Source organism: Podarcis vaucheri (assembly GCF_965113315.1).
Source record: "Podarcis vaucheri genome assembly, chromosome: 9".
Lineage (NCBI taxonomy): Eukaryota > Metazoa > Chordata > Lepidosauria > Squamata > Lacertidae > Podarcis > Podarcis vaucheri.
The window spans coordinates 6910976-7055154 of record NC_138767.1 but is presented as its reverse complement, the minus strand read 5'-3'; the positions used below and the strand labels follow the sequence as shown (position 1 = coordinate 7055154).

Below are 144179 nucleotides of genomic sequence, written 5' to 3'. Positions count from 1 at the left end.
TGGCAGAGTGGTCTAAATCACTCAGCCTCTTGGGCTTGCCTATCAAAAGGCTGGCGGTTCGAATCCCTGCAACAGGGTGAGCTCCCATTGCTCGGTCCCAGCTGCTGCCAACCTAGCAGTTCAAAAGCACACCAAAGTGCAAGTAGATAAATAGGTACCGCTCCAGCAGGAAGGTAAACGACGCTTCCGTGCGCTGCTCTGGTTTCGCCAGAAGCGGCTTAGTCATGCTGGCCACATGACCCTGAAAAACTGTCTGCAGGCAAACGCCAGCTCCTTCAGCCTGTAAAGCAAAATGGGCGCTGCAACCCCAGAGTCATTCTTGACTGGACTTAACTGTAAGGGCTCCTTTACCTTTACCGTTTTAGGAAATAAAGTAGGAGGTGACAGATCTTGGGCATCAAGGAGCTTGCAGAGAAGACAAAAAATAGAAGGGTCTACCAGGCTCTGAGAGCACAAAGCTTGGCCACCCCTACAAATCCAAAGCAGGAGGATGAAATTTCTCCTAGACGCTGATCATGCAGGGAATTCATGTATGGTCCAGCTTAATCCCGTTTGTCTGGCAATTTCAATTGTTTGTTCGCAGATGGAAGAGCCTGCAGATATTCTGGCTTCTCTCCCGCGTCTCCTTTGCCAACACACCTACCCTCAGCTCCAAAATGCAAATCTGCCATATGACGCACGTTCCAAGAATCGAGGGACTTTGCTTCGGGTCCAGGGGGGTGCCGCAGTGCACTCTGGAATGCCCCTTGGGAACACATGAATGCAGAAAACCTTCTTTGGTGGTTAACCATCAAAATAATTCCCCCTCGCTGCCGGATCCAAAGCATGTCTGGATCGGGCCACGTGAAGGGCTCCTGGAGCGCCAAAGAATTTCTTTTGAAAACTAATTTTAAGGATGAAAAGTGTTTTAGTTTCTTAAAATGGCAGAGGCCAAGGGAATTGGGTGATGCATTGCTCATTATTATGGCCCAGGACTCATAGCCCTGAATATGAAGACTGAAGAAGACTTGTGTCTATGGCAAGAGTAGCCAGTGTAAAAAAAAAAAAAGTAAAAGGTAAAGGACCCCTGGATGGTTAAGTCCAGTCAAAGGCGACTATGGGTTGCGGTGCTCATCTCGCTTTCAGGCTGAGGGAGCTGGCATTTGCTCACAGACAGTTTTCCGGGTCATGTGGCCAACATGACTAAACCACTACTGGTGCACGGAGGACCGTGACGAGTGCCAGAGTGCACAGAAACACCATTTACCTTCCAGCCGCAGCCGTACCTATTTATCCACATGTGCTGGCATGCTTTCGAACTGCTAGGTTGGCAAGAGCTGGGACAGAGCAATGGGAGCTCAGCCCACCATGGGGATTTGAACCACTGACCTTCTGATCGGCAAGCCCAAGAGGCTCAGTGGTTTAGACCACAGCGCCACCCATGTCCCAGTAGCCAGTGTAGTGCTCTTCCGACATTGCTGGTCTGCAGCATCCATCTCTCCTGACACTCTGGCACTCGTCACGGCTCTGCTGCTATTCAAGATTAAAAATAACTACAACTTAATCGTTGCTGAGTCGGCGGTTCGAATCCCCGCAACGGGGTGAGCTCCCATTGCTCGGTCCCAGCTGCTGTCAACCTAGCAGTTCGAAAGCACGTCAAAGTGCAAGTAGATAAATAGGTACCACTCTGGCAGGAAGGTAAACGTTTCTGTGTGCTGCTCTGGTTCGCCAGAAGCAGCTTAGTCATGCTGGCCACATGACCCGGAAGCTGTATGCCAGCTCCCTCAGCCAGTAAAGCGAGATGAGCGCCGCAACCCCAGAGTTGTCCGTGACTGGACCTAATGGTCAGGGGTTCCTTTACCTTTTCCTAATCGTTGCTGAATCCTGCATTGACCCACCTAAATTCCACCAGCCCTCTAATTAAAGCTTCCTACAGCAGTCCTAATTCCCTGACTTTTTAGTTCAAGGTGAGAACATCACTGCCAATCTAGAAGGAAATCCCAGGAAACAGACTGTTGTGGTGTCAGGTGCAGGTTGCTAGATATCAATCTGGTGTCCCGGATGTGGTTTCCAGGAAACTCCAAACAAAAAAATTGTTGTTGTTTAGTCGTTTAGTCGTGTCTGACTCTTCGTGACCCCATGGACCAGAGCACGCCAGGCACTCCTGTCTTCCACTGCCTCCCGCAGTTTGGTCAGACTCATACTGGTAGCTTCGAGAACACTATCCAACCATCTCATCATCTGTCGTCCCCTTCTCCTTGTGCCCTCCATCTTTCCCAACATCAGGGTCTTGCCCAGGGAGTCTTCTCTTCTCATGAGGTGGCCAAAGTCTTGGAGCCTCAGCTTCAGGATCTGTCCTTCCAGTGAGCACTCAGGGCTGATTTCCTTCAGAATGGAGAGGTTTGATCTTCTTGCAGTCCATGGGACTCTCAAGAGTCTCCTCCAGCACCATAATTCAAAAACATCAATTCTTCGGCGATCAGCCTTCTTTATGGTCCAGCTTTCACTTCCATACATCACTTTTCATGGATCACTGCCTTGCCGTGGCGAAGGGGCTTGAACAACTCAGAGAAGCTATGAACTATGCCGAGCAGGGCATCCAAGATGAACAGGTCATAGTGGAGAGTTTTGACCAAATGTGATCCACCTGGAGGAGGAACCGGCAAGCCACTCCAGTATCCCTGCCAAGAAAACTCCATGGACAAAGACAACAAAAAATTAGTTCAGGTAAAAATGAAAGAAAAAGATATTACAAATAGAATAGTGAAGTTTGAAGCTCACTCAGGAACAAAATAATCAGAGAGGGGGGGAAAGTATGTGGAAAATTCAGCATAGTAAAACATAACTCCATGTAAAATCGTTGCAAACAGCAAGAATGGAATCTAACAGAACATTTTCTTCTCTCCGTGTGTGTGTGCTCCACAGAAGAGAGACACTACAGCACAAAAAGACATCAGGGGAAAACTGCTTGTTTAGAAAAAAAAAAAATAGGGGGCCAATATGGAGTCCAGAAAAGAGACTACCACATACCGTATTTTTCCATGTATAACACACACACACACACACACACACACACACACACGTATAAGACGACCCCTATTTTGGGGGACTCGAAATTTAGAAAATGGGGGGAGATTCCCAAGAGTTGTTAAGATTTTGGGGGGAGGGGTTGCCCAGAGTTGTTGAGCTTTTTTGGGGGAGGATTGCAAATAGCATGCGTCACTGAAGCCACCAATCGTCTGCCCACTCACTACCAGCAGCCACCAATGGCCCAAACAATTGCCGCAGAAGAAGCTAATCACCGCTGAAAACCTCCAGCTCGCGGCTGCAACCAATCGCCATTCCCCTCTCTGAACTATCCATGTATAAGACACACCCAATTTTTTACATTCTTTTATAATTTTTTAAAAAAACATTGTCTAATACACAGAAAAGTATGGTATTTCTGTTCCTCAACATCTCATAAACCTTTTCCTGATTATTGATTGTTTCCTTCAATCCCACCCTTGCTCCCAACTAAACTTGGTTCTGTATTGGTAAATGGCAGGTCATGGGATAAAATATCTGCAGAAACAGTTTTCCATTGGTTTAGGGGCTGATGTTATTCCAAGCTTTATTGGAGTATGGGGAGTCTCATGAATGTCACTCAGACCAGCTCATGAGTCCTTCTATCTTCTTCAGCCGGGTACATGATTTTACAGCCCCTTAAGATGAATGTTCCATAAATGGTTAATTGTTGTTGTTTTTTTATTTCATTCTGCCCTGAACCAAATACCACCTTAATCCCAGGTTAACTAGGAGAATTTCCAAATTTGTTTCCAAATTTTAATATATTGGGTGCCAAACTACAATGGTTCAATGCCAGAATAAGCCCGAGACTGTAATCGAGACTCCTTGGTGCCTGGGTTTTAAATATGATCAAAGTGAAGAGTTGAAAGCAAAGGATCTACTATTTTAGCAGAAAGAAATAATCTACCATTTGTGGCATGTGATTATGGAGCCTTCAGCTGGGAAGGATTTCTAACTTTAAGAATGCCATTAAAAGGGATGACTTAATTTTGCACAGGGGTGTTTACAGCCCCACTTAATTCGCAGCAGGGAGGAAAACAGAGGTGATGGCAATCTCCGCCCCTCTTTTCCTTTCCACAAGCATATTGTCAGCTCTCATTCCCATCACACACAAACGGGGCACTGACAACTGGTCCCTTGCAGCTACGGTGGATGAAAATGCTCGCTGGATTCTAAATCAAACAAAAGAGGTGAGGTATGTGAGCTCACAGCCGCTCAGTGAGAAACAGCAGCAATCTCAGTTGCAGCTGCTTTCAACACCCAGAGCTGCTTTGACGATGTTCTTGATGTGTGGAAAGATTGAAAACTCACACACTCTCCATGGACATGCCAATAAGATCCCTAGGAAGAGAGTGTCACTGTCGAGTTTGGAACACGTGTCCTGGCTTTCCCCACCCCCATCTGGCCTGTGCTGTTTGCAAGGGTCAACCTGGCCAGTGCCTAGGTACATCCCTCCCACTGGGTTTGGGGTTTGGGGCTGCTGTGGGGAATGAAAGACAGAGGCAGGCACAGCATAATGGAAGGCAAGTGGGGCAGAGCTCTTAGGGAACGTAACAAGCTGCCTCAAAGTAAGTCAGACCCTTAGTCCATCTAGGGTCTAGATGGTCTAGCAGGAGGACCATAGCTCAGTGCTGTGGGAATGTTGAGGATAGTAGGAAAGGATATATATGTGGGATGTGAAACACAAGAGCAGTCAAGTCCAACATTCCTAGAGTGAACATGTTTACACATGGGGAGGAATGTTTGTCCAGCCAGCAGGTAAACTTCCTGTTTCCTTCTGGGCTGGGACAGACTTCCTCTGCATGTGACTAGAGGTGGGCATGGCCTCACCTGTGCAGGTAAAGACAAAAGCACAGTGCAAGACAGCCATCTCTCTCTCTTTGACTACATGCATTGAAGAAGCAACATCTGCTTAGCCAAAGATGCCCTCTTCCAGCCAAGAGAGGACAAAGGGACTGTCTTCTTATGAGATACCGTATTTTGCGCCCCATAAGACGCTCCGGCCCATAAGACGCACCTAGTTTTTTTGGGGGGAAATAAAGAAAAAAAATTATTTTCCCCCCCCCCAGGTGCGGGGCTGGAAGAACCAGGTCAGGGAACAGTGGGAAGGCACGCTCTGCCTCCCCGCTGTCCCCCGAGCTTGTGGGGCTGGCGATGGGGAGAAGTGCACCAGTCGCGGGCAGGCAGCTCTGTGCCGCCATCCCGAGCGGGGCGGGACTTAGCGCCCCGCTCGGGATGGGGCGTAGACCTGCCTGCAGTCCCGGGACGGCAGGCAGCTCTGTGCCGCCATCCCGAGCGGTGCGGGACTTAGCGCCCCGCTCGGGATGGGGCGTAGACCTGCCTGCAGTCCCGGGACGGCAGGCAGCTCTGTGCCGCCATCCCGAGCGGGGCGGGACTTAGCGCCCCGCTCGGGATGGCGGCGTAGACCTGCTTGCAGTCCCGCGACGGCAGGCAGCTCTGTGTCGCCATCCCGAGCAGGGCGGGACTTAGCGCCCCACTCGGGATGGCGGCGTAGACCTGCCTGCAGTCCCGCGACGGCAGGCAGCTCTGTGCCGCCATCCCGAGCGGGGCGGGACTTAGCGCCCCGCTCGGGATGGGGCGTAGACCTGCCTGCAGTCCCGGGATGGCAGGCAGCTCTGTGCCGCCATCCCGAGCGGGGCGGGACTTAGCGCCCCGCTCGGGATGGCGGCGTAGACCTGCTTGCAGTCCCGCGATGGCAGGCAGCTCTGTGCCGCCATCCCAAGCGGGGCAGGACTTAGCGCCCCGCTCGGGATGGCGGCGTAGACCTGCTTGCAGTCCCGCGACGGCAGGCAGCTCTGTGTCGCCATCCCGAGCGGGGCGGGACTTAGCGCCCCGCTCGGGATGGCGGCGTAGACCTGCCTGCAGTCCCGCGACGGCAGGCAGCTCTGTGCCGCCATCCCGAGCGGGGCCCGCTCGGGATGGCGGCGCAGAGCTGCGCTGGTCCCAGGACCGCAGGCATCTCTGCAGGGCCACCGGGAGCGGGGCGGAACTTCTCCCCCGGCTCCCAGTGGCCAGGCAGAGCTGCGCTGGTCCCAGGACCGCAGGCAGCTCTGCAGGGCTACCGGGAGCGGGGCGGAGCTTCTCCCCCGGCTCCCGGTGGCCGGGCAGAGCTGCACTGGTCCCAGGACCGCAGGCAGCTCTGCACGGCCACCGGGAGCGGGGCGGAGCTTCGCCCCCGGCTCCCGGTGGCCATGCAGAGCTGCGCGGGTCCCAGGATTGCAGGCAGCTCTGCGCAACCCTCGGAGCCGGTCTCCGGAGGGTTGCGCAGAGCTTCCTGAAGCCTGGAGAGCGAGAGGGGTCGGTACGCACCGACCCCCCTCGCTCTCCAGGCTTCAGCGAAAGCCTGCATTCGCCCCATAAGACGCAGGCACATTTCCCCTTCATTTTTGGAGGGGGGAAAGTGCGTCTTATGGGGCGAAAAATACGGTAGTTTCCAGGTGTATGTTACTTTTCTAAGCTAGGTCTGCCTTCTGGGAAACTATTGTGAACAGAATGATGTGTGAGTAAACCTTTTTATACTTTTATAGAAGACTGTCTCGTGTCTTAACTTTTATGAGGGAATAAGGAGGAAATACCAGAACAGTTATTATAGAGGCTTTAGCAAGCCTAAGCAAGCGCATCCACTGCAAGTTTAAAAAGGGGGGTGTTATTCTGCTAAAATTGTGAACTTGTTAACACAAGTTGGAAAGGCTATTATCAGACAATATATCCTCTCCTGCATCCCTGAACATTCCCACAATATTGATTAAATATTATCCTTCCTCGCTTATATTAGTGAGGTAGTAACAGAGCACATTCCCTTGTATATAACAGGAAGCTAGTTGATACATTAGAGCCATTTGAGTTAAGCAATCCAGTCTGGCTTGTCCAGATTGGACTGATCCTGGTAAATCCCCTTTGTTCCCTCTTGTTGCCCCGACCTGGCCACAGTGATCCATGCGACGGTCATAGAATCATCGAATCATAGAATCATAGAGTTGGAAGAGACCACAAGGGCCATCGAGTCCAACCCCCTGCCAAGCAGGAAACACCATCAGAGCACTCCTGACATATGGTTGTCAAGCCTCTGCTTAAAGACCTCCAAAAAAGGAGACTCCACCACACTCCTTGGCAGCAAATTCCACTGTCAAACAGCTCTTACTGTCAGGAAGTTCTTCCTAATGTTTAGGTGGAATCTTCTTTCTTGTAGTTTGGATCCATTGCTCCGTGTCCGGTCATCTCCAGGCTTGACTACTGTAATTCGCTCTACGCGGGGCTGCCCTTGAAGCTGTCCCAGAAACTCCAGCGGGTACAGAATGCTGCAGCGAGGCTCCTCATTGGGTCTTTGCCATGGGAGCATATTCACCCAGTGCTTTTCAAGCTGCACTGGCTCCCGGTGGAGTACAGGGTCAGATTTAAGGTGCTGCTTTTGACCTTTAAAGCCCTTCACGGCCTAGGACCCTCGTACCTATGGGACCGCCTCGCCTGGTATGCCCCACGGAGAGCCTCAAGGTCCATAAATAACAACACCCTAGTGGTCCCAGGCCCTAAGGAAGTTAGATTGGCTTCAACCAGAGCCAGGGCCTTTTCAGCACTGGCCCCAACTTGGTGGAACGCTCTGTCTCATGAGACCAGGGCCCTGCAGGATCTGATTTCTTTCCGCAGGGCCTGTAAGACAGAGTTGTTCCGCCTGGCCTTTGGATTGGAGCCAATTTGATTCCCTCCCTCCCTCTCTTTCTTTTTTCTTTTCCTTCTCCTCCTGCGATGAGGCTACATTTTAATATTCCATTATTTTAATGTTGTATTTTATTTTTGTTTTTAAGTTGTAATCATTCATCTTGTTTTTATTATTGCTTGTAAGCCGCTCTGAGCCCGGCCTTGGCTGGGGTGGGCGGGGTATAAATAAAAAAATATTATTATTAAAATAGGATGTGAATTTGCTGAATTAATTTCTAAAAAGGGATACAAGAACGGGAGATGTGAGGAAGTCGGGAAAATAAGTTAATTGAAGATGAGAAACTAAGAAAGAAGGAATTTTTGTTTTTTGTTACTATATGTGTTTTTATCTCTTTTTTCTTTTTCTTTTGATGTGTTCAATGTTTGTATTTTTGTATTGTACTGTTTTTTGTGATGTTGTATTTTCTTTGTCTTTGTATGCTTTTTTATTGTGAAAACTTAATAAAATATTTATATAAAAAATATTATTATTATTATTAAAAACAATAATGGCACAACAGTCTTCATTTTAAAAGTAATGAAAAGGTTTGCTCACATTCAGTTCACAGTATGATCCTGAAGGCAGACTTTAGCTTGTAGTTACAGTTACAGAGAAAAGTGTGAGATTATCTCTCCTTTGTGAGAGATGAGCCCATGTGCTGCTGTTTGAGAGTCAGCACACAGCAAAAGCATCAAGATGGTCAAGAGAGGTCAAGAAGACAAGAGCAGCATAAGACAAGAGAAAGATGGCTGCGTGACTAGCCCCTTTATAAGGTCTGCTAGGGTCATGCCCATCTACCTGGACACACACAGAGGGAGGATGCTCCAGACCAGGTGTGACAGGAAGTCCTCCAGGTCGAAGCAACATTCCCCTGTGTGTCCATTCTAGGCAAACAGGAAATGTTGTATTTGACTGCTTATGTTACATCCCACAAGTGCGTTGCATGTGAAAGGCCCCAGGTTAGATTCCTGGCACCTCCAGGAAGGGTTGTGGGTGTTCCCTGCCTGAACTCCTGGAGAACGAATGATCGTTCATTGTTTATGTGCAAGAATACTGTAAACAGGTTGACACATCAGCAGGATTTTAAGTAAACGCTTGCAACTAGTAGAAAATTAGGGGGGGGGGAATAAGGGAAATAATAATTGGGAAAGTGTTATGTACTGAGTTGAATAGGATCCAAAATGCAGCAGTCTGATTGGTCCTAGAACAATAGGATCCAGAATGCAGCAGTCTGATTGGTCCACAGGAGCCACCCAATCCAGCTCCAGGTGGAAGTGAATCCGCAACCTGATTGACCTACAGGAGAATCCCGGAATTAGCCAATCACGTGGGGTCCATTGTGTAAATAAGGTATACAAAGCAACATTCTGGGTTAACTTCCATTCCTCCTCACCACTGTGAGCTGAATAAAGACCAAGAAATCCACTCTCGACTCCGAGTATATTTCAGAAAGTATAAGTATGGAAATGCAAAAGAATTTGGTTAATATAAGGAAGCAGAAGAGGGTATGGAGGGAAGTACAGACATTCAAAGAGAAGGTTCATGAAAATGTATTTGTAAAAATCTAATCCGGTAGAAATGTGAAATGTTTTTGTTTTTTCAATTGTGGAAAATTAATAAACAAATATTTACAAAGAAAAAAGAACTCCTGGAGAGCCACAGCCAGCCAGAGAAGGCAATACTGAGCTGGATGGTCCAGAAGTCTGACCTGGTATAGGGCAAGTTCCTATGTCTACACTGATCTCTGTGCAGAGCTAACAACTTGCTCATAAATACAAGGAAGACAAAGGAGCTTGTGGTGGACTTCAGGAGACAGAAGAGCAATGTCCAGCCACTTTTGATTGATGGGGTCTGTGTGGAGAGGGTAACAACGTTCAGATTTCTGGGCATTGAATTACAAGAGGATCTGTCCTGGAGTGTCAACACAAGGGGGCTTGTGAAGAAGGCGCAGCAGAGACTGTATTTTTTGAGAATACTAAGGAAAAACCATCTTCCGCAGAAACTGCTGCTTGCCTTCTATCACTGTGCCATTGAGAGCGTGCTCACTTATGGCTTATGTGTGTGGTACGGAAGCTGTACTGCCCAGGACAAGATGGGGTTGTGCAGGGTTGTTAAGGCAGCAGAGAGCATTGTTGGCTGCCCACTCTCCAACTTAGAGCAGATTTATGCCACAAGGTGCCATGGGAAGGCACTGGACATAGTAAAAGATCCACCGCATCCTGGTCACTGTCTCTTCGAGCTCTTGCCGTCGGGACGGAGATACAGGACGATGAAGACAAGAACGAGCCATCTTAAGAACAGCTTCTTCTCCAGAGCGATCTCGGCCCTGAATGGGAAGCCCGGACTTTGGAAGTCATCTAATCTCCCTTGCTGTATTATACTGTATTGTTTAATTAGTGTTTTTATGGAGCAGTCAAGTAATTTCGTTGTCCCCGATGGGGGCAATGACAATAAAGATATTCTTATTCTTATTCTTAAAAGAAGGGCCAGTTCCCAGAAGACCAGGTGCAAAGGCATAGAAAGCGTCCTCTCCCCACTTTCTCAGGTTTGAGTTTCTAATATTCGCATATTAGGATGCAATGCTCGAGGAGGGAGGTTTTTGCTGTGGATGCTTGTGAGAAACAATTCATAGCACTCGAGTGAGAGCCTGGGAGGGTTGCAGAATGAGGGTGAAAGGGGGTTAAGTGGCTCAAAAGTCACAGAATGAGCTGGCCCAGTGTGGGGCTCTCTTTATGTAAGAGACAGAGGGGAAGTAAGTGGTCTGTCCTATAACGAAAATGGACTGCAAACTGTTGCAAAGACCATTGATTGGTGCATGCTTGCTTTTATCTGCGTGTTTGGTGGAAATCTTCATTTTGTCCTCATTGCTGTTTGCCTTATGACAGAATTGTTAATTTGCTGTTTATTGGATTTGTTGATGGGATCTTGGAACCTTTGTATATTTACCCACCCACCCCTCTGTTTATTTGTATTACTTTGTTCCCCACTCCAGGACTGAAAATATTCAGTGAAGAACGGGCTATAAATACTGTAAGCAAATAAATAATTTTGCGTGGAGTGAGTCTTTATCAACAGAGTTGCTCAGATGAGAAGAATCTGGGAAGGGCAGTAGCTTGGAAGGAGAGCATCTGCCTTGCACACAGAAGGTGGCAAGTTCAATCTTTGGCATTTCTAGGCGGGGCTGAAAAGACTCCTGCTTGAGAGTTGCTGCCAGCCTGTGTAGACAATACTGAGCTGGGTGGACCAATGGTCTGACTCAGTAGAAGTCAGCTCCCTATGTGTCTAGATGCTGAAAAGGGAAAAGTGTGTAAATGATGAAAGCTAGAGGTGGTTTCAGATGCTTTCGCGAGGAGATTACCCCACAAAGACTTTGGACAGCGATGGAGGGTATCTCCATTACCATCATCCTCTTGAAAGCCTTCTGATTTTGCCGTTCTTCCTTGTCATCTTCCAAGGATTTAGAGGCTTAAGTTTGTGATTCATTTTCTATTGCTATCTCAAACCCAGCTCTGTTATGTCCATCTTCTGTTCATTTTCCCACTGGTTTGTTGAGTTAAAATTCTTGGAGGGCCCGGTTGAAGGAACTGATGTCATGAATGAATTGACTGACGTCAGTGAGTCACTTTGCATTACCTAATGAATTAGCTGAGCAGCACCGTAGATGATTCCAAAAAGAACAGCTCATGAGCTTAGCTGTAAACCGATTGAGACTGCAATCAAATGATTTCAAGGGGAATAAGTCCAAATGAAAACAGAGGGCTTTTACGCCCAAGGAAACTTGGTTAAGGTGGTTCTGCACAGCGTCTTAGTTCATAATTCTTTAATTGTATTCTTTGTCCGTGGAGGATGCCATCATTTGTAGAACTTCTTCCAACCAAGAAGCAGCCCATATATGCAAAGAAACTTATGGTTTCCGTATCACTGGTGTCATAATCAAGAAAGTATATTGTGGCCTAACACGCAGAGGGCATCCTGGTAGCATCCTCAAAGTGAGTACAACACGGCATTGAACTTAACTGATAGCATATTTGCATTTCTTATGGTGGCGCTGTGGGTAAAACCTCAGCGCCTAGGACTTGCCGATCGCATGGTCGGCGGTTCGAATCCCTGCGGCGGGGTGCGCTCCCATTGCTCGGTCCCAGCGCCTGCCAACCTAGCAGTTCGAAAGCACCCCCGGGTGCAAGTAGATAAATAGGGACCGCTTACTATCGGGAAGGTAAATGGCGTTTCCGTGTGCAGCTCTGGCTCGCCAGAGTAGCTTCGTCACGCTGGCCACATGACCCGGAAGCGTCTGCGGACAGCGCTGGCTCCCGACCTCTAGAGTGAGATGAGTGCACAACCCTAGAGTCTGTCAAGACTGGCCCGTCCGGGCCGGAGTACCTTTACCTTTACCTTTTATGCAAAGTATTATCATTATTGTGATTGCTGCATTGCAGGGAGCCAGACTTTATGACAATTCAGGTCCCTTCCAACTCTACAATTCTGTGATATTACTAGTTGGTTGGACTGTCTGCAACTGACCTGACAATAGTCTATTTTCGGGTGCATTGCACAGTTTTATGAACAAGATACCAGTTAGCAAATGTATTGGATTTGAATTGATGTTATGCATGTACTGACATAGGTAGATAAACTGTTTTATACATAGTTATAATACTGTAAATTGGTTTAGGTTGCCTTCTGAGAGGTTATGCATGAGGGAAATAAATGACAACAACACCACAGGTGTTAAGACCCCATGTGGAATTGTGCCTAACAATTTTTTCCCAACTATTCCTTGGGGATAGAAATTTCTCTGAAATTTTGAGGAGAGGTTGCAACTTGCTGTCCTAAACAAGGAGGCTGGGGCAGCCGGGAGGGTTCCATTTGCTTTCTCGCTTCTTACCATTTGTGTTCACAAAGCCTCAGGCTGCAGAGTTCCCTCCACAGTTTCCTGCCATCCTTCCACATTTCCTGGGGAGCCTTGGGGAAACACCACCTCACGTCATATCGCAGTGCTCCCAAAGCCTTCTGGAAAGTTTAGTCAACAAGAAGCAGCTCAAGGCTCTCTCTACCACTTCCCACATTCCTGGCAAGACTCAGTACAGCAAGTGATGAAGCGCTCAAGGGGGGAAATCTCCCACTCAGCAAAATAGCAGAAAATTGGCTGCTGTTTATGCAGGACACAAATATTTGCAAGGTGTTTGGCCCAGGCTTAGCCCCACCTAAGGCAATAATTATTATTTATGTTATACCCTACTCCAGTGGTTCTCAAACGGTATGTCAGGAGACGATGGCAACTGGGGCAGGAAGATTCATTGATAATCAAAGAAACATTTAAACATTTCAGCTTAATATAGTACAGTATCATATGGTGTGTTGTTTTGGTGTGTGTTTTTGCAAAATATGGATAGATATCTTTTCAAAATGAAAGGAAGAGCATCAAATGAGACTGAAGACAACCTTAGCTGTGTTTTCCAATGTATTTCTTACCAAATATATGTTGTTGTTGTTGTCGTTTAGTCGTGTCCGACTCTTCGTGACCCCATGGACCAGAGCACGCCAGGCACTTCTGTCTTCCACTGCCTCCCGCAGTTTAGTCAAACTCATACCATGTGTGTGTGTGTGTGTGTGTGTGTGTGTGTGTGTGTGTGTGTATGGCGCAATAATTTTTTTATTCTGAAAGTGTGGCCTGGAGGAAAATATTTGAGAACCACTGCTCTATCCTTTCTCCCACACTGCTCAGAGCAGCATACAAGGTTCAACCTCTGATCATTGTCTGCTCAATAACAACCCTATGAGACCCCAGACTTATAGCTCGGTCGGTAGAGCATGAGACTCTTAATCTCAGGGTCAGGGGTTCAAGCCCCACATTGGGCAAAAGATCCTTGCATCGCGGGAGGTTGGACTAGATGCCCCTTGTGGTCTTTTCCAACTCTACTATTCTATGATTCTGTGACAGGTTAAAATCAATTGAGGGAGATCAATTGGCTAAAGGCTATCTGGGGCGCTTTATAGCTAAGTCAGGATTCCAACCTGGGTCTCCTCAATTTGAACCCAACTCTCTGACCACAGCACTAGCTCTCTGGCAGAACTCTCCTGCTCCAGACTACGATGCCTTTCGCAAGGGATTAAAAAATTAAAAACCACAAGCAGCTTCTCTGCATTGTGGCTACATTTGAGCGATTATTCAAGGAATTTCACTCCTCAAGTATTTAGGAAAACCTCATCCATCTGCTGTTTCTTTTCTTAAAGAAAAGGGATGTCTAGCATGAGAAGAGAGCTCTTCCGCCCAACCAGCTATGCCTAGAATCACAAGGATACAATTTTAAGCTGCAGCATACGGCCCGGAACCACCTGCTAAGTTTTCGTGTATGCTGTTTACTGTGATTAGGAAGAAAGTGCTGCATTTTGCTACCATCCACACTCCTTAGGATTACCTCATCCTTCCTACAGCCTTCTGTTGCCTTTGCATTTCCAACACACACACACACACACACACACCCTGCCATCAAGCTATAACACCTTCCCAAATACTGCTAGGCCTCAGAAACTCCAGGATCTTAAATTCTGCAGGCATCGCTGAACACCAGCCTTCCCCAGCTGAGTACCTTCCAGATGTTGGAGTAAATGTATAAGAAAACTCACGCCCCAAGGCTTAAAGTAAAACACTGTGGACGATCCCAACACCGGCCTGTAGAGAAGGGTGGCAGGGTGATCAAGAGAGTCTCTCACACAAAAACATTCCTTGCCCAACTGCTGCGCAATAGCCTTGCCATGTTGCCATTTGTGCCTTACCATCTGGCAGTTTTTATTATATTGTTATTATATATTTATTTTTACACACACACACCACTCTTTTTTCCTGGTCAGAACTCAAGGTGGCTCGCAGATCAAAATAAGAACAGCTAAAAATGGATAGCTAGCTAGCTAGGTAGGTACAGTGCTTTTTTTCTGGGGGGACAAAGGGGTACACATAACCCTAAACATTTTGTGGATCTTTGTACCTTTGTCCATTTACTGTATTTATTTTCCCCGATCTGAACTATAAAATGGTGATTTTCTTGAGTCAAAATGAGAGTACCCCTAACCTTTTTTTTAGGGGAAAAATAGACTGGGTAGGTGGTAGATTAGATAGATAGATGATAGATAGAGATAGATAGATAGATGATAGATAGATAGATGATAGATAGATGATAGATAGATAGATGATAGATAGATAGATAGATAGATAGATGATAGATAGATAGATAGATAGATAGATAGATAGATAGATAGATAGATAGATATAGATGATAGATAGATAGATAGATAGATAAATAAATAGATAGATAGATAGATAGATAGATAGATAGATAGATAGATAGATGATAGATAGATAGATAGATAGATAGATAGATAGATAGAGATAGATAGATAGATAGATAGATAGATGATAGATAGATAGATAGATGATAGATAGATGATAGATAGATAGATGATAGATAGATAGATAGATCGATAGATAGATAGATAGATAGATAGATAGATAGATAGATAGATGATAGATAGATAGATAGATAGATAGATAGATAGATGATAGATAGATGATAGATAGATTTTTTTGGAGGGGTATGCTCAATACTTGGACCCCGCTTCTAATTCCTGGATCCATCACAGATTCTGGATTCATCACAGATTGCTGGAATAGCCACGCCAGACTGGTAATCACCTGGGAGAGGAGCCATTAAGAAGACAAAAGGAAGGTAGTGACCCATTAAGAAACCTATGGAGAGGGCCTTTGTGCCAGATGGCAAGTGAGTAGGGTCTACCCAGAGTTAGTTAGAAGAACAAAAGCCAGGGTTTAGGGTTTAGAGTTTGCAGGAATGTGACCTTGAGGGAGGAGGTTGCAGTCTGTTAAAGTCAGCAAGCTACAGAAAGTCAGAGCCATTGCTGGGGCCAGTTTGAATCCAGGGCTGCAGCTATGGGAGAAACAAGACCCTCTTGGGGTGACAATGCTGTGAAGCCCTCCACTGTAGGATCAGGTTGCATATATGTGTAAATAAACTATATAGCATAAAGACACCAGAGTCTCTGATTCAGACCCTGAATAGAGATATTGGATTCTCGTCTCATTACATATGCTAAAGCTTTTTGGTCATCTGCATACTATCCCTTGCTTTTTCCTGTAGGACTAATTGCAGCCGTTAACTGTCATCAACAGGTTTACCATACCCATTGAGTCAATCACCCATCTCCAACTACCCTTCTGAGAAAAACCCCATCCCACCCTCCCACTATATATAAGGGTCTGGTGACTTCTGTTTCAGTGTATCTGAAGAAGTGTGCATGCACACGAAAGCTTATGCCCAGAACAAACTTAGCTGATCTATAAGGTGCTACTGGACAATTTTTTATTTTATTTTTTATTTCAAGAAGAGATGACCATTCAAGGAGACTTTGCCTGTTTCATTGGCATTTGGGACACCCTGGGAGTGAAGAGGGCTTTCCTGCAAAGTCAATGGGAACAGAAGTCACAGAGAGAGAGAGAGAGAGCCAACTTCCATTAGGGCAGCCACTGACAAAAAAGAGGACAAGAGGGAGATGTAGATTTACATAACATTTGAATGTGCTGATTTAGATGCATAGGTGTCAATTAAGGAATGAGTATGATGGTTTAAATAGAAACACAGTACATCTCACCATGGCAGAGACTGGGTGACCAGTGTAATGGTTTGATCTGCTGTCCAGGTGCTCACTGGGTCTGACTCTGAATCTGTGAGAGTCAGGGGAAGAGTCTGTGAGTTTTACACAGCAGCATGTGTAGAGGGGATCTGGGTTTCTCCTTCCCATTGCAAGAGGGACAGTCTTGGCAAAAGCAAGCAAAGAAGGGATGGAATGAATCTTCTCAACCGAAGGCCAGGATAAACATCCGGGACTATATAAAGCTCTTCTTCAGGGAAAGAGCCATGGCGGCAAATGTCTCTTTGCTTACTCCCCAGTCCCTGTTTATCTCCCAGCCCACATTTTAGGGACGTGATGCCTTGTGATCTCTTGTGCTTTGCCAGGCTCTATCCCCCACCCGGCTCCAGCCTTTGACAGCCCAAAGAACTTTAGAGGAGCAACAAGATGAAAACTCTCCTGCCGGGAGATGACGCTCAGAGGGATGAAAGGCTCCTAAATTGACACCTCTGAACACTAACAGTTAGTTGGACAATGGCGGATTCGCTTAAGCAAGGCAATGCACACTTGCAGGGTCTGACGTACTAAGGGGGAACTTTCAGTCACGTAAGAGCATAAGAACATAGGAAGATCCTGATGGAGACACAGGCCACCCAAAGCCAGGAGACCCTGGTGGGCAGACAGAGCTAACCCAACACAGGAAACAGAAGAAGCTGCCTTAAACCTTGTGAGACCATTGATCCATCCATCCAGATATTGTCTACACTGACTGGTAGCAGATCTCCAGGGTTTTAGACAAGGGGCATTCCTTGGCCTACCAGGGGATGCTGGAGAAGGGATCTTTATCATTATGGACTCACAGCTGTCCATGGAGGTGCAGGTCAATTCTATGTCCAGGACAGCCGTCTAACAGCTCCATCTGGTAGGCAGGCTGAGACCCTACCTGACCACGGACTAAATCTCCAGAGTAGTGCATGCCCTGGCTATCTCCTACTTAGACTACTGCAATGTGCTCTACGTGGGGCTACCTTTGAAGGTGACCCAGAAACTACAATTAATCCAGAATGCGGCAGCTAGACTGGTGACTGGGAGCAGCTGCTAAGACCATATAACACCAGTCCTGAAAGTCCTACATTGGCTCCCAGTACGTTTCCAAGCACAAATCAAAACATCATTCCAAAACAAAATTATGTATATGCATAGACCAAGTTCGTAAAGGAGAGGAAAAATTAATGTAAGATTGTTCAGGGGCCAAAGTAACTAATATATATAAAACACAATGACAAGTTCAAAATATATTAAAGGATGTCGCATTGTAGGGAAGTCACAAAAATAGAATGAGATAGACACAGAATGGAAAATGGGAATTTTATCAATGTAATAATTTACACTGTATATTCTGTATACCTTAGAGCACATATTCCATGTTATAAAATTAAATGAAATAAAGATAAAAAAAGAAAATATAGTCCCATCAAACTTAGTACTCATGAATGTGAATAATAGCTCTATACATCCTTATCCTATCCTAATACATTATAAATATTGTATTGCACATAGTCTGTTCTTTTTCCTGAAATTTTTAGTTATTTTTACATACTCTTTTTAGTCTCCATTTTTCAACTGCATCTACCTGTCTTTCTCTATCTTTGATCAGCACTGCTAAGTTTGCGTAATCAAAAAATTGCAAAAGCAATTCAGATGCAAATCATCACCATCAAGTTTATTTATACATTGCTTCCCCTCAAAATTATGTTCAAAGCAGCACACAAGAATGGCAAGGAAATCATCAATATAGGGGTACCAGAAAAGTTTCAGAATATCAAACACATTTCTTAAATATAAATTTTATACCCACATTAGTGAGCTAGAAAAAACAAAAACAAAAAAACCATTAACCCAGACCTTTGAAAATGCTTAAAACAACAACATATTTTAGGGGTGTTCTTTTCTACTACAAACTACATTTTAATACATTTTGGGGTACCAATGATGGTGCCTGCATCCCTAAATCAGTTTTTGTTTGGAAAAGCCATGGAGAAAATCTCTCTCTCCCCCCCCCAGCATTTTACATTGGCAGAGACAAAAAGGCCCCCAAAGGCAGAAATCAATAGACAGAAACCTGCTTTCCTATCTGTATGTAGTGTTTCTTTATATTTAAGATTGAGATTGATTCAACAAAAATTGATGTTCCAGGTCTATTTGACTCCATGGTACTTTTAAAAGAGAGAATTGGCTAGATGCTGATAACACCTCCAAGAAGAGTATGATGTGGACATGCCCTGCGGTGTCTTCTCTATGGTCAGAAACTGTTCACATTAACTTTGTTTTGGAAAAAGCTTTGTTGTCCGCAGATGTTAACGTACTTTTAAATTATATCCCTTCAGAGACTTGGATGGTGAATGTGGATCCTGCAAGCTCTTAGTGTTGCAAAGAGCCTTATGGCTTTGGTCAACTAACTTTTTCTCAGGGTAGACCCCTTGAAATGAATGGTCATGGCTAATTTAGACATAATAATTTCAGTGGGTCCACTGGGTAATTTCTCCTTCCCACCTTGAAATACACTCAGAGTAGACCCACTAACATTGTTACTAGGTCTTAATTCACACTCATTGCCTTGTCTATATTTGAACGTGGCACCATGGTTAAAACATCTGCAGTGGCTGCCCATCTGCTACCAATCCTGGTTCAAGATCCTTGTATTACTTTACAACCTATGCCCAGAGGACTTTAAGGACCACCTAAACCATTATACACAGGTGGCGCTGTGGGTTAAACCACAGAGCCTAGGGCTTGCCAATCAGAAGGTCAGTGGTTCGAATCTCCGTGACAGGGTGAGCTCCCATTGCTCGGTCCCAGCTCCTGCCAACCTAGCAGTTCACAAGTACGTCAAAGTGCAAGTAGATAAATAGGTACCGCTCTGGCGGGAAGGTAAACGGCGTTTCCGTGCACTGCTCTGGTTTGTCAGAAGCGGCTGAGTCCTGCTGGCCACATGACCCGGAAGCTGTACGCCGGCTCCCTCGGCCAATAAAGCGAGATGAGCGCCGCAACCCCAGAGTCGGTCACGACTGGACCTAATGTTCAGGGGTCCCTTTACCTTTACCTTTAAACCATTATATCCCAGCTCTATCACTGCGATCATCTGCAAGAGCACTGTTGGTGGTCCCCTGAGTTGGCAAAGCTCTTCTGTGATTTAGTTGTGATTCCTGAATTGCAGGGGTTTGGAGTAAATGGTCAACACTACAATTCTATGATCTAACAGTAACAAGAAGCTGAGTCTTTAGGGTCATCATCCTGCACCTACAGCAATAGAAATTCCGCAGGTGCCTTCTGCTTGAACCTTTAAATATCTGCTTTTTAAAAAATTATATGCCACGAAACTTAGGCAGCAATTAAGAAAACATCTTTCTATATTCATTGATGATCTCAGAGTCTAAACTTTCTCATAGTCTTTATTGTATATACAGTGGTACCTCGGGTTACAGACGCTTCAGGTTACAGACTCCGCTAAGAAAGAAATAGCACCTCGGGTTAAGAACTTTGCTTCAGGATGAGAACGGAAATCACGCAGCAGTGGCGCAGTGGCAGCAGCAGGAGGCCCCACTGGCTAAAGTGGTGCTACAGGTTACGAACAGTTTCAGGTTAAGAACGGACCTCCGGAACAAATTAAGTTCTTAACCCGAGGTACCACTGTAGATGCTGTCATAAACTGCTTTGATATTTTTTTAAAAAAAATCATGAATAGCAGTATACAAATATTTTTACAAATAAATAATAATTTGACCACAGGATAAGGTGAAATAAGACATATGAAATATAATGCACCATTTGATGTTGAAACCATCCATTTACACATCAGAGAAGTACTCTTGACAGGACTCAAGTGAGGACATAGAGGACTTTCTCTCAGCACCCGGGTGAGACACATTTTCTTCAGCAAAGCAGGATTTTCAGAACCCTTCTTTGGAGACAAGTGATTATCCATAAAAGCTGACCACGTGGAAATATCCTGACCTCAAAAGCTGGAGGTTAAGCTGTCCTCTCGGTCAGACTGACACAAGTTACTGGGGGGGGATTCAGACTCAGTGCTTTGCCTTGGGCAGCAGAAAATTCATCTCAGGTCTTGACAGACAGACACTTAAATAAGTCTTGTTATCAACTGGAGACGTAGCTTGGGAGTAAAGGAAAGCTCACAGCCTACCTGCAGTTTCTCCTCTTCCCTCGCCCATTATTCCTTTTTAAAAATGCTTTGTTCCCATCTAGAGATGGGCGCATGTGGAGTGAGATAAGCTGAATCTCACTGAATGGACATGTCGTTCCAAGGGCTAGAGATGACCAGGAGCCTTCATCAGCTGTGATCAGCTTTCAGTGGTTGCTGCCGTCAGCCCTTAGAAGAATCAGCAGGGCTGAAAATGGCCTTCACCTTTCCAGATGAGTGCAGATTAGACCACGTGGCCTCAAGCTTTCAAGTATCTCCCTCTGCTTCTCAGTAAGCTTTTATACGTCCGTTTTGTCAAACAGGGTGTTAATCTGTACTCTCTTTCCACAAATGAAAAGAGGAGAGGACCAGGCAGGTCAAGCATACATCAGGCAACACATGATTTGTATGGTTTCGCAACAGGAATTTCTCTTTTCTTTGGGGGGGGGACTAAACACAACCATTTTCCTCCCAGTTTCTTTTCTTCCAGAAATTAAAGAAAGGATCAAGTGCGTCCAGTTTATACACCCATTTTTTGCAAAATAGGTAGGACAACAGGTGTCATCATTTGGGCGACCTCCCAAAGTTTTAACATCCATATTTCAATTATCAGCAGTGTGTGTGTGTGTGTGTGTGTGTGTGTGTGTGTGTGTGTGTGTAAGAGAGAGAGAGAGAGAGCGCTTAGGAAACTTGCAGCTTCTTCTTTTTTAAAACTTTTTTTTTCAAAATTAAAACAAAACATATTATCCAGAAACATCTCATCCTTATTTTTTTCCCCATTTTTTGCAGCTTTTGACAAATCTGGGGAACCATTTTATCGAAGAACTTCAATAAAACAATTGACACTCCTAAAGACAGCCCCACTCAAAGTATCAGCTTGAGTCTGCCTTGAACACCGTTCTAGAATTATTTCCTTGTTAGGCAAGACTATCCCATATAGTCACATGTCTCAGAGAACAGTTGCAGGTGCAAATAACTGTTTTACAATTTTTGTGTGTGTGTGTCGTCATCCCCCAAGAATCCTGGGGAAAGTAGTTTGATGAGATTGCTGATCATTTTGCTAGAGTTCCCAGCCATCCTACAGTTCCCTGTAGGGGAGAAAGGGCAATAGGAAATAGACCACTTTTGTTCTGCAGTGTGCCTATGTCCATATACATCTAACTTTTCCATTTCTCTTTTTGCTGTGAGCATTTCATTCATGGTGTGTGTGTGTGTGTGTGTGTGTGTGTGTGTGTGTGTGCCTTTAGCCATTCACAAAAAATCAGGCTCACAGGAAGGGCAAAGTCCCCAAGCACAACTTGAACTCATTTAGAATGCAAAGTTTCACTGTGCTTTTTCTCTCTCTTCCTTCCTTTTTTTTTATCCCTCTGGACTTCCTTTCCCTCTGTCTTGCAGCTATTCATTACAATGGCTGACACAATTGCTTTCTTACTAGGATGCCCCGTGTGTGTAAATGAAATAAACAACTGTCGGGCATGGCAGAGAACTCTCTCTTCAGCTTTTTTCTTTTTTTTTTAAGCCAGAATAAAAACTTCCAAAGCTACAACCCAATTTTGGAATTTGCTAGGAAAAGAAAAGAGTTGGTGAGAGGGGAAGAAAGGATAAGATCAGGGCTTTCTTTCAATCTCTCAGGTGGGCGCCATTGCCATTATAAGAGAGCAAGGAAGGTGGTCGTGGTGAGTTCCAGTACTTCTTTTTCTAGAAAAATAGCACGGGATAAGATAAAAAAAAATGTCCTTATTTTATTTACAATAACTTGGGGTGGTTTACAAGAGTAGCACTGCTACACAGAGGGGGGGGGGAGAGGAAAATATAAACCAGCAAAGAAAACCAATGAATTAAAAAAGACAAAATGAAAAACCTTGACAGCAGCACCAGGAAATAATTTAAACAGAATTTAAAACAGGCTTCCTCAACCTGGGCCCTCCAGATGTTTTTGGCCTACAACTCCCATGTTCCTTAGCTAGCAGGACCAGTGGTCAGGGATGATGGGAATTGTAGTCACAAAACATCTGGAGGGCTGAGGTTGAGGAAGCCTGGTTTAAAAGGTCTAGGAGGAGGAGGTTTTTACCTGACACTACAAAGACCATATGTTGCATAACTCTCTGTAGAGGATTTCGTTAAACTGTGGAACTCTCTCCCACAGGAGGCAACCTAGATGGCTTCAGAAGAAGGTTAGACTACTCGCCACAAAGCCTGTGCTGTCTCTCCACACTTGGAGACAGCAATCCTTCTGGGTACCAGTTGCTGGAAACCACAGGAAGGAGAGAGGGCTCCTGTGAAAATAACTTACAAAAATGTATCATACTAAAAGGAACCAGTTGCCAAAATAAATGCAATATGTCAAAACAACAAACAAACAAAAATGCATTTGGGGGGAGAAAATCATGCTTAAAATGCTCACTAATTTTCATGCGGATTTCTTAAACGCACGCAAATTTCTGCAGAAATGTGGAGAACTGGATTTAGGATTTGAAACAGAGAACCAAAATGGGCATATGTATTTCTATAACTGACCTTCAGTTTCATTTTCTTCCCTATCATCCTTCCGAATCTTCATTTTCCATCACTCCAAGTTGAAAATGGTACATAAGACTCCTCTAATTACTATTTGCAGCTCCCTCTCTTTGCTCTCTCTCGCTCTCTTTAATTATATCTCGTTGGTTCCTGGTTCCATCTTGGAAGCAGCAATGGGATTATCCAACCACCCTGGGAGAGAAAAGGCAGAGGGGAAACATGATTCTAACTGCCTTTGCCAGCTAATTTATGGACTTAAAAAAAGCAGAAGCAGCAGAAACTTTTGGACGCTTAACTAAATTGAAGCATTTCAGGTTCATTTAACCCTAATCCACCAGAAAAGAAAGCCAGACCTCTCAATTTTCCGCTGGGTAGTGGCTGTTAAGTGGTGCTTAGAGAATTTATTGCTGATCTAAGCACTTCTCCCAGGCTGTAACTCAGAGGGAAGCAATGTTAAAGGGTGCCCCAAAGGGCCCAAACCCCAACTCTTTGGGGCGGGGTCTGAGATCTTCAGAAAGTTCCATGTATATAGATATAGATGCATTACGGTAATTTGTTCACATGAAGTTGGTAGGTAGAGCCATGTCTGACCTGGGAGGAGAGGGGGTTGTGGGCAGAAATCCCTCCCACATCCCACACGCGGGGGCTGGCCATTGCCACCACGTGATTAGGGAATCCCCGGGCGTGTCGGCAACCCGGCCCGCCAATCGACGGACCGGGGAGGCGTGGCCTAGCCTATTTAAGACTAGGCACGCCCGGGGACCGCCCTCTTTGCCCCTTTCCAGCTGAGCGGTTTTTCCCCATCCCACCCACCCCTTAGGTTTTAGGTAGCTTTGACCTTGCTATGGACTTCGGTTGGTCGCCACAAGGGGCCTGGTAGGAATTTTTCCAAGTTGGCACACTTCGAGCCTTTTGGTTTTTTCGCCTACCTCGTAGCAAACGTCACAACTTATTCGGTATTGGCGGTTAGGCATTGGCAGGGGTCAATTGTTATGCAAATAAAGGGGGGAAGGAAACGCCATCACCTTCCCCAAAAGAAAAGGGTAGTCCGGTAGAAGACTCCGGGGGGCATGGCCTTGTCCGAAACCTAGGGAGGTAAGGGCCTCCGGCACGCCCCAGAGCGGTGACACCCGTTGGGATCCTAGTTGGCGTACTTCAACAGGACTCCCACGGCTTGTGGACAACCCTTCCCGGTTTCCATGCCAGGTAGTCGATAGGAGCCAATGCCTAAGGCCAATACCTTCCAATTCTGTAATCAATAAAGTTGTGGCCTTTTATGCCCATTAACCTTAAATAATGTGTCCAGTGTCTTCATTTCACATGAGGGAGGGGACTTGCCACGCAATCTACAACTAACATGACAATCCTGGCTAGTGTAGTGTAGGGTGCTGGACTAGGAAATGGGAGGCCAGAATTCAAATTCCCACTTGGCCATGGACTCTTCACTGTCTCTCAGCCTAACTTACCTCACAGGGTTGTTGCGAGGATTCAGGGAAAGAGCCATGCGTGCCACCTCAAGATCTTCAGAGAAAAGGTGAGATCTAAATATAAAAGCAAATAAGCATAAATGAAACACTCCTAAGGAAGTCCTATTGAATTCAGTGGGGCTTATTCCCAGTTTAGTAGTAGAACTGCAGCCTACGTCATTCAGAGTAGACCCACTGTGATCCATGGGTTCGAATTAGTCATGACCATGAATTCCAGTGGGTTGACTCTGATTTAGTTGGATACAACCCCACATGTTTATGCAGATTCATGTTGTAGGCCTTCATATACCTATCAATGCCCCTGTCTGGGAGCATTGAACTCAATGTGACCTACTTCTGAGTAGACACTGCTACTGTGCTATTCATCAGTTAACAATCCTGTCCTAACTTCCCTCAGGTCAAGTCTGGGGCATGCAAAGTCTGCACAGAGGTGTTAGGCCTTGAAGAGCATGGGTCAAGCAAGATTAGTGCAGAAGTCCAGTCTAAGGCTCGTCCACAGTTATGTTTGTTCCATGGCTGGAAAGCAGGGGTCTGAGAAGTTTCCCATGCTTTCTAGCCATGGGTCTGAGAAGTTTTGCCTTTACCCTGCCACTTCCCCCATGAAAACCCATTTAATGCTAAATCAGAACAAGCAGCAATTTGTGAAAAACCCAATTGCCATTTGTTCCTGTCAGAGCTGCTACCAGGTCCCAGCTCACATAGGACCACGCCACACAGCGTCCACTTTAAAAGAGTCTTTATTGAGTTACAGGTTTCATTTCCGAACTGCAGCGTGCAGCTCTACACCTTCTGCTCTAGGTCGGCGAAGACCCGTCTGAGTCCCCGCCTCTTGCACACCAGCTTAATACCCTAGCCTTGCTCCACCTCCTTCGCCTCTCCCTACGTCTCTGGGTCCTTCTGCCCCCCTGGGCCTCCTCCCTTCTACTCTCCTCTGACGCTGACCCCCCTGATCCTTCTGCCTCCTTGCGGCGGGCTTTAGGACCTGGCTCACTCTCCGGGCTGCTTACTGCTCCAGCTTCCGCTGCATTTGAACTTGGCGCGCGCGCCCAACTCTCTACTTTCCTCTTAACCGTTGCCTCGCTCTCTGAGGAGGGCGTGACCACCCCTGACTCGTGCCCTCCCTCCTGCTGACAGCCTCCGGAACCCGATGCCTGACTACCTTCCTCCCTGCTGCTCTCAGTCTTGAGCGTGGGTCCCGACTTCCAGCTGCTGCCGCCCTCAGTTATGAGCGTGGGTCCCGACTTCCAGCTGCTGCTCTCTGAATCTCCTCTGTTCCCTTCCTCCTGGGGTGTCCCCCCGGATCCCCCCCTTGCTCTGCTCACTGGGGCTCCCTTTTGGGAGTCCTCTGACTCACTGCTTAGGCTTGGAGATCTCGGGTCGTCATCATCACTCATTCTCCCTTCGGCTTCCTCCCCCTCGCTCTCTGTTTCCACCCTTCTCTGCGTCTCTGCTTCTGAACCCCTGACATCCATCCCCCCCTCGAAGCCCCCCCTTCCCCCCTCCCCGCTGTCAGGTGTGGGTGCTGGGCGCTCCATCATCATGGGAGGGAATGCTGGATACAGGTCGCTCCCCGTGGGTGGCCGCCAACTGAAGACCTCCGAGTCTTCCCCCTCGCGGTCGTCGACGTGGACTTGTTGCTCTTCCATCTCTGTACCGCCGTGCTCGAACCCGAGGTCCTCCCCGAACACGTCCATGTCAGTCTCTGCGTCGGTCGCTCGACCTGGCATCTCCAGCCACTTCCTGCGCCATCGCTCCTCTGGTCGATCGTCCCACCAATACGAGTTGCCTGATGCCGAACCTGCCGGTGAACCTTCTGGGGAACGGGTGCTCCGTGCGGGTTCCCCTTCTGAGTCGAATCCATGGAACGTGCTGGAAGAAAGTGTGGGTGTGAACAACCAGTCGTCGAAGAAGCTCGCTGGCATGGGTTTGTGTGGGAAGAGGGCATGAAACTCGTCCTTGAGCAGGGGTTCCTCCAAAGCGTAGTCTGGTACCCAGCTATTGGCGCTGGCCCGGGTGCCCTCTCTGGCTAAGAGGTATTCGACTCCCTCTTCCCCCCATCTGGAGTCCAAAATCTCCGTGACCTCGTTGATGTGGTCCTGGTGCTTCACCTCCCGCGTCTCCGTCCGTTCCCGGAGCGGACTTGGCGCCGTCCCTGGCTCCTGGAACCTGTGAGGTGCCTTGTAGGGAGTGAGCACCGACCTGTGGAACACCGGATGCATTCTGGAACCCTCCGGCAGCGCCAGTCGGAAGGCTACCGGGTTGATCTGCGCTTCGACTTGGTACGGACCGATCTGCTTGTGCCCCAACTTCTTCTTGGCAAGCGACCTGGTCGGCACTGCGTGGGCTGCCAACCAGACCCAGTCTCCCACTTGGATCACTTCGCCAACCCGCCTGTGCTTGTCAGCTTGCACCTTGTAGGCGTGCTTAGCTAGCTCCAGCTGCCGTCTGAGTTGATCGTGGACCGCCTGCAGCTCTGACGCGAATGCGTCCGCCGTCTGTGGTTCTCCTTCCCCCACTCTCTCCAGTCCCGGGAAGGTTCTGGGATTCCTCCCATTGTTGGCAAAGAACGGCGTCACTCCTGTGGACACGTGCTTCGTGTTGTTGTAAGCGAACTCGGCTAGCGGCAGGTAATCCACCCACGTCGCAGGCTGTTGATTGGCATAGCATCTCAGGTACTGCTGCATGATGGCATTGACCCTCTCTGCTTGCCCGTTGGTCTGCGGGTGTCTTGCTGATGCCAGATTGACCTTGACATTTAGAAAACCCATCAGCTTCTGCCAGAAAGACGAGATGAACTGGCGTCCGCGGTCGGACAGGATAGACCGTGGCAGGCCATGCACTTTGAACACGTGATCTATGAACAGTTTGGCGGTTTGTTCCGCCGTGGCCACCTTCGCACACGGAATGAAATGTGCCATCTTGGTGAACAAGTCCACCACCACTAGCACAGCTGTCTTGCCTCTCGAGCTGGGTAAATCCGTCACAAAGTCCAGGGCCACCCTCTCCCACGGTTCAAACGGTGTTTGCAGCGGTTCTAACAGTCCCGCCGGTGGTCTGTGTACCGGCTTGGCCCTCTGGCAGGTGTCGCACCTCGCGACGTAGTCCGCGACCTCTCCTCTCAGCCTGGGCCACCAGAAGTCTCTCGCGACTAATTCCATCGTTTTCTCTGTGCCAAAGTGACCGGCCGTGGGTGCGTCGTGCAACTGTTGCAGTACCTTGGCGCGAAGGTCGTCTCCTGGTACATAGACAGCCCCTTTGCGTAGGAGCAAGCCGTCCCGCACCTGGAACTCGTCCGTGGTAGCCGTGCCTCTGAGCAGTTCCGCCATCTTGTCTTGCGCGAATGAGTCGTCCCGCAATGCACGTCTCACCGCATCCAGGTCTACTGTAGCTGAGGCACACGCCCACGCCGTCGGTGCGAAGATGTGCATGGCCGCCGCTGGCGTCACCTCTTCTAGGTATTGCGGTTTTCGGGACAGTGCATCCGCCATGATGTTGGTGTCGCCTGGGACGTACTCTATTCGGAAATTGAAGTCAGCAAAGAACTCCGCCCAACGTATCTGCCTCTGGTTCAGGAACTGAGCCGTGCGCCAGTGCTCCAGATTCTTGTGGTCCGTGCAGACCTGCACCGTGTGCTTGGCGCCGATTAGGAAGTGCCTCCACGCCTTGAAAGCTGCATGAATGGCCAGCAACTCCCTGTCCCAGATGGTGTAGTTCTGCTCCGACTTGCTGAGCTTTCTGGAGTAGAACGCTCCCGGCCGCCACACCCCCTGCGGGTCTCGCTGCAGCAGGACAGCTCCCACGGCTCTGTCTGACGCGTCTGTCTCTACCCTCAACGGTTTACTGGGGTCGATATGCAGCAGTTGCGTCTCCGATGCGAAGAGATGCTTGAGCGCTTGAAAGGACTGTTCCGCCTGCTCCGTCCAGATGAATTTCTTTTTTTTGGAGCTGAGCGTGTCCGTAATTGCTGCCGTCTGCATCGCGAACCCCTTGATAAACTTGCGATAGAAGTTGGCGAAGCCGACAAACCGCTGGACCTCCTTCCGGTTGCGCGGGCTTTTCCAATCCAATACCGCACGAACCTTGGTGCTGTCCATGGCTATCCCCTTGTCCGACAACTTGTATCCCAGGAAATCCACCTCCGTCGTGTCGAACTGGCACTTCTCCAGCTTGGCGTACAGTCTATGTTGTTGCAACCTGCTGAGCACCTCCCTCACGTCTCGGTCGTGAGCTTGCTGCGAGTCAGAGAAAATCAGGATGTCATCCAGGAAGCAGACGCATGTCTTGTAGAGGAGTCCCTCCAACACGTGATGCATAAAAGCTTGAAAACAGTGAGAGCCATTTTGTAATCCAAAGGGCATAACTCTGTATTCGTAGGTGCCCAGCGGTGTGAACATGGCCGTCTTCCACTCATCGCCCTCCCGCATGCGGATGAGATTGTACGCCCCTCGCAGGTCCAACTTGGTGAACACGCGTCCCTTGCGCACCGTCGCGAGGAGGTCGTCAATCCTGGGCATGGGGTAATCAGACGGTTTGGTCATCTGGTTCAAAAGGCGGTAGTCCACAACTAGTCTTTTTTGGGGCGTGTCTTTCTTTTTCACGAAGAAAACGGGACTGCCCCCCACTGCCTTGGACTCTCTGATGAAGCCACGCTCCAGATTATGCTCGATGAACTGTTTGAGTTCCTGCATTTCATCTTCAGACATGGAGTATAGCCGCCCCTTCGGCAGCGTCGCCCCCGGTAGGAGGTCAATCTTGCAGTCATATGGCCGGTGAGGGGGTAGCTTGTCCGCCTCCTTCTCGCAGAAGACCTCCAAAAAGCTCGCGTATTTGTGGGGGACCGCTTGCAACGTTCCCAACTGCAGTTGTGATTCCTCCTCCTCTCCCTCCCGTCGGGGCAGGATGCAGTGTTCTGCGCAATAAGAGGAGCCGAAGATCAGTTGTCTCTGGTACCAAGCCAGTGTCGGACTGTGCCTGTCCAGCCAACTCATGCCCAACACAATGGGCGTGTCCGACAGTTGGGTGACATTAAAACTGATGACTTCCCTGTGGTTGCCAAGGCGCATCACCATCGGTGGCGTCTGCTTCACCACCTGCCCCCCTAGCAACTCTCTGCCATCCACTGTGACGACTTGCAGGGGCAGAGTGGCAGGCAATAGCTGTATAGCGTGCTGCTCCACAAAGCTCTGCGCTATAAAGTCTGCGTTGCTTCCAGAATCCACAGAAAGCGGCACTTCGATAGTGACGCCGTCGGGTAGCTGGAGAGATGCTGTGAGCTGCACTACTGGTTTGGGTGGGAGGGGATCCGTGGGTTGCAAGATTGCTGGGGACTGCTTCACAGATGCGTCTGGCTGGGCCCCAGTGCCTCCGTCTCCAGCCAGACATCGTCGTTTCCCTGCTGTGGTTCTCCTTGCTGCGTTGCTGCAGTCACCATTGCTGAGGCTGCAGTGTGCTTGTGGAGCCTCCGGGGACACTCCTTCGCCAAATGGCCTGGATCCTCGCAGATGTAACCCTTCCTGTTCCCTCTAGGAGGCTTCGCTTTCCCTGCTGCCGGTGCTAGGGCTCTGGCTGCTGACTGAGCCCTTGCACCTCCAACCTCCATCGGTTCCCCTCCCCCTCCTGGCGGAGGTGTGGATTGCGCACGCGCTGCTTCCCTCGGAACGAAAGAGAAACTTCTCGCTGCTTCGCGCCCTCCACGTCCTTCATCTCTGCACCATGGACGTTCTTCCAGCCTCACCCCCACAGTCAGCGCCCTTTGGACCACCTCCTGCGTGCTTCGGGGCCTCTCCCCCCTTGCAATTTCATCCTTAACCGCTGAACTTAGACCCTCCCAGAAGAGGTCTCTGACAGGAGGCGAATCCCGATCCCATTCTAAAGCACTGACCAGCGCAAAAAATCGGGCGTGATACTGCCGGACGCTCGCCCTCCCTTGTTTTAGTCCATGAATCTCCCGTCTGGCAAGATCCACATCAATAGTAGACAAAAAACACGCATCCATCGCTTTGATAAAGGCATCTGCATTCTGAAGCGCCGGATCTTTATCCCTCCACAAATTGCGCAGCCAGGCTTTGGCATCCCCATGCAAATGGGACAATATGAACCCCACCTTCTCTTCCTCATCTCTAAAGTCTTTTGCCAGCAGTTGCAGTGCGCACATTACGTCTGCTCTAAAATTAGGGTACTGTTGCAAAGTCCCATCGAAGTGAGCCACAAGCCCTCCTGCTCTCCGTGCCAATCCCACGCCCTCCGGTCTGGGTCCCGGTTGCCCTTGCTTAACAAGCAGTTCAAACCTGGCGTGTAGGTCTCTGTAGGCGGCTGTAGTCTCCTCCTCCCGTTTCTTGGAAGCCAATACCTCTGAGGACAACTGGGTCACTGCCTCTTGCAGCGCGGAGATCCTCTGTTCTTCCGTCATCTTGCTAACCTTTGTGAGCTCGCTTACAGACACCCCTCTTCCTCCCCTAGCGGCTTCTGCTCCCGCTGCGAGGTTTCAGGTTTCTGAAGCTTTGAAGAGACGGGTCTTACTGTCAGAGCTGCTACCAGGTCCCAGCTCACATAGGACCACGCCACACAGCGTCCACTTTAAAAGAGTCTTTATTGAGTTACAGGTTTCATTTCCGAACTGCAGCGTGCAGCTCTACACCTTCTGCTCTAGGTCGGCGAAGACCCGTCTGAGTCCCCGCCTCTTGCACACCAGCTTAATACCCTAGCCTTGCTCCACCTCCTTCGCCTCTCCCTACGTCTCTGGGTCCTTCTGCCCCCCTGGGCCTCCTCCCTTCTACTCTCCTCTGACGCTGACCCCCCTGATCCTTCTGCCTCCTTGCGGCGGGCTTTAGGACCTGGCTCACTCTCCGGGCTGCTTACTGCTCCAGCTTCCGCTGCATTTGAACTTGGCGCGCGCGCCCAACTCTCTACTTTCCTCTTAACCGTTGCCTCGCTCTCTGAGGAGGGCGTGACCACCCCTGACTCGTGCCCTCCCTCCTGCTGACAGCCTCCGGAACCCGATGCCTGACTACCTTCCTCCCTGCTGCTCTCAGTCTTGAGCGTGGGTCCCGACTTCCAGCTGCTGCCGCCCTCAGTTATGAGCGTGGGTCCCGACTTCCAGCTGCTGCTCTCTGAATCTCCTCTGTTCCCTTCCTCCTGGGGTGTCCCCCCGGATCCCCCCCTTGCTCTGCTCACTGGGGCTCCCTTTTGGGAGTCCTCTGACTCACTGCTTAGGCTTGGAGATCTCGGGTCGTCATCATCACTCATTCTCCCTTCGGCTTCCTCCCCCTCGCTCTCTGTTTCCACCCTTCTCTGCGTCTCTGCTTCTGAACCCCTGACAGTTCCGATTAACTGGGGCAAAGCAGTGGGGTAATTGGAAGTGTGGATGAGCACTAGGGTTATTCCAGAAGTCCCATCTGAATAGCGGTCAGCCTGGCAAAGGGGTGCTGAACAGGACCCTGGAGAGCTCCCTGTGAGCCAGGTTAACCAAAAGTCTCCAAGAGACAGGTAGGGCCTCAACACCATCTTTTTTCTTGGGTTTTAATAACACCGCAAGGCCAAATGGAGAGGCCTCATATTGCAGTGTAATACTTCTCAATAACAATCATTCATAAAGTCTTGGGAGAGCTTCCACAAAATGGACAGCATTTAACCCCTGAAAGACAGCCCCTCAAAGGCACAAGCCATTCAGTTTGTGGAATATATGTTCCTTCTCATCTGTGTATCTCAAACCACACCACATTATCAACAAAGGCCCTCCTCTATCTGTCCAATCCATATTGAATGAATTACTCCAAAGAACACAGTGTCCTGTTAAATCTCAAAAAGATCAACTGCTTTCATCCATCCCTGCTCATGAAAGGTCTGGAAGTCTCTCAGAAAAATACTCGGGCTATGTATTAGATCCAACTAAATCCCGGATCCTGAACTGAATTGGGCTGGTGCCTGTTGACATATTATAATAATATATGGCTGTGGAACTGGGGTTATTGGTTTGTTTTGCTTTCGTTTCATTTTATAACGAATTTGTATTTTTATGTTGTGAACCGCCCTGTGATTTTTGGATGAAGGGTGGTATACAAATTTAATACATGATGGTGATGATTGGCCAAATTAGGTTGAAGCAGCCCCTTTTCCCCCCTTTACCTAAGAGTAAGCCCTGTTGCACTCAATGATCTTACTCAGTGCTTTTTTCCTGCGGGTACTCAAGGGTACACAGTACCGGCATCCTTTTTCTAGAAGGAAAAAACTGGTTAAAAGTGCAGCACACACTGCAACAACTTCATGATGAGTACCGACACCCTTTTTTTCTAGAAAAAAGCACTGATCATACTTCTGAGTAGACCTGCACAGGATTGCTCTGTTTCAAATGGGTGAGAGGATGACACTTTCTGCCCTTGCAATTGTTGAATAATTGGGAGACAGGAAGCCTTGCAGAATTACAAACCATCTATTGCGTTTGCCTATTCTTTGGGGATACGGTTATATTGGGGGAGAGAAAGAGTTAATAGGTTGACCAATAAGAAAGCCCGGAGGCGGAGCCTATCTGATTTTAAAACTCAGCCCAGAGGTTTTGATAGTTAGTGAGGTTGGTTCTTTGGGGTGGGGAAGATAGAGGAGTCAGAGTGAGTTAGAGACAGGGACAAGACTGAGTGGGAATAGAGTGACAGTGTTTCAAATATATTTTAAAACTTGTTTGTGTTTGAAATAAACTTTAATCTTCATTGTTAACTCTACCTGACTAAGACTCAGTACTTCACTGGGGAGCCCTGGGTTCCCCCCCACACACACACACACACAAAATTGGTGGCAGCAGAAGATTAAAGTAGTGGTGTATAGGTCAATAGTCCATGAAATGACCGGGGACTCTGTACGAACACCACACCATCCAACAATTTGCAAACCATCCAACAATTTCTCAGTGGCTCCCTCCTCCCACCCACCCTCCTGCTTTATACCTGCATCAGGATGAACCTTTTTGACAGCTCAGGTGCTTGCCTGAAATTCAGCTCTTTGCTTGGCAGACTCCTGTAAAAATCCCCAGCTAATTCCATTTCCCCTTCTGCCCTGATGCAGAAGTACCACATAGGAGGGCATGTCTTGGGGGTGGGATAAAGAGTAAATGGTCCCACAGCTCATTGACAGATACTATAAAAACATGGAAGTTTCCCCTGGAGACTTTAGAAAGGAAGACACCGTCTGATGAGAAAATAAATGAAAAGACGATTGTACAGCAGGTGCATTTTTTTTAAAAAAGCAGGAAACCCTGTTTCTGTAGCCATGTCCAGATTTTGTCTCTGTCCATAATAATGAAATAAGTTTGCAAATACAATTTTTTAAAAGGCTCTGCGGGCTTCTTCTTTTTTATGCTTTTGTGAAGTATTGTCAGAGGTCATTACTGCTTTCCACTAGGAGCCTGTTCATGTATAGCAGGTGTGGGGGATTTCAGGCCTAGGGGATTAAGGCGGACCTCCATGCCTCTCTGACTGGCCCTCTGAACTCTTCCCAGGCCAGCCCCTCCATTGCCCTCGCATTGCATCCTGAGTGCTTTTGCCTGGCTGAAACGTGTCCTTGAGGTCATGCCCTTCGCTTCTTAGGAGGGAGGGTGGTTAGAGGTGTGTGACAGTAGAAACTCACCCACTGTACAAAGCCAACATTTGTACCTGTTGCTCTTCCCATGTTTGCTTCTGGCCCTGTGTACCACAGACAGGTGGACTTTGGAAAGCTGCCCAGAAGAGAATATGAACCTTCCCCACCCTTTATGGGGGACAGACAGAGAAACAGAAGTGCTGGCGAGTTTTGTTTTTTAAAATCCCCACTCCCAGAGCTGAGGTTTTCTGTAATATTCAGAAGACTCAAATGCCTTTTTTCTTGGTGTGGGGAAACACCTAAGGATAATGTGTTTGAGTGTGTGCAATGTATTTTCCCTTTTCAAAAAAGACATTTAACTGTTCCTGTTATGCCTATCAGCGTGGTTGCTCAAGACCTAACAGGCAAGATCCCCACTGGTCTTTTCAAAGGCTTTATTATTGGTGCAAAAACATTTACAGTGCAGAACATCTCAATTCCATGTCTTGCTCAGTCACTAGCAGAATCTGGGAGTGGGTGGTCCTTAAACTTTCCCCAGCAGAGTAGTCTCTTGACCCCCATCTGACGCCTCCCCTCTCTGCGCGTAAACCAACTGTGCAGAGAGGGCGTGGCTAAAGGGGGACCTGCCTCCCCCCCCCCACTTTGCTCATGCACGGTGTCTTGGCTCTCTCTTGCATCCTCCAAGCCCTGCATCTCTTCCCCACTAGAGGTGGGGCTTCCCTCCTCCGCGGAGGAAGTGCTGCTTCTCACCATCTTTGGAAGCTCCCTGTAACCCAGCTGCCCTTCCACCTCTCACCTCTGAGCTGATGGCAGTTCCCTGACAGCTCCAGAAAGTGCAGGGCCTCTGAGAATGGATTCTGCTTTTCAAAACCCCTAGCCAGCACGACCAATGGTCAGAGATGATGGGAATTGTAGTCCAGAAACATCTAGCGAGCTCCACTTTGCCTACCTCCCCCCTGTTCTAACCACTACACCCCAGTACAGGCAAGCCAACCGTATTCCTGCCTCCCGATGGCTGGGTTTCCTTACTCATGCAAGCAGCTACATAGAAATTAATATATGCCACTCACGTTGGCAGGATCCATTCCTTTGGCTTCCATGATCATTTGTTTTAATCCCGCATGGCGCTGTCTAGACGCCCTTGGCATAGGCCTGATTCCTTCCAGCATGTGTTTGGTTTGGGTCATGCCAGTTAAAATAAAAGCGGTTACCTTATTATCCAAACAACTCTTAATTGTTAAAGTGCAGCGGTGATAGCAAGCCTGAAAAATATTGACTTGAATTCTTTTCCCTGTTTTTAAAAGGATTAAAAGGCTCAGATGAACTTGACCGCTCATCCATTTTAAGAATAAGAGACTTAGCACCAAGCTTAAACCTTATTTTCAAACCCTCCAGGTGGCTTTAGACAAACCCCCAAACCAGGGCAACTGTTCTCCAACTCAGGACCCCAAAACTGGCAGCTTTCCCCCAATGGCTAGGGGCTTTGTGGCCCGGTCAAAAAAACAAAAGCTGTGCTTCTAGATCTGACCAATCCCGGGGCTTTATACTGCAAACCAATCACAGGGGCTCAAGGAGGCCACCCCTTTTTTCTGCAGCAACTTCCATTAAACAAATGTCCCCCAACTGTGTAAATAAGAGCGGCGGCAGCAGCAGGGATGCGTTTCCTTTCCAAAACGCTGCCAAATATTCAAATGTCATTGGATGGCTCTGTGCCGAAACACCTGAGGGGAAAAGGTTTAACACGGCAAGCCCAGAATTTTGCATTATTGGTGCTGAGCTTTATGAGATGATGGACCTTCGGGCTGTGTAGCAACAGAGACTGCTCTCCTTCAATTCCTCCCCAGCTGCAACAAATGTCACAGCCTTAAAAAAAACTCCAAATGAGGCTCGTTGTCACTGCAGGCTGCTGTTAAGTTCACGGCCAAATTTTAGAGACTCTGAAAGTCCTGGCAGACTTCTTTTCCATTGCATCTTTATCTATTGACTCCCACCCCACCCCCCGGGGCTTATGAGCTCATTAGTGGCTGTAAACTTTAACAGTTACCTATATTTGTTTCAGCGGAGTTCTAATGTAGTATACTGCCTTGGTGTTTTATGCTTTAGGGGAGATAAAAAGAAAGCACTTCTTCAATCAGTGCATAGTCAAGTTATGGAACTTGCTCCCACAGGAGACCATGATAGCCACCCACCTGGAGGCTTTTAGAAGAGGATGAGATAAATTCATGGAAGAGAGGGCCATCAATGGCTACTAGCCTCGGTCCAGTATACCTGAAGGAGCGTCTCCACCCCCATCATTCTGCCCGGATGCTGAGGTCCAGCGCCAAGGGCCTTCTGGCCGTTCCCTCATTGCGAGAAGCAAAGCTACAGGGAACCAGGCAGAAGGCCTTCTCGGTAGTGGTGCCCGCCCTGTGGAACGCCCTTCCAGCAGATGTCAAAGTGATAAACAACTACCTCACATTCAGAAGACATCTTAAGGCAGCCCTGTTCAGGGAAGTTTTTAACGTGTGATATTTTACTGTATTTTTGGTTTTTATGGAAGCCGCCCAGAGTGGCTGGGGAGGCCCAGCCAGATGGGCGGGGTATAAATAAATTATTGTTGTTGTTGTTGTTGTTGTTGTTGTTGTTGTTGTTATTATTATTATTATTATTATTATTATTGCCACAATGGCTCTGCTCTGCCTCCACAGCTGGGGGAAGAAATGCTTCTGAATACCTGTTGCTGGAAACCACAGTAGGAAAGAGGGCTCTGGTGCGCATGTTCTGCTTCTTGGGTTCCTGTGGGTATCTGGTTGGCCACTGTGAGAACAGGATGCTAGATAAGTTCATATATAAAATAAATATGTGCTCTGCGAGAGCATCTGCAAGAACAGGATGCTAGATTGGATGGGCCCTTGAATAATCCAGCTGGTTATTCTATGATGGTATAGACATATGCTCATGAATAAAATAAATACAGTGGTATCTCGGGTTACAGACGCTTCAGGTTACAGACTCTGCTACCCAGAAATAGTACCTCAGGTAAAGAACTTTGCTTCAGGATGGGAACAGAAATCATGTGGTGGCAGCGGGAGGCCCCATTAGCTAAAGTGGTGCTTCAGGATAAGAACAGTTTCAGGATAAGAACGGACCTCCAGAACGAATTAAGTTCTTAACCCGAGGTACCACTGTATGTCCTCCGAGAGAGAATCACAGAGCCCCATTGGATCAAACCAAAGGCCTATCTAGTCCAGATTTCTGTTCCTGCAATGGCTGGTCAGGTGCCTCTGGGAAGTCCGCAAGCAGCTCATGAGCACCACAGCCTTTTCCCACTATCATTCCCCAGCAACTGCTAATTCAGAGGTACATAGCCTTGAGGTGGCATACGGCCATCATTATTTGTAGCCAATGGAAGCCTTATCCGCCAGTTACTGAAGAGATCTGTCTGTTAAGCTCGAGGCTGACAGCTCCATTCCAGGGGAGAGAACAACCATCATGCCTTGCTTCATGGCTGAATAGTTAAGAACATAAGAAGAGCTGGATCAGGCCAGTGGTCCATGTAGTCCAGCATCATCCTGTTCTCACAGTGGCCGACCAGATGCCTGTGGAGAAACCCACAAGCTGGATTCGACCACACGTGCATTCTCCCCTCCTGCGGTTTCAAGACACCAGCATTCAGGAGCACTGTGGCATTTGTCTGAAGCCTCCCAAGTTGGCGGGCATCACACTCCTGTGGAAGAGAGTTCCGGGGATTCTGAAGTTAGTCAAATGCCATAATTTAAATTAGGGGTGGGGAACCATTTCCAGGCTGAGGGCCCAATGTAACCCAGAAGCCCACCATCCAAAGACTTCAGCCCACCTCTAGTCTTTGTCATAGCAAGTTGCTCACACTGTGGGATCCTCTGCAAGACAGGAATAGGCCATCACCCATGACAATCACTGGGGGATCCTAGTTGAGGATGCTCCTAGCTTAGGATGGGAGGTGATTGCCATTGTGGGAATAAAACATGGGACCCTGGTCTCCCAAGAGCCAGAGGGAGGGCAGAATAAAAAGGTAACCAATCAATAAAATCTGAGAGAAAAGGATCATTAAAAAGAAAGTATAGACAATCTCTTTTTTAAAAAAAGTCATATCCTGATTAAGATGGGTAGGCTTCCAGGGGACAGATGCAAGAACTTCTGGAGCCAGATCATCAAGGGACGATGATGCCTACTTTGGTAGAGAATGGATTGGAGTTGGCCGCTGCTAGAACAAGGTACAGTGGTACCTCGGGTTAAGAACTTAATTCGTTCTGGAGGTCCATTCTTAACCTGAAACTGTTCTTAACCTGAGGTACCACTTTAGCTGAAGGAGCGTCTCCACCCCCATCATTCTACCCGGACACTGAGGTCCAGTGCTGAGGGCCTTCCGGCAGTTCCCTCCCTGCAAGAAGCCAAGTTACAGGGAACCAGGCAGAGGGCCTTCTCGGTAGTGGCACCTGCCCTGTGGAACGCCCTCCCACCAGATGTCAAAGAGAACAACAACTACCTGACTTTTAGATGACATCTGAAGGCAGCCCTGTTTAGGGAAGTTTTTAATGTTTGATGCATTGCTGTATTTTAATTTTGTCATGGAAGCTGCCCAGAGTGGCTGCAGAAACCCAGCCAGATGGGCGGGGTATATATTATTATTATTATTATTATTATTATTATTATTATTATTATTATTGCTAATGGGGCATCCCGCTGCCGCGCGATTTCTGTTCTCATCCTGAAACAAAGTTCTTAACCCAAGGTACTACTTCCAGGTTAGCGGAGTCTGTAACCTGAAGTGTCTGTAACCCAAGGTACCACTGTATTGGTTTAAGATGGACTGTTCTTATGCACTTAGTATTGTTGTGTTGATGTGAGCTTCTTGCAAGAGCTTTTGCCCGTACAGCCAAGCTCTTTTCTTCCTTTCCCTCCATCCTGCCAATGCTGTATGTTGTTACCTGTCTTCTCGCCAATGCTTTCCATGACTCATTTGGAGAGTAAGGCTTTGTCAGGTTGACTCATTAGCTCTCAGGATCCTTATCGGTTGGAGATTAAAAAGATTGATTCAAATAACGGGTATGGTGGGGGACGAGGACTTGCTAATGACTTCACACGTCAACTCGGGTAACGGATAGTAAACAACACAGGCAAGCGATCCCAGCCGCACACTTGGGTACAGAATGTCTGTCAAAGCGCGCGTTTCCCCATCGATGCATTTTGGCTGGCAGAGTCCTGCCTCTCTTCTCTCTTGAATGGTGTACCAGTCAAACAGATAACTTTGGAAAAAGCTAAAACATAAGAAGAACTTGCTGGATGGCAACTGGCATTTGGAAGCATTGTTTCTTCTAACTGGAGGCAGAGCACAGACGTCCTGGCTAGTAGCCATCCATAGCCTTCTCCTCCTCCATGAATTTGTCTATTCCTCTTTCAAAGCCACCCAAGTTGGTGGCCATCACAGCCACCTGTCGGAATGAGTTCATGGAGCACATGGAGGATTCTTTTTTTACTATTACATTTTCTATTTTACAATTTAAAAGACTCCTTTTACATCCTTAAGGGATCAAGGCAAGGACTTCCCTTCTTCTCTTTCCATGGTTCATTTTGCATATCATGAATCCCTGCATATTTTACAAAAACTATACCATTCAGTATTCCATTATTGCATCCATCAAAACCTATTTACACTGTTGAATTTATCTTAACGCTCCCGGCGTTTTCAGCTGTACACAGTTATTTCCCATATATTCAATAAACATTTTCCAATCTTCTCTAAACATATGTTCTTCTTGTTCTCTTATTCTATTTTTTAAATATATATATATATACAAATTATTAATTTTATAATGACAAAAAACCCACAAGCAAAAAAAAATTCAAATCATAAATCTTAACTCAATTGACTTCCCTCCACTCCCCCTCTTGGTTTCACTCTATGCTTATTCATGCTCGTCCATAAAACCTTATAATCTTAACAATCCCATTTTAAAACCTTATTCATCTTAATACAAGTGACTTTTACAAGTTCTGCTAATGTAGAAGTCTATACACAACACTTGAAAAATAGGCATTAAACATTTCCATTTGAAAACACACACACTCACGCATGGATTTTAGCCTGAGCAAGGCTCTGGGGGGAACAGCACATTCTTTTCCAAAGCAGAGCTTGAGAGACCACAGTTTCCAGTCTGACAGGTCCTTTGACATAGAGACTCTTTCTAACTTTGCACACTGTCGGTTGACTATGTCTTTGCCGCCACGAAACCAACCCCTGAGCACCTGGCCTGCAGATGTAAACATGCCACCACCCTCGGCTTAAAATAATGAACAGAGTCTGCTGCCTTCGATCCTGCTGATTTTCGAAGCAAGCAGTTGGACAGGCATGCAGGCCCAGTGATGCCTCTGAAACGGGACTGGGGCAATGAAGCCGCTGGGGAGAGGACTCCACTGGCACGGGGGGCAGAGGTGGGCAGGCCTTGTTGATGCTGCCTCTTGCACCTGCAGGCACGTCTGGCTCTCATCGGAGCAAGCTGCCCGTCGGTGGGGCTGCCAGGCACGTCGGAGGAGAGGGCAGAATCAGAGCCCTGACGGTGATTTTGAGTCAAACTGCCAGCAGCTGTGGGAGGCTGATTGCCGGCTGATACATTTGATTGCTCAGAAGGGGAAGAAAGCCACGGTTTGAAAAGAGACTGTAGCAGTGGACGAGCCCTTTGCTCCGCCATTCTGCCACTGTTTACCTTCATGCGGCGCTGTCCATTATTTCCCTTCAGGTGGTTAATCGCTCTGATCAAGAAGCCGAGAGATTCTCTCCTCCCGATTTGTCAATTCCACTCTGCTGGAAGCGATGTGCGAGGCTTTTTAAACATTGTCTTGGCTCACAGGTTCTGTGCAGCTTCCCTTATCAGAGGGCCTCCAGCTGAGCGACCTCTTCATCTGGGTAGGAGCATCAGAAGAGCTCTAATGGTCCCTGGTCTAGGAAGGGCTATGGCTCAATGGCAGAGCAGAAGGTTCCAGGTTCAATCCCTGAGAGCCTCTCCAGGTAGGACTGGGAAGATTCCCAGCCTGAAAAGCTGGAGAGATGCTGCCAGTCAGGGTGGATAAGACCGAACTAGATGGGCCGATAGGCAGCTTTCTACTCCCCATAGCAGCCAGCCCAAAGCTTAGAGAAAGCTCACCAGCAGGAAAGCCACTTGTGAGTCAAGGACCCACCACCAACTTGGGGATAAATAAGACACAAGGACACATGTATTTTAGGTTAATGGGCTAAATGAGGCCACAACTTTATTGGTTACAGCATGTGAGTGGTATTGGCTTATGCACTGGATCAGATGATTTATACATGACTCAACCCCATCCAGCGGGAAGTCATTTTAAAGGTTAATGACCAGTGAGAGGAGCCTGTTAATGCAAATACAACTTAAAAGCTTCCCCCTGACATCGCCAGGGGTCGTGCCATGGCCCTAGCCACCAGCAGGGCATCAGACAGGATCCACAACCGCGAGATCCCTTTAACGGAATACCCAAAATATGAGGGGTAGGTGATGGCCATGACCTGCCCTCCAACACAGCACACATATTCCAATGCCTAACCGGCAATACCGAAAAAGTTGTGATGGTTTGCTACGAGGTAGACAAAAAACCAAGGTCCGTATAGTTAAAGGTATGGTTTTCCCAGTAGTGATGTATGGAAGTGAAAGCTGGACCATAAAGAAGGCTGATCGCTGAAGAATTGATGCTTTTGAATTATTGTGCTGGAGGAGACTCTTGAGAGTCCCATGGACTGCAAGAAGATCAAACCTTTCCATTCTGAAGGAAATCAGCCCTGAGCGCTCACTGGAAGGACAGATCCTGAAGCTGAGATTCCAGTACTTTGGCCACCTCATGAGAAGAGAAGACTCCCTGGGAAAGACCCTGATGTTGGGAAAGATGGAGGGCACAAGGAGAAGGGACGACAGAGGACGAGATGGTTGGACAGTGTTCTCGAAGCTACAAACATGAGTTTGACCAAACTGCGGGAGGCAGTGGAAGACAGGAGTGCCTGGCGTGCTCTGGTCCAGGGGGTCACGAAGAGTCGGACACGACTAAATGACTAAACAACAACAGGCGAAAAACCAAGAGGCGGGAGCCAATTAGCCAAATGGATAAAAATTCCTACCAGGCTCCTTGGACAACCAAGGCAACCAACCAAGGTCCATAGCAATGTCAACCATAATGATATGACCTAAAGGGAGAGTTGGGCGAGTGCCCTGACGAAAATCCAGAGCAAAGTGATGGCGCAGTGCTGCCACGGCCGCTTAGGTGCGGTTAAACTCCACCCCCGAGCCAGGCCGATTGGCTGGCGGTGGGGGCGCGGTGCAGCAGCCGGAATGGCTGGTGTAGGGGGCCGGGAACGCCCCCCTGCCAATGCGGGAACTGGCTCCCACTCACAACGCCTCCCCTCTGGGAGGAGGAGAGGTCTTGATAGAACAAGAAGGAGAGTCTCCACCCTCATCGTTCAGTCCAGACACTGAGGTCCAGCTCCGAGAGCCTTCTGGCAGTTCCCTCATTGTGAGAAGTGAAGCTACAGGGAACCAGGCAGAGGGCCTTCTCAGTAGTGGCACCTGCCCTGTGGAACACCCTCCCATCAGATGTCAAGGAAATAAACAACTATCAGACTTTTACAAGACAGTTTTAGGAAAAAATTTAATGTTTGATGTTTTACTGTGCTTAATGTTTTTAGCTTGTTGGAAGCCACGCAGAGTGACTGGGGCAACCCATTCAGATGGGTGGCATATAAATATATTATTATCATAGAACTATAGAGTTGGAAGGGACCTGGGAGTCATCTATTCCTACCCCCTATTGGTGGGGTGGAGGATGTGCGTGTTGAAACTAGTCTACTGTACAAAGGTGAAACTTACACTCATTGAAGGATCAACATCGGAAATGCCTTATTTGGACTATTTATTATTTAAGAAATGCAGTAATTATATTCAATCATCACTCCCCGAACTTCAGAGCATGGGAAGTCACACAAGAGATATATAATGTGGCATTGAATAATTGGCTTTTTTTGATTGTATGATAATTTGGAATGTTTTATTGTGGTTTTTATTGGATTGTTAAAATGTAAATTTAATTTTAAAAAATATATATAAAAAAAGAAAAAGAAATTTTCACTCATTGTTCCACCCACTTTTTCTTCTGGTCCTGCCCACTACTGACCCCTGGCCTCTAGAGGGTTAGGAAATGTGGCCCTCGGGCAGAATAAGTTCCCCCAACCCTCCTGTAACCCTTTCCTCCCCATTGTTACCCTGACAAAAAATACCCTCCCTCAAACTGCCCTTAGCCCAAAGAATGTGTTGGGACTAATAGCAGCTGGCAGGGAAGGGTTAAGCCTCCCTCCTCACTCACTGCAATCCCAATGAGTACCATCTTCTCCCTGTAGCTGTTTGATTTTTATTTTGTTGTGTGCATTTCAATTGCTTTCCCATCATTCAGGCCATACGCAGTTTGGCCTTTCAAAATGCTAAGCTGGGTCTCCGCTGGCCCATGGGTTGGGGAACTGCTCTGCCCCAACCACACCATCTCCATGGCAAAGCTCCTTCTTTCAATCCCTGGCACCCCCACATAGGGCTGGGAATGCGCCTTGTCTGTCTGAAACTCTGGAAAGCTGCTGCCAGCCTGTGTTGACAGTACTGAGCTACATGGACCCAACAGTCTCACTCAGCGGACGGCAACTGCCAATGTTCCATGGCTGCTTCATAGGCTCAGAAGGTGAAGACAGCAATTTGCAATCCAGTTAAAGCAGAAAACCTCAGATTTAAGCTGCTCTAATCCATTCCGCGGTGTTGGGAGAAGTAAATTCCTGAGCTGACATCGTGTTTGATGGCGTTTGATGACAAAGTACAAATTGCCTAAAAAACAATCACTCCTGTCGACATCCCGCGGTTCTGTGTTCCGTTCCTTACATGAAGCATATGGAGACTTCAGATGGTGGCCATTTGATCAAATGCATATGAGATGCAAATACAAACATAAAGCAATGGGCTGGAAAAGGGAGGGAGCAGACCCAGCCTAAAATTAAACCAAACAATCACTCACTATACATTCGCACTTCCGTCTCAAGAGCAAAACAGGATGGAATGCCCCAGAAATACTTTTAATGAAGGTAAAATAGAACATGTTTTTTAAACAAAGAAGAAGAAAAATCCTGCATATGAATTTGTGCAAAAGATTATTTCAAGACAAGTCTTTTGAGGTGTCTAAAAATATAACTGCAAATTTACATAGGCAGGTGGCTTATAGCAAGTCTGACACCTGATCCATCTTTAGGCCAAGTCAGACCTTGAGCCATCTTTAACCCGGGTTAGACCCCTGCTCCATCTTGATGCTGAGTCAGACTAGTTATGCAACCCCCAAGCTGAGACTTTTTGGGGTGAGCTAGCGTGAGCCCCTGGAGGCTGAGAGGGAGGGTGTGTCAGAAGGAAAATGAAATGATATTGATTCATATTTTTTAGTAACTTTGTATTAATGCAACTTTTTTTATATGTAACTGTGTAATTTTTTTAATACAGTGGTACTATCAGGGACGAACCAGAGGTCTCAAGTTCCCCAGAGGGAGGGGGAGGCCTGGGAGTGGAAGATGTGGACGAGGTGACTGAGGGGGGAGGGAGGCAATGAGGAGAGAGCGGTTGGAATAAGCCCAGTGTGATGGCCTGGGACTCGGGGTCGGACTCAGAGCCAGAGGAGTCTCAGTCTGCACCAGATCCTTTGCCTCAGGCAGCAGCTGAACCTAGTCTGGGGACTAATTCTGAAGAGCCCCAGTCTGCACAGGTTCCCCTGCAACAAGCCCCAGCTGGGCTGAGTCAGGGGTCTGAGCCTGCCCTGGCTCCAGATGCGGGGATGACCTCGTTGCCTTCAGCTGGGCCATCACTTACAGCTGCTCCACTACCGGTTGGGTCAGGGGAGGCTGAGGCAGCCCATGGGTCTAGTAACTCACCAATGTCTCCCGAGCTGCAGAGACTGAGGTCTGAGAGAAGGAGAGACCTGAGTACTCGCAGGAGGAGTGCTCGCCTTTGGGCGAGACAGGGAGGTGAGTCACCAGGGGATCAGGACCGGCCGTTACCCCGACAGAGATAAAAGGCTGCCGGACCCCGCCTCAGGTTGCAGGAGCAACATTGCTGTTTGCCTGAACCTGCCTGTGATCCTGTGCCTGACCTTGCCTGGTTTCCTGCCTTGTGTCCTGCCTTGGCCCTGTTGGAATGACTCCTCAGGGAACCCTTGGATTCAGGACCAGACCTGGACCGCGTTATTCGGATTGCCCCCAAGCCCAGCACACCCAGAAAGGGCTGGGGAGACGGAAAGTTCACAGGGAATGCAGGGGTTAAGCTCAGGCTCAGAACCAGGGGAAAAAATTATGACCACCCTCCAGAGGCGTGTGCTAAAGAGAAGGGCAGAACGACGGGCAGGAGACTTCACCATTTTATGAGCTGTTGGAAGGGCAAATGCAGGCCTCAGCAGAGATCTGAACTGAGTGATGGATGAACGATGTGCTAATGGCCCATTGTAAATACAGACTATAAAATTTGCTCCCGTGGCATCCGTGGTGAAGAGAGACACCCACACTTCTGACAGGTACCTTGGCTGTTGAAAGGCTTGGCTCCCGAACAAATCGGCTCCTGAACACTGCAAAACCAAAAGTGAGTGTTCCGGTTTGCAAACGTTTTTTGGAAGCCAAATGTTTGACGCAGCTTCTGTGGCTTCCGACTGAGTGCAGGAAGCTCCTGCAGCCAATTGGAAGCCACGCCTTGGTTTTCGAACGGTTCCAGGAGTTGAACAGACTCCCAGAACGGATTAAGTTTGACAACCAAAGTACCATTGTATTTTGTTTAAGTTGTCTGTTGCTGCTTCTTTTGCGTACTCCACTTCGAGATATTTTTAAATATATTTAGCGGTATAGAAATATTTTTTTAATATTTTTTTTATTAAAAAGAATTTTTAATACACATATATTACAAATATACAAACATACATTTCATACAATCCTTAAAAGTGTTCAAACATACCTACACTCAATCCCACGAATAATTCATTTTCCCATCACCATCCACCACCCCTCACCCCACCTTTGTGTTTGACTTCCAATCTACTCAATTGCCATTTCTTTCCACTTCTATTACTTTCTTTCAATCATCAATAATCAATAATCAGGACCAATGATGTTAAGGAATGCAGGTAATGGGTTAATTCCATTAGAGAAGAAAGAGCTGACTCATTCTGACTCATTCCTGAGATGCACCTGGCTGAATCTCATGACTTTCCTATCAGTGTTACAGAGCAGGTGAGGTGGGTAACTCTGTGTATAAAAGGGCTCAGATTACAGCATTGGTTGTGGGTTGCTGGAAGTGGGTCACTGGTCATTAGCAGGAAAGAGCTGATCATTGCAGAACTGTGGAGTTGCCCGAGCACTTTGAGAAGAGCTCATCTTCGAAGAAGAATCCAAGAACTGCCAGCCTTCAGGACTCAGAGAATTCTAAGCTGCTGCAGGACTCTGTGCAAATTGACTTAAAACTTGTGTGTGGACTTTGTTCAGCAAGGACTCTGAAGTACAGAAATCCCTCTGGAACCTGCATAAAGTGTGTAAATATAGAGTTTGTGTTCTATGTGTGCTAAGTAAAGCAACTCTGCTTTAAAAAACTGTTTTGTGTTGGTGAGCTTAACAGCTTTACTGATTTACATGGTGAAGATTAACACACTCTGCAACAAATTATCCATTTAATTACTGTGTTTGGAGGGGCCATCAGTCTACCTCTGCATAAAGCAATTTCCTACATCAGGCGTGACCAATGTGGTGCCCTCCTGATGTTGTTGAACTCCTTCTCCTCAGCCCCAGCCAGCATGGCCATTAGTCAACAGCAAACACCTTCCTTCTTAGAAGGATTCAGTGGGCAGGGCAGGCCAAGAAGTTTCTTCACAGAGAAGCTGCCTGCAGTTCAGAGGCTCACCACACAGGGCAGCCATACCCAGACCCCCCATACATTATTATTTTGCTTAAAAAAGGTTCAGCACTGGCTGCTGTTGGAAGAACCTCTGCTGTCCTTAGGAGCTCTCCGTGGTCCTGCAGAACAATTATCCACTGAACAAGCAAAAGAGAAGGTTCAATCCACAGCATTGCTGGGAAAGCTTCTCTATTGGAAGCCTCCCAGTCAGTAATGACAAGGGATGAGGAACCTATACAGATGCTGTTTCAGTCAGTACCAAATTTATGCACTATAGCTTAGGGCTCCAATTATGAATCTGTATGACTACAAATTGCTAAATTTCAAGTTTTGCATACTGGTTAAAAAAGAGAGAAAGACTTATAAAATATGAATGTTTTGGCTACTTTGTTTGTTTGTTTGTTTTTGTCTTGCCCGTGGATAAATATTGTTGGCATCTGCCTGTCTCGAGAGAGAATGGAGTGCACCTCCAGGGGTGAAATCAAACCTCTGGAGAATCACAGACAAGACCACTCTTAGCCTCACTTGATGGGGTCCTAATGAAAGCAGGAGAATATGTTTGGCACCAGCTTGGCTGCAAGAGTTGCCAAAAGGAGGGGTACAAGATGCCACCCAACGTTTTTAGGGACTTCCTCTCCATTTTAGTTTACTCCTTATCCTTTTCTTCTCCCGATGATGTCCTACAATGCAGTGGGTATGGATGAAAGTATGCAAATATAAAATTTTATTTTTATTTTCATTGTCCTTTCTGTTAGAATAATATAGTTTCTGTTAAAGCTTTAAAAAAAAAAAAGGTAAAGGACCCCTGACAGTTAAGTCCAGTCACAGACGACTCTAAGGTTGTGGCGCTCATCTTGCTTTACAGGCCAAGGGAGCTGGCGTTTGTCCGCAGACAGTTTTTCCTGGTCATGTGCCCAGCATGACTAAGCCTCTTCTGGCGAAACCAGAGCAGCGCACGGAAACACTGTTAACTTCCCTCCGGACCTATTTATCTACTTGCATTTTTTGTGTGCTTTCAAACTGCTAGGTTGGCAGGAGCTGGGACCGAGCAATGGGAGCTCACCCCGTCGCGGGGATTCAAACCGCCAACCTTCTGATCGGCAAGTCCAAGAGGCTCAGTGGTTTAGCCCATAGCTATTAAAGCTATTGGTGTAGCTTAGGTCCCCTCAGTTGGTGTTTATCCAACCCAGGTTGACTACAACACCCGTAATCCTTGGCTATAAGCCATGATGATTGGGGGTCATAGGAATTTAACATCTGGGGGCCCAAAGGTTCCCCACCCTTGCTAGAAGCCCCCAGGACAACTGTGTTCTGGGCTAGGTTATTCTCCCTCGCCTCTTTCCTCCCAGCAAGGCATCCCTTGAAGCATTTGTCACTCGGTGCTGACCAAGTCATTCGTCCTTCCCCGCCTCTCACCAGCTGGAGTTGAAAAGGCCCTTGGGAAAGCATTGCACTCTCGACATCGTGGTGTCAATGGTCCTCTGTGGCTTTTGGACCAGTTCCATTTGCATCCAGCTGGGCCAGGCACACCGCAGAGCCATCGCAGGCCAAGTGACTCTGACCTGGCATGCCATTCAGACTTCTGTTCTCCTGCCCCCTCAAAAATGTCACTTCTGCAAAAACCCAAGTTTCAGATTCTGAAATCCCACCACCACCCCACACACAAAGAAAACCCACAAAAGTTTATGCAAAGTAAATGTGCATAATTATTTCGGATGTGCATTGTGTCTTTTAGAGATGGCAGTCAAGAATATCTCGGTTCGCACACAAGGTTTAGCAGGGGCGCATGATTCATGGTGCAGGTACCCTCTGGCAAGAAGCATTAATATGAGTACTTAAAATTCTTTAAGTGGGCTGGTGCTAAATGCAACCCCAAGGGGACAGTCCTGGAGCCCCAGGCAAAAAAATAATAAAGATGCCGAAGGAGGAGGAGGAGGAGGAGGAGGAGGAGGAGCTCTGTTAGTTGGTTCAGCCTCGATCTGTGGGAAAAGCAGCTGTTTGTGTAAACAAGGCTCAAGATTAAATGCCTAGCCATTTTCATTGCAATCTGTTGTTATGAAGACTTGCAGCCAGATATAAACTGTCAGGGGCTTGAGGTGCAAAAGAGAAGGGAAGGTGGTCCCGGGTGTCTGAAGACGGAAGGCACTCCTGGAAACATGGAGATAGGCAATGTGCAACACACACACAGAGAGAGAAAGAGAAGGCTTCCCTTGCTGATGGATGGGATAGGGATGGTGGCAAATTCTGCCCCACTTGGAATCTGGGTCAAACTGGGTCCCAATTGGGGGAGGGCAAAATGATTCCAAACCCGACTCTGAGATCAAACCTAGCACGGTTTGAGCATATCCCAGAAGTCCCATTTATGATATAAGGTCTTTAATGGTTGAGCTTGCACTCCCTCTGACGGGCTTTTCTGGATAGAGCTGGACTATCTCTGAAGTGTGGGAGGAAGAAGAAGAAGAAGAAGAAGAAGAAGAAGAAGAAGAAGAAGAGGAGGAGGAGGAGGAGTTTGGATTTGATATCCCGCTTTATCACTACCCGAAGGAGTCTCAAAGCGGCTAACATTCTCCTTTCCCTTCCTCCCCCACAACAAACACTCTGTGAGGTGAGTGGGGCTGAGAGACTTCAGAGAAGTGTGACTAGCCCAGGGTCACCCAGCAGCTGCATGTGAAGGAGCGGAGACACGAACCGTGTTCACCAGATTACGAGTCTACCGCTCTTAACCACTACACCACACTGGGAATGTTCCATCTCGTCCTCTGTCATCCCCTTCTCCCCAGCATCAGGGTCCTTTCCACCTTCTCATGAGGTGGCCAAAGTATTGGAGCCTCAGCTTCAGGATCTGTCCTTCCAGTGAGCACTCAGGGCTGATTTCCTTCAGAATGGAGAGGCTTGATCTTCTTGCAGTCCATTGGACTCTCAAGAGCCTCCTCCAGCACCATAATTCAAAAGCATCAATTCTTCGGTGATCAGCCTTCTTTATGGTCCAGCTCTCACTTCCATACATCACTACTGGGGAAACCATAGCTTTAACTATACGGGCCTTTGTTGGCAAGGTGATGCCTCTGCTTTTTAAGATGCTGTCTAGGTTTGTCATTGCTTTCCTCCCAAGAAGCAGGGACCCAGCTATACTGATGTATAAATCCGATCTACTGATTTATGGTGCCTTTTGTACTTGTTTTATTAAGGAAATTTTATTATTGAATCTACACTATTCACAGCCATGATACTTTTTCTTAATCCTGGCACACCAGGCCCAGAGACCATTCCAAGTTCTGTTTCCACTGAAGCACAGATTAGACTGTGGATCTTAGTCTGGAATTCAGGCTAAGTGGAATTAGTGTATTCTGGGATCCAAAAAGTCTTTCCAGAAGGGAACCCAGCAATACTTGGGATGGGGGCTCTGGGGAGAGAGAAGGATGGAGGTTTTGCTAGCTGGAAAGAAAAACCTCACTAGATGCCAGGGTTTAAAACTGAGGCTGTCTTGTTGCAAAACAGCATGTGCAAGCCACAATATTGTCATAAAATGCCAGGCCCAAGCCACAGCAAAGCGAAAACGCAACATGGAGGGTTGCTCATAGCAAAGCAGTATCAAATGTGGCTTTTAATATTTTGTTGACAAAAAAAAATTCCTCAACATTCTGAGAGTCACATGAATTCTTTGTCAGGGCTTAAAGCGACTGGAACAGTCCCAAGGGCTTTGTTCACCCCACCACTCCCACCCCACCCCAGCAGATTTGAAAAGAAAAGATACACAAATCATTAATCTACTTCTAAATGGTTTACAAGACATGCTGCAAAACCAGGCTTTTGAGTTTCCATGCAGCTTCCTTCTTAAGCAAAAACACACATAAACACACTATTAAAAAACCACCCTGATATTTGATAGAACCAGTCCTCATCTCTTTGCCATAGGGTGCTGTCAGGGAACTGCCATCAGAGGCACGGGAGAAGGAGAGGGTCTCTGATTCTGCAGGAGAAGGTCCCAGAGCTAGAGGGAGACTAAGCTGGGAAGAAGGGGAAGAGAATGAGTGTAACACCAGGGATCCAGGAGAGCAACGGGACAGGGAGGTGCAGGGGCTCCAGGACTATTCGTTGGAAGTTAGCGAGGAGAGCCCAAGCACCCCGCTGCCCACGCCCACCCTGCGCAGGAGACTCCTGCGCAGTGAGAGGCGGCGACGATTGGGCGTCAAACAACTCTTATGTTGGCAGCGCTTTAAGAAACGCCCACAGACAGATTCTACAAGTGACTAAGGGCAGCCACGCTGAGATGGGCTGTGCAGTCCGGAGGGTTTAACCAGGCAATCTAATGCTCAAACGGAGCAGGATTATGCACGAGTAACTCCCAACCATTATAGGTGCCTATGAGAACTGACTTCAGGAAAGGGAGAATGGAGGCCACAGTCCCTTCTGGACTACCTTCCAGAAACCACATGACACTGGCAGGTGGGGCCAGAAGCAAAAGTGGGTGGAGCAATTGATGCAATTGACATATTCCAGGCTGATTTCTACACCCACACCCCTCTGTATCAAAGGAAGCAAGAAGCATTACCAGGGTCCCAGGCAGCCAACGCCTTCAAAGAGGCTGCAGAGCAGGGCCACTAGGTGATGTGGCTGGGGAGAGTCCCAAGGGCCAGGTGGTGAGGCTTAGGGGGCCACATTGATCCCTGCCCTGAGCCTGGCTCTGGCTGGGGAGGGTGGGGTATAATAAAATTTATTATTATTTCTTCACCTGCTGCAATATGTGGGCTATTAGGTACAGTGGTACCTCGGGATAAGTACTTAATTCGTTCTGAAGGTCCGTTCTTAACCTGAAACTGTTCTTAACCTGAAGCACCACTTTAGCTAATGGGGCCTCTTGCTGCCGCCGTGCGATTTCTGTTATCATCCTGAAGCAAAGTTCTTAACCTGAGGTACTATTTCTGGGTTAGCGGAGTCTGTAACCTGAAGCGTATGTAACCTGAAGCGTATATAACCCGAGGTACCACTGTAATGTTAACAGTGCATAGAGGTGTAACGCCTAACTGGTTGTCCGAGTGCAAAACTGATGGTTTATATCTCTTTTTTATTTGGTAATGCTGGTGGGGGCTAATGGGACTTGGGAGTCCAACAAGTGTTGGACCACAGATGTTCTCCAATCCTTCAGCAGGGAGAGAGGAGTGGGTGACCAGGCAGATGAGTGCTCCCTTCCTTCCCATGAAATCTCGCAAGCAGTTGCCTGATCCATGGAAATGTGTGTGGTTTTTTTCAATAATATTTATTACTTTCCAACAATTTAAACAATACATTAAAAAATAGACAATACAATACAATACAAAAACAATACCTAACACTAAACTAACAAAAACAATTTAAACTAAAAAAAAAAACAGAAACAATTTAAAACACATAAAGTAGTTTCAATATCTTATCTTTCATTCACTTATTTCCATGACCTCCTCACGCCTCCCTTTTTGTATTCCACTTCTATTAGTTGTTTCAGCAATTCCTTTCCATCTTCCTCTGTTTTCTATCCTATAATTGCCTTAACACATTTTAACCTTATTTTTCCCTTTAATTCTCTGTTAATCTATTTATACTTAATTCCTTATGACATTTCTACTAAAGCCATATAACTTCATTCCAACTTTTTTCTAACATTCATTAATTTTACAATATTTCTGTAGATAGTCTTTAAACTTTTTCCAATCTTCTTCCACCGACTCTTCTCCCTGGTCTCAGATTCTGCCAGTCATTTCCGCCAATTCCATATAGTCCATCAACTTCATCTGCCATTCTTCCCGGGTGGGTAAATCTTGAGTCTTCCAATACTTCGCGATGAGTATTCTTGCTGCTGTAGTTGCATACATTAAAAAAGTTCTATCCTTCTTTGGCACCAATTGGCCGACGATGCCCAGGAGAAAGGCCTCTGGTTTCTTCAGGAAGGTATATTTAAATACCTTTTTCATTTCATTATAAATCATCTCCCAGAATGTCTTAATCCTTGGGCATGTCCACCAGAGGTGAAAGAAAGTACCTTCAGTCTCGTTACATTTCCAACATTTATTGTCGGGCAAATGATAGATTTTTGCAAGCTTGACTGGTGTCATGTACCACCTATAAATCGTTTTCAATAAATTTTCTCTTAAGGCATTACATACCGTGAATTTCATACCTGTGGTCCATAACTGTTCCCAGTCAACCATTATTATATTATGTCCAACATCTTGTGCCCATTTAATCATAGCTGATTTAACCATTTCATCCTGAGTTTTCCATTTCAACAGCAAGTTATACATTCTTGACAAATTCTTAATTTTTGGTTCTAACAATTCTATTTCCAATTTTGATTTTTCCACCTGGAAACCAACTTTTTTGTCCAAATTATATGTCTCCATTATTTGATAATAATGGAGCCAATCTCGCACTCTAGTTTTCAATTTTTCAAAACTCTGCAATTTTAATCTGTCTCCATCTTGTTCCAGAATTTCCCAATATTTCGGCCATTTGGCCTCCATACTGAGTTTTTTCTGTGCCTTCGCTTCCATTGGTGACAACCATCTTGGGGTTTTCCTTTCTAACAAATCCTTATATCTTATCCAGACATAAAACAATGCTTTTCTAACAATATGATTTTTAAACGCTTTGTGTGCTTTTACCTTGTCATACCACAAGTATGCGTGCCAACCAAATACATTATTGATACACACAAATAGGTGTGTTACCCTGGTTGGTTGGTCGGCATCCGCCTGTCTTGGGAGGCAATGGAGGAGTGAAGTCAAACTGTTGGAAGGTTGCAGCTCCTGCTGAGGCTGCAGAGACCAATGCAGGAGAGACATGTTTTGTTGCAGCTGGGGCAGAGGAAGGCGTCCGGTTGTGCTGCTGCAGGTGCACCATGGCGTTTCTTCTCTCTGCGGTCTTCACAGCGGTCATTCCTCCTCCGGCCACTGCTATGGATGCACAACCTGACTGTCTGTCTCCAGGTACTGTGGTCGTCTGCAAGAGATGCCCACATGGTGGGGTTGATGCTGCCAGCCTTCATGTCATGTTCGCAAACATCTTGGTAGCTGGTGTGCCACGATTTGATTCCCCCCACACACACCATATACAATTTAGCATATGCTTTTTTAGTCTTTCCTGTGCAACTGCACTAATTATTGAGGGGGAATATTGCTTTCGTGCAGCGTCACAGCTGACATTAAGCATATTATGACAAAATCTATATCAATTAGCAAAAAAAAAAAAATGCCTTTTAGCAAAGCACAGCTCTCATTTGTTTAAATTTGCAGCTCCAAACTGAGAGACTGTTCCACCATTTGGTCTGATGCACAGAAAAACAAGCTGAGAAACTTATCAAACTGATGGAAACCTGGGTTCAAATCTCCACTTAAGCCATGGAACTCACTTGGGTGACCTCAGCCACTTTCTCTCCCCCTAACCTAACCTCACAAGGTTGTTGTGAGCATAAAATGGGGAGGAAGAGAACCACGTACACATACCACCTTCAGTTCCTTGGAGGAAAGGTGGAATATAAATAAAATAAATAAAACAAGTGCCAAAAATTTGAAAAGTGTCTTGTTCTGAGGCACCCTTTGAGTTTGAGCCAAATAGTCCTTCTGGCCTCCCCAGCCCAGATTGGTCTTGGGACTAGATGACTTGGGTCTCCAAGCACTCCATCCAACTCTAGGGGTCCTTCAAGTGGAGGAAGGGCAAGATATAAATAAAATGAAATATGTTTACATGGAAATAAGATCCATTGATCACAATGAGTCATTGTACAGGGTAAAAGAAAATGTTTGGGCGATGGGGGCGCAGACCTCTGTGTGGTCACCATCACATTGCAATCCTTTGTCACATTGAAATCTGAATCGCAGGCTGAAGTCAGTTGAAGGAGAGGATCAGAAACTCCCAGGTAAACAAGCAAACCAGCCGTTCGTGACTCTCCAGCACATGTTCACACGACCGTCTGGATGCCCCGGGAACAGCCTGCAACGGTGGGTTTGGCATCAAGAAGAAACCGCGGACAAGATCTGCCTTTGGACACGCACTTACGCCTTTAAATATATATATATATTGTAAGCACAGGAGCTGCAAGGCTTAAATCGGCCGGCTTCCTCCCACGTAAAGCAAATCAAACAGGTTGCAGGGAGCCCCGCCGAGGTGATCATCCCAGAATAACGGCTTCTCTAATAAACACCGAGGGCTTTGCAATGGACCAGGAGCGCACTAGCGTTAGCGGCAGCGCCGTCGACCAGCCCTTTGCTGCTCTCTAGCGTCTCTCGGTCGCCTCGCCCAGGAAATGGAAATCCTTCAATGAAGCTATTTTCGGTATATAAATATATATATATATCTGTAAGGGCCTCCCTCCCACCCACCCACCCCCCACGACCCAGCGCGTTATCCCACCGCCCCCCGCGCGCTCCGTCCCTCTTTTTTAAAAATTAAGAGGAGTCTCTCCTTTGCCTCCCTCCCGCCTCTCCTGCGCACGGTTGGCCAGCCACCCTCGCTGCCAAACTTGCAGAGCCAGCCCCTCCGGCCACCCTACGCCGGCAGAAGGATGCCACAAGCCCTCTAGGAGGAGTTGAGGAAGGCGACTTGCTGGATTTCGCTGCTGCTGCGCCGTAGATCTCGCTGCAGAGAGAGAGGGAGAGAGATTGACAACCCGGGAGGCGCAGAGCACGCAAAGCTCCCCAGCGCAAAGTTTGCGCGCCCGGACGCAGCCTACTTTTGCTCCTCTGGCTCCCCAACCGTCGCTTCTCTCCCGCTCCGATTGGAGAGGGCTCGGATTTAGCTGCAGAGGCACCGGCGGCGTCTTCCCCGCCGTTCCCCTTTTCTCTCCCTCCGCGCTCCTGCGTCGCATCCTCTGGACCGACAAGCTGGAAGGATGTCAAGCAGCCGGCTCTGGACACTGACGACGCGACGCTTGCGCCCAGCTCGGTCCTTCTTCCCGAAGCCTCCGCAGCCAACGCATCTTCCTGGATGAAGGACCCTCGATGGGGGAAACAAGCGGGGGGCCGACAGGAGTTATTTAAAGGAGTGATTTGCTGCCTTCTCACCCCCGGTCCCAATTTTCTGTTTTATTTTTTATTCCCACCCCCGCACCCCCGCGTACAGGGGTTGTTGCTGCTCAGCCTTTTTACAAGGGACTTTTGCAAACGCGCGCGTGCGTTGGAGAGGTACAAGGAGAAACGTCAAATACTTTTTTATCTTATTACTGAGTGGAGGAGGTGGCTGAGGACGAAGGGGACAGCTCAGGGGCCACACACACAAACACACCTGATGGACAGAGAGGTGAGAGGGGGGAGGGAGGGAGGGAGGTGAAAGAGGTAGCCCGCGCAGCATTGCCCGGGGAGGAGAGAGAAAGAAAGCGGGTTCCTTGAGATCCATCACCTTTGCAAGATGATTTTGCTGCTCATGTGTGTGTGCAAGAAGTGAGAAGAGTAGGGACACAACAGCATCCCTGGTGGCGTGCAGTGACGTGGATAGAGGTCCACCTTTGCAGGAAACGATGGTGTAAAAAAAAAAAGGATTGCAGAGGAGGAGAGAGATAAGTGGGAGGAAACTCCTCGTGTGCAAAAAGAGAGACTTTTTTCTCTCTCTTGGGAGTGTGGAGTTCAAAATCATTATAGGTGATTCTGGGGATGGTACCAGGGAGAGAGTGAGCCATGCCTGTTGCTCATCTCCTAGGCACCTCCATCACGCTCAACCCATCTCCCATGGAGACTGGCCCCTTTTGAAAAAGAATGACTTTCCCTGACCGGATTAATGCCAGCTTGAATGGGAACCACACGGGAGAAGAAGCCGAGGGGGTCAACGGGTCCTGGGCAGGGGGGGATGTTGACCCCGACAACAGCACCTCCTTGGCACTGAGGTTGACCTTGCAGTCGGTGGGCGTGGGGGTCTTCCTCGCCCTCTTCATCCTCTCGGCCATCGTGGGCAATATCCTGGTCATCCTCTCGGTGGCCTGCAACCGTCAGTTGCAGACTGTGACCAACTACTTCATCATCAACTTGGCCATTGCTGACCTGCTGCTCAGCACCACTGTCCTGCCCTTCTCGGCCACCTTGGAAGTTCTGGACCTGTGGATCTTTGGCCGCATCTTCTGCGACATCTGGGCAGCGGTAGACGTCCTCTGCTGTACCGCCTCCATCATGAGCCTGTGCATCATCTCTGTGGATCGGTACATCGGGGTCAAATACTCGCTCAAGTACCCCACCATTATGACCGAGAAGAAGGCGGTCATCATCCTAGTGGTGGTCTGGCTCTCTTCCATGGTCATCTCCATTGGGCCCCTCTTGGGCTGGAAGGAGGAGCCGCCCGAAAACGACGAAACCTGCAGCATCACGATGGAGCCGGGCTATGCCATCTTCTCTTCGCTCTTCTCCTTCTACTTGCCACTCATGGTCATCCTGGTGATGTACTTCAACATCTACGTGGTGGCAAGGAGGACCACCAAGAGCTTGGAGGCCGGGGTCAAGAGAGAGCGTGGGAAGTCCATGGAAGTGGTGCTCAGGATCCACTGCCGCAGTGTCCTCGAGGACTCCCTGGCCGCCAGCACCAAGGGCAAAGGGCACACCTTCAGGAGCTCTCTCTCAGTGCGCCTCTTGAAGTTCTCCAGGGAGAAGAAAGCGGCCAAAACTCTTGCTATCGTTGTCGGGGTTTTCATCCTCTGCTGGCTGCCTTTCTTTTTCGTGCTGTCATTCGGTAAGTGAGGCACCTTGACTTCTGTTGTGCGATGTTCACATGATGCGAATTCTCTTTTACATGATATCTGTCTTCTCTTCTTACATTGCATCTATCTTCACTTTTATATTTTTATATGTGGTGTGTTTCAATGGTCCTGACTTTATAGATAGATATTTTAAAGTATGTTGCTTACCATTACGTCTTATTTGTGATACTTTTTTTAAAAAAATGTTTTATTGTACATCGCCCTGAGCTCCTTTAGAGGAAGGGTGATCCAGCAATGTGATTAATAAATTGTGAATTCCAGTTGCTCCTTAAGGGTGAACTTTACAACCTTGTTAAGTCTACTTTTCTAGGTTCCATTAGAAATAAACTAGGCTGGCAGTGGGGATAACTATCAGCCAATGTGAGCCATCCAGTAAACCTTGAATCCCATTAGAAGAAGAAGAAGAGTTTGGATTTGATATCCCGCCTTTCACTCCCCTTCAGGAGTCTCAAAGCGGCTAACATTCTCCTTTCCCTTCCTCCCCCACAACAAACACTCTGTGAGGTGAGTGGGGCTGAGAGACTTCACAGAAGTGTGACTGGCCCAAGGTCACCCAGCAGCTGCATGTGGAGGAGCGGAGACACGAACCCGGTTTCCCAGATTACGTGACTACCGCTCTTAACCACTACACCACACTGGCTCTCAGTGATATTCTGGATGGCTTCTTCTTATCATTACATTTTGGCCTTGCCACTCCACCTGTCCAATTAAGCCAGCAGTGGCCTCCCTTGCAGGACTGTTGTTGTTGTGACCCCACAGAATATAGTTGCTCAGAGCCTAGATGAGAAGAGGACAATTCTTTGTTTAATTTCCTTATTTGAAACGTTTCTGTCCACCTGCAAGTGAGAAAACACAGTCATCACCAAGACTCAACTGCTTGTATATAAAAAAAGTATGTTGATATCCCATAGTAACAATGTCCCACACGGACATAAATAATCGTACAAAGTTATATAGAATTTTCTCATGTTGCAATGAGCCATACAAGCAGAAAAGTAGCCATACTACGGAATACTGGTACTTGTCAACTAATTGACTGAAAATGCAAATTTTAAAACATGCTTATCATATGACTCGAGTGGTATCCAAACACTCACTGCTAATCTCATCCTAGGCGCTTTGTAAGAGAATCAGACCCATTATTCCACTGAGCTCAGCAATGTCTATATTAAATAGAAGAGGTACTCTGGGGTTTCAGGTAGGCAGCCTTTGCCAGTCCTACCTGGAGATGCCAGGGACTGAATCTGGCTCTGCCACTGAGCCACAGTCAGTCCCAAACGAAAGCAGCTGCCTTACCCCATGTCAGACCATTGGTACATCTAGCTGGCTGGCAGTGGCTCTCCAAGGCTTCCCACCAGGAGATGCTGGGGATTGAACCAGGAACCTTCTGCATGAAAGGACCAAACTACCACCCTTCCCCTAATCTGCATGGCAGGGTCATGCTATAGATAGGAGGCAGTGCTCTTTTTTGAAGCACCACTCAGCATCTGGTGATTCATGCTCATTTGAAAGCAAGAAGCACCCATCAAATTTGCACGGGAGCTCAAGCCCCTTGATGTTGACTACTCCAAGGACTGTGGTGGAATGGGGAGTGGAGAATACCCAGCAGTTTGCTGTCCCATGCGGCTGCACTGCACATCGGAAGGTGCGTCTCCCAAGGTCCTTTGCAGCCATGCAAAGGATGCCGGGACACCAGGCACTCAGCTGCATGGAAATCCAAAAGAGGTGCCCAGGTATCTTCTTTGCAAAGGCAGGCATCGCTCAGATTGCAACCAGATTCCTGGTACCCTCGACCAATATCACTGCCTCCCCTGTGAAATATGACAATGAGACTTTCCCTCTTCATTCTGATTCAGGGCAGTCTTTCCAAAGTCACCTGGTACAGACAGGCTGTTGATTTGTTAGTCTTACCCATGCTACAAAGCTAAAACAGTTGGTTTCCACCATCAGGAAAACACCTCCCCAAAGTGTGATGGGGTGCCACAGACCCTGCCAGGCAAAGCCTACCTGCCCCACCCAAGGGAGCCCATTGGTAGCTAAATGGAATCTCTGTGCTCAAAGTCAACAATGGAAAACAACAGTGAAACATTAGCCTTTATTAATATGTTTCCCAGTGGCATTTGCCTGGGTTTGGACTCAGAACTCCTCCAAGCAACCTGCTTACTGAGCCATCATCCTTCATGCAGAGATGAGACTCTCTCTAGTCTTTATTGCACATTGGTTCTGATATGTTAGTGGGGAGGTTATATGATGAGTGTCCATTCTGTATTCATCCCACTTTGCTTTTGAAGTGGTGGTTTCTATTAATCATTTGTTTAGCTCACACTTTTCCTTGTCTCTTTCCTCACTGCAAAAAAAGAAAAGTCTGCTTTTGTTTTGTTTTCAAAGTGGATTTCTTGAGCCAGGGCAACAGAGCACTTCAATCCAATCTACCAAAATTTCCTGGTTGTTTTTTTTTTTTTTTTTTTTTTTGAGAATTATTTTGCTCATAGAATTATGGCATTCTGAAGGCAGCCTAGATAGAGGGCTGGACCAGAGAGAGAGACAAGGGACTTTCCCAAGGCCACGAAGTGAATGTGAGGCAAAGGTGGAATCTGACTCAAACACAAGCAAATCTCCCCTTCAGAAAAGAGACATGCCTATCCCAATATTTTCTGCAATCGCACAGTATGACATGCTAAAAATGCTCCTCTTCTCTCCGCCATCAGAAAGTCAATCACTGCAGATCCAAAAATAAATTTAGGAGGCTGGCAGGATCATTACCTTATTCCATCCCACTGACTGTTTGCTATGATGCTAATAGGGAGCTTCCATGCTTAGAAGCAGTCTACCCTAGAATGCTTTTATTTATCTCTTTGCTTTCAAGCATATACAACACCTTTTCATATGAGTTTCTAAAGGATCTTGGAAACTAAAGCTGTGTGCACACTCCTGCTTACTTTGTATCCAGTATGCTGCCACTGCTGGTTTAGGAACCAGGGTACACATGACAATAGCCACAATCCATATCTATTCTGTATATATCCTACTGATTCTTAGGAAATGCTGTTCTTTGATGCATTTTTTCTGTGCAAATGGAGGAAAAGAGCAAGCTAGCTGGGGAAGGGCTGTAGCTCAGCAGCTCTCTCTGTTGCAAGGAAACCTGTAAGAACTGTAGAAGCAGACTGGAAGAAACTCTCTCTTCTTATTTTTTACTTTTTTGTATGCTAAATTCTAACCCTCGTGATTCGTGGATAAGCAAAGAGGAAGCAATTATTCATCGTGTCCACAGATGATAGAAAAAGATGCAATGGTTTTAAAATTATAAAAAGGGGGTGATTGGATTAAGCTAGAGAGGAGACGACTGTCTAGCAAGTCAATCCACTGCTCCCTGTGTCCGGTTTGGCAGAGACGGATTTAGGACAGCACGGCCGGTTCTGCCATGCTGGGCGCCAAGCCTAGGGGGCACTGCAGGACATCACAACTATGACATAGTGAATAGAGCAGAACAGAAGTTGAGAGGCATGGAGGGGCTCCGGATTTGGGGCTTTTACAGGGTGCTGCTGAAATTTGAAGTCCAAAGTCCGCCCCTCATGGGGAACCAATGGCTCTTCCCATGTTGCTCAACTCCAGTTCCCATCAACCCCAGCCAGCACGGCCAAGCATGATGGCAGCTGTAGTCCAACAATATTGGGAGGACCACTGATTCCCCATCCCTGGTCTAGGCTGACCAGGGTCTCCTTACGGGGAGTCTTTCCTAGCCCTACATGGTGAAGCTCAGGATCAAACCTGTGACCGTCTACATAGAAAGCAGATGCACTGCCACAGAGCTATGGCCTCTCCCCATTGTTTGTAGGAGTGGATAATTGCCTCCAATCTAACCATGGTTTGCAAAATCTACCCACAGCTGAGCTTTAGACATAGGAATCTGCTTCATACCGAGGAAGGCCGTTCGTTTATCTTGCCCAGTGTTAGCTGAACTGACTGGCAGCATCTTCCCAGGGTTCTCTTCCATGAATTTGTCCAATCCTCCTGGAGAATTGAGTTCCATAGTTTAATTATGTGTTGCATAGCTGCGTTGCTCTGTCGTTTCCTGCTCAAGGTCTGTCCTGCAGCAAGTTGTTCCTGGGAGCCAACCCAGCCTAGATGGCCATTGAGGTCCCTTCCATCTCTACAATTTTATGATTCGATGAATCCCAGCGTGTGGAGGAGCCACAGTGCACAGCTCCCCCCCACCTGATGAGTCTCATGAGACCAGGGCCCTGCAGGATCTGATTTCTTTCTGCAGGGCCTGTAAGACAGAGTTGTTCCGCCTGGCCTTTGGCTTGGAATCAACTTGATCCCCTTCCCCTCTTTCCTTTTTTGTTTCTCTTTCTGTGATGGAACTCCTATTTGGGGACTTCCCTGGCTTTTTTCTGGCCCACGTAGGACCAGTCTGGATAATTGGCCTTGGTGAAGATTTGACATTTTCATCCCCCAAAAGCTTTTGATTTGAGTTTCTACTGAAAGGAGGCTGCATTTTAATGTTGTATTTAAATCAATTGTTTTTATATCTGGTGTTAGCCGTCCTGAGCCCGGTCTTGGCTGGGGAGGATGGGGTAGAAATCATTATTATTATTATTATTATTATTATTATTATTATTATTATTATTATGCATCTTGGCATGTGTTATCCCCAGGAAAGGAGCTGGGTTGCAAAATCTCCTAGATATCACCGTCCTCATCAACAACTAGGCTGAGCTATTTGGAGAACTCGCAGAATCTTTTCTGGTGCCTTCTGCGGAAAGTTTGAAATGCCACCTGTGAAGGTTGCTTTTTGCCTTGATGGGTATCTGTAACAGGAGCCGCTTCCCTCCCAACCCCACAGATTCTCTGCTCCCCAGAGTAACGATGCAGTCATCAAGAAGTACCTGTGCAATTAATCAAGACAAGTTTGCCTGGCTAATGAGGCAATTTGGAAAAGCTGTTTGTTCAACAAGGGAGAAATGGCTGATTAGTTGGTGGTCTCCTTTTCCTCCCTGCCTTGGGGGTTAAAGACTTCTGCCTTTGCACCGTCATAAGGGCCACTCAGCATTCCTGTGAAATGACATACTGTATGCAAAAATTATCCTTTAGATTTACCCTGATTTTAGTCCCATAATGAGCAGGTTGCCTATGCTTGTGGACTTTGTGCAGATCTCATTCTCACGCTTCTGTCTGATTCCACTTATTGCTATCAACCTTCCAAGAAGTCTGCTAGCCTGTAAAAGGGGCATATTTTTAGCGCGGCTTCTTACAAGCTATTTGGAAAGGCTAAAGTAAGAGTGAATCTATACTCAGATGATGGGGGGATAGGATTTTGGAACATGCCATATCAAATGGCAGGCGGGTGCTGATTTATTTTTTTTTAAGAACTTGGCTTCTAAAAAGCTAGCACCTAAAGCTTTATCCTTGGTGTTCTAGTTTTCTGCATGCAGGGAGTTTTCTGCATTCAAAAATGGAACTCAACGGCATTCTGAACTGGCATAGTCCTCAGAATCCATCCACTTCAGTCAGCTACCTAATGTGAGGAAGGGCCATGACTGGAGCATGTACCATAAATGCAGAATGCACTGATTCAATCCCCAACATCACTCTCCTCTTTTCCAGGCTAAACATACCCAGATCCTTCAACTGCTCCTCATAAGGCTCGTTTTCCAGGCCCTCCTCTGCACACAACCCAGCTTGTCTACATCCTTCTTAAATTGGATGGCGGCTAACAGATTGAGGTTGAATCCTGACAAGACAGAAGTACTGTTTTGGGGGGACAGGGGGCGGGCGGGTGTGGGGGATTCCCTGGTCCTGAATGGGGTAACGGTGCCCCTGAAGGAACAGGTGCGCAGCCTGGGAGTCATTTTGGACTCACAGCTGTCCATGGAGGCACAGGTTAATTCTGTGCCCAGGGCAGCTGTCTACCAGCTCCACCTGGTACGCAGGCTGAGACCCTACCTGCCCGCGGACTGTCTTGCCAGAGTGGTGCATGCTCTAGTTATCTCCCGCTTGGACTACTGCAACGCGCTCTACGTGGGGCTACCTTTGAAGGTGACCCGGAAACTGCAATTAATCCAGAATGCGGCAGCTAGACTGGTGACTGGGAGTGGCAGCTGGGACCACATAACACCGGTTCTGAGAGATCTGCATTGGCTCCCAGTACGTTTCCGAGCACAATTCAAAGTGTTGGTGCTGACCTTTAAAGCCCTAAATGGCCTCAGTCCAGTATACCTGAAGGAGCGTCTCCATCCCCATCGTTCAGCCCGGACACTGAGGTCCAGAGCCAAGGGCCTTCTGGCGGTTCCCTCATTGCGAGAAGTAAGGTTACAGGGAACCAGGCAGAGGGCCTTCTCGGTAGTGGCACCTGCCCTGTGGAACGCCCTCCCACCAGATGTCAAAGCAATAAACAACTATTTTACTTTTAAAAGTCATCTGAAGGCAGCCCTCTTTAGGGAAGTTTTTAATGTTTGAAGCTGTACTGTTTTTAATATTCAGTTGGAAGCCGCCCAGAGTGGCTGGGGAAACCCGGCCAGATGGGCGGGGTATAAATAATAAATTATTATTATTATTATTATTATTATTATTATGGCACCCAGAACTGGACACAGTATTCCAGGTGTGGTCTGATCAAGGCAGAATAGAGCTGGACTAGTACTTCCCTTGATCCCTTAATCTGGACACTAGACTGCGGTTGATGCAGCCTAGAACAGCATGAGCTTTTTCTTCTTCTGCATCACCCTTGTTAAGCTTGTGGTCCACCAAGACCCCTAGATCCTTTTCACATGTACTGCTAGTAAGCCAGGTGTCCCCTATCCTATATTTGTGCATCTGGTTCTTCCTGCCTAAGTGCAGAACTTCACATTTTCCCCTATGTATAATGTATAGTTGACCTATACATTACAGAGAAAAGGTGGCAAAATGAGTTGCTAGAATTCTGGACTGCATGATTTCAGAATGCGAAAGGGTTGATGATGATGATGATGATTATACGATGATGATGGTGATGATGATGATGATGATGATGATTATACAGTGGTACCTCAGATTAAGAACTTAATTCGTTCCGGAGGTCCTTTCTTAACCTGAAACTGTTCTTAACCTGAAGCACCACTGTAGCTAATGGGGCCTCCCGCTGCCGCCGCACCACTGGTGCTCAATTTCTGTTCTCATCCTGAAGCAAAGTTCTTAACCCAAGGTACTATTTCTGGGTTAGCGGAGTCTGTAACCTGAAGCGTCTGTAACCTGAAGTGTCTGTAACCCAAGGTACCACTGTACTGCCCTATACCCACAGGTCTCGGGGCAGTTCACAAGATAAAATGACACAGGATGGCTCATAATATTGCATCACCCGCTGCCTGTTGCACAGTTTTTCTACATGCAAGGGAGCTTCTTTTTCCATTTGAGGAGTCAATGGGTGGATGGAGGAGACAGATGACAACATTTATATGGCAGGCGCATCTTAAGCAGATGTCAGTGTCAATGGGATGCTCCTTAATTATGCAGATGGGCATGCTTAAATTCCTGGAAACCCTTGTAAATCTCTGATGAAGCCATAAGGTAGCCCGTTCCCGTCTCTCAAGAGGGGCAGAGAGTCCTATCTGGGGATGTACCAGGAGCGAGTGCAGCAGGCCAAACATCTGGTAACTTGTAAGCTTTTAATTGAAAAAGAAAGAAAGAAGCTGGGGAAGCAAGGTTGTCCGGAATCTTTATTGCTCCATTTCACGTTCCCTGGGATATATTTAACGGGGACATTTTTATCAGATAGAATAAGAGATAAAAAGTGACTGGGCTATTTTTATACAGTCCGGCGGAGCGGACATGACTCAGCGTTTACCTATCTGGAATAAGGATTAAGGGATCTGAGTTGGTGGAAATGAAGAGGCCACAGTTGGCTGGAAAACCAAACAGCGAGAGAATTGGAAGTGGTCCAGTCGCTTGTGCCCCAGGTTCTCTTGGGGATTTTCTGTCTCTGCATCAGCCTGATAGCTGGATGGCTAGGAAATGCCAGCTCAGCAAGGATCAGGCGATGCAAGCGGCCCAATAAGATTCTTCCTGGTCCTATAAAACATCTGGCATTGGCATGGTTGCTCTGATCTCTGGGTGCATGTGTGGAGGTTTAAGTTAAGGCCAGCAGATATGGTCCCCGATCCATGTATTCTTCATGTGCCTTCTCCATGGGAGGTCTGGAGGGTGGCAATATGAGAACAGGGCCTTATCTGCAGTGGCTCCCCATTTGTGGAATGCTCTGCCCAGGGAGATTCAGTTGGCGCCTTCATTATACACCTTTAGGCGCCAGGCGAAAACGTTCCTCTTTAACCAGGTCTTTGGCGGATTGAAATTCAATGCCCTTGGGGAGGCAGGGTTTTACTGGGTTGTTTTTGTTTTAATCATGTATTTTGTGTTTTTATGTTGTGATTTTATGCTGTAGCCAACCGGAGACCTTCAGGTTAGGGCTGTATACAAATTTAAATATAGCGGACCCTTGGCTTACCCAAGGGTAACATAAACTTCGGGTTGTGAAAGCGGCAAACCCGGAAGTATTTTTCCAGGTTTCGCCGTTCGTGCATGTGCAGAAGTGCTAAACCGCATCATGCGCATGCGCAGCAGCGATCCTCCAGTTGCGAATTCCTCGGGATGTGGCCGGACCTCCGGAACGAATCCTCTTCACAACCGGAGGTACCACTGTAACAATAACAACAATAACAGCATTCAGTGAACATGTCAGCAAAAACATGGGCTTTTTTCTCATTCTCTCTCTCTCTCTCTCATTCACTCTCTCTGCGATGAACTAGCCAGGCCATCAGCTTACTGTCCAGGATTAATGCTGCTTATCTTTTCTAATATTACTTGTGGATGGCTTAGAGAAGGGGTTAAGGGCCATGACTCAGCGACAGAACATCTGCCTTGTTGCAGAAGCCCCAGGGGCAATCTCTGGCATCCCCAAGCAGGGCTGAGAGTGAACGCCGCCAGACACCATGGAGAGCTGCTGCTGGCCAGTGTAGACAACACTAAGGTAGATGGACCTGTGAACTGACTTGCTGTGATGCAGCTTCCTGTGTTGCAGGAGATCTCACTGTCTTTGAGTGTTCTAGATGCATGTTAAGAAAAGATGCCTGATAGGGCATCGTAGGCAAGGGTGCAAGTTCTCCTTCCCACCCCAGATCACTGTACTAAGTGTCTTCCACAAGTCTTCTGAAGCAGGGAGCCTCCTGTACACATAGAAGCTTCAAAGCATGGGACTGCTTTGAAAGAGGGTTTGACAAGCTCTTGGAGGAGCTAATGGCTATTAACCCTGATCGATAAGTTCTGCCTCCACTGTCGGAAGTAGCTTCTTCTTCTTTGGCGATCACTCGTAGCTGAGTAAGATTGTCTTCCATGAACACAGTCTTAACAGTGATTTCGTAAATGACTGTGGAGGCCAATTCTGGACCCACACGTCCTTCCACAGTGGGGACATAGGTTTCCGGGTGGGAGTTGATCACGGTGTGGATTTGCCAAGCATGCCTTCCTCTTAGTACGTTTCTCCCTTTTATCCTGAGTTCGAGTATCTTCAAAGCCCATGACACCTTTGGTAAAGGCTGTTCTCCAACTGGAGCCCTCGCAGGCCAGTGTTTTCCAGTTCTCAGTGTTTATACTACATGTTATTTACTGAAGTTCTCACCCTGGGCCAGCAGGGGGGTACTGTAGATAGTTTTCACTCAGGTCCACATATACAAATAAGGAATTGAAAGTGATGTTCAGTGATTGGATAGTTACGGAAAGTTGTTACTGTTGCCTTGTAGTTGAGCTCTATATAAGCAGGTTGGCTGAACTTTTCAGTTCAGTTCTGGCCTGTGAATAAACAAGAGCTGTCTGAAGAATCGCTGTGTCATCTGATATGTTCACCCACAACTTAACACTACATTTTTAAAGATTTGCCTTGAGAGAGTCTTTAAACCTCTTTTGTTGACCACCAGCATTACACTTTCCATTTTTAAGTTTGGAATAGAGTAGTTGCTTTGGAAGACGATAATCAGGCATCCGCACAACATGACCAGTCCCATTCCCACCACCCTTCTGAGTAATACCCCTCCCCACCTTCTCACTATATAGAAGGGTCTGGCAACTTCTGTTTCAGTATATCAGAAGAAGTGTGCATGCACACGAAAGCTCATACCAAGAACTAACTTAGTTGGTCTTTAAGGTGCTACTGGAAGGAATTTTTTTATTTTGACTATGGCAGACCAACACGGCTACCTATCTGTAACCAGTCCAATGAAGTTGATGTTGAAGTTGAAGGTAGCATGCTCCTGAGTACCAGTGGCTGGAAACTACAGGGGGTGGGAGAGCTTCTGTTGCAGTCGGGTCCTGTTTGCAGACTTCCCATAACGGGCATCTTGTTGGCCACTGTGAGAACAGGATGCTGGACTACATGGGCCTGATCCAGCAGCTGTCTTCTTGTTCTCCGATGACATCACCCCATGAGTCAGGGAGCAAAGACTGGCTGCGCTTAAAACAACAAAAGCATCATGGCAATTTTGAAAATAAACAGAATTTATTTGTCATTCTGCCGACAGCTGAAGACCTCCTTATTGCAATAGGCTTTGGGGAACTGACTGCTTTTAATGAAAGGGCTGGTGCTGTGCTGTTTTCATTGTAATTATCTGCAATATCGCATAGACTAATAGAATTGTAGAGCTGGAAGGGACCATGAGGGTCATCTAGTCCAGCCCCCTGCAATGCAGGAATCTTTTTGCCCAATGTGGGGCTCAAACCCACAACCCTGGGATTAAGAGTCTCCAGCTCTACCAACTGAGCCATCCCTGATGCGCTGACCCAACACAAGGTGGGTTAATGTTCTTTTAAGTGGGGAGGTGCAGCTGGTGCAATCCAGCTTCTGAGTCCACCATTGTTTACCTGTCCAGTATTCCCTTTGTGTGTGTTTTTAATTGACTCTGCTGGAACAAACAGAATTATCCAACACACTAATTTATTCCCACCACCTTCAGGAATGAAAAGAAAGGGGGCCAGGATGATAAACAGGAAAGCTTCTGAGCCACTCAAGTGATGGTGCCTGTAGAGTTTTAATTGTGAAGCTGTTCCCCGGAGTGGATATATATTCTCTCTCTTAAAGCCCAGCATTGTTGCAGAAATAGATGGACTCAGAAGGGCTAAGCAGCCTGAATTTACAGCCTGCCAGCTGAAAGGGGACTTTTATTTGATGGAGGTATTGTGCCCAAAGAAATATAGCTTGTCATCAAAGCCATGTGTTGTCCTGCGCTTTGGAAATGGAATGTCCCCCTTTAAAATGTTTTAACATTGAGCCATCCACTCTGGAAGGTAGTAATTAAATTAAATTTGGGGACTATTGCATGGTATATTAATTCCTGATTATACCCCGGCGAGCCGAGAAATAGCAAAAGTTGGTTGGAAAGCTTTGGATCGGAAGGAAGTTGCTCAAGGCACATATAATAAGGCAGCCTTATTTATACGCGCCTTTTCCTAAGCATGGAAAGTGTTTTAGGCCATCCTTCCCCAAACCGGTGCCCTCTGGTCTGAGCCAGCACAGTCTCATTGCAGTCAAAAACATCTGGAGGGTACCTGATTAGAGATCTTTAGCCTTTTGGTTTAAGTCATTGAGGATGCTCTAAGGCAGACTGGATTTTCTTGGTAAAGGTAAAGGGACCCCTGACCATTAGGTCCAGTCGCGGCCGACTCTGGAGTTGCGGCGCTCATCTCGCTTTATTGGCCGAGGGAGCTGGCGAACAGCTTCCGGGTCATGTGGCCAGCATGACTAAGTCGTTTCTGGCGAACCAGAGCAGCGCACGGAAACGGCGTTTACCTATTTATTTACTTGCACTTTGATGTGCTTTCAAACTGCTAGGTTGGCAGGAGCAGGGACCGAGCAATGGGAGTTCACTCCATCGCGGGGATTCGAACTGCCGACCTTCTGATCGGCAAGTACTAGGCTCTGTGGTTTAACCCACAGCGCCACCCGCGTCCCAATATTTTCTTGGTATTTCCCCCTTTTTCTCCCCCTTAAAATAACAACCACGCAAACAGACTTGTAAAAGGGAGGGGAAAAAACATTTACTCAGAATACTTGCTGAAAAGAAACAGATACAGCAGATTTGTTCAGGCAGCCTTAAAATGGTAATTTGGTTGCAAAGACATACTGTACTTAAGTCTAGTTAGAAATGGTGTCTGAGCTCAGAGATGTAGATGTTCTCATGTTGCTTGCAGAAGAGGAAGAGGGTGTTCCTAAGTAGGTTGGACCTAACAGGGCCGGATTTAGGTTTGATGAGGCCCTAAGCTACTGAAGGTAATGGGGCCCTTTATATGTCCAGCGCTGTCCTTTGTCAACAACAAATTGTCACTGTTTTTTGTGTTGAATATATGCTATATGGTAATTTATGGACCTAATAGGTATCTAAAGCCATTTGCACATGCAGAATGTAGGCACCCTGTATATAGAAATGAGCAAACCAGTGATATTTTAGGGAGCAGGCCAGCAGGCGGGGCCCATGACTTATGGTACATCACAGGAGCCTACACAACACAAAACACTGTTGCTGTAGGTAGGTTTTATTTTATTTGTTTTTTATCTTAAATTTCAGAAACGTACATCCAGGGGTTTTTCCTTTACTTTTTTGGGGGGCCCCCAAGAGAGTGGGGCCCTAAGCTATAGCTTGTTTAGCTTATACAGTGGTGCCCTGCAAGACAAATGCCTCGCAAGACGGAAAACTCGCTAGACGAAAGAGTTTTCCGTTTTGGAGGTGCTTCGCAAAACGAATCTCCTATGGGCTTGCTTCGCAAGACGACAATGTCTTGCGAGTTCCTGCTGGTTCCCCCCCCCCCTTTTTCTAAGCCGCTAAGCCGATAAGCCGCTAAAAGCCGCTAATAGCGCTAATAGCGCTAATCCGTCAATGGGCTTGCTTCGCAAGACGAAAAAACCGCTAGACGAAGAGACTCTCAGAACGGATTCTTTTCATCTTGCGAGGCACCACTGTACGTAAATCCGGCACTGAACCTACACCCTCCCTCTGTCAGGGCACAGTGGGAGTGTTTCTCACAGAAACTGTGAGTTTCAGTTCCTGTCATGTGTCTACCTAGCAATACATGAATTTGACTGTGCTTTTAATATCCCGCAACTCTGACACTAGGATGTTGGGGCCCCTTTGGCTTGCTCCAGCAGCCAGGATCATCTCCTGCTCTTGAATTCTTGATTATGGTGTGCGTGCGCCTGATATTTTTATGCAACCTTCCTGCAAAGGCCACCACACGCACGCAGTATGCAGTAAATCTAAACAATTGAAAGAGCATCATAAAAACCAGGACCAGCCCAAGATATGTTACAGGCCTGGGGATCATTCATATGGAAATCCCCAGGTGTCAAAAAAGGCTGTTTATATATGCCACTACTTTCGTTAGCCCCAGAATGGAAAACGAGCGAGGTCCCAGCCAAAGAAGAATGGCAACTTAAACTGATGGAATATGTGCAGCTTGCTGATCTAATTTATAGAATAAGAGAAAAAGGAGAGTATATGTTTAAAGAAGACTGGGAAATGTTTATTCCAGTAGCACCTTAAAGACCAACTAAGTTAGTTCTTGGTATGAGCTTCCGTGTGCATGCACACTTCTTCAGATACACGCATACAGAATTCAGATACATGCATACAGAAGTGTGCATGCACACGAAAGCTCATACCAAGAACTAACTTAGTTGGTCTTTAAGGTGCTACTGGAAGGAATTTTTTTATTTTGACTATGGCAGACCAACACGGCTACCTATCTGTAACTGGGAAATGTTTATTGAGTATATGGGTGAAAATTGTGTACGTTTGAAAACGTTGGCAGCTTTAAGATAAATTCAACAGTGTTAATAAGTTTTGATGGATGTAAAAATTGAATACTGAATGATTTAGTTTATGTAAAATATGCAGGGATTTATGGCACGCAAACTGAACCATGGAAAGAGAAGAAGGGAAGTCACTGATATTTTTAGGTTGTTTAAATAAATATTCTAAAATGTAAAACAGAAAAACTTAATAAAAAATATACAAAAAGAAAGAAAGATATGTTACGGACTGAGCTGAAAATGATGCTCATTCCTTCCCCATTCCATGCAGACCAGCTGACCGGACTAGCAGCCAAGTTGAGCAGCAGAGGATCTGCTTTGCATGTAATAGATCCCAGTTTCGGTTCCTGGCATCTCCAGGTACAGCCAAAAGTGACCCTGCTCTAAAACCCTGGAGAGCCTCTGCCAGTCAGTGCAGACTACTCTGAGCTAGAAGGAACAAGGCTCTGACTTGTACTAAGGCAGCTTCCTGCTTTCCAGTGCATCTGATTTCAATCCTGGTGACAGGACAGCAATTCCCACCACACCTGACGGCAAGACGCTTGCTTAGAGCCCATGCAGTGCATGCAAAGCTGTGGCTCTCCAGTTCCTCCCTACCGTTTCCCGCCTGTCCCCCCAGCATCTCCCACCTGAGGCAAGCATCTTGTTCTGTCTAATGGTAGGGCCAGCCCTTCCAATGATTCTATGGTGCTTCCATGGGTAGGGAAGAATGAGGGCGGGCCGTGGACAGGAATAACATCCCCCTCATCCCTTTGCTCAGCCAAAACTTGGGAAAGAGGGAGATACACGATAATCATTTGCCGCACTTCCCAGTTGTTACAATTTTATTCCATCTTCCCTAATAAACGCCCTGCGAGGAAGGTCAGGTCGCCAAAGATGATGACCGCCTCATGAACATGCTTTAAGCTTTGCAGCTGAGTGCCGATTTAAATTTGGGGATAATCCGGCACTCTCCAGCCACCCCCAGCAGCTGGCAACCTCCCTAGAGGTTCCTGTCCTTTGCCCCCTGTTCCCCAGATCGCAGTTCTACCAATCCAAAGGCTGCCACTGCGAAACAGAGAAAGCCGCATTTCATAATGCCCAGTAATTTATTGGCACAGCAAAGGGCAGCCATGACTCGACTGGAGGAGACGGCTCTTTAATGCTAATCCTTATGGATAGCTCTCTCTGTTGATGCCGTCTTTCACTAATACGTTTGGTCGAAAGCCAGAGAGCTGTAGCCTCCAACAGTAACACCCACATGCCTGCGCACACAATATCCCGCTGGCAGGTAGCAAAATAGAAAAAGGCATTTCTTCTGTCTTGCGTGCCCTTCAAGAATTCTCAGCTTTGCAACAGAGACAAGCGGACTCTTGGAATAATGAATCTTGCAGAGCATTCTGATTATTAGGATGAGGAAATCCAGGGAGCCAGAAGGTGCTGGGAATGGGACTTGGGAAGCCAAGATGGTTAATGACTCCAACTTCCTTTTCTCCACTGCAAGCGGGAGGAGACGTTGGTTCTCTTCACTGGACCTCAGTTTTCACCATCTGTAAAATGGCAAAAACATTGCATGCTCCTTGGTGCACGGTGTAGGAATCCCGGTGAGAAAAATCCAAATCTGCCACATTACGGCCACCTCACCGCTATGTCCTCTCCCCACACCAATTCCCATCGCTCACAGTCTGTTAGATGTGTGCCAGGTCAGATCTTTGGACTTGAGCACAGGGAAAACTTTGAGGCGATTGTCTCCTTCAGATAGCTTCAGGTGGTGTTCTTCTGGCTTAACTTACCTCATAAGTTTGTTGCGATGGGAAAAGGGAGACAACCCATGCGCCCTGTTCTGAGGTCCTTAGATGAGTGTTGGGCTTTGAATGAACTTTTGATGCCTATGGTAAATACTGACTGATAGGCTTTCATTCAATATATTCATCTAGAGGTTTCTGGGCAAGCTCTGGGTACCGCATGCTGGTGGTGGATGGGGCCATAGGCAAAAGTGGCTGGAACAATGGGTGTGACTCTTACCTTTAAACCAGCCGTTTCCCCCCCGCTATTGTGCGACCTGCCTTCTTTTTTGCTCCCCTACCCTGGTTTCATGCAAGTCCAGGTTTGGGAGGATGCCCTACAAACCCTCCAGTGGGGGGCTGCGTGATGACAGCCTCACATTGTGTGTGCGTATTGTTACAAATATATATACAGTCGTACCTTGGTAGTCGAATGGAATCCGTTCCAGAAGTCCATTCAACTTCTAAAACGTTCAGAAACCAAACAGCCAGTCAGAAGGCATGGAAGCCGCATGTTATGTACTGAGTTGAATAGGATCCAAACTGAAGCAGTCTGATTGGTCCTAGAACAATAGGATCCAAATTGCAGCAGTCTGACTGGTCCTAGAACAATGCAGCAGTATGACTGGTTGGCAGGAACCACCCAATCATGCTCCAGATAAAAGTGAATCCACAACCTGATTGGCTTACAGTAGAATTCCGGAATTAGCCAATCATGTGCAGCCCATTGTGTAAATAATGTATATAAAGCAGATACTGTGAGGGAACTTTCATTCATTCCTCCTCACCACTATGAGCTGAATAAAGAGCATGAAATCACTTTGCGACCGCGCTAGACGGTCGGCTTCCAAAAATCGTTTGAAAACCAGAGCACTCACTTCCGGGTTTCGATTGTTCAGGAGCCGATTTGTTTGGGAGCCAAGGCATTCAAGATCCAAGGTACAACAGGAGAGAGAGAGATCCTCAGGTGAAGGGCTGAATATAAAGTTAATAAACCAAGTTTTAAAATAATACATATACACAGACAGGTGACAGTCACATATCCCTCTGTCTTTCTTTTTTTTATATATATAACATTTTTATTAACAATTTCCACATAACAAATTATCAAATCAAATCATCCTCATTATCCCCCCCCTTTTCCCTCCCCCCTCCCTGACGAACCCTCCCTTCCCCTCCCAAGACTTCCCTCAGGTCCTCTCTCTGATTTCTCAACTCATGTTGTTCTCTGCATACTGTAAAATTGTATACATCCTTTTATTATCTATCTACTATATTCACTCTTAATAAATGTGTGTATGTTTATTCGAAACCTGCCAAGGAGTCCAGTTCATTTTGTTGTCTTTTAAAATAATTTGTAAAAAGTTCCCATTCTTTTTTGAAGTCACAGTTGTTCTTCTCTCACAATTTGTATGTCAGTTTCGCCAATTCCGCATAGTCCATCAATTTCTCTTGCCACTGTTCTTTTGTCAGGGTTTCCTCATTCTGCCATCCTTGTGCTATCAAGACTCTTGCCGCTGTTGTAGCATACATAAATAAATTCTTTATAAATAAATTATTTATTTTCCTTGGCAGGTCTTGTCCTACAATCCCTAACAAAAATGATTCTGGTGTTTTTACAAATGTCATTTTAAACATTTTCTTCAATTCATTATATAGCATTTCCCATATTTTTTAAATTTCTCTGCATTCCCACCACATATGGTAAAAGGTCCCTTCCTTTTCTTTACATTTCCAGCATATGTTTGACCCGGTTTTATACGTTCTTGCTATCTGTACTGGTGTTATATACCATCTGTACATCATTTCCATGTAGTTTTCTTTCAAAAGAGAACAGTCTGTAAATTTTAAATCTATTTTCCACAATTTTCCCCAATCTTCAAGCAAGCAAGAGGCATTATTGCAGTTTGGGGACATATTCCAGACAGGCAAAAGCACCCAGGGATATCACAGAGGAGGGCGGGGGTGGGCAGAGGGTGGCCTAGGGAGGCTCTGGGAGGGGGGTGTTGATAATGACCGCTCCCCACATTAAATGGGGGTGTGTGCCCTGTGTGGCACCATTAGCACAGGCTTGGCTTGGCCGTCCACAGGTGGGATACCTGGAGGTCTCCGCCTACCTCAGCCAGTTGCCCAATCCCACCTGGGGAGGGGTCGCCAAGGTGATCAGGCCAGGTAGGGGGAGGGACCATCCTGCCCACACAATAGGGGGAGGATCTTACCTGGGAATCGTCAGTTGGCTCCCACCCTACCCGCCCTCAGTTAGGACTTCTTTTGCAGGTTAACCTCTTCTCCACAGGTACGCGGGCGCTGCTATGTCAAGATCGCTGTTAAAGGGCCGGAAAGGAATTCTCCTGCATTGGCAGGTTTGCCTTTCCCGTAGAAAACGTCACAACTTTGGCAGTATCAGGCCTTGGGGGGAATCCTTTAATCTATCTTCTCTAAATGAGGGTGAGCGTGTAGCGGTGACCCACGCCCCACTTCTCTTTGCAGCGGCGATACCAGGGTTCCCCGTTAAAGGGGTTGTTTATGCCTAGAGGTTATCATTTCTCTCCCCTGCGACCGCGGTGTAATGGGTGCGGGCTCTCTCTGCTTGAACATATGTTCTCCAGAGCCAGTCTGTTCCCCACACACACAGTGGTGTTCCCCAGATCCCCGGTGGGGGACTGGGAGGGATACATGCCCATTGCCTGAGCCGAGGTCCACCCACATCTGAAACAGTCATACCTCATGTTACATTTGCTTCAGGTTACGCGTTTTCAGGTTGCGTCCCAAGGCAACCCGGAAGTACCAGAAAGGGTTACCTCCGGGTTTCACTGCAGGCGCAGACGTGCAAAATGACATCACGCACATGCGCAGAAGCGCCGAATCGTGACCCGTGCATGTGCAGACACAGGTTGTGCTCTTTTCACGTTGTAAATGGGCCTCCGGAACGGATCCCGTTCGCAACCAGAGGTACCACTGTAAAGTTGTGGCCAATTTTAATCCCGTGGGACGTTGTCTTGAGTCGTTATTCCACAAGGGTTTGGGGGACTCTGCCTGTCCACGCAAATAGGCCTGGAGAGCTGCATTTGGACCCGGGTCTGAGGTTCTGCTCCACTGCTCTGGGACAATCTGCTTTCGCCAGGTTCCCCAAGCTCTTTGGTATTTCTGCTCGCGGGGTCTTTTTCCGAGAGAATTATCATACGGCTTAAGAGGGTGGCTGGCAAGCGCAGCAGGCACAGCGCCAGCCCACTTCGATAACAAGACCGGACGGGATGTTTTGGAAAGTGCCTCCTTTGCATTACCGTTTTTAGCCTTTGATCTGCTTTCCCATTGGAAATATGATGCGGTTTCGGAGGGAGGGTTGCTGGCTTTGGGTCAGAATGCGGAGACAAAGGAGAGTCGTTCCTTTCAGCCGTACGGGGCATTGCTCGTCGTTCAAGAGCTGTGAGTCAGAAATAAGAATAGAAATGTCTTTAAATTTTGAAGGCTTTTCTAAAAAGAAAAAGGGATTGACCGACCCAATATGTTTTATTCAAATGCACATCACGGGAGGTCAGCATTTAATTGCACAGAGCAGCTAGTGGTTCTGAGCATGCGGAAAGAGCCATTCAGAACTAGGTGGGCACAGAGCAGGAACGGTGAAATGGATCGGACCACCTTATTACTGGCGCTTGCAAAGACCCCCACGTTGTCCTTTGAAGCCCTGGCAATCACCAAAGAGTCAGGGCTTCAAAGCACCTTTGCAGGCTCCGCTCATCAACTGATCTGCAAGCTCTGCAACTCCCTCTGGGGCCCAGCTGTGACTTTACTTACCCCATATATGACATCAGGCATAGGGCAGGTGGACGGGGCTGGGCCAAAATGGCCTGGTGACCCTGATTTGGCCAGAGGGTCCCCACCCCTGGCACAGCACGGGCTCTGGGACTGCTTGGGATACTCTCCCCCACCCGCTCACCCCACGAGCCATGGGGTGGATCTAAAGGTTTGACTATACTGGAGTTGACATATTTCAAAAAGTAGTAACCAGCACACCCCAAAAGTTGTTGAGCTTTTTTATTTTTTAGGAAACCTCCAGAATTGTTGAGCTGTTACAAAAACGCCCAGAAAAAGGCAAAAAAAATTGATGCCTTCATGACAAAGCACCACCTTTCAGAAATTCCCCCTAGGCGTCAATTCCCCTAGACGTCAATTCCCATCTGGCAACCCTTTCTATGCATGACTTTCATGTTTGTGTGTGACCCCTTGGACCCATGTAAGATGAGGGATTTCTGCATATTCTTTCTTGTACACGTTACTTAGCTAGAGAACTGTATTGTGAAATTTGTGCGGATTTCAAAGGATGGCTGTGTTTCGGTTTGCATTTTCTTTTGAATTGTTACATTCACCTTCAAACGTGAACTGCACCAAATTTCTCCTCCATCCTCCTGATCTGGGAATGGGCAAGGGTGTCAGTTTCATTTTTTCTGAGTTTCTCATTTTTCCTGTCCATATACCACATTTCCATAACGGTTTTCAAGAGACCTCTTCCATCGGCAACCCAATCCTTTCAGCTTAGGTTATGAGTTGGATGTCTATAGTCTAGTTCTTATTTGGGCTGGTATATCCTGCTTCAGATGCTTTTGTGTGTCTGTGTGTGCTCACGTGCAAATAGAAGACTAGCATTTTACAGAAGTGAGTTCTAATCTCACCTTCTCCTTGACCTGCTAGCTTTCTACTTGCAAGGAATTACAAAATTCTACATAAGCGCCACACTCAGGGCAGGAGATGTGCATGCATGTGCAAAGCCCCCATACAATCTGACTGAGTTCAGAAACAGGAGATAGAGCAGTGCTTGATCCTCAGCCTTTCACAGTCCTGTGAAAGGGAGTAGAAACAGCTGCTGACATTTGCAGACCAAACATGCCCAATTAGAGTGTCAAGGAAAGTTCTCAAAACTTGTAATTACAATTGCCCAGGTGCGACTGGCCCCAATCAAAATACGTTTTATGTTTTCCAACCTTTCAAATGTGATCAAGGTCAAAAAATCTTTGGGGTTTTGAAATTGCTTCAGATTTTTTTTCAAAGAGCATTCTCCCCGAAGCCCTTTCTTATGCCAGAATTGTGGAGAGGAAGAAGAGGAGACTCGTATCTAAGGATAACTGGCAGGCAAAAGTCAATCTTAGCCCACAGCTGTGTGCAATCCTTGCATAGCTAGGAGAGGTGAGATAATCTGACTCAATCTCTTAGACTGGTGTGGTCAGCTGTCCAGACTAGACGATAGCAGCAGAATCCTAAGCCCAGGTCTCCCTATGCACATATAAAAAAGCAAAAGAGGAGAGCGATGAATCTTCTTAGAAAATGTAGCTCCGTTTGCTTTCATAAGCAAACTTTGCTGGCCGTTTTTCTCCTGGGTCAAATTTCAGTTCCGCATTTGTTAAGTTCAATGTGCTCAATTTCTGCATCCGTTTGCAATGTTTTTATACAAGAAGAACTTTCACGAAAATGCGTGCATTTTCTTGTCTATTTCTCTCAACTGAAAATGCACTGTGCACACACTTTTGACCAGTGCTTTTTTCCTGGGGGGGACGCAGGGGGACGCATGCCTCTAAACATTTTGTGAATCTTTGTACTTTTGTCCATTTACTGTATTTATTTTTCCATATTTGAACTATTAAATGGTGGTTTTCTTGAATCAAAATGAGAGTATCCCTAAACATATTTTTTTAAGGAAAAAAAAGGCACTGCTTTTGACTAACACATGTATTTTTGCACACATCCTTTGGTTGGATAACTGCACCGCAAAATTCAGAGAAGGGTGAACTTCACATATTGATTTGGGAAGTGTGGGTCTTTCTCCCAAATTCTCCCTCTGCCCTGAGCCAACTTCAGGGGGGCGAAGGGAGTGCAGGAGAAGGAACAAAGCCTAAGGAAAGGAGCTGAACATCTGGTCTGTTGACTAGAAATGGTTCCCTACCTGCTTTTCTAAGAACATAAGAAGAACCCTGCTGGTTGAGATACAAGGTCTACCTCAGGGGTCAGCAAACTTTTTCAGCAGGGGGCTGGTCCACTGTCCCTCAGACCTTGTGGGGGGCCAGACTATATTGGGGGCGGGGGGAAATGAATGAATTCCTATGCCCCACAAATAACCCAGAGATGCATTTTAAATAAAAGGACACATTCTACCCATGTAAAAACATGCTGATTCCCGGACCACCCATTGGCCAGATTTAGAAGGCGATTGAGCTGGATCTGGCCCCCGGGCCTTAGTTTGCCTATCCATGAGATACAAGGTCTACCTCAGGGGTCAGCAGACTTTTTCAGCAGGGGGCCAGTCCACTGTCCCTCAGACCTTGTGGGGGGCCGGACTATATTTTTTTTGGGGGGGAATGAACGAATTCCTATGCTCCACAAATAACCCAGAGAAGCATTTTAAATAAAAGCACACATTCTACTCATGTAAAAACATGCTGATTCCCGGGCCATCCACAGGCCAGATTTAGAAGGTGATTGGGCCAGATCCAGCCCCTGGGCCTTAGTTTGCCTACCCTTGTCTACCTAGCCCTGCATCCTGGATCGAGGCAGATGCCGCCAGAAAGTTCACATGCAGGAAATGAAAAGAGCAGGGACATCACCATGAACTTCACCCTGGTTCTCTTAGAATGGCAATGGCGCCCAACTGAGATGTGCCAGAGCTGAGCTCCGTCTGGTGAGCTCTGGCTGAAAAAAAAGCCCTGGAAGAGAGTCTTCGACCCCCTGTGACCCCAGGCAACTACGCTACAGGGTATATTGCATGCGAAGACAGATTGCACAGAACGGTGATCTACTCCCCCTCTGCAGATTTTTCAAGTCATTTAAAAAGCTGTCCGCATAGCGATCATCACAACATTTTGCAGCCTTGATGTCTAAAAACTAAAGCTTAGTTGAATCGATAAGTGTCCTTATAGAAACAGAGGAATCTGCATTAGACCGAGTCCATCTAGTTAGGGTTGCCATATTTCCACAATCCGGACAGAGTTGTTGAGCTTTTTGGGGGGGACATATTTTCATTTCATTTGATCTGTTTTCTTTTTCCAGAATTTTTTTTTATTAAAAAAATAGCCCTACTTCTTGTTGTATGTCCAGGTTTCCCGGACATTTTGCCGATTCAGCAAAATCCGCCTGGACGCCATTTTTCTGAGTGATTCCAAGACGTATCTGGATATATGGCAGCCCTAATCTAGTTGAGCATTGCTTTCTGCTAGTTGACCTTCAGGTGTTGTTGAACTGGACCATTGGGCTGGGCGGGGGGGATGTGCATCGGGGGGGGGTTGCCTCCGGTTACCTGCCATGAGCCGCACCACAGCCTTCCCTAACCTTCATATGGTCTACAACTCCCATCAGCACCAACAAATCCAACCATTGTAGCCCAAAGCAGCTGGAGAAGAAGGCTAGTCCATGCTGAATGGCCACTGTTCTGTAGACATTTACTTATTTCTTGCATTTTATATCCCACTTTTTCCTCCAAGGAGCTCCAGGCGGCATACATGGTATATTCCTCCACCCTCCTCATTTAATCGCCACAACAAACAGCCCTGTGAGGTAGGTTAGGCCTGGAGAAGAGGAGGTTAAGGGGTGATATGATAGCCATGTTCAAATATATCAAAGGATGTCACATAGAGGAGGGAGAAAGGTTGTTTTCTGCTGCTCCAGAGAAGCTGACACGGAGCAATGGATCCAAACTACAAGAAAGAAGATTCCACCTAAACATTAGGGAGAACTTCCTGACAGTAAGAGCTGTTGGACAGTGGAATTTGCTGCCAAGGAGTGTGGTGGAGTCTCCTACTTTGGAGGTCTTTAAGCAGAGGCTTGACAACCATATGTCAGGAGTGCTCTGATGGTGTTTCCTGCTTGGCAGGGGGTTGGACTCAATGGCCCTTGTGGTCTCTTCCAACTCTATGATTCTATGATTCTATGATTCTAGGCTGAAAGGCAGTGAGCGGCCGAAGCTCACTAGTGAACTTCTTTGCCGAGTGGGGATTCGAACCCTTGGCCTCCCAAGGTCCTAGCCTGACACTATAACCACTGTGCTTCTTAATGCTATACTTTCCCAGCAAAATGTGATGTGAGCAATGGCCCTCCCTTTGACTGTCCCGATTCGTTTTCATGTCCTACTTTGAGGAGCAAATGGAAGATTTCCTTTGAGCCGCACTCTGCCCTGATTCACAGAGTGTGACCCCGCACTTCTCTTTTCTTTACACTCCCCCCCTCCAAATGCAAATGCCTTTTTCTCGTTTCCTATTAGGAAATGTATACCAAAAGCTCTCTCTCCTTTCCTCTGCCCTTTCCGGAACCTCTTCCAGGGCTGCGAAGCAACATCCTTTTTCGAGAGCCTTTTGCTCGAAGCATCCGCGTGTGGGCTGTGTCATAAATTTATATAATGGCATCAGATCTGCTGCTTCGCATTCAGTCCTTTTTGCTAACAATATGCTTGCCTTTTCCATTGCTGTAGCAGATGGCTTTGATGTCGTGCTCCCCCCCCCCGCCCACCAGGCTCTTCAACCCTTTCCTTGGCAGCTATTCAGGAAAAGGACTTAGAATGGGAGCCCATTCTTACACTGGCGCTGCCCGCCGGGTTCAGCTGAAACGCTTAAGCTCTGCAGTTGGAGTTGATATTCCTCCACAGACCCAAAGTTGCTTTCATACCCTCTTGGTGAATAGATCCCCAGGCCAGTTTTCCTGGCCCTTGATCACAAGGCTCAACGTGAGTCAATAGTGCGATGCAGCAGGAAAAGGAAATGCTATTCTAGGCTGCATCAACAGAAGTCTAGAGTCCAGATCAAGGGAAGTAATAATAGTCCCACTCTATTCTGCCTTGGTCAGACCACACCTGGAATACTTTGTCCAATTCTGGGTACCACAATTGCAGAGGTGTGCAGACCAAGGTGATCAAAGGGCTGGAAACCAAGCCGTATGAGGAATGGTTGAAGGAGTTGGCTATGTTTAGCCTGGATAAGAAGAGACTCCCATGGACTGCAAGAAGATCAAACCTATCCATTCTGAAGGAAATCAGCCCTGAGTGCTCATTGGAAGGACAGATCCTGAAGCTGAGGCTCCAATACTTGGGCCACCTCATGAGAAGAGAAGACTCCCTGGAAAAGACCCTGATGTTGGGAAAGATTGAGGGCACAAGGAGAAGGGGACGACAGAGGATGAGATAGTTGGACAGTGTTCTTGAAGCTCCCAGCATGAGTTTGACCAAACTGCGGGAGGCAGTGGAAGACAGGAGTGCCTGGCGTGTTCTGGTCCATTGGGTCACGAAGAGTCGGACATGACTAAACGACTAAACAACAAACAACAAGAAGAGGAGACTGAGAGGCGATATGATAGCCATCTTCAAATATCTCAAGGGCTGTCACGAGGAAGATGGAACAAGCGTGTTTTTCCTGCTCTGGAAGGTAGGATTTGAACCAAAGGCTTCAAGTTACAAGAAAGGGGATTCTGACTCAACATCAGGATTAACTTTCTGATGGTGAGAGCTGTTTGACAGTGGAACTCCTAGCGAAGAATCAGACCTGACTGGTGTCACAATTGGGTCTGCCTAGTGTCCCGAGCTCGTACACCCCAGGTAGTGTGGTTGCTGACCTTGAGCCAGACATCCTGGAGAGTGAAGTCAAATGGGCCTTAGAAAGCACTGCAAATAACAAGGCCAGTGGAAGTGATGGTATTCCAGCTGAACTGTTTAAAATTTTAAAAGATGATGCTGTTAAGGTGCTACACTCAATATGCCAGCAAGTTTGGAAAACTCAGCAGTGGCCAGAGGATTGGAGAAGATCAGTCTACATTCCAATCCCAAAGAAAGGCAGTGCCAAAGAATGCTCCAACTACCGCACAATTTCACTCATTTCACATGCTAGCAAGGTGATGCTTAAAATTCTACAAGGAAGGCTCAAGCAGTATGTGGACCGAGAACTCCCAGAAGTGCAAGCTGGATTTAGAAGAGGCAGAGGAACCAGAGACCAAATTGCAAACATGCGCTGGATTATGGAGAAAGCTAGAGAGTTCCAGAAAGACATCTACTTCTGCTTCATTGACTATGCAAAAGCCTTTGACTGTGTTAACCACAGCAAACTATGGCAAGTTCTTAAAGAAATGGGAGTGCCTGATCACCTCATCTGTCTCCTGCGAAATCTCTATGTGGGACAAGAAGCTACAGTTAGAACTGGATATGGAACAACTGATTGGTTCCAAATTGGGAAAGGAGTACGGCAAGGCTGTATATTGTCTCCCTGCTTATTTAACTTATATGCAGAATTCATCATGCGAAAGGCTGGGCTGGATGAATCCCAAGCCGGAATTAAGATTGCCGGAAGAAATATCAACAACCTCAGATATGCAGATGACACAACCTTGATGGCAGAAAGTGAAGAGGAATTAAAGAACCTTTTAATGAGGGTGAAAGAGGAGAGCGCAAAATATGGTCTGAAGCTCAACATCAAAAAAACGAAGATCATGGCCACTGGGCCCATCACCTCCTGGCAAATAGATGGGGAAGAAATGGAGGCAGTGAGAGACTTTACTTTCTTGGGCTCCATGATCAGTGCAGATGGTGACAGCAGTCACGAAATTAAAAGACGCCTGCTCCTTGGGAGAAAGGCGATGGCAAACCTAGACAACATCTTAAAAAGCAGAGACATCACCTTGCCAACAAAGGTCCGTATAGTAAAAGCCATGGTTTTCCCAGTAGTGATGTATGGAAGTGAGAGCTGGACCATAAAGAAGGCTGATCGCCGAAGAATTGATGCTTTTGAATTATGGTGCTGGAGGAGACTCTTGAGAGTCCCATGGACTGCAAGAAGATCAAACCTCTCCATTCTGAAGGAAATCAGCCCTGAGTGCTCACTGGAAGGACAGATCGTGAAGCTGAGGCTCCAATACTTTGGCCACCTCATGAGAAGAGAGGACTCCCTGGAAAAGACCCTGATGTTGGGAAAGATGGAGGGCACAAGGAGAAGGGGACGACAGAGAATGAGATGGTTGGATGGTGTTCTTGAAGCTACTAGCATGAGTTTGATCAAACTGCGGGAGGCAGTGGAGGACAGAAGTGCCTGGCGTGCTCTGGTCCATGGGGTCACGAAGAGTCGGACACGACTAAACGACTAAACAACAACAACAAGTGTCCCGAGCTACAGATTGACTATGAAATCAAGGAAGCTGTAGCTTCACGGCCGCAAATCCCACCTAGTCCATGTTGCTTAAAAAATTGGGTGTAGCCAATCTGATTTGAGTCAAATGGATCAATTTTTTCTCATCTTCATTTCTACCACCCCAACGTTAGAGAGTCTGTTGCACAAGTGCTGCCAAGACTATCAGTTGGCCGGTCCACAGAAGAGTGTCTAAATTCTTCCTGCACCTTGTCTCTTGAAAAGGACCTTGCTAGGAAGTGAATAAGTCTCTGGACATGAATAAGTTCCTCCAAAACCAGAAAAAAAATAGTATTTTGTAAAAATTTCTTTGTGCAGTATGTAGTAGCTTCTCGTACAACTTACCTTCTTTGGGCATGAACTTGATTTGCTCAGAAGTGAAGCCATTGTCCAGACAGACAATTTGTACCTTTAAGAATGATGGACAGTGATCTTCTTATGGGGGAAAAATGGAATTTTGGGGCACATTAAAGTATAAGGCAATCTCCCCCCAACCTGGTGCCTGCTTTTGAATTACATCTCCCATCAGCTTCCAGTCAGCACAGGGCTGGCATAAGCTTTCATGAACTAGAGTCAACTGAAGGCCACAAAAGAAGAAGAAGAAGAAGAAGAAGAAGAGTTTGGATTTGATATCCCGCCTTTCACTCCCCTTCAGGAGTCTCAAAGCGGCTAACAATCTCCTTTCCCTTCCTCCCCCACAACAAACACTCTGTGAGGTGAGTGGGGCTGAGAGACTTCACAGAAGTGTGACTGGCCCAAGGTCACCCAGCAGCTGCATGCGGAGGAGCGGAGACGCGAACCCGGTTACCCAGATTACGTGACTACCGCTCTTAACCACTACACCACACTGGCTCTTGCCACAATTAAAATACCAGTCTACAGTGGTACCTCGGGTCAAGTACTTAATTCGTTCTGGAGGTCCGTACTTAACCTGAAACTGTTCTTAACCTGAAGCACCACTTTAGCTAATGGGGCCCCCTGCTGCTGCCGCGCCGCCGGAGCACGATTTCTGTTCTCATCCTGAAGCAAAGTTCTTAACCCGAGGTACTATTTCTGGGTTAGTGGAGTCTGTAACCTGAAGCGTATGTAACCTGAAGCGTATGTAACCTGAGGTACCACTGTATTAGTATTAGTGTTCGTATTCGTATTCATATTCGTATTATTATTATTATTATTATTATTATTATTAATTGGCCATCCATCTAATTGGGTTGCCTATTTTCACTAGAGAAAAGTTGGAGGGAATGGAATAGGATGTCTTTATTTTTCATTGGAGGGGATGAAATAGGATGTCCCTATTTACACCAGAGAAATGTTGAAGGGTATGTAGTCTCCTATCTGGCAGTCTGTTGTTCAAAGGAACCTCTCTTTCAAGGCTTTCCACTCCAAGCTGAGCTTAAAAATGAAGTAGGAGAGAGAGCGGAGGCCTTGATGCTGCTTTTCAGCAGTTGGCAGGTGGAGACAGACTGCATATCTATTTAAATTATAGTCATTATTGCACCTATACACATACTTGCAAATTTTAACCAAATCTGTGTTCTCGTTCTGGATCACCTTCTTCTCTCTTGCATAATGCATTGGCCCATCCAATGTTCTGTGCGCTGGGAAAATTAGGACAGGTAAAAGAACGTGGGGCTTGTTTTGTTTTTTGCCCACACATAGGATTTGCTATCATAAATGTAGCGGTGATCTCTTACTGGAACAGCTTTAAATTCTTGGAGCATGATTCACGCAACAAGCTTGCTGCTTGCTGGTGAGTACCGGCACATTTTTCCTGGGAAAAAAAGCACTGGGTATGGGAATTATGCTACGCGGACACAAATACACACATTTGCTGTTTACTTGGGGACCCCAAATTGCTCACTTTGTGTGGGTGCCTCATTCCTTTGAGTCAAGTTCCTTAATAGGGCCTAACGTATTTTTTCTGACGAGTGGCCTTCTCTGAGTTCAGCCTTATTAAAATAGCCCTGTCAATCAAGGGAAGAAATATGAAAACACAAAGCACAGAGGCCTTTTAAAGCTGTCGACGTCTCCATAGGAAATCTCCCGACTTCTGCTTGTTGGGGCAGACGGAAGATTTAAAGATTGCTCCGTTTTGATGTTGTGGCTCCAAGAAGCCATTTAGGGTGAGTCATCGCCTCGCCTTTCCCCAATGGATGCGATCGCCATGGTGACTGGGTCAAATGACACATGGAAACAGTAATTGGGGAGAAAGTCCTGTTTCATTCATTTGTGCCATTTGTGCCTTGCTAGGTGTCACTGTTGAGCGGACGTTGACAGAACTCTTTTCCTAAGGCGAGGGGTAGAAAATGTACTTGGTTGAGGGTGCCCTAAAGGTAGATTTGGGGGTGGAGGGAGACCCCAAACCTCCCACCTAAGACCTGTTTTATCATGCTACATAGTCTTATCTCTGCTGTGTTGTCCTAAGCCCTGGGCCTGACCTGCTTTAGGTGGCATCTACCCATGATGCAGAATGAGATGGTATAGGCCTAACATGGTAGAACAGACAATCCTACTTCAGATGGAGGTGGTTGCATTTGCACAAAAGCTTCCTCCAAGGAGAAAACTAGCAGACCCTCCTGGTGTCCCTATTTTCCAGGGACGGTCCTGGATTTACAGAAGCCATCGCAGTTTCTGATTTGATCCCAGAATGTCCTGCTTTTCCTTAGGGCGTCCCTATTTTCATCAGAGAAATGTTGGAGGGTATGGAATTGGATATCCGTGTTTTCATTGGAGAAATGTTGGAGGGTGTGAACTAGCTCTGCTGGTTCCAGTTACAGATAGTTACAGTTACAGTTACAATGACAGTTCTCTTTCTCAAGCTCTGGGAGGAAGACCTTTCATTGCCTACAGACAGTCACCCAATCTTAAACAACTCCTAACTCACAATAATACTACAACCAGACTTAACACGGACACTGGCACCAGAGCCTGCAATAAACCCAGATGCCAACTTTGCTGCCACATACACCCGGACAACACCATTACTGGCCCCAACAACATCACACATACCATCTCGGGACTATTCAATTGCTCATCGTCTAACATTGTGTATGCCATCAAATGCCAACAGTGTCCTTCAGCTCTCTATATTGGACAAACAGGCCAAACCTTACGCCAAAGAATAAACGGACATAAATCTGACATCAAGAATCACAAAACAGAGAAACCAGTAGGAGAACACTTCAATCTCCCAGGACATTCTATACAAGATCTCAAAGTAGCTGTTTTACTACAAAGGAATTTCAGAAATAGACTGGAAAGAGAAGCTGCTGAATTACAACTCATTACCAAACTTAAAACAATGGAGAGACCTGGTCTGAACAGAGACATTGGATTCTTATCTCATTATACATGACTAAGCCATTTCTCACCTTCTCACCCCTTGCCTTTTCCTGTAAGACCTATTACAGTCGTTAAGAGTGGTCAACAGGCTCATCTCAGCTATCTGCCAATCTCCGATTCCCACCACCCTTCTGAGTAATAACCCTCCCCACCTTCTCAATATATAGACGGATCTGGCAACTTCTGTTTCAGTGTATCTGAAGAAGTGTGCATGCACACGAAAGCTTATACCAAGAACTAACTTAGTTGGTCTTTAAGGTGCTACTGTAAGGAATTTTTTTTATTTTAGCTCTGCTGGGTTTAGGTTGACTTTTACACTCCCATGCTCATTTTCTTTTGCAGCTAATTTGCTTTGCTTTCCTACACTGGGCATTTGAAAATAAAACACACACACAAAAACATACGCATACAAATATCCCTCCCACAGTGATACAGTAGAGAATTCTGCCACTTCGTTCTGTACAACACATAGGGCGCCTCTTATTTAATATGCACATCGAGAGTCATATCAAGTTGTTTGTTCATAACCATTGGCTACCACAATATGGTGGTCACTGTATTTAAACATCTCCCTGCAAAGTGATTTCACAATAAAAACACAATAAAAAAAAGATATGTATATACAGACTGGCTTATCCACACCTCTCCTTGTTCTGCTGCTTCCGCCACCCTCCTGGAAAAAAACTGCACTTTAGTGCTTGATCAGAGCTAAAGGGAATTTGGGTTTTCCCCAAGCTGCCATTTGTTCTGATGTATCCCTGAAGAGCGGGTTTTCCATCAGTAATTGCAGTCACCTGTGTATGACAGCTATGTACATTTTACTTTTTTTTGTTGTTCTGTAAGCCGCCCAGAGTGGCTGGGGAAATCCAGCCAGATGGGTGGGGTATAAATAATAAAATCATAACCATCATCATCATCAACTTAAAATAATAATAATAATAATAATAATAATAATAATAATAATAATAATAACAACAACAACAACAACAACAACAACAACAACAACAACAACAACAACAATACATCCAGAGAAAAGCTTTCAGTCGATTCTTCTGGACATACTAATTTTTGACTTAAAAGGAGGGGTGGTTCCTGTTTATGTGTTGGGATACCCTCCAACATTTGTCCCAGCCACTCTGGGCAGCTTCCAACATATATAAAAACAAAATAAAACAGTAAACTTTTTTTAAAAAAAAAAACAACTTCTCTATACAGGATTGCCTTCAGATGCCTTGGGGTCAGATAACTCCATACCCTCTAATTATTATTATTATTATTATTATTATTATTATTATTATTATTATTAATACTCCGCCCATCTGGCTGGGCTTCCCCAGCCACTCTGGGCAGCTTTCAACAAAATACTAAATTACAGTAATGCATCAAACATTAAAAGCTTCCCTAAACAGGGTTCCCTTCAGATGTCTTCTAAAAGCCTGGTAATTGTTGTTCTCTTTGACATCTGGTGGGAGGACGTTCCACAGGGCGGGTGCCACTACCAAGAAGGCCCTCTGCCTGGTTTCCTGTAACTTGGCTTCTCGTAGTGAGGGAACCGCCAGAAGGCCCTCGGCGATGGACCTCAGTGTCCAGCATTTCTCCAATGAAAATAGGTACATCCTAAGGAAAAGTGGGGCATTCCAGGATCAAATCAGTAACTGGGACGGCTTCTCTAAATCAGGGACATCCCTGGAAAACAGGAACACTTGGAGGGTCTATGTTGGGGTGCGACGGTATTGCTCACCTGCTGTCTAAAAAATGGTACATCCCCACTCAAACACTTCAGGACTGTACCACTTCATGCGCACCTCAGGCCTCCACAGGTCTGGGCAAGCTCAGGACACAACTGGCTTGTGTGCCCTGCGCCTGCGATGGCAATGGTTCGAAAGAAGCCATTAGCCACTTGGACCCCTGTGGAATCTGCAATCGTCCACACTTCCAATTGAATGTGGCAGATAATATCAGCATGTCGGTGGGTGATTGGGGTTTGCACAGGAAAGGAAAGCCCCCATCCAATGGGCTGCCCAACTAAAGCTCTTTCAAGAAATGTTATTGACAAGCAGTCCAAACTTACACCTCTGCAACCGTGCAGCCATTGTTCTACCTCCTTAGCGGCTGGCATTCGCAAAGAAGGTTGTTCATTCAGTCTGCGAGTGTGTTTCAACTCCTTTTTTAAAAAAGGAAATGAAAAGGAAAAGGAAAGATAATTGCAGGTCCCTGCATTTTTCGAGGGGAAATATTTTACATCGTGCAGACGACCTGCATGACAGCCTGCAGAAAGATGGGGGACTGGAAATTAGTCTGTGTTTGCTAAGTTGCACTCTGTCTTAATTACAGACACCACACGAGACACGTAATGAGAAATTCAAGGGGAAATTCAAGGCTTAATCAAGCAGAGGACAGCATGTCAAATAAGAGAACTGGGATCGGATTTGCTCTGTCAACCTTCCTTTGGTAACCTGGATGAGGAAATTTTCAGATTGCCAGGGCTGAGGAGGTTCCACGGTTCCTCACAAACGCAGAAAGAGCTCAGGATGTGATATTGAGCATGGAATTCAGCTTCATGAGAATCTCAGCTTTCGATTAAAAAACCAAGAATAGTCTAGCTCTTACGGATGCAGATATTGGCTTGAAGGTGTGTGGGCAACCTCAGCTGAAATCCCCAAAGCCAGGAGGTGGCCAGATAAGATTTCAAATGACTGGAGAGGGATGAGTCTTCCTTATTCACAGCCCATTCCTGGGATTAGCAAAAAGTAGTATAAATTATCAGGGCTCTCGCTCAATTGGAGACATCTCAGTTAATGAAGCAGATTAGTATTAATAGATTCATTAAGCGATGGCATTTGCATAAATTGGTTATGCAATTTATGCATAAACACTGGTTCTGAAGTGGGGGGATAAATTGCATAATATACTGATTCTGAAGCAGAGGAACAGACTTTGTTTCATTTACAGAGAGAGAGAGAGAGAGAGAGAGAGAGAGAGAGATCATAGCACAAGCAGTTTTTACAAACACTTCTATATTAAAGAATATCAATATTTTTTAAAAATACATTGCCTGATTCAACGGCCGATTCAACGCATTTCCTTAGTTGCTTGTTCTAGCAATGCAATCCCATAGAAACTTACTCAAAAGTAATTCCCACTGGGTCCCATGAGTTTTGTCCCATATCAGTATCCACACCCACTTCCCTCTCCCCACAGGAACCAAGCCAGATGCTGCTTTTATCCCCTGAGTCCATTCTCCATGTGCCCTCTCTGAGGGAGGTGGCGACACTAGATTGGGCCTTCTCAGTGGTGGCTCCCCATTTGTGGAATGCTCACCCCACAGAAGCATGCCTGGCACCCTCATTGTCAGGTTTTAGGTGGTGGGCAAAAATGTGTTTATTCACACAGGGCTTTGATTTTTTTTAATTGGGAGGGTAGTTAGTTGTGTCAGCAGCCTTTGTTGCACACATCCTTTAAGTAAAGTGGGTAGGATTTGTCTTCTGAATCACATTTTTGGACGCGTATTTCAGCTCCTGTTTCTTGCTGGTTTTGGATCTGGTTTTAATGTCTTTGTTATTTATGTGTTTAATTGTGAAAATCGCTTTGAAGCACCTTAGCACAAGAAGGCAACAAATAAATATCTCTGATAAAAAAGTAAAGAGACCCCTGACCATTAGGTCCAGTCGTGGCCGACTCTGGGGTTGCTGCGCTCATCTTGCTTTATTGGCCGAGGGAGCCGGCGTACAGTTTCCCACGTCATGTGGCCAGCAGGACTGAGCTGCTTCTGGTGAACCAGAGCAGCACACGGAAACGCCGTTTATCTTCCCACCGGAGCGGTACCTATTTATCTACTTGCACTTTGATGTGCTTTCAAACTGCTAGGTTGGCAGGACCAGGGACCGAGCAATGGGAGCTCACACCGTTGCAGGGATTCGAACCGCCGACCTTCTGATCGGCAAGTCCTGGGCTCTGTGGTTTAACCCACAGCGCCACCCACATTAATATTTCTGATATTATTAATAAATAGTCCACACTGAACTCAAAGGGACTTTGTATGACTAGACACACGTACAATCGTGGTCCTATAAAATATGCAAGATGGCATAAACCACAGAATTGTCTATTCAAAGGAAGATGCTATTGGGCATCTGTGTTTAGTGTGCTTAACACAAGCTGCACTGTGCAAACATTTTCAACTAATTCAACAGGGAGGCATCCAATACTAGGATCGTTGCCTCTCGTTCATATTGCAGGAGATCTTCCAGATTAAATGGGAAATGCATTATGAACCAGAGTTTTCCCACATTTGTTGTTAAGGCATAATTTTGTGTCTGGAAGAGGGGAAAGTATATTGGAGACAGCAAAGAACGGCATCCAATAAGCTGTTTTAAATCCCAGCATAATACATGTTAAGCTGCTCTGTGGAAATTTATTTTCCTTGCCGTAACAAATGAAAATGGCTCCGTTTCAGAATAAGGAGCTATAATGGCCATTAGCTATTACAGAGCTTCCCATCTCAAAAATAAAATAAAATGATGTGGCTCTGCTAGATATTCTTGTCGCAGTCAGCCAGGGGAAGAGAACCTCTGACATGCGGGTCAAATTAGACCTGACACACCCAATGTTGTATGTGAGGTTGTGTTGGACAGATATGCCAGTGTTTGAAAAAGAAAAGGTTCTGACCTCCTTTTTACTCCTTTGCCTAGTCCTCAGACCTTAGTTGGCACAAAAGAGTCTTTGAGAAAGAGTATTCTTGCAGAGTATTGCTGCTTTTATTCTTAAAAAGTCTTCTTCTTCAACCACGACCAATAGCTTTGTCCAGAGAGCCAGTGTGGTGTAATGGTTAAGAGTGGTGGACTCGTAATCTGGGGAACCGGGTTCGCATCTCCGCTCCTCCATATGCAGCTGCTGAGTGACCTTGGGCTAGTCACACTTCTCTGAAGTCTCTCAGCCCCACTCAGCTCAAAGACTTGTTTGTTGTGGGGAGGAAGGGAAAGGAGAATGTTAGCTGCTTCGAGACTCCTTAGGGTAGTGATAAAGCGGGATATCAAATTCAAACTCTTCTTCTTGTTCTTTATACATATCAAACGCAACCAGCTTTCTACCATCCAACCAACCCACACGCAACACTAACATTGACCACTCTATATATACAGGTACAATTTGGTGAAAAGTTGCATGAGTCATTGTAGGCCACAGACTCATGCTGACTTAGTTCTTTTAGCATTAAAGAAATTTTTAGCTGTGACAAGATAGAGATACAGCTGCACAGGAGGCCTTGAAGTGTGCTCAGCAAGCATGGCTTGCTGTCAGCACTGATCAGCTGATTCCACAGCAAGCCCTGGCGGAATCACAGAGTTATAGAATTGGAAGGGACCCAAGGAACATCCATTCCAATCCCCTGCAAGACAGGAATCTCAGCTAAAGCATCCATGCCAGATGGCCATCCAACCTCTGCTTAAAAACCTCAAATGAAGAGTCCGCAACCTCTGGAGGGAGACCGTTCCACTGTCAAACAGCTTTTACGGCCAGAAAGTTCTTCCTGATGTTGAGTTGCAATCTCCTGTCTTGCAACCTGGGAAACCACATCCCAGCATGAAGGTTTGCTATAATAATAATAATAATAATAATAATAATAATAATAATAATAATAATATTTATACCCCACCCATCTGGCTGGGTTTCTCCAGCCACTCTGGGCAGCTTCCAACCGAATATTAAAAAGAATACAGCTTATTGTCTTGACATCTGATGGGAGGACGTTCCACAGGGCAGGTGCCACCACCGAGAAGGCCCTCTGCCTGGTTCCCTGTAACCTCACTTCTCGCAGCAAGGGAATCGCCAGAAGGCCCTCGGCGCTGGACCTCAGTGTCCAGGCTGAACAATGGGGGTGGAGACGCTCCTTCAGGTATACTGGGCTAAGGCCGTTTGGCATAGCTGTCAACCTTCCCTTTTTTTGCGGGAAATTCCCTTATTCCAGCACTGTTTCCCACTGCTTCCCTCTGCTATCCTGGATTGTTAGATATCCCGTAGAGTCGTAGACTGTCCCCGGGACAGGCGAGGCTGCTGATCCCTTATTTTCGAGGCTGCTGATCCCTTATTTTCAAATCTGAAAGTTGACAGCTATACCGTTTAGGGCTTTAAAGGTCGGCACCAACACTTTGAATTGTGCTCAGAAACGTACTGGGAGCCAATGGAGATCTTTCAGGACCGGTGCTATATCGTCTCCAAGTCACCAGACAAGCTGCCACATTCTGGACACTCTTCTACTGGTTACCCATATTTTCAGAACTTATTTTCAACGGAACTGTTTGTAAGTTGTTCAAAGTGGCCAGATCCCAGGCTGAGAAGTTCAACTTCCCACCCACCTCATCCCACACGAGGCATATTTGAAAAAGGAGCATGCCAAGCAACGCCATATGTCAGATGTGATGTTTGTTCAGGAGAGCAAAGTGGTGCTGAAGACCCAGGATGGATTAACCACAGAACACACTAGAGGCAGCTCTCTCACCAAGCCTTCTGAATCCTTTTTTTCCACTGATTTTGGTTGGTAGGAGCTGCTTCCCAGAATCATAGAATCGTAGAGTTGGAAGGTACCCCAAGAGTCATCCAGTCCAACGCCCTGCGATGCAGGAATCTCGGCTAGAGCATCCATGACAGATGGCCATCCAATCTCTGCTGAAAAACCTCCAAGGAAGAAGAGTCCATCTCCTTCCAAGAAAATCCGTTCCACTGTCATTTCTCAAAGGTCTTGCTTCTGAGAGCATTCTCACCATTTGCCGATGCCGGAATGCTATTTTTGTACTTCTAATTACAAGACTCCCTTTTCTGGGTATCAAATCCAGCCAATCAGCAATCGTGCAATAGCTTGTTTTATGAGCTGAATTTATACGTCCGCCTCTGAGTTCGCTGTGTGGTTCACCAAGTAATTAAAATGCAATCTAAAACAATGAAAAAAAACTATTAAAACTAAAAATACAGTTAAAACACAGATTTTAAAACGAAGAGGGCCATAAAACCTAACTTAAAAAGAAAAGAATCCACCAGCAATGTTTGCTTAAGAGAATAAGAGTCCAGTGGCGTAGCGTGGGGGGTGCAGGGGGGGCCGGCCACACCGGGCGCAACATCTGGGGGTTAGGGTTAGGGGGCGCAAATCCACGGGTTAGGGGGCGCAAATTACTTGCCTTGCCCCGGGTGCTGACAACCCATGCTACGCCACTGTAAGAGTCCTCTGGATCGTGGCCTGCCTACTCAAGCATTCTGCTCTCACAGTGGCCAACCAGATGCCCTAAGGGGGAAACCCGAAAGCAGGAGCTGAGTTCAGGATCACACCCTCCTCTCCTGCAGTTTCCAGAAACTGGTATTCAGAAGCATTACTGCCTCTGGTGGATTGAGCAGATGAGACTGATAGGGGGTCCAATGGTCAAGAATGCAGCTTCTGCATGCACTATAGAGCAGCCTTTCTCACCCTTAGGCAGTGGCGTAGCGTGGGGGGTGCAGGGGGGGCCGGCCGCACCGGGCGCAACATCTGGGGGTTAGGGTTAGGGGGCGCAAATCCACGGGTTAGGGGGCGCAAATCCACGGGTTAGGGGGCACAAATTACTTGCCTTGCCCCGGGTGCTGACAACCAACGCTACGCCACTGCCCTTAGGTCCCCAGATTGTGTTTCAATTTCTGGGAATGGAGTTCAGAGATGACCTAACCTGGGGAGAAAACAGCAAAGACCTGATGAAGAGAGCACAGCAGAGGTTATATTTTCTGAGAATCCTCCAGAAAAACAATCTCTCAAAGGACCTGTTGGTGGCATTTTACCATTGTACTGTTGAGGGTGTATTAATTTATGGTCTCTGTATGTGGTTTGGGAGCTGCACGGTAAGGTAAAAACAATGCTGTCCAGGGTTGTAAAGACTGCGGAGAGAATAATTGGGTGCACTCTTCCCACCTTGGATCAAATCTATGCTTCCAGGTGCCATAAGAAAGCTGCAGAGATAGCGCAGGATAGTGCGCACCCCGGAAATGATCTCTTTCCGCTTCTGCCTTCTGGAAGAAGGTACAGGGTTATAAAGACTAGGACTAGCCGCATGAGAAACAGTTTCTATTCAAATGCGATATTGGTTTTAAACGCAGTGTAAGGTAGTCTCTATGGGAGTATATTGTATTTAATTATGGGGTATCAGAGTTTTTAGGGGGCTGGGGACGTGGGTAGCACTGTGGGTTAAACCACAGAGCCTAGGACTTGCCGATCAGAAGGTCGGCAGTTCGAATCCCCGCGATGGGGTGAGCTCCCGTTGCTCAGTCCCAGCTCCTGCCAACCTAGCAGTTCAAAAGCACATCAAAGTGCAAGTAGATAAATAGGTACAGCTCCAGCGGGAAGGTAAAAGGCGTTTTGGTGCGCTGCTCTGGTTCGCCAGAAGTGGCTTAGTCATGCTGGCCACATGACCTGGAAGCTGTCTGTGGACAAACGCTGGCTCCCTCAGCCAATAAAGTGAGATGAGTGCCGCAACCCCAGAGTTGGTCACGACTGGACCTAATGGTCAGGGGTCCCTTTACCCTTTACCTTTTTAACCAGGCTGGGATAGCAGGCTTGTTGGTTTTTGAATGTCTGATGTAGATTTTTTCAATTTCATTGTTCTGTATGGGACAATGACAATAAAGATTATTGTATCGTGTCAGATGTTGAACTACAACTCCCATCACCCCTAGCTAGCAAGGTCAGAGCTCAGGGATGATGGGAGTTGTAGTCCAACAACATCTGCTTAGGTGTTGCTTAGGTGTTGCTGTTTTCCTAACCTTGGAAGGATGCCTGGCAGTCAAAGGTGAACATCAATAGCCACCACAAATAGCAGGTGCGTTGGCAGGTGATATCCTTCAGGGCACTGGGACAGCAGATGGACTGGCCTGTAAAACCATTGATTTCAGCAACACTGATCTAGATTTCACGTGACAATGACAGCATTCAAACACTTCAGCCTATCAGGATACTCTCTTACTGACCTTCAGGTGCACCATGCCTTGAGAAAAGGAACTTCGAAGGAAAACTTGATGGTGATACTGATTTGCAACTGCAAATCTACAGTCATACCTCGGGTTACAGACGCTTCAGGTTGTGTTTTTTTGGGTTGCGGACCACCAAACCCCGGAAGTACCAGAACGGGTTACTTCTGGGTTTCGGCGGTCGTGCATGTGCAGAAGCGCTAAATCGTGCTTTGCGCATGTGCAGAAGTGCCAAATGGCAACCCGCATGTGCGCATATGCACTGCTGCAGGTTGCGGATGCTGCGGGTTGCGAACGTGCATCCCGCATGGATCACATTCGCAACCTGAGCGTCTGTTGTAATGAGGTCAACTCTTTGCAAGGTTGTCTTAATGTTCCATCAATTTTGCCCGGGAAACTTTGGTGATTGAGCTGCTGAAAAGTGAGCCCAGAAGGTCGGCCCACTTTAGAGCCTACCGCCCAAAGTGTGATGGATGGGTTTTTTCCCCTAGGGCATTTTAGGGCCGTGTCCTGCTACGAAGTGGGCAGCACTGGATGCCAGCATCCTCTCCCCAAGACTGAACGCCCTCCTTTGGGCAGAGCTGCAGGCAGGACATGTGTGCCTTGGCCCTCTTCCCATGCTCATGGAGAGCACACATTGAGGAGCCTGCCAGCAATGAGCTGATAGTAGCGGCGGCAGTGGTGACTGCGCAAGGGGTCACTGGGAGAGGTATCTCAAGAAAGATACACAGCTTCCCTTGGCTGCAACAGGGAACAGAGTGTTCCCTGTAGGGACTCAGCCTGGATTCCTCCAGCCTGAGCAACTGAGCAGCTTCCAAAAATGCCATTATTGGTCCCCGAGGGTCAACGGGACAGGACTTAGAAGCAAAGTTTTGTGGCAGTGATAAGTCAAGTCCTGGTGCTCAAGAGAAGATGGTGGATACATTATTGGAGGGGGGCAGGTCATCTCCCTATTTTTTTTAGACCTACATTTACCAGCTGCTACCCCTGTCTCCAATAACCTGTCCTTCTAGGACAAACTTAGGCTGGAAACTCAGACTGTGTACATACCATACTTTTAAAGCACCCGACTGCCCCCAAAGAATTGTGGGAACTGCAGTTTTCCGGGAGCTGTAGTTTGGCGAGGGGCAAACTGCAGTTCCCAGCATGCTTTGGAGGAAGTCCCACCCTTTAAATGCTGAAAAGCTCTTGTTCTCAGGAAATTCTTCCTAATATTTAACCTGAATCTCCTTTCTGGTAACTTGAATCCATCGGTTCAAGTCCTACCCTCCACAGCAGAAGAAAGCAAGCTTGCTCCATCTTCCATGTGACAGCCCTTGAGATATTTGAAGATGGCTATCATACCTGCTCTCAGTCTCCCCTTTTCCAGGCTAAACATGCCCAGCTCCTTCAACCTTTCCTCATAAGGCTTCATTTCCAGACTCTTGATCATCCTGGTTGCCTTCCTCTGCACACGTTCCAGCTTGTCACCATCCTTCTTAAATTGTGGTACCCAGAATTGGACACAGTGTTCCAGATGTGGTCTGATCAAGGCTGAATAGAGTGGTACTATTATTGCCCCTGGACACTAGACTTCTGTTGAAGCAGCCTAGAATTGCATTAGTTGTTTGCTTCTTTGCTTGCTTATTTGTTTGTTTGCTGCTGGTGGTGACTTTTGTGAATGCCCTGGGAGCTACTGAGGGGCCACACTAATGCTCACGGGCACCGCTTTGGAGACCCTCTTCCAGGTCTCAGGCCCATGTCTTCCCTAGCCCTTCTTTGAACTGGAGGTTCCAGCAATAGAACCTTGTTGACTGCAAAGCATGTTCTCTGCTCCTGAGAGCTGACCTCCTTTACTGGCCCGGCCAACTTACTGGCCCGGCCAACTTGCTGGCTGAGTTTGGCACTGGCCTGGGCCAAGGTTGCAAATGCATCAAAGAGCATCACATGAAACAAGGAGGCGCCAAACGAGAGGGAGACAAAGGGAGACATGGCCAAACAATCCCAGAGGAAGTTGTTCATTGTGTACGAAAGCAGAGATCCGTCTCATAGAAGTTTGAAAACAAAGCCCGTTCTGTCTCCCCCTTGGCAGAAGGTAGCAAGGAGGACCATTCACGGCGTCCTGGTTTTACCCCTCCCCACACTTTCCCCCCTCCCCACCAATGAAATAAAAATGGAGCAGCCCTTCTCAAGCTGCTAAACATCTCAGCTCAGATCTTTCCACGGAACACTTCCACGGAAACTAGTTCGCCGGGCTGGGTTCCCTAGGAGGGAAGGAAGAGCAACCAAGGACGTGGAGAGAAGGAGATGGCCCCTCCCCCTCCCGCCCTGTCATCAAAAATTATGGGAAATTATGTGCATTTTTTCACACGGAATCAGCTGGCGAAAAGCTGGGGACTTGGCAAGTCAAGTGTGTTCTTTTTGGCAAGCGCCCCAGCCAAGCCTGAAAAGGGACAGTGTGGGAGCTGTCTCAGCTGGGAGCTGTAAAGAACTCCACCCTCTGGCCACATGGCTCCCTCTTTTGGGGGGACTTCTGTTTTTGCTTTGTGGATCTGGAAGAGGAAGGCTTGTCTTCTCCTGTCCTCGGTCCACTCATTCTCTGACTTCCTTGGTGGGTTGGCTGGTTGCGGTTGTGCTGGGCCGGGGGGTAACCTAAGCAACGCGGTCCAGGTCCGATCCCGAATCCAAGGGTTCTGCAAGGAGTCAGTCCAACAGGGCCAAGACAGGAAACCAGGCAAGGGCAGGCACAGGATCACAGGCAGGTTCAGACAAACAGCAACGTTGCTCCCACAACCTGGGGCGGGGTCCAGCAGCCATTTATGTCTGTCGGGGTAGCGGCCGGTCCTGATCCCCCAGTGACTTGCCTCCCTGTCTCGCCCAAAGGAGAGCACTCCTCCTGCAAGTACTCAGGCCTCTCCTTCTCTCAGACCTGAGTCTCTGCAGCTCGGGAGACGTCGGTGGGTTACTAGACCCATGGGCTGCCTCAGCCTCCCCTGACCCAACTGGTAGTGGAGCAGCTGTAAGTGATGGCCCAGCTGAAGGCAACGAGATCATCTCCGCATCTGGAGCCAGGGTAGGCTCAGGCCCCTGACTCGGCCCAGTTGGTGCTTGTTGCAGGGGAACCTGTGCAGACTGGGGCTCAGGATCAGGCTCCAGACTAGGTTTGGCTGCCGCCTGAGGCAGAGGATCCAGTGCGGACTGAGACTCCTCTGGCTCCGAGTCCAAGCCAGAGTCCCCGGCCATCACACCGGTTCCTTGAAGGGGTAAGATGAAACCTGTAGCATCAGGCCAATAGTGCCTCTCGCCCAATGTCCTGCTCTCACAACTGTGGTCCAGCAGATGCCCTGGGGAAGACTGCAAGCAGATCTGAGTGCAACAGTTCCCTCTTCCCACCTGCAGTTGCCAGCAGCTGGAGATTTGGAGCAATTTACTGCCTCCAGCGATGGATGCACTGCCTCTGGCTTGGTCTCTGGCCTCCAAAGCCACTTGCAACAACTCAGAATGGAAATAAAATGGGAATAAGCAGAATGTCATAAGTCAGATCAATGAAGCAGACAGAAATATCAGCATAGAAAGGCTTTTGATTCTGCTGCCTTAAGACATCTCAGGGGCCAGAGGATACATAGAATCATAGCACTGTAGAGTGGATGGGACCCTAAGCGCCATCTTCCTTCCCTTTAGATATCTGAAGATGATTATCCTATCTCCTCTCATTCTCCTCTTTTCCTGGCTGAACATACTCAACTCCCTCAACCGTTCCTCATAAGGCTTGGTTCCAGACCCTTGACCAGGGGTAGGCAATATAAGACCTGTGGGCCGGATGCGGCCCAATTGCCTTCTCAATCCAGCCCGCAGATGGTCCGGGAATCAGACTGTTTTTACATGAGTAGAATGTGTCGTTTTATTTAAAATGCATCGCTGGGTTATTTGTGGGGCCTGCCTGGTGTTTTAGTTGTTGTTTAGTCGTTTAGTGGTGTCTGACTCTTCGTGACCCCCTGGACCAGAGCACGCCAGGCACTCCTGTCTTCCACTGCCTCCCACAGTTTGGTCAGGCTTATGTTTGTAGCTTCGGGGTGTTTTTACATGAGTAGAATGTGTGCTTTTATTTTAAATGCATCTCTGGGTTATTTGTGGGGCATAGGAATTTGTTCATTTTCTTTTTCAAAATATAGTCCGGCCCACAACATGGTCTGAGGGATGGTGGACTGGCCCACAGCTGAAAAAGGTTGCTGACCCCTGCCCTTGACCATCTTGGCGCATAGACTAATGCATTTGTTCCCCAGGGGAGGGCGCTGTTGTGCTATGGAGGCTTCCCATAGGCAGCTGGTTGGCTGCTATGAGAACAGGCTAATTCCAGGGTTCTTCCTATATTCATTCTTCCCAGAGAAATTTGGCTGAACGCTGCTGAAAATATGAATTCGACGTCCCCTTGGTCTGATCTGGCAAGACTCCCCTCACAGTTTTATCAGGGTTTTGCTGAATTCTGCAAATACTTTGGGGTTGAAAGAGGAGGGGCTTCAGGAGACACAAAATGTTCCCTGAGAAATGGAGTTGCCGTATCTACCTGTGCGTTTACGTTTTGCTGTTTTGAAGCAGTGGGTTTTCGTTGCTGCTGCTGCTGCTGTATTACTTTTATTTTATTTTATTTTTATTTATTGAATTTATATACAGTACCACCCTATACCCAGGGGTCTCAGGGTCCAGCAAATCAACAAATAATACACAAGTTTGCTTCATACACCCAATTGTGCAAGCCATTCCTTCTCCCCTTGGTAGAGTTCTGTGCATTATTTTCACAAACATGGGCATTTTTCTGTGCAGTTTGGTGTTGAAGAACTGCATCATCGCATCAGCGGGGAATTGTCAGTTTCAAAGGATAGCCAGCCGTGCTTCGGTTTGCATGCTGATTGAGAGAGGGCATATGCCGGATTAGTCTGTGTCAAAACCGATTGATTCATATTAATCAAACCAGAGAGTGTGCAGTTTCCCCCACAACCCTCTCTTTTCGCTGGGGATATAGAAAAACGCTTCCTGCTAAAGAGCAAAAGGTGACCCTGGAAAAACTGATGGCAAATCATCCACCCAGACAACTCATAAAAGGGCAAATGCAATGGATGCGCGATCTGTTCACTTGGAGACTTGGAAAAATAGTTCCGTGATGGCCGAACCTCACCCAAGACTGTTCTGTGTTTGTTTTTCCAGCTTCCAAGTTCCTCCCCTCCCTCTGGTTTTCTAAGAATGTGAACTTGGAGGTTAACCCCTAGCCTGCACCAAGTTTCTTGAATTTTGCAGATTTGACTTGGCTGCAAAAAAAAAATGAGAGGAAGATTCGGCTCCAAGCATTATCATGGTCACTTCGGCGCTGTGCTAAAATCACCATTATTCATACCATGCCGTCAGAGCATGAAGCAAACATCTGCATTATACATTTAAAGCACCTTGCTGCTGCTTTAAACAGTCGAGGCTTCCCCCAAAGAATTCTGGGAGCTGTCATTTTTAAGGGCGAGGAGAGTTTTTAGATCCCCTGGTCTCCTGACAGAGCTACAGTTCCCAGAGCTCCCTGAGAAAAGGGATGGACTGGTAAACCCCAGAGAGAATTGTAGCTCTGGAGGGGGAATTGGGTCTCTTTTTTATATATAATAATAATTTTTATTGAGTTTTCCATATTTAGTCACATTTTATTACATAAATCTATAACCTTAAACCTTGCTCAAACAGAGCATCAACCACCTTCCCTCCCTCTTTCTGACTTCCAAACATCTTTAAATAAATTCTTAGCATTTCTATAACGACTTTTTTACCTTCTATCTTCTTTTAACATTTCACCTTGTTATATGTAAAACAGCTCCTTACTTTCACATTACGAAACATTTCAACTCAAACCTACAAACGTTTTCAAATGTTTTCAATTTTCTTTCATGTAAAATATAAATTTGCTCCACTCGGTTTGAAACATTTGGTCGCACCGATTCCAGATCTTCCCCGACAGCTTTGCCAACTCTACGTATTCCACCATCTTTGTTTGCCATTCTTCCAATGTAGGAAGTTCCTGCTGCTTCCATTTCTGGAAGTATCCTTGCAACCGTTGTGGCATACATAAACAAATTTACATCTTTCTTTTTTGAATTTCCTCTCCAATTAAACCTAACAAAAATGCCTCTGGTTTTTTGTTGAAATTATATTTAAAAACCTTTTAAAATTCATTATATATTATATCCCAGAAGGCTTTGGCCTTGGTACAAGTCCACCAGCAATGACAAACCTAGACAGCAACTTAAAAAGCAGAGACATCACCTTGCCAACAAAGGTCTGTATAGTTAAAGCTATGGTTTTCCCAGTAGTGATGTATGGAAGTGAGAGCTGGACAATAAAGAAGGCTGATCGCCGAAGAATTGATGCTTTTGAGTTATGGTGCTGGAGGAGACTCTTGAGAGTCCCATGAACCGCAAGAAGATCAAACCTATCCATTTTGAAGGAAATCAAATGACTTTGGCCACCTCATGAGAAGAGAAAACTCCCTGGAAAAGACCCTGATGTTGGGAAAGATAGAGGGCACAAGGAGAAGGGGACAACAGATGAGATGGTGGGACAGTGTTCTCGAAGCTACCAGCATGAGTTTGACCAAACTGTGGGAGACAGTGGAAGACAGGAGTGCCTGGCATGCTCTGGTCCATGGGGACACAAAGAGTCGGACACGACTAAACAACTAAACAACAACAACAAACAACAAGTCCACCACATATGAAGGAAATTCCCTGGAGGGGGAATAGGGTCTCTGAGTAACTCTTGGCACCTCGAATCCTGACACCTTTGCTCCACAACCTGCTCAGCCTTCTTGGCTGAAATGTAGGGAACATGGATCATGTAACCGCAGCAAGGTCTGAAGGTCAAGTCCTGACATGCTCTTGCTACAAGGGGTGGCAGCTGGCAGTACCCGACCTTCGATAAGCACCACCTGGTTTTGCAATTGCAATTTGCTGGAAACAGGTGGGGAGAAGAGAGGAAGAAAACCTGTCTCTCAGACCCAACACACTGCAGATAACTGAGGGAGGCACAGCAAGGAGGGAACTTCACCACCATGCTTTTTCATTTTTCTAATTTTGTTTTTATGCTGCCATTCTGGAGACTCAAAGCAGAAGGCATAAAAGCAGAACGTAATCATTCTTTTTTTAAAAAAAATAAGAACCAAAGCCAGCCATAAAATGTCACAATAAAAGCATCAAGAGCAGAAACGCAATTAACTAAAAGGAGAGGCATCAATCACGGGCTGCTTAGAGGCAGTCTAAACAAAACAAGGAAAGTCTCATGACCTCCAAGATGCGGCAGGCCAGGCCGAGACTGAGGCTGGCTGAGAGGGGAAAGGAGTCTGGTTGCTGAAGATGCTTCTGCATCATCCATGCTCACACGTACGCGCATGCTGACGCTGTCATAAAGTTTGGACTCTGTGGCATTTCAGCTGGGCTGGATCGTTCGCGCATGCCAGCTCAGGGATCACCCACACTTCCTTTTGTCCAGCTGCCTTCAAATGCTCTTTATTTTTATTTATTTGTATAACAATTTTTACTGAGTTTTCCATATTATCATAATCATATTCTATTATATAATGCTATAGCCTGAAACATTGCTCCAACTGAGCAGCGACCTCCCTCCGTCCCTCTTTCTGACTTCCGAACATATTTCCGAAATTTTTAGCATTTCTATAACCACTTTTTTACCTTCTATCTTCTTTTTTAAATATTTCACCTCATTATACCGTATTTTTCGCCCTATAGGACGCACTTTTTCCCCTCCAAAAATGAAGGGGAAATGTGTGTGCGTCCTATGGGGCGAATGCAGGCTTTCGCTGAAGCCTGGAGAGTGAGAGGGGTCGGTGCGCACCAACCCCTCTCGCTCTCCAGGCTTCGCGGACCTCTCCGCCCGCAGCGGGAGCGCTCCCGCTGCTTGGGGAGAGTTGCCGGCATCCCGAAGCCTGCACACACTGAGATCAGCGCGTCCAGGCTTCGCGGACCTCTCCGAAGCAGCGGGAGCCAGCGCTGGGCTCCCACGGCTTGCAGAGAGCTGCCTGTTTGGGGGCTGGGGTCAGGGGAAGCTCGGGCCGCCCCAGCCCCGCGCCTGGTGGGGAAATAATTTTTTCCCCTTTATTTCCCCCCAAAAAAACTAGGTGCGCCTTATGGGACGGTGCGTCCTATAGGGCGAAAAATACGGCATGTAAATCAGTTCCATATGGTCACATTACAAAACATTTCAACTCAAACCTACAAACGTTTTCAGATGTTTACAATGTTCTTTCAACAGTTGAAACAGTTCTTCGCGCTGATTCCGGATCTTCCCCGTCAACTTTGCCAACTCAAATGCTCTTTAGAATCATGGAGTCGTAGAGCTGCAAGGGACCACGAGGGTCATCTAGTCCAACCCCCTGCAATGCAAGAATCTTTTTGCCCAATGTGGGGCTCAAAGCCACAACCCTGAGATTAAGAGTCTCATACTCTACCAACTGAGTCATAGCTAGCGCTCAATCAGAGCAAATGCCAATTCGAGTTTCCCCCGGATTGTTTTCTCCTGCTCTGGAGGGTAGGACTCGAACCCATGGCTTCAAGTTACAAGGAAGGAGATTCCAGCCAAACATCAGGAAGGTCTTTCTGACAGTAAGAGCTGTTCAACAGTGGACAGACCCCCTCAGGAGGTTGTGGACTCTCCCTCCTTGGAGGTTTTTAAACAGAGGTTGGATAGCCATCTTTGAGGCTGAGATTCCCAATAAACACATGAAACGTAACCGGCTGTGTTCTTAGATAAATAAGATTTACTATTCATAGTATCAAACTGTAAATTTCAACAGAAGTAAGTCATAAAGTTCAACAAACGAACAAAGCGGAAGACCCAGTGGATCAGATCATTCTATAGTCAGTTCATGCATAAGGTCCATTTATCTAAGAAAGCCTCTCCTCCATACAGAGGGGAGGAGTTGCGAGCAGGAGCCGTTTCCCGCCTTGGCAGGGGGCGTTCCAGCCCCTGACCAGCTGGCCTGGCTGCCACGCCCCCAGGTAGCCAACCAATCAGGTGGAGGCTTGGGGGCGGGGTTTAGCCGCTCAGATGCGGCCACGGCAGCACTTCCCTTTCATTCCGCTGCTGGTTCACTTGGTTTTTCGCCCACCTTGTAGCAAATTGTCACAACTTTTAGGTATTGGCGGTTAGGCATTGGAATATGTTTGTGTATTGGAGGGCAGGGTGTGCCCATCGCCTACCCCTCCACTTTATGGGTATTCCGGTAAAGGAATCCAGCGGTCATGGATCCTGTCTGACGCCCTTGCTGGTGGCTAGGGCCATGGCATGACCCCCGGTGACATCTGGGGGAGCTTCCAGTTGTATTTGCATCAACAGGCTCCTCCCACTGGTGGTTAACCCTTGTTAGACTCACCCCTCCCTGTTGTTTTATCCAGTGCCCAAGCCAATACCTCTCACATGCTGTAATCAATAAAGTTGTGGCCTTTTTTAGCCCATTAACCTAATATAATCTAATGAGGGACGCAGGTGGTGCTGTAGGTTAAACTACAGAGCCTGGGACTTGCCGATCAGAAGGTCGGCGGTTCGAATCCCCACAACGGGGTGAGCTCCCGTTGCTCGGTCCCTGCTCCTGCCAACCTAGCAGTTCAAAAGCATGTCAAAGTGCAAGTAGATAAATAGGTACCGCTCCGGCGGGAAGGTAAACGGCATTTCCGTGCGCTGCTCTGGTTCACCAGAAGCGGCTTAGTCATGCTGGCCACATGACCCGGAAGCTGTATGCCGGCTCCCTCAGCCAATAAAGCCAGATGAGCGCCGCAACCCCAGAGTCGGCCACGACTGGACCTAATGGTAAGGTTCCCTTTACCTGTAACCTAATATACTGTGTCCATGTGTCTTTCTTATCCCCAAGCTGGTGTCGGGTCCTTGAATCACAACACAGCCGGTTACGTCTCATGTGTTTATTGAGTATGCTTTACGTGACCATAGGTTTGTTTGCTGTTGCCTTGCTGAGATTCCTGCATTTCAGGGGGCTGGAATAGAGGGCCTTTGGGGTCCCTTCCAACTCTACAGTTCTATGTTTCTGTGATTCTATTATCCTAAGGCAAATGCTCTACTCCTGAGCTGTGCTTTGCATTTCATATTGCAAGGGACGGATGTCTCTGAGGGCCAGGGGCTTGTGAGGTTATGCTGGGGCCAAACCACAAGCCCCAGAGAGCTTGACTGAGCCCCTGCTCGTCCACCTCGCAAGCCCCTCGCGACCAGCATGCGACTGTCCTGTATGTGACCAGGCCATTCAGCTCATCTCACTTAGCAGATAATAAATATCACCGGCCCCTGTTTTGCCAAAAGACATTTTAATCTGCGGAAGAGCTTAACGGCTCTCTCGGGCCTACGCAGGAGAAGGGCCAATTTCTCCTCCGGCGCAAATTCATTTACTGCCGTGGATGGGAGCTGGGGGTTGCTTTAAGGATGAACGTGGCCCCAGGGATGAATGGAGCCAAGAATAGCCGCTCGCATCTCTAAACCTGCGGTGTTCAGCTGGGAAGCCGATCGGTGCGTTTCGTCACACACTAGTAATTCATCAGCCAGCAGCCCGATTCACGGACAGCGAGGCGAACACATGTCCCTGCACAACCAAACTTCATTCTCCAGCCACGTCGGGGAGGTAGAGAATGAATCAATCTCAGTTTGGTCACGTACCAGGAATGCTGAGCGGAACGCTAAGAAGCCTCATTGTAAGTTACTTCCGGTGGCTAAGAGTAGAGGAAGCCAAAAGGGAGTTTTGACTTGAAGCGGAGAACCCCATTCATTGTTTCATAAAATCATTGTAGAATTGCAGTTGGAAGGGGCCACGAGAGTCTTCAGCACCCGCAATGCATGGATCTTTTGCCCGATGTGGGGCTTAAACCCACAACCCTGAAATTGAATGTCTACCAAGTGAGCTACTCTCAAGCCCTGGGGTCTCTAGGTTTGCTTGACTCACTCCAGGTGGTAGGTACAGGGTTCAAATCTCCAGTCATCTGGATAACTCAGTAGACTCGTAATCTGGTGAACCGGGTTTGCGTCCCCGCTCCTCCACATGCAGCTGCTGGGTGACCTTGGGCTAGTGCATGGGTAGGCAAACTAAGGCCCGGGGGCCGGATCCAGCCCAATCGCCTTCTAAATCTGGCCCAGTCCGGGAATCAGTGTGTTTTTACATGAGTAGAATGTGTCCTTTTATTTAAAATGCATCTCTGGGTTATTTGTGGGGCATAGGAATTTGTTCTTTGTTTTCTTTTCAAAATATAGTCCGGGCCCCCACATGGTCTGAGGGACATTGGACCAGCCCCCTGCTGAAAATGTTTGCTGACCCCTGGGCTAGTCACACTTCTCTGAAGTCTCTCAGCCCCCCTCACCTCACAGAGTGTTCGTTGTGGGGGAGGAAGGGAAAGGAGAATGTTAGCCGCTTGGAGACTCCTTGGGGTAGTGATAAACGGGATATCAAACCCAAACTACTACTACTACTACTACTACTACTACTACTCTTCTTCTTCTTCTTCTTCTTCTTCTTCTTCTTCTTCTTCTTCTTCTTACTATATGCTGCATTTGATGCTTATGGTCTATAAAATAGTAGAGTTGGAAGGGACCGCAAGGATCATCCAACCCCCCTGCAACGCAGGAATATTTTGCCCAACATGGGACTCAAACCCAGGACCCTGACATTAAGAGTCCCATACTTCACTGACTCAGCTATCCAGGGAGACTTAAAAGGCAAACAACAAAGCTAGGACCATTTCCTAATACTGGAAAGAAAGGAGACGGTAACACGTCATTCATTTTTTGCATTTATAGCCCACTTTTTCCAGGCATGCACACAAAGACACACCTACCTTCCTCTCGATGCAGTCAAGCAGTATTCAGGGGAACATCCCAGTCAAGCATCTCAAGGGAACATCCCAGGATAGGTGCCAACTCCCTGGGGCCTTGGGTGCCCAAACACCCAAAAAATTCCCCATGAAGGGGCCTGGCACCCACACATTTTGGTGCCAGGGCTGTGCACGCTGTAATGCACCCACAAGCCCCGACACCCACAGTCGTGGGGCCCAGATGGCACTCCTGCTTCCCAGACAGGCCAACGAGTTCAAGGAGGGCACAGAGCAGGGCAAGGGAGGGCTGCAGGCTGGGTAGGGTCCCCAGAGGCAGGCAGAGAGCCCTGGAGCTATGCACCCATCAATCTTTTCTGTGTCAAACTCAGGCGGCTGCCTGCATTTCAGGCAGGTACCAAAAAGGGAGAGAGAGGGGGCTATATTGGGCACACATTTGCATCGTATTTGCATGCCCCGATTTATATGCACAGAGGCAAAAGAGTTAGAAACAGTTGCTGAAATTGCAGTCGAAGTGCAATCGGTCTGCTGCCCAGGTGTTAAGGTCTTGGTGGGCACTGCTTCTCAGGTCCCCCAATTCTCTGGTCTTTGACAAGATGGCCCCTTAAAGAGAGGACCCTGACGAACAGAGGAATACCCTCCGTAAAGCAGGGACACCTGAATGAAAATGAATGTTGTGGATAAGCACAGTTGCCGCTATCAGCCGAATTGCATATATCCCAGCCTCCATCTCTCCTCCCTTCCTCCAAGCCGAGGTCTAAAAAATCTGGCTGGCTTGTCTGTTTTCCAAATGCTTTTCACAGGCCCTTTCTCCCCACCAAAGGGGCAGAGGAAGCCATGTAGAAGCAAGCTACTCTCCTGCTGGAATAAACCACTGCTGTTTGGGAAATCAGGGTGGACCGGTACAGCCCAAAGTCTTAAGTTGTGGGTGAACGTATCAGACGACACAGCGATTCTTCAGACAGCTCTTGTTTACTCACAGGCCAGAACTGAACTGAACTGAAGGGTTCAGCCAACCTGCTTATATAGAGCTCAACTACAAAGCAACAGTAACAACTTTCTGTAACTATCCAATCACTGGATGTCACTTTCAATTCCTTATTTGCATATGCGGACCTGGTGAAAACTATCTACAGTATCCCCCTGCTGGCCCAGGGTGAGAACTTCAGTACATAACACAAAAGCATCTAATTTGGTCAATAAAGACCACAACTGCCCATCCTCGCTCCAGAAATATTGGTTTTTTGTTTTTGTTTTTATATCTCCCAGGGAAATAGCTCTCTGGTGGTCCACTTCCTATATCGGTGGGCCCCCAACCGTGGACTTGCTCGGCGATGGCAGGGACCAGCTGCAAGCCAACATTTTTACCTTTCCCATAATGCCCTGGGGCATTGTGGGAAATTCAAAAGGGTGGCTTGCAGACCCAGGGCAGGTGTCAGTGGCAGTGGGCCTTGCCGGAGGATGTTGGACCTGCTTTGCGGGATAAAAAATAAATAGTATTTATTTTTAAATACTATACTATTTTTAAATAGTATAGAGCTGGAAGGGCCTATGAGGGCCATCTAGTCCAACCCCTTTCAACACAGGAATCTTTTGCCCAGCGTGGGGCTTGAACACAGGGATTATGAGTCTCTACTGACAGAGCTATCATTGCCTGGAGGAACTTTCAGTCTTAAATTTGCCACACCGCAGGGGCAATGAGGGGAAGGGAAGAAGGTTAAGGGGGGGGTGTTTATTTCACAGAACGGCTGGCTTTTGAGGAGGGAGTTGAAGGGGGAGAGCGAAAAAAGAGCATCACCAAGGTATTTTGGGAGTCGGTTCCAGGCTGCTCCAGAATGCAAGTCTGGTGATCAACAAATGCCCTTCCAAAAGGGACTTGAGGCTTGCCAATTGCGGCACAAGAAACCTCTCAAAGATTCTGGCTGCACCCCTGCCTGGGATTCCAGAATAATAGCTCGGCTGTTTTGTTTAAAAGTGAGAGAGAGAGAGAGAGAGAGAGAGCGCATAACACGTGAGCTCCTCTTTTGGGGAGATGTGTGACAATTTAAGAAACAACACAGACTAATCATAGAATCCTAGAGTTGGAAGGGACCCAGCGGTCATCTAGTCCAACCCCCTGAAATGCAGGAATCTCAACCAGATCATCCATGGCAGATGGCCATCCAACCTCTGCTTAAAAAGGAGAGTCCACCACTACTCGTGGGAGTCTGTTCCGCTGCCGAAAAGCTCTTACTGTCAGAAAGTTTTTCCCCCAAAACCTTTAGTCGGAATCTCCTTTCTTGCAACTTGAAGCCCTGGGTTCGTGTCCTACCCTCCGGAGCAGGAAAAAACAAGCATGCCACTGGGATATTTGAAGATGGCTCTCAAATTCCTCTCAGACTCCCTTTTTTCCAGGCTAAACATCTTTCCAAGCTAAAATCTCTTGTCCATCTTCAATGTTTCTTTTTTTTTCTTTTCATTCCCTGGTACAGTTAACAACATACCAGCTCCAAAATAGCTGCAACTTTTAAGCAAGGGTGTGCTTTTACTCACAGCCTTACTGGTTAATATTTGCTAATTAAAATCAGCAAGTCAGCAAATCACGAAACTCCCGGCTCTATCATGCAACAGTGACTACGTTATTACATGAGCACTGGTCCACAGCATTTGATATTTTCATTTACATACATTCATTCAAAATAAGATGGGTTTATGAAGCAATTCTATATCCTCCCACCACACTGACGAAGAATTCTACAAAACAGGAGTCTATATCCGGAATCACTGTTCAGTGTCGGACATCATATTTGCTGAATACACAAAGCTTCACAGCTTGTCTTTCATCATACAAAGTCTGGTACCTCGCTTCATTCAAAGATTTTCAGAGACTTTGAGACTAAAGATTTCATTTTGGATTTGTTGTGGTTTGAAGGAATTCTATAAAAGATTGCTTATTGCGCATGTACATGGTCATCGTGTTGCCTAGACATTGCTGATGCAGCCAATCCCTGAAGGGAGCAGGCTTGAAGTCACCACCCTATCACCTGGGATAGCTCAGTGAGTGGAGCATGAGTCTCTCAATCTCAGGGTTGTGGGTTCGAATCCCACATTGGGCATGAAGATTCCAGCATTGCAGGGGGTTGGACTGAATGGTCCCAACTCTGCAATTCTGTGATTCAGTGACTTCAAGCCTGCTGAACCGGTGCTTTGAAGTCCTGAGAACCGTTGCCTGATGTCACTGTGATGGCACCTGCTTGGCCAGAGAGTTTCCCCATCGACCTTTCATTTGGCCAGCAAGGTGTAAGGAAGTTAAGGATTTGGCCCACCCGCCAGATCCGGTTCATTTCTGGCACGTAGACAACCCAGAGCTGGAGAGCCGAAAGGTCTGACTCTGCATACATCATTTCCCTGTGTTTGGTTTGTCAATGCAACTCACCAGAGCTTGAAGCCTGTATTCAGGGTCTACTTATGTTCTTGTGAATGAATATATCACTTGCCCTGGAATCTGCAGATTCAGGACCCCCCACAATGTTGCTGGGTGTGTTTTTTTCTCCCCTCTACAAACAGGTCCCAGAGGCTCCTTTTCTCAGCCAGCAAACTATGGGGCTGTCTTGTGAGATGTTGTTTTCTGTTCTCGCTTTCAGGATTCCGACGTTTCCTTGCCCCGCGATGCCAAGCGCTCCCCTCGGAGCTGTTTTGACACCGGGGTTTAGCACCAGTGCCTTGGAAGCGCATGCTATTTACCCATAATACAAATTAACACCGCAGTCACGCAGCGTCATGATTCATCTAAAATTAAAAAACAGTCAGGCTGAGTCAGAGAGTTATTCTTAGAGTTCCCTGGGCAATAGCCACGGAGGCCGGGCAGAGTGCAAGAGAGCCATCTGCTGTACAGAGATGGGAAACGCCACGTGCCGGAACTCCGAGAGGGTTAGCGGGGGATTAATGGGGACAAATGGGGATTAATAGGCAAGAGAGGATTTGATGCTTGCACAAGAAAGCCTCTTCCAATTATCCAAGAACATCATGCCACAATCAAAGGACTGGACCTGCTGGCTTCTCAGCCGTTCCACTTTCTATTTCTGAAGGCAAAACTCCAGGAATGGATAATGGCATTAGGCAGTGGCGTAGCGTGGGTTGTCAGCACCCGGGGCAAGGCAAGTAATTTGCGCCCCCTAACCCGTGGATTTGCGCCCCCTAACCCATGGATTTGCGCCCCCTAACCCTAACCCCCAGATGTTGCGCCGGGTGCGGCCGGGCCCCCCTGCACCCCCCACGCTACGCCACTGGCATTAGGGCAAGCTCTCATTATCGCTTTTGGGAGAAGAATCTCGCCTTGAGGTTTCGGCCGAGGCTGGGCTGACACACGAACACCCAGACACAATCCATTCCCAGTTACAACGTAGACCAGGCTTCCCCAACCTGGTGCCCAACCTGGAGGCATCAGACTTCCTGCATTTCAGGGGGTTGGACTAGATGGCCCTTGGTGTCCCTTCCAACTCTACATTCGCTTTTTTTGTTTTTGTTTTTCACATGTATTTTGTGTTTTTATATTGTGTTGTAACCGCCCTGAGACCTGCGGGTATAGGATGGTATACAAATTGTTGCTGTTGTTTTCTGTGACTCTACAGACCCCATCTACACCAGCCTGGGGCCATGCTAAAGCGTATTGATACGATATGATACGAATCTTTATTGTCATGTCCCATACAGAACAACGAAATTCAAAAATCTATATCAGACATTCAAAAACCAACAAGCCTGCTATCCCAGCTATCCCAGTCTGGTTAGCCCCCTAAACACTCTGATACCCCATAATTAAATACAATATACTCCCATAGAGACTCCTTACACTGCGTTTAAAACCAAAATAGCATCTGGATAGAAACTGTTTCTCAGGCGGCTAGTCCTAGTCTTTATAACCCTGTACCTTCTTCCAGAAGGCAGAAGCTAAAAGAGATCATTTCCGGAGTGCGCACTATCCTGCGCTACCTCTGCAGCTTTCTTATGGCACCTGGAAGTGTAGATTTGATCCATGAGGTTTGGAGACGCCAGTCTAGAGTCAACAAATTTAGACTGCAATCCTAATCTCGCTTATTTTGAAGTAAACCCCACTGAAATTTTGCATGGGGTTGAACCCTGGGCATCCTGCCCAACAGTTCTATGAACCCAAGTGGGACTTACTCTGAGTAGGGGTGGTTAGAGTTGCTCTGTAATTTATTAGATCCTCTTTAGACTCTGGGGCAGGTGTGAATCAGGGACTGGAGATTTCGGTCTCTGCATCGCTGGAGATGGAGTCCTCTTGGTTCCCTCCATCACATTATGACCTGGAGGTGAGGGGAAGGGCGTGGGTGAGGGGGCTTCATTTCTGGTGAAGAAGCAGGGGCTGGCTGCCATGGGTGCCATTGCATGAGCAATCCATCCAGAAACGTGAATAATCACAGGAATGTAGTGTCATATACATATAAGCTAAAAATATGTAAAGGTAAAGGTACCCCTGCCCGAACGGGCCAGTCTTGACAGACTCTGGGGTTTGTGCGCCCATCTCACTCAAGAGGCCGGGGGCCAGCGCTGTCCGGAGACACTTCCGGGTCACGTGGCCAGCGTGACAAAGCTGCATCTGGCAAGCCAGCGCAGCACACGGAACGCCGTTTACCTTCCCGCTGGTAAGCGGTACCTATTTATCTACTTGCACCCGGGGGTGCTTTCGAACTGCTAGGTGGGCAGGCGCTGGGACCGAGCAGCGGGAGCGCACCCCGCCGCGGGGATTCGAACTGCCGACCTTTCGATCGGCAAGCCCTAGGCGCTGAGGCTTTAACCCACAGCGCCACCCGCGTCCCATAAGCTAAAAATACATATAAGCTAAAAAAAAGCTAGAGCTTAAGGCCCAACCCTCTTGGGGACCCCCTAAAAAAATTAAAGGAAAAAACTGGATGTACATTTCCAAAGTATAAGATTAAAAACAAATAAAATAAAACCTACCTACAGCAACAGTGTTTTGTGTTGTGTAGGCTCCTGTGATGTAAGTAATAAGTCCCGCCTGCTAGCCTGCTCCCTAAAATATCACTGATTTGCTCATTTCTATATATAGGGTGCCTACATTCTGCATGTCAGGTGGTGCTGCGGTCTAAACCACAGAGCCTAGGGCTTGCCGATCAGAAGGTCGGTGGTTCGAATCCCTGTGATGGGGTGAGCTCCCGTTGCTCGGTCCCTGCTCCTGCCAACCTAGCAGTTCAAAAGCACGTCAAAGTGCAAGTAAATAAATAGGTACCTCTCCAGCGGGAAGGTAAATGGCATTTCCATGCACTGCTCTGGTTCGCCAGAAGCGGCTTAGTCATGCTGGATACATGACCCGGAAGCTGTACGCCAGTTCCTTTGGCCAATAAAGCGAGATGAGCGTCGCAACCCCATAGCCGTCCGTGACTGGACCTAATGGTCAGGGGTCCCTTTACCTTTTTTTTACATTCTGCATGGACTGGTTGCATGGCAACATGTGCAAATGGCTTTAGATACCTATTAGGTCCATAAATTACTATACAGATATATTCAACACAAAAAACAGTGACAATTTGTTGTTGACAAGGGACAGATGGGCGTATAAAGGGCCCCATTACCTTCAGTAGCTTAGGGCCTCATCAAACCTAAATCCAGCCCTGCAGGAATGTGTTGAGGCCATAACTCTGGGGTCAGGATCTGGGGTCCAGAAAGGATCCCACCCCCATTCTACCTTGGACCACACCTTGATGGTCTGAGCGCAGGTATAAAATGGGACTTCCCAACAAAAAAATGAGCTTGTTAGAGCTTCAGTGACACAGTGGGCAATAGATATGGAACACAGTATAGATTTTAATGTCTAGGAAAAACTCTGGAAAAGTTACTTGAAGTTCACAGCATGTTCTTCTTTGAAGGAGAAGTACTTGAAAATGATTTACGGGTGGTATTTAACTCAGAGATTTGCTAAGATGTATAAGACTGAATCAGATAAGTGCTGGAGATGGAGGGAACATTCTTTCCGATGTATTGGACTTGTAAAAGGGTAAAAGAGTATTGGGAAATGATCCATTATGAATTGAAAAAAATGTTTAAATGTACTTTCTCAAAAAAATTCAGAGTCCTTTCTGTTGGGGATAATTCAGACTGAAATTCCCAGGTGTCAAAAAAGGTTATTTATGTGTGCTATTACTGTGGCCCATGTTTTGGAAAATGAGCGAGGTCCCAACTAAAGAAGAATGGCAACTTAAGTTGACAGAATAGGCACAACTCACAAACTTAACATATAGAATAAGAGAACAAGAAGAACATATGTTTAAAAAAGATTGGAAAGTGTTTATAGAATATGTGGGAAATAATTGCATACAGCTGAAAACGCTGGCAGCGTTAAGATGAATTCAACAGTGTAAATAAGTTTTGAGGGATGCAATAAGTTAGATTCAGTGTTTGATGTGTAGGGGAGAGAGTTCAAACCCTTTCTGAACCATGCAGCACACTGTTTGGCCATGGGCCCCCAGAAGACCAGACACAGTTACAGGTTAAACAGATGTTGCTGCAACATGGATCGCTCTAGTTTAGGGTCCTAGCCAGCCAGCCATGCCCTCTTGCAGGATATTCCATTTTCTTCAGACATGCTTCCATTTTCCAGTGTCTCCCTCTCTAGCAGTCAGCACTCCATAGCAACTGAGCATGTGAAGTCTGCAACGGGATGCAATGTGATCCTTCTGCAAACCTTGGGTTTTCCTGAGCCAGGTGAAACCTTCCACTTCTGCATGAACTGTTCTGGCCCTGCAGGGTCGACACTCACTCTCCAGACATGACTGTTGGAGGGATGTAATAATAATAATAATAATAATAATAATAATAATAATAATAGGGAAGAGTAATGTTTAGGGAAGCTTTTAATGTTTAACAGACTGTTGCATTTTAATATTTTGTTGGAAGCCGCCCAGAGTGGCTGGGGAAATCCAGCCAGATGGGCGGGGTATAAATAATAAATTATTATTATTATTATTATGCCCATCTGATTGGATTGCCACTCTGGGCAGCTCCCAACAAAATACTAAAAACACAATAAAACATCAAACACTAAAAACTTCCCTACCCAGGGCTGCCTTCAAATGTCTAGAAGGGATATTTAGATTCCAGCATTGCTAGAAGAAGAAGAAGAAGAGTTTGGATTTGATATCCCGCCTTTCACTCCCTTTCAGGAGTCTCAAAGCGGCTAACATTCTCCTTTCCCTTCCTCCCCCACAACAAACGCTCTGTGAGGTGAGTGGGGCTGAGAGACTTCAAAGAAGTGTGACTAGCCCAAGGTCACCCAGCAGCTGCATGTGGAGGAGCGGAGACGTGAACCTGGTTCCCCAGATTACGAGACTACTGCTCTTAACCACTACACCACACTGGTTGGACTAGATGACCACTGGCCCCTTCCAACTCTACAATTCTACAATTTTATAATTCTAAGATTCTGTGATGCTAAGAGGGATAGAACTACCTAAACTGTATAGAATTTTATTCATGTATGCGACTACAGTGGCGAGAATGTTACTTGCCCAAAAATGGAAAGAAGAAGTCCCAGCAAAGGAAGAATGGATACAAAAACTTATGGAATATGCAGAAATGGCAAAACTTACCAGAAGAATAAGAAATCAAGAGAACAAACTTTTTATAAAAAGAATGGAAATTGTTTATTGAATATTTACAGACAAATTGTAAACAGATAAAAACACTGACAAGATTACTGTAATAACCTGCAGCTACATAAGATTATATATTTAAAGAAGATAAGTAAATGAGTAAGTTAAGATAGTTTAGATAATGCAGAAGATATTAAAAATAAATTTAAGGAGCTGCAGAAAGAGGGGGAAGGAAGTCAAGTTTTAAAATGGCTAAATGGCTAAATGGCTGAAGACCATTTTTTTGCTTTACTGTTTTGTAATTAATATTGTGTTTATCAATATTTTCATTTGTTTTTGTTTTCTTTTTTGGTGTACCAATAAAAAAAAGTCAAAATGATTGTAAAATCAGTGAAAAGTATATATCTGAAAAGTATAATTAAAATTTAAAAGAAAAAAAGATTCTGCGATGCTAAGGTCTGTGGTCTGACACTGCAATGCCATTCTTACGTCCTTGCCTTGTTTTTTCTCCCATCTCCTGCCCAGGTTCCTTCTTCCCTTCCCTGAAGCCCTCGGGGATGCTCTTCAAAGTCATCTTCTGGTTGGGCTACTTCAACAGCTGCGTCAACCCCATCATCTACCCTTGCTCGAGCAAAGAGTTCAAGAGGGCTTTCACCCGCCTCCTCAAGTGCCAGTGCCGGAGGAGGAGGAGGCCCATTTGGAGGGTCTACGACAACCACTGGCGAGGAGCCTCCATGAACGGGTCGGGCCAAGACTCCGAGAGGGAGCCCAGGTCTAGGATCTCCACGCTCAACGGCTCCTTCATGTTGAACTCGGGCAGCTTGGAAAGAGCCAGCAAACGGAGGACTCTGAACTTCAAGAGGTGGAGACTCTTTTCCCCTTTCCAGAAGCCCTCCACCCAGCTGAAGGAAAAAATGAACAGCCTCTCGCAGAAAATCCGGGGCAGCTCCGTCAAAGGGGGCGCCGTGGCCTCGTACAAGACGGAGGTGGAGTCGGTCTCCATCGGGATCCCCAATGAGTTCATGGAGTGCATTGAGTACCAAATGTACGACGATTTGACGGACTCCGAGTCCTGCGGGCTTAAGGAGACGGATATTTAATTGCCAGCAGGGATCTCTGCCCTTTGGGGTTCCGTTTTCTTTTGTCGATGTCTCTTGTGCGGTGGTTGGCTGTCAAAAGGGGGGCAGGTAGACTCAAGTGGATGCCCTGGGAGCCGAGTGCGGGAGCCCGGGTTTTGAGTACAAAAGGCCCCATGCTCTGCCCCAAGCCATCTCCCGTCCAAGAAGGGTCTCAGGTAGCAAAAACTGAGGAAGAAAATGTCTCCTCCACCAGATACCTTGGAGAGCCTCTGCCTGGCCGTGTAGGCTATACTGATTCAGTTGTGTCTGACTCAGGATAAGGCAGATTATAAACTGTTTGATTTGAACCCGGCCCTTTCCCTCAGCCGTCATCAAACTTGGAATCTGCGAGGGGAGAAGTTGCCACCTGTTCCTTCCACCGGGCAAAGTCCACCGGAATGAAAGATGGTTGGCAAATACCCAATTTTTAGCCCAGGTGTGGGGTGCCCTATTTTGTACTGGTGCTCAGAATATTGCGGTCGAATCCGCCATGGATCTGGATGGGACCCTTCGAGGTCTACATGGGCAGGTCCAGCTCAATGGACTCCCATGAGCGTTGGGGTAGTCCATGGAAGAAGAGTTTGTCAGCACAGGAGACAAAGCAGTGAGAAGTATTTGTTTCTCTTATAGGCAAGGGGGTGGTCTTGGTAGGGTTGGGAAACCCTTTTTAATCTGTGCCCCCCCCATATTTGGCACTGGGGAAACCCCAAGTATTTGCCTAGAAACTCTGAAATGCATAAATTAATGGCATAAATTAATGGTTTCGGGGGGTTTTGCATAAATTTGCCCAACTGTTACTCTTGATTCTGAGCTCTTCGTTGCAGAAAACTGCAATTTTGGGCCATGTGGAGTGAAATATACTTGGAGTCGAGAGTGGATTTCATGCTCTTTATTCAGCTCATAGTGGTGAGGAGGAATGGAAGTTCCCCCAGGATGTCTGCTTTATATACATTATTTACACAATGGGCCCCACGTGATTGGCTAATTCCGGGATTCACCTGTAGGCCAATCAGGCTGCAGATTCACTTCCACCTGGAGCTGGATTGGTGGCTCCTGTGGACCAATCATACTGCTGCATTCTGGATCCTATTGTTCTAGGACCAATCAGAATGCTGCATTCTGGATCCTATTGTTCTAGGGCCAATCAGACTGCTGCATTCTGAACCCTATTGTTCTAGGACCAGTCAGACTGCTGCATTTTGGATCCTATTCAACTCAGTACATAACATGGAAGCAGGAGAGGTAAGGGCATGTCACCTCAGGCAAGAGGGGGAAAGAGGGTAGCCAATCAGAGAGCTCGCAGAAGCTCCACCCCTTGATCCAGAGGGGAGGAGGAACAGAGTCTTAACACAGAATATCTCTTTCATGTCATTGTTGTTTCGAGGGAGAAAGCAAGACGGAGGGAATATCTGCTTGGAGTGCAACTTTCTGAGGGACACAAATGCGGCCCCCAAGGCCTCCCTATCAGGCCCTTGGAACACTCTCCAGGCCACACCCTCTCCTCAGGCCACGCCCCTCACTGTCCCTGCTTTGCATCCCGAGTGTTTCTGCTTGGCTCAAGTGTGCCCTTGAATTCTGACGATGCCTTTTGCTTCTCTGGATGGAAGATGGAGAGCAATGTGTGTGTGTGTGAATGTGCAGAAACATGCCTACTGTGCAAAGGTAGCATTTGCATTCATTACTCCGCCCATGTCTGCCTCTGACTCCGCCCACTGCCAGCGTGCAGCCCTCAGAAAGCTACCCAGCTGGGAAGGCGTCCCTTTGTGTGAAAAAGGTTGTCCACTCCAGGTTTAGAGAACAGGAGATGTCCCCATTTTCAAAATTTATTCCTGCAACAAAGTGGTCTAGAAGCTTGCTTTCTACCTGGAGTTTTGAAGAACCCAAATCTGATGTTCTTTAAATTTAAAATAAATGCCGAAAACAGCAGAAATCCTAAAAGCAGATCAAATGTAACTTAGCTATGAAGTGAGGTCAAGTCAGTACAGTGGTACCTTGGCTTATAAACACCTTGGGTTACAAACACTTCAGGTTACAGACTCCGCTAACCCGGAAGTAGTACCTCAGGTTAAGAACTTTACCTCAGGATGAGAACAGAAATCGTGCGGTGGCAGCGGGAGGCCCCATTAGCTAAAGTAGTACCTCAGGTTAAGAATAGTTTCAGGTTAAGAACAGACCTCCAGAACAAATTAAGTTCGTAACCAGAGGTACCACTGTACTACAATAGGGACCTTTTTTAAAAAAAAACAAGGATGGGGACAAGGTCTTCTTTTGGAGAGATTGTCAGCTTCACCACTGGACTCATTCACACGACGAGGAGAATTTAACCACCTCCAATTTGGTTAGGGGATTGTGATAAAATTCACTTCGCCACAATGACTGGTGTGGCAGACAACCAGCCCTCCACATCAGTCCACATTGCTATGATTGTCTGTTTGTATGGAGGCCCAAATGACTATGAGTTGATGACGGTCACTCAACGGTGAGGGGAAATCACTGCATATTCTATGCGTGGAAAGCAATCCCCACCTGACTGCCAGAAATCTTATTTAACCAGCTTGGCACCTCTCATTGCCCACATGCTTTCAAGTGACTCTTTGTGGTCATGTGGACTAGAAACTTGAAACAAGAATGAAAGCACAGGTTCGGTGGAAGCACAAGTTCATGCCCAGCACCCAGAATTCTGAGAGTGTTTAGATTTGCACAAAACAGAAGCATCGACCAAAGAAGGAAAAACTGGTAGGACTTGCAAAGGTTTCCAGCTTGATTCAACCTCTAAACTAAGGTTTACAGTTGCGTTCCAAGGGTAGCAACTGTGATTTTACAGTGAGAAAAGTGAAGGAAGGAAGGAAGGAAGGAAGGAAGGAAGGAAGGAAGGAAGGAAGGAAGGAAGGAACTGTAGGTGGATGGTGGGACAGCAAGAAAGGGCTGTATGTACATTATTCTATTCCCTTTTCTCTGTGCTGTCACAGCACACGCCGACTGGATGAATTTCAGGCGGCCATTCTGGTGTTTGTCAAAATATTTCCCCCAAGGCAGCCAATAATGTCAGGCAAAAACTGGCCCTGATTGAGCTTACACAACTCCATCTGGTCTGCGTGTGTTTCTGAGATAACATTTGCCAAAATTAATGATTGGAAAGAACCAGCGACTGCATGTAGACCCTGATTTCTTAAATCCCTGGCAAAATTCTGAACCCCCCCAGATCTCTTAAATCCCTGGCAAAATTCCCAATAGGACAACTTGGATCAAAACGTGATTCCTCCCCCCCTCACAATCCTTTTCGTTTTTTATTTGGACCTGGGTGGCAGCCAGCAAATCATGGCCCATAGCAACTACGAATCAAACCCAAATGCTGAAAATAGCATCGTAGCCATTGAACGCCGCCTGTAGTTGTTTTCATAAGGAAACAACTTTGACTGGCCATCAAAACCCCGTTGGCGCAGAGTCAAAATTCCACTTGAGGTCAACGGGAAGGCTTGAATGTAGAATTTTATTTAAAAAACAAAGTTAATGTGGAGTACTACTAAAATCTGTGGATTTCTGTTGATTTGGGATCAAAACGGATAGCGTCCATGCAATGCACAGATTTCCGTGCATGGTGCTTCAGAAACATTGAGGTAATAGTCAGGATGCAATGAATATTCTCTAGTTTTGCTCCCCCCCCCCAAACTAAAGATAGACATTTTGCTTGGTTGGAAAGATGTATTTAAAAACATTGGAAATTACCGGACATTTAGTCATTCCTGTCCAAAGATACCATGCTGTGAGCATGATGATGTCACGATGCTGTATAGCCAATGGTATTTGGCCGTGTGACATGATCGAGGGCAACTGAGGGCAATTATTGGGTGCCATGAGGGCAGTGCTTCCTGCGAAGCTTTTGCAGGCAACCATTCTTTTCCCATGACATGAAAAGCTGCTGTAAGATGGGCTTTGCTGTGACTTGAGCTTTCCTAGGCAGCAATATATATATATGGCGGATGTTGCACAGGGAGTGGAGGAGATAAATCAGGTTCTTAACAGGAATACTAAACATATGCTCTCTCCTGGAGCATTGACTGCTGTGATTGCAATGCATACACAATTGGGGAAGCAGTTCCTTTCTAGTAACAATGAACTGTTTGCAGCTTTGCTAAGCCCCCATGAAACACTTACAATTTGTTAACGGAATCCCGCCCTGCCATCTGCTGCCACAATTGTACTTTGATGCCACTCTGTTTTAAGCACAGAGAGTGTAAAAGAGAGATGGTCAAGCTTGTATCTGGAGACCTGTGTCCGATCCTAGGTGCAGAATTGTAGCGTTGGAAGGGACCCAGCGGATCATCTAGTCCAACCCCCGACTACGAAAGAGAAATAAAACAAAATGAACATAAAGATATAAAACCTGGTCAGCTCGTATTAAAGATGCAATTAAAATCCATTTGAAAATAAGCATGCATACAAGTTGATGTAAGCCCTCCAGAGGCCCAAATTGGTATCCACCCAAGACTGGAGTTCATAGAAAATATGTTTTCCAATTTAGCCAGGGTGTGGTGAGGTCCTCAGACTGTTGCTTAATGGATGGTGGGTATTTATTCTTTCAGGCACAAAGTTAAGGTCTTTAAGTGACCATAGCAGCTCAGAAAATCCACTTTAGTTGTCCTGATACATACTACAGGAATATGATTGAAAAGTACACGAACATCTGCAAATATCAAAGGTTCTGCCAGCACAAAATTGATACGGACAGCAACTTCAGACCCAAAAGGAGTATATCTGGTGGCATTTTCCACATCACAACTCCAGCATCTTTCTGTATCAGACAATACTTCTTATAAAGACATTGTGGAGCCCAATACACCCCAAACATCCATTTTTGCTGGCTCGGTCTCAATTTCGGATCGAGGGAAACATTATGCAGAGATCCTAGAGCAATTTTCCATTGTTTAGCTTGTGTAAAAAGGTAAAGGTAAAGGTACCCCTGCCCGAACAGGCCAGTCTTGACAGACTCTGGGGTTTGTGTGCCCATCTCACTCTATAGGCCAGGGGCCAGCGCTGTCCGGAGACACTTCCGGGTCACGTGGCCAGCGTGACAAAGCTGCATCTGGCGAGCCAGCGCAGCACACGGAACGCCGTTTACCTTAGCTTGTGTAGCACATTCTAATTCTCTATTCCACACCACTGCATGTCCAGAGGAGGAGAGCCAGGGTGGTAAATAAAGTCCTATAAGGTCCAGTAGAAAGAGCTGGGAATGTTTAGCCTGGGGAGAGGAAAGATGGGGAAGGGGAGGCAGAATAGCTGTCTCCAAACATCTGAAGGGCTGCCATGCAGATATACTGATATGCTGTCGGGCATCTCTCTTGCCCCAGAATGCAAGCTAGGAGCCAACAGTTAAAAATAGCAGGTGAGCAGATTTTGATTAAACTTTGGGAGACATCCTGATGGTAAGGTTTTGCAGTGTGATAGACTACCTTGGGGCGTGGGGGCTCTCCTTTACTGGAGGTATTTAGGCAGGCTAGCTATTGGTCAGAAATAGTATACCCACATCTTGATGTCAGGTTGGATGGCCTCAAGGTGGCTTCTGATGCTGTGGAGTCTGTGAAAATGCTCTCTTGCTAGTTGCTCTGCAGTCTCATATACGAGAAGGTTCATCACTAGCCAGCACTCCTTCCCACAGAAAGTAGGATCAAAGTATCTGCATGTGTCCAGATATTTTGGAGGTTCAGAGCCAGGTTTCCCTAAAGATCCCCCACATTGAGCGAGAAAGATTCCTGCATTGCAGGGGGCTGGAATAGATGGCCTTTGTGGTCCCTTCCAACTCCTCAACCCCCCCTTGGATTGCGTCAGCAACCAAACATTTCCGTTGCCTCGAGTGACCAAACATAAATGCAGTCATTACGGTCTCAACAAGATCACACTGATTACCTACGAATGGGAGATCACAAGAGTCAGTGCCCAGGTTAGGACTAATAAAGAGAACTGTTTCTGCTTGCTTGTAATTTACGTGTCAGGTCAACTTCTCGTGAAATGCTGGTGTGTTAAGCCAAGCTTGTGAATACTCAAAAAAAGAAAATGAAGTATCCAGATCACATTGGCCTGCATCCAGAAAAAAATAATAATATTGCAAAGTTGCTGTAGCGAACCTCAGTCTGGCAGGGTGTTGAAGGGATCACATGCCCAGACTTTCTGAGAAAATCCACTCTAGTCCACTTCAACAGTTTAACAATAAAAAGAATCAGCCCGTGAATCCAGGGATAGATGCATAAGCACATGAATCTGTGAATGCATACTCAGTGAGTGATCCGAAGAAGGGTCATGCAGATGTAGGACAGAGCTATGCACACATTGCTCTTGTCCTTTTGCTGCAGAAAATTCCCACCGCTGAAGAGGCAAGCCTCTGTTTCATTATTCAGAAGACTTGCCTCTTCTGCAGCGGGAAGGAAAACAGCAGCAGCAGCAACGACCAAATGCAGAGCCCTATGTTGGACAATGGATGTAGCATATGGATTGTGTATGTCAGATCTATCTGATCCCCAGATTTCCCTCGTCTGCTCAGCACAGTTGATTGAATTCCATACATCAGCAAAATCTCACCAATGCTACGAAAGAAAGGAAGAAAGCTTCATCCACTGTAATGCTGGACTGATGTTTTATAATCTTTCTATTTTATTGTTTACAGATGTGTACATAGGTGTACATTTCCTTTAATGAATCTTTGGATATTTCATGTCTCGTTCCTCTTTTCTCTCTCCCTTTTAACAATCTGCAAGTGTATTTATTAGCCAGAGTGGGTTTCTCCTTCCTGTCATTTGATGCAAACTCTGCTGGATTGATTTATGTATACCTTTGCAAAACCAGAATGCACATTATTATTATTTTGTTTATTTGTACCAAATACACGCACAACTCTGCCTAAAAAAGAAAAAAAGTGCATTGTTTAAGATGTGACGTGTTCCCCTTTATTCATCAGCTCCCAGAAGAGCCTATTGAGTTGCCCTTGAAATGCAAAGCAAACTCTTCATACAAGACAGCTTCAGAAATATCAAGGGAAACCCAAAGAGTTATCAGAATGCTGATGACATTTCATTACGGGGCACAATCGCTCTTTGCAGCTCTGGACAGTTCCATCAGATTGCAAGCGGCAGGGCCATATTTTTAAAGTTCTTTGCAAACAAATGCCCTGCTTGATATAATAAAAAATCTCCAAGCAGTTTACATAAAAACAAACAAAATCCTAGCATTTTTTTAACGCTGTCCCACCTAAAATTCTCCCTGCATATAGAAAAAAAGCACATCAATGAAAGGTCTGCAGTAAATCTTTCTCCCGGGTGATGTGTTAGTTTATTACATGCAAGGAGAGTTGTTTTTAATTTACATGGGTGAACACCAGTAAACAGAACCACAACCCAACACATACACACACACACACACACACAGCAAAGGAGTCCTGATCCAATGGTCTTCTGGGTCATAGAATCATAGAATCATAGAGTTGGAAGAGACCACAAGGGCCATCGAGTCCAACCCCCTGCCAAGCAGGAAACACCATCAGATCACTCCTGACATATGGTTGTCAAGCCTCTGCTTAAAGACCTCCAAAAAAGGAGACTCCACCACACTCCTTGGCAGCAAATTCCACTGTCCAACAGCTCTTACTGTCAGGAAGTTCTTCCTAATGTTTAGGTGGAATCTTCTTTCTTGTAGTTTGGATCCATTGTTCCGTGTCCGCTTCTCTGGAGCAGCAGAAAACAACCTTTCTCCCTCCTCTGTGTGACATCCTTTTATATATTTGAACATGGCTATCATATCACCCCTTAACCTCCTCTTCTCCAGGCTAAACATGCCCAGCTCCCTTAGCCGTTCCTCATAAGGCATCGTTTCCAGGCCTTTGACCATTTTGGTTGCCCTCCTCTGGACACGTTCCAGTTTGTCAGTGTCCTTCTTGAATTGTGGTGCCCAGAACTGGACACAGTACTCCAGGTGAGGTCTGTCACATAACCTCCAACATTTCTCCGATGGGCATAGGGATGTCCAGTACTATTTTTCCAGAAAAAGAGGTACCAAAACTCATCATGAACATCTTCCTTGTTCTCTTATAATGGCAATGGCGGGGGGAGGGGGGAGCCCTGGGAACGTCATATTCCATACTCTCAAACATTTCTCTGATGAAAATGGGGACGTCCTAAGGAAAAACAGGACATTCGAGGCTCAAATCTGAAACCGGGACGGCTTCTGTAAGTCCAGAATTGTCCCTTGAAAATAGGGACAATTGGAGGGTTTGGGTTCACCAGCCTCAGTCTGCCTCGCAGCCAATCCCCCAGCTGTCTTCCAGCGTACAACCAGTTCTGGGGGTGGGGGTGCCTGTAAGCTTCCTCTTCCTCCCTCGTCTCATTTTTGCCCTTGCAGAACCCAGCTGGGAAGAGGATGGGAGCAAAACTAGAATTAGAGGGCTCTGCCTATCATTTGTTCTGGCGCCACCTGCTGTTGGGCTCCCTTGTTAGGATCGTCCTACTAGCATGTAGGACCCTGGCAGAGACACATGCCCGACTGGCATGTTCTCTCCCTCCTGGTCGTTCGTTCGGGAGCTTTAAAAGCTTTCATCAGCCCGAACATCACAGCGACTGATACCAAGAGGCATTAGCACACTTACGGAACCTGCAGGGTGTTAGCAGTTCGCCTAAGAGACTCAATAGCTCAATACTTTTATTTACATATAATACACTCGGAGCATTCTGACTTAGCTCCTTCCTCTTTCTCATCAGACAGCAAAGAGAGAAAGAACAAAGGACAATAGTCCCACATCACGGAACACAGTGATAGAAACATCCTGTCTCCGTCACTTCCCACTATGTGGAATGAAAACATACAGCTGCATGTGATAGACAACAATCCCATGACTGCAAGCACGGGGCAAGAATCCTAACATCCCTGCCTTCCACCCCACCAGTTGCAATGGGCACCAGCCACAACTGTGGAGGGTCCTGCTCTCCTTGCTTTTCCTCCCCCAAGGCCTCGGGTTCCAGGTCCTGACAGCAGGTCCATCACACACACACACACACACAGTGCTGCTGTTTAGCTCATCCATCTGCTCTGTTGCTTAGGGCAGCTGGGAAGTCGCCTCTGTGCCCCGGAGAAGTTGAGATATATGTTCTTTATCCACTGCCAGAGGTTGTGAAGAGGGCTCTGCAATCTGGTCCAGAGAAATGCTGGCTTCAGAACTAAATCAGGCTGATTCTGACCAATCCCTCAACCACCCCGAGTTGGACCCACCCGGGTGACCCAGGGCTGTCAAAGTAGGAGTGGGGGGAGCAGTTGGGCTGGTGTATTCTCAATGCACTCTAATTCCCTGGAGAATTTATGGGGGGCTATTTCGTGGGAGGGATTCAAGTGTGTATCAGAGCTTGGGGTTTGTGCAGTTAAAGTGGAGTCGAGCTCTGCCCTGATACAACAAATACATTTTTTAAAGAAGAAAGAAAAAAGAAATTGCAGTTTGGAAAGGGGAAGGGAAATGCGTTGAAAAGTGTGGGGCGAATAAACAACTAATGGGAAGACGTATAAACACCCTGCCAGTCAAACAGGATGAATGCGGGATAACTGCTCATTGTCATATAACTGCTCTGCAAGCAAATCAGAACAAATTGTTCAATAAAGGCTGGTTATTATTAACCAACCACCTCATAAGCTTTGTGTGAGCATATCAGGACAAATGGAAGACTCATTTGCATACAACTTTCCCATAAACAAATCAGAATGAATTGTTCACTAAAGACCGGATATACACTACGCTTTGTGCAATCAAATGAGGAGGAGTGCTCTATAAATAGGTCATTGCGAGGAGACCTCAATGCTCCTGCCATTAAAGTAATGCCATTGCTCACAAGGATCCTATTGCAGAACAGGACAGATGCATGGATTATGACTGCATCTACCCGTCATCCTCACAACACCCTTGTAGGCTGGGCTGAGACCGAGTGCCTGGCCCAAGGTGACACAGTGAGCTTCAGAACTGAGCAGGGATTCGAACCCTGGTCTCCCAGGTCCCAGTCCAACAGTCTAACCAATAAGCCACAGTGGCTGTTTTGCTGCTTTGTGAAACTCACCACCCTGCACTTGCATTTGCTGCTGCCATGACAGGAAGGGAGGCATAGATCTGCAGCTGTCATGACTAATATTAACAACGAGCTAAAGATCATTAGCACGGAATGAGATGGACCCAACAAAGTCATTTGGACGGTGTTAAATTAACCGAGAGCATCCCTCGAGCGGAATACTAAAAGCCCAGCTCCTCCTTTGCTGCTGCAGGAATCGTGATGGGGGAAATCTCACATGTTTCATCTCCAATACCGATGTTCCATCAATGCCACTGTATTTAATGCAGCAAATTAATTTGGGGGTGTTTTAAGCTGGGAGTTATGCAAGCGATTTAGTCTCACTAGCAGTGGCTCAGGACATCTTTCTCTTTGTTTCCATCCCAACCTGCCCTGAAAGCTTGGTGTGGGGGTGAGTCACACTGATTTGGAAACCGAAAAGGAGGATCACATCAATTGGGAAGCGGTCGACCTTCGCAACAGAAATGCAAAACTCCAAAGTCATATGGGGGGGGATGGACACTCCAGGTTCAGAAGTGATATCCCTCTGATCCCCATTGCTGTCAGACAGACAATGTGGGAAGGATGTTCAATTCCTATTTATGGACTTCTCATGGGCAACTGGTTGACCAGTATGGAAAGAGCACACTGGACTACATAGACTAAGACGTGGGTGACGCTGTGGTTTAAACCACTGAGCCTCTTGGGCTTGCCAATCAGAAGGTCAGCCGTTCGAATCCCCATGATAGAGTGAACTCCCATTGCTCTTTTCCAGCTTCTGCCAACCTAGCAGTTTGAAATCACACCACTGCAAGTAGATAAATAGGTACCGGTGTGGTGGGAAGGTAAATGGCATTTCAACGCACTCTGACTTCCTTCATGGTGTTCTGTTGCACCAGAAGTGGTTAAAGTCCTGCTGGCCACATGACCCGGAAAGCTGACTGTGGACAAACACCGTCTCCCTCGGCCTGAAAGCGAGATGAGCACTGCAACCTCATAGTTGCCTTTGACTGGACATAACCATCCAGGGGTCCTTTACCATTACCTTTTACCAAGGGTGGACAAACCGTGGGTCATGGGAGTTGTATTTCAGCAACTTCTGAAGGTTCTCTACCCCTGGGTCAGGGCTGGAGTCAGATGCAGGTCAGCACGAAAGATGCAGGGCTCCATTGTCAGTGAAGCTAATTATTTATTCAAGGAAAAGAACAGCCCAGCAACACTTCCCAGAAGGTCTTGCTCCTGTGGAGCAGTTGCCAGGACTAAAGGTCCCTGGCTTCCACCCTCTCTAAGGCTCCTCTTCTTCCAGATGTTTCCCGGTTTCAAATTGCATCTGCGCATCTCTGACTTCTGTTCTTTCCTCTTCATTATTCTGCACATTCTTGGAGACCATGAGGGAGGGGAGATTGTCACAGCAGGTGGAGACTCCCTGGATTCTTCTGCAGTTTCTTGAAGCCCCCGCCCCCCCCTTCTGCGTCAGCCTCGGAGTCTGAGCTGCTCCCCATCACTAGCTCTCCCTGCTCACGAAACCCTGTTGCCCTTCCACATCCAACACTTCCTTCCCCCCAATCTTCTCTCTCCAATCTCTCCTCAGTGTCCCACCACCAACCCCCTGGCTCTGAACCTTCTTCCTCTGGGGTTTCCCTTGGGGATTCCCCGGCTGGTACCTCCTACCACTCCTCATCAGCCAGCCAGTTCAGGGCACCCTGATTTTAAAACAATGCAAGCATTGGACTGGTGTTTGATCACCCTGAGATCTCAAGGCATGCCAGATCTATTGCATCACAATACTTTTTTGCTCTTCCCCCAGGGTGAGATTTAAGCAGCAGCGTAGCGTGACGGGGGGCAGAGGGGCTGTTGCTCTGGATGCATATTTGGGGGGGGCAGCAAAATTTCAAAAGAAAACTGTAAAAAAACAAAAACAATCAAGCCCTAACTAGAACCATGGGCTGGGGGGTGTAATACTTGCCTTGCCCCGGTCAATGGCAACCCATGCTACATCACTGGTTTCCAGCTAGTACTTGAAGCAGGATTGCATCCTGATTGAACATGCACACACAAAATGTAATCCCAGTAGCTCCATGAGCAAGGAAGATCTTGTCCTACAATCCACAAAGGTCAAACCATCGAGCAAAGCTGCCCTTTGCTCGGCCGTTTATCCGAAGTTTGGAAAGTGCAACCTTACTTTGGCATTGCAAGTCCTCCGATGATACAGACCCCTCTTGCTTTGATATAAAGCTGCTGCTCTGCACCCTTGGGATAAGGAGTGATGCAGTCAGAAGAGAGACATCAACTGATTGGTGTGAGCAGTCAGTTGCTCTCCCTCTGCTCTTCTCCAGTTCTCAGTTGTTTCCTTCTTGTGCACAGAAGATGGCAGTATTTGTTCACTTCTGAACTGGTTACAGAAAGGCGGACATAGGAACAGCTCTTTGGTAGGTAAGAGCTAACCAATTTATTGTTGCAGAAACTTTCACAGTCAAGAGCCATTTCCTGAGAAGTCATCCTTGGATGGCTAGATGGCAGAGGGGGAGTGTCAGGATTTTAAAATATAAAAAGGGAGGCTGGCAAGCAAGAGGCAAAGGCAGAGAAGTGCAAAGTGTCTTTGAATGGAAAGCATAGAGGGTGTGTGTACTTTTGTTACCCAAGAAAATCATTAATAAAAGCAAATTAAAAGCAAAGGAAGACCCATACAGAGTTCAGAGGCAGGTTACTTAAGAGGCTGCTTTATACCTTATACGTCCAAGTAGGGTCACTTGAATACATCTTTTAATTTTGGCAATCTTTACCAGCTGGATCCCAAAAGCCTCTGCCCTAGGTGTTTGATTTTGTAATATTTCTGAAACCTATCTTTTTGTACCGTTTTTATAGTTATTTTTAGCTGGTTTATGATAGGTTTGTTAGGGACACGGGTGGCACTGTGGTCTAAACCACAGAGACTAGGGCTTGCCGATCAGAAGGTCAGCAGTTCGAATCCCCACGACAGGGTGAGCTCCCATTGCTTGGTCCCTGCTCCTGACAACCTAGCAGTTCGAAAGCACATCAAAGTGCAAGTAGATAAATAGGTACCACTCTGGTGGTAAGGTAAACGGCGCTTCCGTGCGCTGCTCTGGTTCGTCAGAAGCAGCTTAGTCCTGCTGGCCACATGACCCGGAAGCTGTACACCGGTTCCCTCGGCCAATAAAGCAAGATGAGCGCCGCAACCCCAGAGTCAGCCACGACTGGACCTAATGGTCAGGGGTTCCTTTACCTTTTATGACAGGCTTGTTAAGTCGCCTTGGCACATATGTAAAAGGAGATTCATTAATCAATAAAATAAACAAACCAACAAACAAATGCAGCCTAGTGCTGAGAGAACAAAATGGTTAACGTTTCATTGGGAACTCACCAAATTCACACTTCCAGAAAGGATGAGGGCCAACACACAGCTATCCTTTTAAATTTGCACTTGATCCGAATTTTGTGAGGCGGTTTGCCATTAAAACATAGAATCATAGAATTGCGCAATAACTCCCAGGGTTATCTAGTCCAAACCCTGCTGCCCCCGCCCCCCCCCGCCCCCGCAGAGCAGGAATCTTTTGCTCAATGCGGGACTTAAACCCATGACCCTCGGATTAAGAGTCTCATGCTCTACCGACTGAGCTTTCAGTTTTGCATTCAAATTTTGCTGTGATCATGAATGCATCAAGTGGGTTCTAGGCATCCTATTCTAAGTCTGCCTACACACCTTCTCCATATCAGGATAATAATAATAAAATCAGAGAACTGTATAGAGTTGGAAGGGACCCTAGGGGTCATCTAGTCTGACTGGGAACAGTTGTGGACCACCGGTTTAAAATTTACGGCATGTAATGCCTTAAAAGAAAATATTATGAAAATGATCTATAGGTGGTACATGACCCCAGTCAAGCTTGCAAAAATCTACCACTTGCCTGATAATAAGTGTTGGAAGTGTAAAGAAACTGAAGGTACTTTCTACCACCTTTGGTGGACGTGCCCGAAGATTAAGGTTTTCTGGGAAATGATATATAATGAAATGAAAAAGGTACTTAAATGTACTTTCCCTAAGAAACCAGAGGCCTTTCTCTTGGGCATTGTCGGCCAATTGGTGTCAAAGAAAGATAGAACTTTTTTTATGTATGCTACTACAGCAGCAAGAATTCTCATCGCAAAGCATTGGAAGACTCAAGATCTACCCACTCTGGAAGAATGGCAGATGAAGGTGATAGACTATATGGGACTGGCTGAAATGACCGGCAGAATCCGAGATCAGGGGAAAGAGACGGCGGATGAAGATTGGAAGAAATTTAAAATTTACCTTAAGAAATACTGTAAAATTAATGAGTGCTAAAATGTTGAAGTTTCAGAAAAAGGGGATTACAGCGGCAAAGATTAAGTAAAAGAAAAGAATAAACAAGGGACAAATTTGGTAAAAATAAGTGTTAGGATTTGCTGAAACGATTTTGGAAATTGGGATGTAGAAAGGGGAGGTTTGGGGGAGTCGGAGAAGTGAGGTTTCTGAAAAAAAGGATACGAAATTATACATGTTTGTTTGTTTGTTTGTTTGTTTGTATTGTCTATAAAAACTTTTGTAAAACCAATAAAAAAATTTTTTAAAAAAAATAGGGGTCATCTAGTCCAAGCCCCTGAAATCCAGAAATCAATATACAAAGGTGTATACACAACTCAGGTACCGCTTCATCTAGCATGAGAAGAGGCAGGACTTGACGCTGACCTACCTCAGCAGCTTGTTGTAAAGATTACCAAATTCACATAAAGACAGTGTGGCATAGTGCTTAGAGCACTGGGTGTGGGAGACCAGGATTCAAATCCACCCGCCACCCCCACTTAGCTACACAGCTCACTGGGTGATGTTGGGTCAATAACTCTTAACCTACTGTGGCGATCACACAGGGTCCCCGGGCGTTTCACCGTCTATTGATCCCTGTGCCACCACTTTATTTCTCGCTGCCACCACCCAGGCCCTACCTGGGACAATACTGAGTCCAGTCAGGGTTAAATTGGAACATAAACTTTCTTTATTTATTGCAGTTTAACAAGCGTGTGGTTTCATAAACGGTATCAGTCAATTACATCCATGGGGTGCCTATCCAGTCCTATAACTTCCGCTACCTGCTCTCACTCACTAAACCACCTCTCAGATATTTATTTATCTGCCTAGCCCCTAACTGTTCCTGACTCAGCCTATTTCGTTACACTAACTCAACCTACCCACAACTCTAGCCCAGTTCACTCCCACTCCAACCAACCACCCAACTCCCAATGAACTCCCCCCTTCGCCTCTTACAGAGCTGGTTTTATAGTCCCTCTGACTCCACCCCCCTGGGTCCTGATTGGGCAACCTGTTTAACTATTTCACCTCCATCACTCTCCCATATGTTATCATCACACCTTCCTCGCAGGATTGTTGTACAGGTAAAACAGAGAGCGGGAAAGCACCTTCAAGGAGTGTGGTGGAGTCTCCTTCTTTGGAGGTCTTTAAGCAGAGGCTTGATAACCATATGTCAGGAGTGCTCTGATGGTGTTTCCTGCTTGGCAGGGGGTTGGACTCGATGGCCCTTGTGGCCTCTTCCAACTCTATGATTCTATGATTCTAACTCCTTGGAGGGAAAGTGGGATATGAACGGAACAATAACGCGGAGGGCTCAAAGCAATTCCAGAAGTGGCCTATAAATGCTATATGTTACCATCATCACCCTGACATGTGGCTTTCGGACCACCTCTTGAGCTCATGCATTTATTTCTGTCGGTCTGCAGAAGCACCTAACTTTATGTGCCTGCTTGTAAACAATTGCTAAATTTAGCACAGCGGGAGAAATGTGATCCCGAGCCTAAGGGCAGGTTTGCACTCAGGAAACAGAGAACAGTTCAGCTGATGACACAGCGCGGACAGGGATACTATAAACAAACTCGACTCCATGGGGAGGAGAGGGGGAAGCATGAACCAGGGGGCAGCAGGGCAAAGTTAAGGGCAGGTGGCTGTCTATTCTATCCCATGGTCGGATACTGCCTCTTTTTTTCCACCACCACTGATTTGCACCCTCTTTGCATGTTCTTGCCTGGCTGGAATGTGCCCTTCCATCAGGGGATTCCCTTCCTTCCTGCTTCTTCTCCAAGTTCAATGTCAGAAGCGAGCCTGCCATAAATCACAGGGAGTAGGCGAAGTTAACTCTTTACTAGAAACATAGGACCTGCCCAAGAGTGCCCTAGTGAGCACAGTAACTCTTCCTCAGTTGGTCCCCACCTTCCCACAGCTGCCTAAGTCTCCTCCTCTTCAGGCTTCCCCTCCCCAAGCAATCTGAGACTATGCTTCCATATCTCCCTTTGCTCCTCCTGCTTCATCCCTCTCATGGTCCTGGGAGACCAGCAGTGAGGTCGCAGCAGGAGCAGGAGACACCTTGACTTCTTCACCAGCCTGACTCACCTCTGCCTCTTCACCTCCTCCCGGCCACTCTCCCGATTTTGATTCTGGACTTCTCCATGCTGCAGACTCTCCCTTCTCCCCAAGTCCTGTTACCTCTTCAACTTCTGACACCTCCTCCTCCCAGCCTTCTCCCTCCGACCACTCATTGTTGTCCCACCACCAATCCCCAGGCTCTGAGCCTTCTTCCCTTGGGGGTTCCCCAGCTGCTGCCTCCCATCGTTCCTCTGCAACTGCGACACTGGCTATATTCTGGATTCTCCTTGAATGTTTTTGCCTATTGTCCTTGAACAGTGCCTCTTGCTCATCTGGAGGAAGAATAGAGAGGAGTCGAGAGGATGGGTGAAACTTCTCCTGCTGTACCAAGGAACAGTTAAGAGTCATTCCTCCACTCTTTTGCCTTAACACAGTCAGGCCATTCCTCCACTTAGCTCAGTATGTCTACACAGACTGGCAGCAGCTTTCCAGGGCCTCAGGCGAGGGTCTCTCTCCCAGCCCTGCCTAGAGATGCCCAACCAGTCAATGACATTCAAGCCAGTTATCACTATGTGAAAAGTTTCTCTGCTTGTTTACCTTAGGCTGTTGTTGTTGCTGCTGCTGCTGTTGCTGGTGTGTGTGTGTGTGTGTGTAATTAAATTTTCTGTTTTACAATTTAGAATACTCATTTAAACATCCTTAAAGTATCAGTTGACTTCCCTTCTTCTCTTTCTATGGTTCATTCTGCATATCATAAATCCCTGCATATTTTACAAAAACTAAACCATTCAGTATTCCATTATTACATTCATCAAACTTATTTACACTGTTGAATTTATCTTAATGCTGCCAACGTTTTCATGCTATTATTATTATTAAGTTTTAAGACATTTTAAAAAATCATTTATTTTGATGAAATTTATATTCTGCTGGCTGTAAGAAAAACTTTTCAAGCGATTCCAGTTTTAGTGCAGCTCTCTGCTAATATTTTCAGTGGAAGGTGGGCTGAGGTGGGTCTAGCTTTCTTGCAACGAAGGGCTACCTACTTTAAGAAACCCCACATAGCCCCAAATCCAGCATGTTTATTTATTATACATACTGTCAGGGAACTGCGATCAGAGGCGAGAGGAGAGGTAAGACGCTCCAATGATGCAGGGGAGGGAACTAGCAAGGAGAGAGAGTTTCCGCTGGGGAAAGAAATCCAGGGGACACCAGGGAGAAAGGGGAAGCTGAGAGTACTGCGGAGGGGAGGCTCCGAGACTCCTCCAGTGAAATCAGCGGAGAGAGCACAGGACCTCCTCTTGGCACGCCCACGCTGCGCAGAAGGCTTCCGTGCAGAGAATCTAGGAGGAGACTTGGCGTCAAAGAATTTCTATGTTGGAGGAAGTTTAGGAGACGCCCACTCACGGATTCTGCCAGTGACTAAGACAGTCACGTTATAAGGGCTGTCAAACCAGGGAAAGGTTTAGCTATACGACCAGCTTGAAGCAGTTTGCAGTTTACGCACAAGCAACCCCAATTCCCATTACACATACATACATACATACACACATACCCCACTCTCCCCGGCCAGAGCTGGGCTCAGAGTGGCTAACACCAGTAAAATTACAGTAAAAACATAGGGGGGGGGGACCAATTTAAAATACAGGTTAAAATGCAATTTAAAATGCAGCCTCATTTTAATAATAGCCCATAGATAAAAACTATAAGGGGAGGGAAACACAAGGGTCAGACTGAGTCCAAACCAAAGCCCGGGTGGAACAACTCTGTCTTGCAGGCCCTGTGGAAAGATGTCAAGTCCCGCAGGGCCCTAGTCTCTTGTGACAGGGTTTTCCACCAAGTTGGGGCCGGTACCGAAAAGGCCCTGGCCCTAGTTGAGACCAATCTAACCACCTTGCGACTTGGGACCTCCAAAGTGTTGTTATTTGTGGACCTTAAGGTCCTCCGCGGGGCATACCAGGAGAGGCGCTCCCTACTGCAATACAAGAAAACTTATGCTTCATTGATTTGACTGCAGACCTGCTGGGCTTTAAAATTTGATTAAAAAAAATAAAGATTCTGCAGGAAAGCTTGCTGCTTCTTTTGGCTGCGACTTGCAGCCCAGCCCCAGCGACGCTAAAATCCTGGATTTCTCCATTGTTTCATTTGGGCAGCTCCCACTTCCTTTAGCCCTTCAAACCAGCAGTCTTGCCCAGACTGTTGCCTTCTGCACACTGCTGCAGTAAGAGTTACCACACTCCCAACAGCCATAGTGAGCCGCTTTTGGAACCTGGGCCGAAGGCTGCCGCACACCATGCCACAAAAGCCTCGACGAGACGTTACCAGTTCTAGCTGCCCGGCCCACGTTGAGATGATCTTGTACAGCTGCTCGATATTCAGTATGTATTTACTTACGATAGCTCGGATTTCCGTGTTGACTTTTGCCTCGCGCCGTTGAATGGGAACATGTGTCTTGGCAAACATTTGCTTATACAGAAAGAAGGCGGGGGCGGAGAGAGTCACGAAAGGAGAACCACGGGTAGGGTTCGAAATGCCGAAGCTTTATAACCAGATTAGGAACTTTATTTTTTAAAAAAAAGACACAGCAGCAATAATGCGACACAGAGGCAGTTCTCGCTGATTCTAATCATCGTTTCATACAATTTTGTACAGACCAATTTTTTGAGTTTACTGGTTACTGATCACCATTTCTAACGTGTTTTGAATTGTGACCATTTATTTGGAGATGTAGTGAGGTCCTTCAGGCATCTTGTGGGGAAGCAGTATAGAAACAGATGATGGGAGATGAGACTACAAAGGCAAGCAGGCAGTTTCTGAGCCATTGCTTCATAAACAACGAAACAAGAGGAAGAACGTCAACGCCGTAAATCGCTGGCAGCCAACTCCCTGGACTGATGTTTCATCTGCTCGCAAAAAGCAGAGCAGAAGGAGTCAAAGAAAGGGATATCAGCTTGCCACACAGCGAAACCCCAAAGGGAGGGCTGCAAGGCTAGATGATATATTGATATATCGTCCCAAACCAGTTTGAGGTCCATATCATGATATCGGTTTCATCTTTTTGACCTGGAAATATATCGTGAATCATGATGTGTATATGTGTGAATGCTATGCTAATATCACGATACAGGGAAAACCGCGAAGCCAGCCAATGCCTCTACAGAGCTCCATCCTTATTTCAGACATTGTGATATATCAGTACAGTCATACCTCGGGTAATAGACGCTTCAGGTTGCGTTTTTTTGGGTTGCGGACCGCCGAAACCCGGAAGTACCAAAACAGGTTACTTCCAGGTTTCGGCGGTTGCGCATGTGCAGAACGCTGAATCGTGCTTTGCGCATGCGCAGAAGCGCCGAATCGTAACCCATGTGTGCACAGACATGGCGCTGTGGGTTGCAAATGAGCATCCCGCACGGATCACGTTTGCAACCCAAGCGTCCACGGTATATCGCGATGTGATATATCACAATGGTGAAAACCAGGTATCGCCCAGCCCTAGTAGAGCTGCTGTTCATAGCCAGTGTTTCAGCTATGGGAACTAAGCTAGCCCAAACAGGACAACATCACAAAAGGTGTTGTCTAGCTTGCTGGTGGCGCTGTGGGTTAAACCACAGAGCCTAGGGCTTGCCGATCAGAAGGTTGGTGGTTCGAATCCCTGTGACGGGGTGAGCTCCCATTGCTCGGTCCCTGCTCCTGCAAACCTAGCAGTTTGAAAGCACGTCAAGGTGCAAGTAGATAAATAGGTATCGCTCTGGCGGGAAGGTAAACGGCGTTTCTGTGCGCTGCTCTAGTTTGCCAGAAGTGGCTTAGTAAAGCTGGCCACATGACCCAGAAGCTGTACGCCAGCTCCCTCGGCCAATAAAGCGAGATGAGCGCCGCAACCCCAGAGTCGGCCACGACTGGACCTAATGGTCAGGGATACCTTTACCTTTACCTAGCTTGCTGGAGGAGCCGTTCAAGCCGCTTTTGTGAGTCTAGGCACAACAATTAATGGTTAGATGGAGAGAGAGAGATTATCCGGGCACGGTTTATACCCATATACAGGGCCCAACCTTCCATTTCCAAGACAAAGGGGCACAGGAACATGCGAAGAGCCTTGCGGGATCATGCCAATGGTTCAGCTAGTCCAGTAGCATCCTGGTCTCACAGTGGCCAACCAGATGCCTGCAGGAAGCATGCAAAAAAGGACCTAACTGCAGCTCTTCCCACCAGTGGCTTCCAGCAACTGCAAGGCTGAACTTGCAAAACCAAATTCGGCAAAGAAAGCAATGCGCCACAGGATCACCACGGAGGATGCCATAGAATCATAGAATCCTAGAGTTGGAAGAGACCACAAGGGCCATCGAGTCCAACCCCCTGCCAAGCAGGAAACACCATCAGAGCACTCCTGGCATATGGTTGTCAAGCCTCTGCTTAAAGACCTCCAAAGAAGGAGACTCCACCACACTCCTTGGCAGCAAATTCCACTGTCAAACAGCTCTTACTGTCAGGAAGTTCTTCCTAATGTTTAGGTGGAATCTTCTTTCTTGTAGTTTGGATCCATTGCTCCGTGTCTGTTTCTCTGGAGCAGCAGAAAACAACTGTCAGGGAACTGACCTCAGAGGGAAAGGAGGTGATAGGGCTCCCAGAGACTGGGAGAGACTCAACAGCCAAAGCAGGGACCAGCAGGGGGAGCGCGGGGTCTCTGGAGGAGGATCTCAGGGATACTGAGAGAGATGCAGCAGCGCAGGCAGGAAGCAGGGGGGAGAAAGGGGTGAGAGACACGTCCAGTGAAAATAGTGGGGAGGTGTCAGAAGCAATTGCAGGGAGACCCATGCTTCGTCGGAAGCTGTCACGTCGTGAGTCCAGGAGACGTGTTTCCGTTAAGGAACTTCTTTGTTGGAGGCGTTTCCGCAAACAGCCACTGTCGGACTCTAACAGTGACTAGAGCAGACATGTCTGAGGAGCTCTGTCACACACAGAGGTTTGTGGGGCCGCACAAACTCTGAAGGGGCACCATTTTAAGCACAAGCAGCTAATCATCCCCTAATAGCAGTCCGACAGTCTCTGTACGCTGCCTGTGCAGGAGAAAGCATCATGAGTGACCCAGCCGGAGCAGGGGGAGGAGCTGATCCAAGCTTGGAAGAAAGATGCCGAGCATTGGAGGTCCAACTGGCGCTGCAGACGGCGAGGCTCGAGGAGAGGAGGGCTCAAGATGCAGACAAGAAGGGGAGAACCACTCAGTTCCCCAGAAAGGTACCAGGATTGGTGCAGAAGTTTGGGGGGGACCCCAAGGATTACCATGCCTTTAGGACTGAAATGCAATATGCCCTGAATGTCCAGTTTGATGAGTTCCCTGATGAGGAATCTCGAGTTGCTTTTGTAATTGGGCATCTTGAGAAGGGCGCGCGAGACTGGGTTCGACCCCTGATGGCAACGCACAACGATATCCTAAAGGACACTATGAAATTTTTTCGTGCAATGGATATCATGTTTTCCAGCGACGTTGAGGAAGGGGCGGTGCGCAGACAGTTAATGGCTTGCAAGCAGGGAAGCAGATCTGTCCGTGAGTACTGGACTGAATTTACCATGCTGATTCACAGATTGGGGTGGGATTTATCGGCAGCACCCATTCAGATGCTATTTGAAGAAGGTCTTTCTTCAGCTGTGAAAGACGAGCTGGCCAGGAGCCCCAGGGCGGTGTCTATGGATCAGCTGACCAAATCTGCGCTGACCATTGGAGCGCGCCAGGAGGCAAGAGCCTTGGAGAGGCGGGAAGGGAGAGGGGAACGTTGGAAGGAGTTACGCATTCCAGACATTCCTGAGCCAGCTTTCCCGCCGGCAGAGCCGATGGAAATCGGAACAGCCCGCGCGCGCGCAGTTTCAAAGCCCAGTGAGGGGGCGAAGAAGGAGGGAAAGGGAGCCCGGAAATGCTATCTCTGCCAACAGCCAGGCCACTTTGCCAGAGTCTGCCCCCAGAGGAAGGAATGGCAAGGGATGGTGGGAACTGTTGAGGGGGAAGAGCAGGGAGAAACGGAGCAGGTAAAAGCCAACGCCTGGTTGCCATCAGGGCACTGCAGCCAGGCCAAAGAGCAGTGAAAGTGCCCCTTCCCCAAGTGCCAGTGCCAGAAGCTCCTCGACCGGCTCTAGTGATTGAAGTGTCGCTAGAGCTGCAAAATGGACACCCCCTAAAAATAAAGGCACTGTTGGACTCAGGCAGCTCCTGCAATTTTATGAGCAAGGAGTTTGCTGCTGAACACCAGATACAGACTATCCCTTTAAGCAACCCCCTGCAGGTGACCACGATCGATGGCAGGGAACTGTTGGGAGGAGGAGTCAGCTTGCAGACCATCCCAATGATAATGAGGGTGGCAAGGCACACAGAACTGATAGCGTTTAATGTGGCCACCTTGGGAGGTGCTCCCATTATTTTGGGAATGAGCTGGCTAGCCCTACATGATCCGCTGGTGGGCTGGCATCAAAGAGTGGTTTCCTTCGGTTCCGCACATTGCTTAGAACACTGCAGGGGGGAAAAGGGGTCAGCAGGGGCCCAAGCCACCCTGGCAGGGACTGAAGTAGTGGAGAAGGGGAAGGTGCCACCACAGTATGCTGATCTCAGCGACGTGTTCAGCGAGAAGGAAGCTGACCAACTACCTCCGCATAGACCCTTTGATTGCCAGATCAATTTACTCCCTGGAGCACAGCTTCCTGTAGGCAAGTTGTATGCCATGTCAGACAGGGAAATGCAGGAGTTGCGAGCGTTCATTGACAAGAACCTGAAGAGGGGCTTCATCAGAGAGTCCAAGGCAGCGGGGGGTAGCCCAGTGTTTTTTGTGGACAAAAAAAACACGGACAAGCCGAGGCTGGTATGTGACTTTCGGGCCCTAAATGCAGTGACAGAGCCGGCGGCTTTTCCTATGCCCAGGATTGATGATATTTTGACCAGGGTGCGGAAGGGAAAGATTTTTACAAAGCTGGATCTAAGGGGGGGCGTACAACCTGATACGTATAAGGAAAGGGGATGAATGGAAGACCACCATGTTCACCCCTTTGGGGGCATTTGAATACTTAGTTATGCCTTTTGGATTACAAACAGGCTCCGCGTGTTTTCAAGCTTTCATGAACCACGTACTGGGGCCTTTGCTCTACAAGAATTGCGTGGCCTTCTTAGATGACGTGTTGGTGTATTCGGAGAATGAGGAGCAACATGTGAGAGACGTCAGAGAAGTGTTGAGCAGGCTGCAAGCCAACCGACTGTGGGTGAAACTGGAGAAGTGTCAGTTTCATACCAAGGAGGTGGAATTCCTGGGGTACCGCTTGTCAGACAAAGGGTTGGCCATGGACCCCGGCAAGGTTCAAGCGGTGCTGGAATGGAAAACACCCAAGACCAAGAAGGATGTGCAGAGGTTCCTAGGGTTTGGAAACTTTTATCGTAAGTTCATCCGCAACTTCGCCCACCTGACGGCGCCCATCACGGACTGTCTCAGCAGCAAAAAGAAGTTTGTTTGGACGGGGGAGGCGGAGCGAGCGTTTGAGGAACTGAAAAGGGCCTTCGCCTCTGGCGAACAACTTCTACATGTGGATTTACAAAAAAAGCTGAGGGTCGAAACAGACGCGTCGGACCGAGCCATAGGGGCGGTGCTTCTTCTGCAGCCGGGGAAGGAGGGGTCGGAGTGGCGACCGTGTGCCTTCTTTTCGCGGAAGCTGAACAAGTCTGAGAGGAACTACACGGTGTACGACCGGGAACTTCTTGCAATTTATGAGGCCTTCCGGAGATGGAGGCACCTACTAATTGGTGCACAACAGAAGGTGCAAGTGTGCACGGACCATAAGAATCTAGAGTATTGGAGAACTGCGCGAGTGCTCAACCAACGGCAGTTGAGATGGGCCCAGGAGTTCTCCAAATTTAACTTTGAGATTTGTTACGTACCAGGCCCGGAGAACGTTAGGGCGGACGCTCTCTCACGCAAACCTGAATATTTGGGGGGAGAGGGTGTACCCGAAGAGACCCATGTCATTCCCGAGGACCGCTGGGTGTGTGGGGCGGCATTGGTGGGGCAAAGGGAACTGGTAGAGGGAACGGGGCAGGATGTATACGCCCAGGACAAACTCAGGAGTCTTAGGAGGGAGGGAGACAAACCCGGGGGTTTTGAGGAGAGAAATGGGGCGTTGTACTACAAGGGAGCGTTATACATACCTGAAGGGGAATTGAGGGAAAAGGTACTCAAGCAACTGCACGATAACCCCACAGCAGGGCATTTTGGGCAACACAAAACCATGTGGCTGGTTACCAGGGAATTCTGGTGGCCCAAGGTCAGGGAAGATGTGCGTGAATATGTGAGAGGGTGTGACCGTTGCCAACGAGCCAAGGGGGAGAGGCGGGCACCGGCAGGTTTATTAGAACCACTACCCACGCCGGAAAGACCGTGGGAGGCAGTGGCAATAGATTTTATGACTGATCTGCCCAGGTCCAAAGGGAAAACAGCCATTATGGTGGTGGTAGATCTGTTAACCAAGATGGCACACTTTATAGCCTGCTCACATGCGGTCACAGCAGAAGAAACCGCCAAATTGTTTGTGGAAAATGTGTTTAGGTTGCATGGCGCCCCCTTGAGGGTGGTTTCGGACCGAGGGAAACAATTTACTTCCAGGTTCTGGAGGAAGCTCATGAGCTTACTGCATGTAGAGGTTAATTTCTCTACTGCCCGTCATCCAGAAACCAACGGGCAGGCGGAAAGAGCTAATGGTGTCCTCCAGCAATATTTGAGGTGTTATGTTAATGACAGAGAGAATGATTGGGTGGAGAAGCTGGCGTTGGCAGAATTTGCTTACAACAATGCAGAGAACGTGTCCACGGGAATGAGCCCTTTTTTGGCCAATCACGGGTGTCATCCCCGAGCCTTCCCAGGGGGGGAGGGGGAGAACTGGAGCGTTCCAGCAGCAGAACAGTTCGTTGAAGAAATGGAAGCGATCCATCGCCAACTCCAACTTAATTTAAACCGGGCGAAGGAGGAATATAAGAGGCAGGCAGACAAAACCAGAAGGGAAGGGGAAAGCCTTAGGGTGGGAGACCAGGTGTGGCTGTCCACCCAAGGGTTACCATTTAAAGGAGGTTGTAAGAAGTTAAGACCCAAAAGACTGGGCCCATTTGAAGTCACGCAACAGGTCAACCCAGTGGCTTTCAGACTCCGGTTACCGAACCACATGAAGTTGCACCCAGTGTTCCACAGATCGTTGCTGTCACCGTATAT

The 144179-nt window shown here is 47.2% G+C and overlaps 1 protein-coding gene across 1 annotated transcript; it reads left to right on the top strand.

Moving 5' to 3' along the window:
• The first annotated feature begins 55578 nt into the window (after positions 1-55578).
• ADRA1D (adrenoceptor alpha 1D) lies at positions 55579-119351 on the top strand. Its single transcript, XM_082236509.1, has 2 exons — positions 55579-57822; positions 117881-119351. Exons 1-2 carry the CDS (start codon positions 56862-56864, stop codon positions 118453-118455), a joined length of 1536 nt encoding a protein of 511 aa, XP_082092635.1. The 5' UTR covers positions 55579-56861; the 3' UTR covers positions 118456-119351.
• Positions 119352-144179: the final 24828 nt, after the last annotated feature.

Coding starts and splice junctions, on each gene's coding strand:
- ADRA1D (XM_082236509.1), top strand. CDS start 56,862: ATGACTTTCCCTGACCGGATTAATGCCAGCTTGAATGGGAACCACACG. Junction 57,823..117,880: donor CTTTTTCGTGCTGTCATTCG/GTAAGTGAGGCA, acceptor TCTCCTGCCCAG/GTTCCTTCTTCCCTTCCCTG.